The sequence below is a fragment of the Sarcophilus harrisii genome, chromosome 1 (genome assembly GCF_902635505.1).
Source record: "Sarcophilus harrisii chromosome 1, mSarHar1.11, whole genome shotgun sequence".
NCBI lineage: Eukaryota > Metazoa > Chordata > Mammalia > Dasyuromorphia > Dasyuridae > Sarcophilus > Sarcophilus harrisii.
In genome coordinates, this window is record NC_045426.1 from 5,916,136 (window position 1) to 6,060,314 (window position 144,179).

The following is a 144,179-nucleotide window of genomic DNA, read 5'->3' on the forward strand; positions in this document are numbered from 1 at the left end:
TGTTAATTCATTTTTTTCTCTGATTTAGTTTTTGAATTTTCCATTTTTTTGCTCTTTCCCCTCAAAATGGCTCTATCTTTTGTTTATCAATGAAACTGTTCTCTTATTTTCTATTGAACTGAGTACTACTTTAGTTTGAATGATTTCCGTTTAGGGGGTGTTTACTATTAAGAACCTACTTATAGTTCTTACTTATAGGAATTAAGAACTATTACAGTTCTGTCCCTTATTCTTTACTAATCATACAAATTCATAAAGATATTCAATTGCCTCTGAGGACTACTTTAGTTACCCCTAATAAACCTCTCCTTTTTTCCCCCAGAGATGAAAATATAGGTGACATTATTATTTAGACTTTAAATGTGAATTAATGCACACTTATGAGCTTTGTGCAGGTGTGTATATGCACATTAATATATGTTCTAGAAATCTGTGGTAAGGGAAAATGAATAACTGCCTAATACCTAATTTCTACAACATTAGACATAGAATAATTTTTCTTTTTTAAAAAAATATTACTTTTTGACATTTATTTTCATAAGATTTTGATTTCTATTTTTTTCCTTTCCTCCTCTCTTCCCTCTCCAAGATGGCAATCAATTTGATGATAGATTATATATGTGTGTATGTCTCTCTCTATATATAGATAAATAGATAGATAGATAGACTCATCATATTTCCACATTAGTCATGTTGTGAAAGAAGAGTCAGAACACAAAGGGAAAATCAAAGGAAAGGAAAAAAAACAGCAAAAAAAAAAAAAGTGAAAATAGTATAATATGTATTTAGACTCCACAATTCTTTCTCTGGATATAGATAGCATTTTCCATCATGATTCTTTTAGAACTGTCTTAGATCATTGTATTTTTTTGTTATTGAGGCAATTGAGGTTAAGTGACTTGCCTAGGGTCACATAGCCAGGAAGTGTTAAGTGTCTAAGGTCCTCCTAAGTTCAGAAACTGTTGCTCTATCCACTGCGCCAACTAACTGCCTTGATTGTTGTATTTCTGAAAAGAACAAACTCTCTCAAAATTGATCATCCAACAATGCTGCTGTTACTGAGTACAATGTTTTCCTGGTTTTGCTCAGTTCAATTAGGATCAGTTCATGCAAGTTTTTTAGGATTTTCTGAAATCACTCATTCATCATTTCTTATAGAACAATTGTACTCCGTTACATTCATGTGCTACAGTTTGTTCAGCCATTTCCCCAATAGATGGACATTCCCTCAATTTCCAATTCTTTGCCACCACAAAGTGAGCTGCTATAAACATTTTTTGTACATGTGAGGCCTTTTCCATTTTTTATGATCTCTTTGGGATGCCTCTTTTGGTAGAGATAGTGCTAAGTCAAAGGGTATCAAAATTTTATAGCTCCTTGGGCATAGTTACATGGTCTCCAGAATGGCTGAATCAGTTCACAACTCCACCAATAAGGCATTAGTGTTCCAATTTTCCAGCATCCTCTCCAATATTTATCATTTTCCTTTTCTGTAATATTAGCTAATCTGATAGGTAGGAGGTAGCACATCAGAGTTGTTTTAATTTTCATTTTATAGAGTATCTTCTCTAGAAGGAACCTAATAAATGCATGTTGGAGGAGAAACAAAGCATCAGACTGACCTAAACTTTATTTAGGAGATTTTTCTGGGGATGCCAAGGAGGGGGTATAATGAACCAGAGTTGATTCAGTCATTCAATTGTTCAGTTACTTCACTCTTCTTAATCTCATTGGGGTTTTCTAGGCAAAGATATTGGGGCATTTTGATATCCCCTTCTCCAGCTTATTTTACAGATGAAAAAATTGTGGCAGAATTAAGTGACTTACCCAGTGACACACAGCTACTAACTATCTCAGATCAGATTTGAACTCAGAAAGGTGAATCTTCCTGACTCCAAGCTCAGCAATCTACCCATTGCACTGCTTAGCTGCCTATTTATATAATTTCCATTTTAAAATTTTTCAAATTGAATATTTTCTTATTTTTCCCAATTTCTATTATTTGTTATATTACTTTGTTCTACTATAAAGTAAATTTATTTGTCATTGAATTCTTTTAAAACATGTTTTCCATGAAAATTTCTCAACTACTGAGTTTCTATCATTTTCTTAATTTTTAAATAAAATTTAGTTTCTGCTTCATTTTATCTAATAAAACATTTGGTGATTCAAGGTTCCCCTTTAATTTCTTCAGTGTGTTTGTTAGCTATTTCATTTATACATTTATTTTACAAGAGAAGATTCCTACCAGTGTTCCTATTTCATTAATGCTCTTGGCTATGAAAAACATTTTATCTTATTTTAATTTTTTCCCTTTTATTCTTCTTCTCCCTGGTGTTTGAGAATTTTCTTTTTTCATTAGTTTTTAATATTTTTAATTTTTCTTCTGATTATTTCTAGGAGTTTTGTTTTTGGATATTTTCTTTGTGTTTTATAAGAGGAAATTTAGGTGGTATCTTTGCCTTTTCCATTCAAATACCCTCATTCTAAACATTGCAGTTTTGTGACTTCTTTCTAAATCTACCAAAAAAGGGGTCAACTTCCTTAGCTTATATCATAATTGTGGGGACCTCCAATGTCCCATAGGGAAAAGAGGCAACCTGGAAAGAAAGATAAACAGTTGTCCTTTGAGCTAAGAAGGATTTAAGCTTTGTCTCTGCCAGATAGTGGCCATGTAACCCTATGCAATACCCTGAGACTTTAAGTAATTGAGATGGTTCTGACCTGTTTTAAGACTTTTTCTCATCTGGGAGCTAAAATCACAGGTCTAGACTTTATGTCTGTCTCATATCATAAATAAAGAGACCTCAGATGCTGGACTAGAAACAAAACTATTGGGAACTTTCCCTTCTCTAAAAAAGGATGATACATTTTGGGGTGAAAAAGTTTATTTTCACAGGATTCTGGGAAGATGGTGAAGTAGGTTGGTAAATTTCAAGCTCTCCAAATTTCCCCCACAAATAGAACAAATTTGCACTTCAGGGTGAACATAAAGTGTTGAAAAAGCAAGAAGATTGGGGCAGAACAGGGATCCTCCTGGTACAACTAGAGAAGATCTGAAGAAAGACATGGGCTGAGGATTAACCTTTGTAAAGTAGAAACACCTCCCCACTAGCTCCACAGAGTTGAGTGTGACTGAAAGCTCAGCAGGAATCACAGAACATTTCACTTCCTGGACTGTATAAAGAGTTGGAGGAAGCTTTGGCTGGTTAGGAACCCTAGGCCTATTGTGCTTCTAAGACATGGCCCTGGATGAGAAGGATTTAGCACATGGGAATTGCAAAAGCAGTGGGGCAAGGACTCTGTTGGCTGTGAGCACTTGAAGGAGGGTAGAACTTTTGATGTAGAGTTCCTGGTCAGAGGGGAGAGCTGAGGTGAAACTAGAGCCACCACCTCTCAACCCATGATTACAAGCATTTGCATGAATGCTTCTTATTAAAAAATAAATTAATTAAAATGAATCAGCAAAGAAGAAAGAACCCCACCATAGAAACCAACAATGGGAACAGGAAAGTTTATCTTTAGACTGAAGTAAAAAACAAAAACCCTAATCCCAAAGAGTACTATGAAATGTTTTTCTGCCCAGAGAGAATTTATAGAACTAAAAAAAAAAAATCAAATGGAGACATTGAGGAAAAATTAAAAAACAAAACAAAACAAAACAAAAAGAAAAATAAGAAGATTATGAAAAAGTTAACTAACTAGAAAATGAGAGTGTAAAAGATGAAAATAACTTTTTGAAAATTACAATTGGGTAAGGGGAATGCAATTAAGCTATGAGATACCAAGAAATAACAAAAAAGATTATAAATAATGAGGAAATGGAAGAGAATGTAAACAGATCTGGAGAACAGATAAAGAAGAGAAAATATAAGAATAATTGCACTGCCTGAAAGTTGCGACCAAAAAATTAATTTTGACACAATAATGCAAAAAGTAATCCAAGAAAATTGTCCTGGAGAGATAGAACATGAGGGGAAAGTAGAAATAGAAAAAAAAAATCTACTGATCACCAATTCAAAGAGATCCTTTGTGGAAAACACATAGGAATATTATTGCCAAATTGCAAAATTCCCAGATCAAAGAGAAAATTTCGCAAGGAACGAGAAAAACTAATTCAAATATGCTGAAGCTACAATTAAAATTGTACAGGACTTATCAGAACCACAATACAATAAAAGACTGTAGGTTTCTAATCATATCTACTGACTATCAAAAGAACTAGGCTTGTAACCAAAAATATCATATTCAGAAAATTATCTATGAAAATGAAAAAATGGACATTCAATGAACTTACAGATTTTCAGGATTTTTAATTAATCAAACCTGAACTTAGTAGGAAATTTAACATATAAGAACTAGTATCAAAGATCAGTTTCAAGGAATTCAACATGTATAAATTGTTTTTTGTTTTGTTTTGTATTTTTTTATTTGTACATAGGAAATGTATACCATATGTTTAAGACTGACATCAACAGTATAGTTCAAAAGAAAGTTTGGGACAGAGGTAAAGTAAAAATAAACATGTTATACAAATGCGATGAAGAGGAAGAATAGACACAGACACATTAGAGGAGGATGAGGGCTCATAATTCTGAAAACCTATTCACATTGAGAATCGGTTAAATAGGCAACACTATATATATATGGTATATGGTATACCATATATACCATGAAAGGTATAGTTCTCTCCAAAATCTATAAAGAAATAAAAGGGAAGGGATACTTGGATGAGAAATTAAAGGGTAAGGGAAGAAGACAAGGGAGGGATTCATGGATGGGGAGAGGTTAAGTAATAGCAAGGTGAGTTAAAAAGCAGAATAAAAGCAAAGAAACAGCAGGGGTAGGAAAAGATGTGTGTGTGTGTGTGTGTGTGTGTGTAGGTGAGGAGACAGTTTGTGTGTATGAATATGTATGTATATATCTACATATGTATAATAAATATATCCTTTCTTAACTATAGTGTGCTTAGGGGTGGTGGAGATGAAAGGGGGAAAAATAAAGTAAAAAAAGGTGTATAGCAAAGAGCAAAAGGACAATTTCCAAGGAAGTAAAGAAAAGATGGACACTCATGAATATATTTTATTCTACTAATATATATATGTATATATATAAATATGTTACATATAAATATTTATTATATATATAAATTATATACACACACATATATAGTTTCTTAAACTGGTAATTTGTTATATATTTGAATCCTCTAATTCTGCTGGGCACATGAAAATGTTTTCTTTTGTATTCCTTTTCTGTTTTTCTTATTGTTTTTTTAATAAAATTTTAAAATTAAAAAAGGAAAAAAAAAGTATATTCTCATGTGGCTTTTCTTCTTACATGTATATTTTAGGTTTTTTTGGATTTAGCTTGCGAAACTTGGCCCCACTTTCTGTTCTTTACAAAGGAGGTTGGCCATGTTTGAATCCCTTTTCCTTTGAAGGTCACAATGAATATTTTAGATCCCTGGGAGCACCATGGTCTTGATGTAAGCATACAGGGAAAGGAGGAAATCTAAAAGAATGTGACAGTCAGCCAACTAGACTCTGCAAACCTGGAGCTCCATAGAGTGCCAGCAACCCTCTGAAGCCAGACCTGACCAAGGTTAGAGATCACAAGGAAGGCACTGAATTATCTTGAATTCTTGTGACTGTTCCCCATGGTGATCTCCTGAAAAGGAAAGTCAAAAATTTCTTTGTTTGCATGCTAAAGGCCACTGTTCTCCCTGCATACTGGAGAATTCTCAGGTTCCCTATTTGTTCTACTGAGTGGACATTTCTGAAATAGAAGCACTATCGGATAGATCAGATTGTTGGAAAAATCGTTGGGACCAAAGTGACTCAACAAATACATTTCATCACATTGACCCTGTACCAATGGCCACCTGATGTGGATAATACTCTGGGAAAGGCAATTGTGAAAGGGACCCTTCAAGGCTGCCCATGATTTCCGCTCTGTTCTGCTCTGTTCATAATGCAGACTGGCTGCTCATTCTGCTTCCAGGACTGCAACAAATCAACGAGATGGTAGATTGTTTGATATGGGACAGTGAAACTAAGACTAAACAACGGGCTACCCATGGAAACTCAACTGAGTTCCAAAGAAGATGGGGGAAGAGGCAGGGCACAATATATAACTCTTGACAAAAGACAGAAGGAAAGGGAGAAATAACAATAAGCAAAAGAAGAGCTATTACAGGAAATAAAAGAATAAAGAAAAATTAAATGGAGAGAGGAGGAAAGAGAAAGAGAGGAAAGAAAAGAAGAAAGGATAAGGGGGAGAGACACTGAGAGGGAGAGAAAGAGACAGAGAGGAACAAACAAGAGGGAGAAAGTGAGAGAGAGAGAGTACAAACATGGGAACAAAGATTAAATTTTACTTGAACAACTAATCTGCATATCTTTTTTAAGGAAAACCCAAGACAAACTCAAAAGCACTTGTGTTATCAGGAATATTCCTTGGAAATGCGTGTGTGTGAATATTTCCTGTACATGTATATATGTATGTGTGTATACATATATGGATATATAATATTCATATATGTGTACTCATATTTGTGCATATACATGAATATTGGACTCACCTATTTATATTAACTCTTTTCATATAATCTACAATTTACTTAACTTAAAAAAATGAACAACATAAATTTTATAAAAGTGAATGTCACGTATTTTACAACAACCACCTAAATTTCAGGAGTTCTCCAGGTCTGCAAAGACAAGATTGGAAGCAGGATCTGAGCTTGACAGAATTTGGAGAGCTGAAGAGGTTCTCATTGTTATTTCAAAAGTTAAGGGATAGCCTTGGCATTTTACATCATTCTACTCTAACCAGGTGGGCTAGATATATCACCAGGCACAAAACAGGTCCTTTACTCAGCCCTTGTATGATCTTGGGCAAGTCACTTAAATATTCCTGAATTCCAGCTGATTCAACTATAAAATGACTGGTTGACACAGATATCCTTTAGATTTTGGATTCTATGTGCCTGTTATAATGGGTGAATGAAGTAGTACTTTCACCTTTATCACAGAGTGGCAAAACCTTTCCTCACTCTGGTCTTTCTGCTTGACCCCAACCTACTCACACTGCCAGATCTAAGTTCTCTTTGGGAAGTGCAAACTCTTTGGGAGGTTGCACTCAAACTTTGTCAAAGTCCTAAGGACAAGCATCTTGCAGAGGATTATATTTCTTACTCCTCAATTTTTGTTTTCAACTTCTCAAAGATTTGTTTCCATTTACACAAAACCAGACATTCATAATAATATTAAATGATTAAATGATATTAAACATTAAACCTGATCATTTCCTTAATAATAAACATAATAGTAAAATAAATAATAAATAATAAAACAATAACGCTCATATCTTGAAGTAAACATGATAATTTCAAATTTCATAGTACATAGATTAATCTATGTAGTGTCATTAAAGAAAAAGAAGGGAATGTACAGGACAGGACAATCAAGAATGCCAAAAGGGAGATAAAAAAGTTATGGGGGCTTAAAGTGGGCCATTGGGTTTGGCCATTAAAGCATCATTGGCAACTTTGGAAAGAGCAGCTTCCAATTATTATTGCTATCATCATCATTATCATCATCGTGGTCGTTGTCATCGTCGTTATTTTGCTAACTAGTACTGAGCTGTCACTTCTTCTGCCAGAAGATTGCAAACTCTCTCAGTGAACACTAAATTAGACACTCCAGAAGCAAAACTCTAGTATTCCATCCTAGCTTCAGCTTATGACCCTTTTTTGTCTGAGAATTTTTTAAACTTGATCCCAGGTATAGATGTATATAAAATAGGCCTACAAATCAAACATTCACTAATGATAAATCCTAATTTTATAATCTCCACATTCAGTTATAGGAGCCCATATGGAATCCCAGCCCATAGTTTAAGAAGCTTTGCAGGAGACCATATATCTTAGGTCCTTCAATAACTATTTGGATATCATGGTTTCAAAAGCTATTTTAAGGTACCCTCCGCCAGACAAATCTGTCGAGAAATTCTAAGATGTGTCCAACTCTTCCAATACAGGATTAGAGATTTTCTGGGCAAAGTGGGGGTGACTCTTAGGGATCTTGCCAAATTGAAGAGATGCCACGGTCACTCCAAGAAATGTTGCTCTCAAAGGTGAAAAATGAGGTCTGAAGAGATCTGACAAATAATTCCTTGAGAACAATAGAGAGAGATGAATCTTAAGGTCTCTGGTCCAATACTGCCACTTTTTCTCCCCTCTCCGAGGCCCCTTTCTGCGGCTCCTCTCTATGGCCTCACGATTGTTCTAAGGCATGGGGATGGCAAACTGTCTCCAGAAAGTATTGGGAAAGAGATGTGCATCCCTATTCCCTGTTAGTCATTACCAAAGGAGGACCCTCAGCCCGCGGTTTAAGCCCTTGTGGTAGCTTTGTTATGTCTATACAGTGGGTTTCCAAACCTATTGAATGAGCTTTTTTTTGTTTTTGTTGTTATTGTGATTTATTTGTGTTCCTTAATTGAAACAAAATGGCACAGACTCTGCAGTGATGGTACCAAGCCCAACAGCCCCATAATAACAAGCAGCAGCCTTTTCTTTTCTTTTTTATGGGAGCTGAGAGAACCCTCTTCTCAGTCCTGTCCTAAGGGCCTTGTTATATTAGGCAGGAATCAAGCACCAGGTGATAGTTTGGTCCACGCTTTGATTTGAATCCCTGAGATCCTCTGGAAACCAAAACAGGCCTTTTCTTGTTCCTTTTCCCCTTAAAATTATGGCTGTGCCTCCTGGTTTCTAAGACCAGCTAAAGAGAAACAGAGCGAGAAACAATGAAATTCTGCCCGGCTATTCGAGGCCGCTTTCCGGTTTCAATCCAGAGGAACAGTAGTTGGGCCCCATTTAGGGATATACTGCTCAGGGAAACAATAGTTGTAGAGTCCGAGGATTAGGAAGATATTAATGTAATCATAAACAGGAGGCTGGGTAATTGTTTCAATTGTGTTGTATTCGGGGGCTTTAAACCATAGGAGGAAAAATGTGGATCACTCCTATGCCTGACCATAAATCTGGAAGGCAAGCGTTCCATGTTTTCAAAGACCCGGCTGGAAACACAATGCATCTTTTCATTCCATCTCCTGGAAGCTCTGCCGTGGCCAGAGATCTCAAGGTGAAGTTCAAGAAGAACATTTCGATGACCTGGGGAGGGGAGATCATGTAATCCTATAAAAGGAAGCTTTCTTGATGGGGGATCCTTCATTCTTTGATCGGGGCCCTTCAGAGAAGAGCCTTCTCACTTCTACTGGCATAGGTTGGGGTTGAAAACCACCTCCCCAAGTCAGGTGTCCATGGTTAGTGTATCCAGGATGCTAAACCAGATACCCAATCCAAATTGAGGAAAGACAAAGGGCGATTGTGACCAAATCGATGCTGCCTTCTCTGCCCTTCTTTGCAGTTCCTCCCTCTCTTTGTCTCCCCGTCCCCTGCTTTACTAAGCCCTCCAGCAGCTGACAAACAGGGCCTAAAATCGAAGACAATCTGCAAAGGTCAAGCGTAATTTTACTGGAACTCTTCCTGAAAGAAGAACCCAGGCATCTTGCCTGGCAGGATAGGGGGAAGGAAGAGAAACAAAGTCCCCAGAGAGGGGGAAGCATTTTTTCTCTCTACCTGAATTATTTTGGAACCTCTGGGACATGCTTGCAAAGGAACCTTCCAGCCACTATGTCAACGGGCTGGCTCTGGCAATCACACCTTTGGTATTTCTTAAAAATCAAACATATGGACGAGGACAGGGCAGATGTCGGAGTTTCTTAGGCAATCCTCTTATTCTATGAAATTCTGTTTTTTGTGGATTTCCCAAAGACTTGGTATTCCAAGCCCTGGAGGCAAGATAAAGTAAAATATTTGAAATCTAAAGAGAACAAAAGAAAATGAAGAAAATCAGCAGTGAAAGGATAGTAATCCAAACAAGGAAGAGAAGCAAAGAGGAAGGTTAACAAAGAGGGAAAACATGATCCATCTCTGTAAAGCCAACTTTTCAATGTAGGGCTCTCAAAGTTAATTTCCAAGCCTAATTGGGAGCTAGAGTTATTGTGATCACTATAGAGAAATCCAATAAAGCTGTCAAAAGCCTTCATTATAAAAGGCTTCGTGGTTGGAGGGATTTCATCTCGTTTGTCTGTGGCTGCCCTGCCTTTGGTCATCGGGATCAGAGTGTTTGAATGATTGTTTCTTTGGCTACTGCAGCTCCTGGCCTCAACTACGAGCATTTTTCAACAACCTGAGAGGAAGGGACTCAGGTCCATTGACCCTCCCCATTCCTGAAGATAGAAATCTACTGAGAAGAGAACACCTATTATCTCCCCCTCACTTCTCTCCTTGGTGAGTAACCAGATCCTTGCAGTTCCCCCCAAAAAACTATTTCAGGTTGGGCACACGTGATCCAGCCTTTCTCTTTTTTTTGTGGCTAGCAATGGATACTTCTTAAAATAAGATAGATTGTCTTTTTTTGTAACTCCTGAATTTAAATCCCATCATTCAGATAGCATTATGTTTGTTGGCATAAAACGGCTGGCACATCAGGACTGGGGGAGGTACCAGGTCAGGGGAATGAAGATCAAATCCCATGACATAAAGAGGGAAACAATGAAAAGACCTCAAAGTCTGCATCTCAGCTTTTTTATTTGGGGATACAGAGAAAAATGAGAATGAGTTACTGTGGAAATGAGCACTGGGGTGAGAGGAAGAAATGTCCAGATTTTTTTTTTAACCCTCCATCCATAGTTGATTTGTTTATTTTTTTTTCTTCTGCTAAAGAGAATAGCCCTGCCACTGAAAATGACAGGACAGAAAAGATTAAACTGCAGTTGACATCCAAGATAATTAAAGCAATAGCAATAGAACATCTAACTGCGCTCTATGAATTTAAGTCACATGACCCATTTGGACTACATCCTTGAGTCCTGAAAAATGGGCAGATGTCATGGTGGAGTCATTGACTACATTGGAAAGGTCTTGGAAAATTGGAAAGATACCCTAAGAACCCCAACCTAATCCATTTTCTTTTCAGCCATTAAAGTGATATTCCTAAAATGCAGGTTTAACCCTCTCTCTCATTTTGTCTGTCTCTCTATCTCTCTGTCTCTATGTATATATCTCTGTGTGTCTCTGTCTCTCTATGGCTTCCTTAAATTCCAACCCAAATCCCATTTCTATAGGTAGGCAATTCCTCTAAATTCTAGTAGCTTCCCTCTATTAATTATTTCATTTACATACATACATACACACACACACACACACATATATTTGTTTGCATGTTGTCCCTCCAGTAAATTATCAGCCCCTTGAGGGCAGGCATTGTCTTTTATCCCCCTTCCTTTTTTAGTAACTCCAATATTTAGCACAGTGTTTGGTACATAGTAGGCACTTAAATGTTCATTAAATGAAGGTACTATTTGCTAAGGGATTTATAAATATCCCATTTGATCCTCATAACAATTCTAGAAGTTAGTTGCTATTGTTACACCCATTTTCCAAATAAGGAAACTGAGTCAAAAAAGATTAAGGATTTACCAGGCTCATACCTAATAAGTGCCTGAGCACAGATTTCTTTCTGACTGTAGGCTTCACTCTAATCATCCCACCACCTAGTTTGCAAAGACCTAGCAAAGAAAGCCATGATTTTAAAAGGTAGAGCAGCTTCATCAAGAACGGGCTATGGCACACAATTCATACCTTACTATTTTAGGCAGCAACTTTAGGACAACAACCCAGCAAGATGGTTATTAATGAAAATATTCTAGCTGATAAGGAAAGCCTGGAGACTATACTATGTGGTGACATTTTAAAATAAATATACTCCATTCCCTACTGTACCAAATATCTTTCCTCCTTTTGGAATATTTTTCAGCTCCCTTTTTTTGTGTGTGTAAGGACTTTTTTGCCTAAATGCTAAGGCATATAGTAATGTCTGTGCCTGACACATAGTAAGTTCTTAACAAATGTTTATTAATTGAAATATTTATTTCTGATTCCTTATTGTAATTCATTGCATTGGACATGACTCCCGCATTTTTGCCGTCAGAAAATTTATTAGCATCCTATCCATCTTTCTCGTCATTATAAAATATGTTTTCCTCTATACTCTCTGAGCTAGCTATGTTCTCCAGCACTTCTTGGATATATACACATATATGCTTATATACCCATGCATACAGATATAAAAGTACGTATATACATATTCATGTATACATGTGCATATAGATGTATATATAACACATACATGCATGCCCATTTTTTCAGCTGAACTTGTTTCCCATCCCCAATTGCCTTTTAAATGGGTCTTTCAAATTGGATGCTCCAGAGACATCTTAAACTCAACATGTGCCAAGATTCACTTCTTCTCTTTGCCCCTAAGCCCTTCTCTTTGCTGTTTGCATTGTAGATGCTACAATCCTTCCTTACTATCAGGTTCATAGCCTTTGCCTTATCATGAAGTCTTCACTCTCCTTCACCTCACAGGTCCAGGTGATAAGTCTTGATAATGCACCTTTACAATATCTTGTTCATCTGACACAAATCCTCTATTCCCAAAACCAATGGACAAAGCAAAGGGTTTTAATGGGAGAGCATAGAACTAGAAATAAAAATGGAATCATTTCTACATAATCCAGAGAATTATTCTCTCACAAATAAACTTTCACAGAAGTCATGCGTAAATGACTCCACAAAAAAAGTCACATCTAAGGAAGATAGGTGGCCATAGAACATGATCTGAGTTTCTCACTTCTCCGGTGATATACACCTATCACAAGTGTTTTCTGTTGATGTCATTATAGTGTTGTCTCCTGCACCTTCTCCTAGAAACATAGCATATCCTTACTTGATCTTATTCTTCATTATTCCATTAAAGTCATCAAATCTCCCAGATACTCCCTCAGAAATATTATTTCCCTTTTTAGCTGGTTTTCAGCTGATCTGTTGTCTTCTCAGAAATCCAGTACTGGGGTGCCATGATTAGTTAAGTCTCTCTCTTTTGGTCAGGGGGCACAAGTTTATACATCAACTATTTTAAATATTTCCACTGTCCACTGGGGATTAAAGAGTAGATTGTGCTTTGTAAGCTTCTCTTCATATATTGAGTAATATATACCAAACAAGATGTACCAAAATATCATGGATTACATTAGGTTAAGATTACATTAATTCTCTAAAATGCTCTCTTCTCTAGCTCCCTCAATTTAACTCTTTTCTGAGTTATAATAAAAAAAATCCATTTTAGTTCTTCATTCTTATCATATTTATTTCTTAGCATAGTTCCTGGGAAACATTTCTAAATGTTTATTCCTTTCCCTTCCTTCCCCTTCATATAAATGTAAAAGTTTGAGAGTTTAGGAAATTCTATCCTTTATATTACATTACCTCATTTGGTCATCCCCAAATCTTTTGAGGGGAGATGGGACCAGTGATTATCATCATCAATAGTGATAGTAATAGCAGTAGTAGCACCAATAGCACTAGTCCAAACAGCAGTCGTACTACTACTACTAATAGTAGTAATAGCCCCAATGTTAACAAGGAGAAAATTGAGAGTTTGAGTGACTGCCCCAGAAGTCATATCCAGGCAGTAATGGAAAACAGGATAAAATTAGCTTCTCTTTGCTCCTAGATGAGAGGAGTTCTGGTTTTTCTCCTCCAGACATACCAGTAGGACACTATTAAAGGAGGTAACAAAATAAAAGATAATTTTTTTGTGGGGGGGAGATAGGAGTCCTGCATGGGGAAAGCACGGAGTGACCTTTCCATGGGATGCTGCTATTTTTTTCACTGGGATAGCAGTCAAATTGCTCTGAACTCAGGGCTGCAAAAGAAAGTGTCTGAAAACTTTAGGTTTGATGCTTGTTGGCCTAGAAAGCAATCTTTGTGGATGGCAGACGTTAGCATCGCATTTGCATGCCATTATTCAGGAACTCAGATGTGTCTCATTTAAGAGAAATCCCATTCCTGTCTTTCCTAATTTCTTTTTTCATTGAAATGCTGAAGCCACAGATTGGCCGAGTCTCTTCCATTCAGAACATAGGTTCTTCTATGGAGCCCAGGGTAAATACGAAGCCAACTGTGTAGAATCTCATTGTCCCTGCATTGTTCCTCTGGTCAAATGTTCTCGATTGCCCAGGATAGGCCTGGGATGAAAGCTCCCCATCTTGGTTAGATGTCCATGTCCCAGTTTCTAGAGAGTGCCTTTCATGAACCTATTTCTTGGATAGCTCTGAAGGGCAGCCCACCCTTCCTTCAATCCCAGCTACCATTTTGGTTCCTGGATGATAGTGAATCTCTTTTCTCCCAACCCTGCAGCTCACTTGATTGGCTTTTGTCTGAGGGGAAATGTTCCCAGTTCCACGGAAAGCTCGCCTTTGTCTCTAACAACAAAGGAGAGATACGAGCTTACACAATTTGTAAGAATCCTTAAGGGGGGGCATTCCTGAAAGTTTGCCACCTCAGATCAATTACTGAGTGATTCCAGGAAGGGAGGGCAAGAGGGGGCCGGGACAATAGGCAGTGACCCCAGAGAAACAATGCTTCTTCTACATTATCAGCTGGGAAACTAGTCTCAGAGAGCCAGGGCTGGGATTTAGGGTTTCCCTGGAAATTCCAGCTGTACCACCCCAACACCATCTAGATTTACTGGATTTCTCCACAGAACAGAAGACACCCTTGAAGGCTTCATTAATTGCTGTTTTTCTTCATGTTTTCAATGAACCCATTCCTATGAATAGTGTTGATTACAAGGCTATAAATGCCAGGAAAGAATTAATGTGCTGAACTGCCCCTCCAGCCTCCCTACCCAGTTCCCCAAGTTCTGCAACACAATTTAGGGCAGACAATTTCTAATGCCTTTAAAAGCTGGAAAATCCAACTCTTCCCTTATAGGAGCTTCACTTAGAAATATGAAAAGGTAGCAAGAGGGCTTAAGAAGAATAACTTTCATTATTGACTAGGTCTGAAAAAGTAAAATCAGGCAGGGCAGGGGAAGGGGAAGAGAGGAAAATAAAATGACAGCATAAAAAAGGACAGAAGTGTGATTATAGTGGCGATTGATTTCCTTTATCTGATGATTTGGAATTTTCAATCACTTCTAGCAAATTTGTAGGAATCATCTGCTATATGCTGGAGACTGTACTGAGTACTGGGGGGATAAAAGAGAAAAACAAAACAGTCCCTTCCCTCCAGAAGGCTCTGTTCTCCTTGGGGGAGGGATACATAAAAATAAATAAATAGGATATATAAATTGCAAGGGTGGATAAGCTACTCTCAACTTAGGGGATCAGGAAAGATATCACAGAGGAGGCAAATCCTCACCCAAGCCTTAAAGTCCCAGTCTAATAGTACTCAAATTGAAGAGAAAGTGAATCCTGAAAATGGGGCACTGCCTGTACAAAGGGATGGAGGTGGGGAATGAAATAAGTACAGGGGACAACTTTGATTAAAAATCATGTAAGAGAATATTGAAATATGACTCCTCCTGCCCTGACATGTACACCATGTACATTCCAAAAGACTTCATGTCAAAACTTTTTTCTTGGATACAGCTCTAATTAGTAAAAAAAAAAAAAAAAAAAAAGCTTCTAGGACAAATCATCATTCATTGGTACTTCCAAGGCTTTCCAGTAAAATCCAATATACTTTGAATTTGTACTTGCAGAGAAAGGAAGAAAAAAAGGAAGGAAGGAAGGAAGGAAAGAAGGAAGGAAGGAAGGAAGGAAGGAAGGAAGGAAGGAAGGAAGGAAGGAAGGAAGGAAGGAAGGAAGGAAGAAAGGAAAGAAGGAAGGAAGGAAAGGAGGGAGGGAGGGAGGGAGAGAGGGAAGAAGGAAAAGAACAAAGGAGGAAGGAAGGAAGGAAGAGAAGGAAGGAAGAAAGGAAGGAAGAAAAGCAGGAAGGAAGGAAGGAAAAGAGAGAAAGAAAAGAAGAAAGGAAGAAAAAAGGGAAGAAGAAAAAAAGGGAGGAAGCAAGAAAGGGAGGGAGGAAGGAAGGAAGTAATAAAGGAAGGAAGGAAGGAAAAAAGGAAGGAAGAACTAAAAAAGGAATGAAAGAAGAGAAAAAGGCTTAATCCCAAGGCATGTTTGACAAGAGTGACTGTTGAGTACTTGGTAATCTCAGCCAGATTCTATTTGGCATCTTGGGCCATGCTATGCTGTTCTCTTCAGTGTCCTGCATAGTTTAAATTAGATAAAGTGTTAACTCCTGGCTCAGAATTGTGGTTTGTTGAGACATTCAACTACAGAACTGCTTCAGTCTACCCCAAATCAGCTGGGAAATTCATAAAACAAAAATCAGCAGGGTCCTGAGTTTGACATAGGAGCAATCAAAGATTGGCTTTTACTGAATTACTCCACTCCTGCTCCGCCCCAAACCACTCCAGAAGAGTTGGATGTCTGGCGTGGACTGACTGGCTTTCCCCCTTTGCACAGCAGATGTGATTCACTAGGTATGTGTGAGAAGCCACGGGCAAGAGGGAAGGGAAGCTGCCTTATCATTGATAAGTAGAAATGCGCCAGTGTCTGTCTTCCTTTGCAGACCCTCTTTAGTCCTAGAAACTATCTGCCTGCAGATAGAACCCTGAGCTCACTCCCTGGGCACGAAGCCAAGGGTTTTCTTTATTATTTTTTCTTGGCTATCTGCCCAGACCCTTCAGATTATCAATTTAACCTGTACATGTGTCTCTCACGCATCTTGGAAAGTAATTTGAGTTACCCTGTGTGCTGTTGGTCTTGTATCGAGATGAATTGACAATGGGTTCTATAACAGTTCGGGTGAAGACCTGGTCCCTACCTTCACAGAGGGGACACCTGCTTGACTCCATGTCTTACCTCCATGCTTCCCTTTCTCAGGGAGATAGAAAATACCAAGGAGGAAAGACAAAGAGAGAATCAGTGAATACCTAATCAAAACCAGATTATAATTCCCTTTCTTTTTCAGCAAGGCTGACCAATATACTCTCCTGGATTGTCTGGGGGGAAAAAAGACTTCTACTTAGCAAGAACACCAACTAGATCAGTCAAGGGGCAATATGAAAGAGAGTAGCTCAATCCTGATTCATTCAGCTAATGTTAAAACAATATGGACACCGTCCAGGAAGGAAAAAAGCCAAGTAGTTATTCAATAACAAAGATATTGGCCTTTCCTCTAATTTTAATGAGGACAGAAGAAACTGGAAGTGACTGAGACATGAGGAAGCCTTGATGTGAGTACTCTCTCAGTGAGTGATTCGACAAGGAAATGGATTGCCAAGGAAAGCCATGGAATATCCCTTTCTAGAAATCTTTCCAAAAATATCTAGATCCCAGCTGTCTACATTTCCATGTGACAGGGAAGGGATCAGCCCACCTTCATAAGGTTCTTCCTAGCATTATCTTTGTACAATGTTGTTAAGAAACTACACTTAGCTCAGATAACTTTACACTGATGCCTGCCTACTGCTCAGAAAAACTTTGACAACTTTTAAATATCAGTTTCTTAAATAAGGCTCAAACATTAAAGAAGTTTGGGAGGGCCTTTGAAAATGAGTTGGATTTGAGCCTCTAGTGTTTTATATATATATATATATATATATATATATATATATATATATATATATATGTGTATATATGTATGTATGTATATAGATAGATAGATATAGATATACACATAGACAGATAGATATAAATATAGATATTTGTATATACTGATCTCTAGAAAGGAGAAAGATGGGTTTTTTTTTAATATAATAAAAAAATCTGGAGTTAGTCTCCCAGTATCCCCCTAGATTTTGAACTAGTAGACTGAGTCCCTAGAGTTCAGTTGCCGAATTTTCCCCTCAGGAGAAGTAACTCGGGGGTTAAGGTTGCCATTACTTTCTTTTATAAGCCCCTATGTAGTATTATCCCTCTCCATTATCAGCCAGTCAGACTCAATTAGGTTTTAGAAAGGGATATTTACTTATGTTTTATAATGAGGATAATTGATACAACATCATTTCCTCAAAATATTTAGAACATGTGCTTTTTTTGCAAATACAAAGTCACCATGGAGATAAAACTCAACTTTAGGAAGCATAAAGATATAGCTAATAGCTCCTGGCTTCTAGAAGTCCTTTTCGTGTGTGTGTGTGTGTGTGTGTGTGTATTTTCTGGCTTCCAAGGGTCACTGGCCTTATAATGTCTTATAGATGCTTATCCCCGGGGTATATTTGTTGCCCTTATCCTAGATACTTATCTGCTACTATTCTTGGGACACTTATGTGAATCCTGATAGGAAGTTCACATTTTCTATCCTTTGGAAGCACACCAGGTGAATCTCTGGTCAAAAGGGGGTGGGAGAAAGTGACTTTTCCCTCACTTCTTTCATAGGATTCTGTTTCAGAGGCTTGGCTGGAGCCATACCACTTTGAGTCTTGCCTACTATCGGAATATCAGATTCTGAACTGGCATATACTTATATTTAATCCCAAAAAGACTTCACTGATTTCCCCAATCAACTACAAGCCATATCCTGGGTGTCCCATGTGCTTCCTTTCGATGATTCTAGTGCTCTCCATCTTCCAAAGTAATGAAGGAATTGTTCCAGTCCATTTGGAGACTTTGAGAGATTGCTTCTGTACCACAGCCAATGAGACAATTTCACCTGTTGGAAGAATTGTGGCAGAGAATATCTGACCAATGATATTAGTTGGGGCTGGTGGCTGTGGCCTCAGAGTCAATACTACCATGGCAGCCAGGCTCCTTACAGCCTCTTCCACCATGTACTAGTTGAGAGAGAGCATAAGGAATGGAAAGTTAGTACCTATGCTTCTGGTCTCTTTGTGTCCAGTTTTAAGGTCCCTCTGTACCAGTCATTTCCTTCTTCCATATTGACCATGGAATTCCCCAAGAATTCAAATAGTTCAGTGTGCAATTAGTTAATTCTCAAGTCATATCTCTTGAAAAAGTGATGTTGTCTAATATGGTCTCAGATTCCTTCTGTTGCCTAAATTAGTGTGAGAAACAACTCATGGGAAGGCTAAGCATAGAAAGTCAAAAATCCTGGCTCTAGTCCAAGGGGGTTTTCCTCTTTATCCTGGGCACTTATCTTTGTTATTATGTGTTGGAAGCTGCTCGGGCTCTTTAATTTTATGGTAGATTATGCTGACATTGGATTTGAACTGCTTTCATGAGTTTTGAATATCAGCTTCTTATGGTGGTAGTAGACAGCAGACTAGAGATATACACATATGTGTGTGTTTGAGGGAATAATGCTGAATAACACTTAGCAGAGAGCCTGGCACACAGCAGGCATTTAATAACTGTTTATTGGCTACTGCTGGCTTTGAAGTTAGGGAAGCTGGATTGAAATTCTAGTTCTGCTGCTTACAACCTCTATAATCTTAGGTGAAACATTTGACCTGTGTAGCCTCAGATTCTTTTTCCATACAAGGGGAGTGTCAAGCTAGATTGCCTACAAAATCCCTTCTCGCAGTACATCTAGGATCCCATGAGCAAAGTAGAATGGCTTATTGATAACGGATCATGACTTCTTCCTCCTCAGAGATCTTCAAGCAGATTCTGAACAACTGCTTCTTAGATGATTCCTTTAGGTTTGTTTATGAGGCTCATCAGCCATTGTTGTCCTTAAAATCTCTCTAAATCCTTGATCCTAAATCTTTAGTAATAGGAGCAAAATGCAGTTCTAAAAAGTAGGTTTGGGGGCACATGCCTAAAAATATCTTTCATCGCTATAAAGTTCCATTTACTTTTCAAATTCTTGGTCCTCTGTGCATATTCCCACCCCCACGAGATGTTTCCACCAAAGGGTTTGCCCATTGTTTACATTTTAGGGACACTTTGATTTCTTGGCCTCTTGGAACATGCTCCACGAAGAGCTCACGAGGTTTTAATCTCAGTGATTTCAACCACAAATTGGTGCCGGAGGAACAAGATACACTGGGAGGCTCTCCAGCCTGGAATGACAAAACTTCTTAAAGGAGCCTGGATAAGCATGAAAACAGAAGCCTTTCATGGCTTCTGAAAAAGAAATTGTACCATTATGACCATCCATGAGGAAAGGGATTTCACAAAAAGAGCAATACAATAAGCAGCTTCCTTTCATTTCCTTACATTCTTGTTTCCCCTGTCATCTAGCTAGAAATGAAGGAAGGAGAAGTGAAGACATAATGAGGATGGTGTTGTCTTGTGGTTATTGTCATTGTTATTGTTGTTTTCCAAAGGCCAAAGAAATGACATCTTAATTTTATCAGGATGATTATAGAAATCTATTTTAATGTTCAGATAGAACGGTCTTTTAACTTTGCTGAGGCTTTATCACTTCTGAGTTAAGGACTCTACATTTGCTGAGGGGACTTCTATAGTATTCCCAGGATAACCACAGATTCTCAGAGATGTGAAAATAATTTTATGTTATTTTCCTCCTAAATCAAGCATAAAGTTACTTCTATGTGGGTCACTTTGGATGATACCAAAGATTACTATCCCTAAGGATGTCATTAATAATGGATTTATTCCTCATTGGACCTCAAGAAGCTTGCTTGGAAGACAAAAGAACTCTAGTACATATTGAGTCACTCCAAAAATGAGCCTCAAGTGGATCATGGAAACACTGTATCATGGGGGCTCTTCACAACACAGCAGAATTGGTTGAAATCATCCCAGAATCTCAAAGTTGCCAAGAATCATCCTGATCATCTGGTCAAAGCCATACCTAAAAAGAATACCGGATACAGTACAGCTTAAAAATAGCTTCATTGTTTCTGGAAGGTCTCAGATTTGTTAGGGGGCAGGGAAGGAGTCATTTGGTAAGATCATTCTACTTTTGGATGACTCCAGTATTTTGTTTTCCCTTCTCTTGACATTGAGCTTACTACATTTATCTCATGATATTGTCATTCACCTATTGTTCTTGTTTTGTACTTCGGGGCCAAATTGAACAAGCCCATTCTATCTTCTTTCACATGATAGCCACTCACATTCACATACACAGCTAACACATCTCTCTTTAATATTTTCTTTGTCAAGTTTCTTTTGGAATAAACTAGTGAGCCATCACCATTTTGGATTCCTTTTTAGAGTTGCTTTGCAATTAATTAAAGTTTTTTTTAATCCTAATACTAAACATAATCTGGATATGTTCTAGTGAAGACCTGACTAGCAATAGAATTCACTCCTAACTCATGAAACAAAATAAATCCTTTAGGTCAAGTAATTATTATTTGTCTGTGATTAGTCTCCTTAGTTCCTACTCACACTTGATAGATGGAGGGAGAGAGGGAGAGAGACATATAGAGAAAAAAACAGAAACAGAGATAGAGAAACAGACACACACACACAGACAGAGGCAGAAAAAGATACAAAGACAGAGACAGATAATGTTGTTGTTGTTGATAATGCTGCTGCTGCTGATGATGAGGTGGGAAAGATAGATAGTAGATAGAAAATTTACTGGGCATTTACAATTTTCCAAGCATTGAAGAGAACAAGGGAGTTTCTGTCTTCAAGGAGCTTACATTCTTATAGAGAAAGGAAATGGATATGGCATCTGGTGAGAGAGCAGATCTAGAAAGTGAAAAGGCTTGGGAATGAAATGACTTTCATTGATGACTTGGCCATCCAGGCTTCCTCAAAGCTTGTCACACGGGCTTTCTATTTTCATTTTTCTTTTCTTTTTTTCTTTTTTTGCCATGGTATGCCATGGTATCCCAAATCTATATCCTGCAATCCATTTTGGACAATTCTGTCAGGTCCTGAAAATGTAATTTCAGGATTTATTGATCCCATGTTCTAAATTTTGAGTGATATTCAGAGATGTACTGAATCAAGTCCAGCCTCCCTCTGGATGTCCGCAATCTTTAGATCTTTATATTCCAAGGCTAACACTTGTCCAGCACCTCTTCTTCATATATTCGAGTCTTCTCACATGTCTTCATCCATGTTGCTGTCTACTTCTCTAGGTGTTCAATATCCTAACCCATATTTTCCAGATGTCCAAATTTCCCATTATTCCAATGCCTAGTTGAAATATCATCTTCAATGGAAGGCCTTTCTCATATGAAAATGATAACATTTAGATTTAGAACATGATCATAGATCATATATCATCCATAAAAAATGACTTGCTTCATAATCTCAGGAAATTAATATTAGCTAAATGCTAATTCTGAAGTAAGTCCCAGTATTTCCAAGGATGTTTGTCCAAATTAAATCCAACCCTAGAAGGCAGATGAAGAAAAAAAGTTTATGAACCACAGCTCCTGAAATAATTGGAGAAGCCTGGAAGTCAAGTCAATCCTTTTGCTTACAGTAGAAAGTCCAAGCTTTTTTTAAAGCTTTTTTATTTTCAAAACATATGCATGGATAATTTTTCAGCATTGATTTTTGCATAGTCTTGTGTTTTTCTCTTCTTCCCCCCACTCCCTCCCCTAGATGGCAAGCAATCCAATATATATTATACATGTTAAAATATATGTTAAATCCAATAAGTGTAATCATATTTATACAATTCTCTTGCTGCACAAGAAAAATCAGATCAAAAAAGAAAGAAAATGAATAAGAAAACAAAATGCAAACAAACTATCAAAAAAGAATGAGAATGTTATGTTGTGACCCACATTCAGTTCCCACAGTCCTTTCTGTGTGTGTAGATGGCTCTCTTCATCACTGAACAATTGGAACTGGTTTGAATCATCTCATTGTTGAAGAGAGCCACGTTCATCAGAATTGATCATCATATAATATTGATGTTTCTGTGTATAAGTATCTCCTGGTTCTGCTTATTACACAGCGTCAGTTCATGTAAGTCCGCCCAGACCTCTCTAAAATTACCCTAATTCCTTTAAGCTCTTTAACGTTTCTTATTGCCAAAGGTAACATTTCTAATTCAATATTGAATAATAATGGTGATAATCGGCAACCTTGTTTCACTCCTGATCTTATTGGGAATGGTTCCAGTTTGTCCCCATTATATATGATGCTTGCTGATAGTTTTAAATAGACACTACTGATCATTTTAAGAAAAAGTCCATTTATTCCCAATTTTCTAATGTTTTTTAATAGGAACAGGTGTTGGATTTTATCAAATGCTTTTTCTGAATCTATTGAGATAATCATATGATTTTTGTTAGTTTGGTTATTGATATAATTGATTATGCTAATAGTTTTCCTAGTATTGAACCATCCCTATATTTCTGGTATAAATCCTATTTGGTCATAGGTTATTATCCTGAGGATGGAAAATCCCCACTTTTGACCTTGATATTCAAGGTTTTCCAAATTCTAACTTTGTCTTAGATTTTTAGTTATCTCTCCTTTTGCCTCTCAAATGCTCCATACATCAGTGATCGGAACAGGTGTTTTCCTTTCCTACTTTTGGTTCCTTCTGTCTGAATGATTCTCAATGGAGCCCCAGAATGGCTTCTGTCCCTTGGAATATAAAAACAATAGAAAGAACAACCACCAGCTGTGTCCAATGAGAGCAAGAGATCAGAATGTAATGTATAAGTGTAACTTACATTCACAGTAATTGAGTGTTCATCCAGTGATTGGCACTCTTAGAATGGGCTTCATGGTCATTGACCATAAATGGAATATTGTTTCAGAAAGAAGGTTTCCACATAACCAAGTTAAGCATTTCAGGGTTCACCTAGGGAACATAAAGGAGAAATGGGTGCAGCTGATAGTTGCTTAGTGGGCCTATTGAAGGTAAACTTCAAATATAGAAAACAAAACATTTAGAGATGAAGAAGAGAAATATTGCCACAGGAAAAGAAACTTATGAGAATGATATGTACCTTATTGCATACAAAATGGAATAATATGAGACAAGACCATATAGTTAAGATGGCAGATAAGGAGTTTGAACTTGATTTATTAGTCACCAGAATGGGTGAGCCATTTAGACTTCCTGTAGTTTCAAAAGGAATAGGACACAAACTTTTTTTTTTCCATCTGCTTTGTGGTTGCTGACTTTATAATTCTTAATCAATCATTTGAAAAGAATTGATTGAGAACTTATTATGTCCCAGGTATAGAGGGGCAAAGACAAAAATGAAATAATCACTATGGAAGATAACTTCTAGAAGTTTAAATGAAATAATAACAATAAAGCTGGCCAACTTGGCCTTTGTTATAATGGAAAGAATATTTGAAGTCAGAGGTCTTGGGTTCAAATCTTAATTCTCACACTTTTTAGTTGTGGGATCTTTGGGCAATTAATTTACTTAACTTTTCACCCTCAGTTTCTCCAACTATAAGGCAAAAGAGTTGGACAGAATGGCCTTGAAAGGTGCCTTTCATCTCTAAACATATACTTCCATAAACTACTTCATTGCTTGTGTATTTTCTTTTCTTTTCTTTTATTTCATTATTTATTTACTTACTTCTTACTAAATACAGAAATTTGAAAGTCAAAACAGATTTGGTTGGTGCAATGTGACTTACTGTTTACATGAAAAACCGTATTTATATAAAAATCCCATAATAGTTCTTCCCAAACAACATTGTGATGAGTTATATAAATGATTTGAGGGGCATATGGCTCAAATTTCCCCTTAAATACATAGGGTTTAGGAATTGAGGGGTGATAGTTCTTGGGAAAACATGTTTTGGATTTCTCTGAACCTGAAACATTTGGAAAAAATAGTTTCATATATATGACAAACCCCTAGCTAGATTTTCTCTGCTCACTTCAAGCTTAAGTGTAGGTTTGGGGAAGGAGGAAACTCTTGTGGTAGAGCTTGGAATAAAGCAGAGGCTCTTGGCCACCTACAGTTCAGCGAAGCGCACCAACCTGGAGATGTGAGAGAAGAGGAACAATAATTCTTCTCCATTCCTATTCTTATCTTGAAGTTCTCAAATCCCTTACCTATTCATTTCAGTCATCTTCACCTCCTACTCTGAAAAAAATAAGGAAATTAACCAAACTCTCCAAGAAAAGGACATATAAATCAATTTTTCTTTCACTTTACTCAGATACTCTGCCTTCCCAATCAAAACACACCTCTTTGGTTACAACTTCTGGATTGCTCTAAAATATATGCTTCTTGCTACTAGGGATTGTCCTGTTTGTTGATTTTTTTGTGTGTATTTGTTTGTATTCAGTCCTGTTTAACCCCTATTTGGGGTTTTCTTGGCAAAAACACTGGAGTGGTTTGCCATTTCCTTCTCTAGATCATTTTACAGATGAGGAAACTGAGGCAAACAGAGTTGAGTGATTTGCCCAAGTTCAGACAGCTATTTGAGGAAGATTTGAACTTAGGAAGAGGAGTTTTCCTAATACCAGACCTGTCATCCTATTGTGCCATCTAGCTGAGTATTTTGTAAGCTGGTTTCATTTTTTCTTCAACTTTTAACGATTTAGTATAATATCTAGCACATGATAGTTCCTTAACCATTGTTGTATTGTATTGAATTAATATCATTAGGCATTTACTATGTGCTATGTGTTGAGGATACAAGTACAAAAATCCAGAAGAGTTCTGATCTCAAAGCACTTTATATTTTAGTAAAACAATCGATTAAATGATGGTTAAGGAAGTCATAAGGACAGTAATGATATTTGAGGACAATGAATTAAAAGGAATTGAATCTTCACTCCTCTGACTCCACTGACAGATGGAGTGGGAAATAAGGATTGTGTAATACCTACTGCTGCCTTCCCTGTGCTAAAATGCTCTGATAAAGTATGACTTCCACTTTCACCCGATTCACCTGAGAATAAGATGTTCAACCATTAGGGAACTGTTAGGCACACATGTTCCTGAAGGCAGCATGGGCTAATGGATGGAGTATTGTTTGGATTTCACAAGGCTGGCCTTCAAATCCCATTTCTCAGGCATTTTCTGTGATGATTCTGGCCAAACCAGTCACAATTCTCTAGGATTTATCTCTCTTCGTTGATTGGATGCCATCCCCATGGGGAGCAATTCATGCACTGAGGACAGTTCTAAATCATTTCATTTTTACCTGAATACACAATACAGTGTATTAGGCACGAAGGACCAATGACCCAGAATTAGACACATAGATACCTTCTTTCAAGGTGTGTATTAACCAGTGTATGTGGAGATACACATATCTATGTAATATTTATTATTGTCATTGATTTTTGGATCAGATATTGGTACCCCTTGGTGTCTCTAATGCACATTTCAGAAATACATGAGAGGAGAAAATGGGATCACATATAGATTGATAGGTATGTTCCCTATTAGTTCTTGAACCCATGCCTTATATCAAAAAAATCTGGTGCATATGTTACTGATTTATTATTCCCTAAATCATTAGAAGTTGTTTTGGAAGAGATAGTGCACTCCAGGAAGTCTTCCTTTTCTTTCTCCTTCTTTTCCCCTACTTAATTTGCCTCTTTTGTCAAAGGCCAAGGCTACATGGTCCCCATCAGTGGAAGTGGTGAATTACTGAACCCCTAAATCCACGAGCCTGAATGACACTTGCTTTGGTCCAAGGCCTCTTCCTTGGATCCAAGTCACACTTCAGTCATGTGCTCCTTCACCGGGTTATGACATTCTGACAAAAGTTCCTAAGCAAAATATTTGCATTATAAATGCCCCAAATCCAGATGCCCCTGTGCTCACAAATATGGTGCAATAGTCCAAAGGCCCAGGAAGCTGGAATGCCAAGATCGTCCAGAATCAGGGAGTAGACCTTCTTTTAAGGGAATTGCTGGGAGATGTAATTAGGATTCTTTGAAGTGACAATATTAGATGCTTGCCACTTGTCCTGGTAAGAGGGCTACTACTCTGGGGCCTGTGGTGAAGAGCCAACTTGGGGGGAGGGAGGATGAAGAGTATTATCTGTGGAATCAAGGCGTGGTCAGCTCTGCCATTCACTGACCACCACTGTCCTCGTCTCCCCATCCAATTTTGGGGAAGATTCTCTTCTTAATTCCCTTACTTTACAAGGAGGGAGTTGGGATAGATAGTTCCTCTTAAAACTACTTTCAACTCTCTTATTTTATGATCCTGTGGCTTAGAAAGGATTCTGAGTACTGCAAATACTCCATGGTAAGGCAATGGAACATAGTGGAGGCAGTACTGGCTTTGGGGGTAAGAAGGACTCAGGTCAAATCTACTCTTTGGTATGAGTTTTGTTAGATTTCACCTATATGTTCAGGCTTTACGTCCCACAGGTTATATGTATGCTGTACACACTTGAATATGCTTTCACCTTGAGAAATGGAAGCTTTCTATAATTCGTTCAGGATTATGTTATTCTTTGCTCTCATGCCTCTAGCTCTTAGCTCATGGTCAGGCACATAGTAGGAATTTAATAAATGTTTAATGATTGATTGAGGGTGACTATGAGATCCTATCACAGGCAAGTGTTTTGTAATCTTTAAAGTGATTTCTATGCCAGTTATTAATATCATATTAAAATTCAATTTAATCAGCTGACATGCATTAAGAACAGAATATGTGCCAGTCAATCTCCTGGACACTGAGGACACCAAGACAAATGCACTACTTTTTGTCCTCAAAGATATTCACATCTGTCAGAATGCATTTCAATAAATATACATTAAGATCCTCTGCTAAGCACTAGGGATTCACTGAGAAAAAGGCAAAGCAACCCTCCTATCAAGGAGCCCACTGGTGGAGGAGACAAAATATCATATATGGACAGAGGAGACTTCAAGACCAAGTGGTATAGAAAAGTTGAGGAGAAATGACTGATTATTTGGAGAGAACTAAGAAGAATGAAGGAAAGCTTCGTGAAGAAAGACACGCTTGAATCAGCCCTGGATGATTCATCCACCTTGCAGGATTCTGAAGCTTGTTGGTGCCTCCTAGGAAGTTAGCATGGTAAAACTGTTGGATCCCTGCTCAGAGGGATGGTTTTAAATGTACAGACTAAAACACAAAGATTAGAAAAGGAATTAAGTCAAAATACAGTTCTCTCTTTTTTTGCCTGTCTGTCTCTCTTTCAAAAGTTCAAAGATTTCAGGTTAAGAATTGTTGATTAGAGCCACAGAGGACTTTAAAGTTTATATAATCCAACCAACAATGGAACCCAGGGAGCTAACTTGATTTGCCCAAGTCTCATGGGTAGTGAATGTAAAAGCAGGGCTTGAACTCAGTCCCAGTGTACCATAACTCCTCTTATTCCCTGAAAGAATTCTGGGCTCAGGAGACAGTTCAATCTCAAGCTGCATCTGATGGTCCTAACTTACACCTGAACAGGAATCTCCTCTCTTACCTCCACAGCTAGGGCCATCCCCCTTTTCACTACAAGACAGAGGGACCCATTGCTTCCCCTTCCAAGTCTTCTGAATGTTAGACATTATAAGGGGATTTGGAGGTAGTTTTGCAGAAGCCACAGATAACAAACAGAGGCTAGCAGATGACACAGAAAACTAGTCTAAATTTTATGTTACTGTAAACATTTCATAGAAGAAGAAAAAAATCAGACTTCTTCTCCAGTATGAAGGGAGGTCTAAAAAAAAAATTATGTGGATTTTCCATATTTTGAAGGCACCACATACCTAGCCTCTGACCCCTTCCCCCACAATGTAGAAGAAATAATTGTAATTCTTACCTGGTAGGGCCTTCAGGGTACCCCTTCCTAGCTACCCTTCAGGGGCCACTTTCAAGTTTGTCAATGACTCAACTCAATTACAATACCCAAAATGGAAGCTGATATTCTAGAAGTGTCTTGATTAGTGCTGGGTAGAGTGTTACCATCACTTCCTTATTCCCAGATACGATGTTAATATCCCATTATCATTTTTGATTGCCAATTGCCACTATTGATAAACATTTAGGTCCATTTCCATTCATAAACCACTAGAAGACCTACATCCTCTTCCTTGTATTTCTTCTTTTTTTTTTTTTTTTTTTCCTGGATGAACTATTACCTCAAAATTCTATACTTGGAATGCTAAATTTTTCTAACCAAAATGTAGAATAGCATAAATTATCTAAAATTCATCTTTTTACATAGATTCCATCATTTTATCTTGTCAATAACTTTTAAGATCTTGAAGCTGTCATCCACATTCCAAATTACTACAAGCTTAGTATCATTCAAATATCTGATAAGCTAAAACATAAAATGACATGTATAATGTTGACTGTGATAAGGACAGGAGGAGTCTTTGAGACCAAGTAGTATGAAAAAGGTGAAGAGGAATTAGTGATTATTGGGAGAGGATTAAGAAGGATCAGGGAAAGCTTCATGAAGAAAAACACATTCAAAGGCATCGATAAAATTCATTCAAGTCATCAATGAAATATCAAACAGATAAATCAAGGCTGGATTTCTTGGACACTGCATGAAACCTCTCTCCAAGCTGGTTCCAAACCATGAAGACTATTCAACCAATTCTCCATCTACTCATAGTTGTCATTTTTTAAAAAATACTGAGCACAGAGCATAACTATATTTTCCAAGGGGGTAGCATAACAGACTTTATTAAATATTTTATTAAAATACAATTAAGCTCAATCATTCCCTTGATCTATCAATGTATTAATCCTGTCCAAAAATAATCTTGTTGGGAGGACTGTCACAAGGAAGAATTTAATAAATTCTTGTTGAAAAGAAGTCATTTTTTTAAAAAGGGATTATTATGAAATTGCCTATGAAGGATGAAGCCATAATGACTCTTTATGATCAGTGTTTCCCTTTCTAAATATGAGCAAACCAACCTTTTAATAGTATATCGCTAAGGATTTAAAGTCAAAATCATCGACTTAAGTATTTTAAAGTTGAACAAGACTTCAAAACATTGTTCCTAATGCCATTGGTAACATTCTCTTCCCTCACATCTTAGTACCACTTTGTTGCCCATAGCAGACAATGGTACGTATGATGGTCATCTGTTTATGTCATTTCCAGACAGCTTTAAAACTCAGTGATGGCAAGGGCTATATGGATTGTAGATTGGTACCTCTTCCAGTGCAGCAAACGACCAATGGTAAAGATATATTATGTTTTTCCAAATGAATGATTGAACAAAGAGATTTCAGAAACTAGTCAATGGATCCATCCCTAGGAAAAGTATGGGTTCATTCTATGAAATGGTTTTTCAACCATGCATTTCTGCTTGACTGGAAGCGTTTCTGTGACATTACAAATAAACCAAACTCCAGATTGATGGTCACTGATTCACGTGACTTGCTTGTCTTGATTGTTAGGTGTGCAGCTCTCTGGGGATAGAGAAGACTGAGGAGGAAGGGGGATATTTGGGGACCAAATGCTGCAGTGCAGTGCAGCTGATGGTGCCTCATTGTGGCTCTGCAGTGACATGCACAGATATGAGATCCCTTTGCCCTACAAAGAGGGCCCATCTCCCCAGAGATGGTAACCTGCATCTCCCATCCACCTCTCCATGGTTCTTTTATTAGTCTCTGCAAATGTTTGGAGTGGGATTGATCTTTGCCCTCTGTTCACAGTGAGTTTGTTGCCTCCCCCCGCTTATGTAACTTCCACTGTACCTTATCAGCAAAGTTGGCAAGATTTATTATACAATGAAAACGTTCTCGGAATCAGGTGGGAGTTGGGGGAAGGAGAATTGCTGCCCTCCTTGTCTTCCTCTGATGATTAGAAAAGCACCTGAAAAGAAAAATGGAAGTGATGATTTATTTTTATTTTCTGGTGTCCACAAAGTATTTCCTCTAAGTGTACATCTCCTTGGGCCTCTGACTTTCCATTGGGTGTGATAAAGTATTGGCTACAAGACCAGTGCAGAAATGGTCACTTGGAAGCTTCTGAGGTAAGGTGAGTTAAGGTGATCTAAGATTGAAAACCTGGCACTTCGGTGAGCAAAGAGGAGGCGGGGGGCCTATGAAATACCCATCTATTAGATTTTCCTCACGTTCTCTTTCTTGCCAAATTCTTGGGTGACCAGTGACCTATATTTGGAAAGCTACCTGGCCACGATGAGGAGCATTCATTGACCATGGAGCAGGAAGAGGTAACTGCCCCATCAAAGGAATTTAAACTCTGACCTTGGCTCCCAGGCTTTAAACTAATGAGCTAATGGTCCACAAATAAATTGATCCATTCCTGGGTCATCTGATTTCACCAACTACTTAGAACAAGAAAGGATTATTTTTGAATGGACAACTGGGGTTCAGATCTCATCTCTGTCATTATGTCACCTTCGAGAAGTCCCTTCATCTCTATAGATTTCAGTTGATACTTAAAACCAAGAGTTTTGACTAAATGAACTTCTGGTTTCTTTCTTGGTCTCTGTCTGCAAGCCTAAGAGGTCATGCTGTTACACCCAGATAGCCACGTTCCTTTTCAATGACACCATGTTGTTTTCAAGGATAAACTCTTGTATGGTGAAGTTTCTAGATCCCCCTTATCCGTGTGCTCACAAATCAATATCCTTTCTTAAAAAGTGATGTCTGGAGTTAAAAAATGTACTTCTACCAGTTGTAGTCTGGAGAGAAGAACAGGACTTTTACACCCTGCCTTGTCCTGCACATTGTAACCATCTACATGTACGTGGAGCTCACATCCACCCTTGAGGCTGCCATATCACATTATTGATCCATCGTGAGCTACGTGCTTTGACTCCAGAGCCCCTGCTCTTTTCCCAAAGAGCTAGCTAATCCATGAGGGCAGAAGTCCAAGGAAAAGGAGGTGATGCTGTTGTCCCCTCCCCCAAGCATGACACATTGGTAAGTGACTCCTTGTTGTCCTGGTGGAAAAGTGAGCTCATTGTGTGTGTGTGTGTGTGTGTGTGTGTGTGTGTGGGTGGGGGACACACTTTATGCTCACAAAACTAAGTGTTTTTCCTTACAAGGGGGAATTTTTCATGAGTTCTCTTACTATGTTGAAGGACCTTTCTGGGAGTGCATTGCTCTAGCCCAGACTTTCATCACTCACCTCCTGGATATTGATGGGCCTCCTCAGAGGGCCTCTCTGCCTCCAGATCCAGCCCTTTTCCAATTCATAAAATTACTGAGGTAGGAGGGACTTCAGAGGATCCAAGACTCATGGCTATGGAGCAGGAAGGGACCTCAGAATCCTTCACTCTAACATCCTCACTGTAAAATGTAGAGACTGGGGTCCAGAGAATGTGCTATGTGGCCATTGAGCATGGCGCTCTGCATTCTGTGACTTGCAACCTTCTTTCTCACAATACTATCATGTGGCTCATCTATATTCCCTCAGAAGGTAGGCATTTGACCATTCCCCATGCTTTGTTGCACTTTGCACTGTTCCTAACAGTAGACCTCATTTCATTTTTTCTGCTACTCATTGGGATAAATTCTAGCCTTCCCTCCTGGACTGAAACCTCTTTGAGGTCTATAATCTCTGGAGCCCCCATGTGCCTAGCAGAGTGTTGGGGCTATATTATACAAATAGAAGAAGGAATCTCAGGAAATGATCCTTTTCTTCCATTCTCTGAGACTCCAGTTAAGATAGAGCTTGCAGCCGGGAGTGGAACATTCCTGGGTCTTTGCCACTTGTCCTCCTTTCCTGGCCTGCTCTGGAAAATAAGCCAAATGGCCTTTCAGCTGATCTGATGCTGCCAGCTGAGTTCACAAAATACTAATTTGGCCATTTGGGCTGAAACCTCAACTACAGGAAGGGGAATCATATGCAATCTACCTGGAAACACAGGCTGGAACCAAATAGCTAACTAAGGGTTTTAAAGACTAAACAGAGGAGCTTGCAATTCAGCTTTAAAATCAGGAGGCGTCCCCTGCCTGTGGTGCCTGATTACCACTCCTTAGAGAAATGGTCATTGCTCATAATTTTTTTACAGATATAAGAAGGCACGGTGCAGTGGAAGGAGCCCTGATTAGGACAGAAGACCTGGGTTCAAATTCCCCCACTGTGGCTTAGTCCCTGTGTGAGCTTATCTAAAATCTCACATGTTTGGGTCATAATTTTTTCATCTTTAAAATGAGGGAGTTAGAGGGGTTCTTAGGTGGTTCCCAACTCTACATAGATGCTTCCAGAATCTTTGAGTCTTTCCCCCGCCCCCAAAGGAACACTGAAGTTCGGCTCTCCACCAAATCATTCCATTTGGCTGTTGAGCTCGTCCACCTGAAAGCTATTCCTTCTGGCCCGCCAGGGCTCCGGCGTGCTTTGTCTCCACTCCCCGCTCCTCCGTCTTCCCATTTCTATAGGCAGGACCGGTGCCAGGCTGTTCTGGGGCCCAGAATAGCTCGGCTCAGATCTGGACACAGAAGGCTGGCCTTGCATCTTCCCAGGGAAACATCAGCTGGAGAGCACAACTGCCTCCTGGGATCACAGCATTTGTACAAGAACATCTTTGTTCAGGAATAAATGGCAGATTCATTTCTTTGGGACATAGTCCTGAGTGAACCTCCGGAAATGATTCTTGCTCTTGCTCCCTCCCTCTTCCTTTGCCCAGAGTTTTCCTGGGAAGGCCTGCCCCCAGAGCCTCCCTCTGAGATCATTCCAGCTAATCTAATAGCCCTAATAATGGCTAATATTTCTCCAGAGCTTTAATATTTACAAAGAACTCTACAGCCATGATCACACTCGAGCCCGACAGCAGTCCCGGGACTGACTACTTGATTTTACTGAGGAGACAACGTTGACACAGGCTGTGGGACTTGTCTATAGAGCTAGCAGAAACCTGAGATGGGGTTTGAACCCCATCTTTGCCGGGTCCCCGCTGCCCCCAATCCCTGGCTACCTTCCTACCATGCAGAGGATATACTTTAGGTTTTGATCTGGAGCCCCGGAGACTGTTATTTTGCTAGTTCTGGGCTCAGAAAAGGCAGCTTGGGCAGCAACTATCTGAGCGAGGATGGAAGGAGAGGGCGGCTCCCACAAAACAGATGCGACAAGGAGAGGTGAGTAGGGAATTAAGCCCCATGCCTTTTCTATAATAGCTATTGATGACCGTGGGGGATCTCACACAATGGAGGGAACCGCTCAGTGCAGGCCAGTGAGGGTTTGCAGGGCTTGATTCCCAGGAACCTTAATGAGAAGCGGGTGGTGGAATCAGGACACATCTGCTGAAAAGTTTGCCCCGAGTGTTTTCATTATGCAAACTTTGTGAGCCCCCAAACAGCCAGTGGAGATGACATCCTCTGGCTACAAGGCACTGGGTGTTTTCTCGGGTTTTGTATGATGGCCACTGTGGGTCTTCTGGCCTTTCCCCCTGCTGTTGTCCCTGGGGTTCTCAGTGTGGAGCAGGGGAGGTGGAGCAGGCAGAGAGACTTGCATGGGCACTATCAGTTCCATCGGCTTGCTTTCCACATGGTGGGAGACTCCCAGGGCCCAGCTGGGCTGCCTGTCCGAGGGGCCATCTTTGAAGTTACGCCACATGCTGGCATTCTAGTCTCGAGCAGGGGATTCGGGAAGATGGAGAAACTCTGGTTCACTGTCCGGCAGCAGACACCTGAGAGAGGCCACTTGAGTCCCTGAGGCCTGTGGGCACGAACAGAAAGGCACATGGCAGGAAGTATCTATATGACCCGATGATCAGCTCAGAAATTCTGGGACCCACAGCCATGGGTGGTCACCAGCTAGGAATCCTGGCCCAGGTATGAAGGAACCAGATTCTGAGGGGATCTAAGTAGTCTTCAAATCTAATCCCTGTAGTAAGTGGGCATCCCGCCTCGGATTGAAGACCTTGAATGCAGAGCCATTTTGACTTTGCCCCAGTCTAATGGTGAGGAAGCTTTTCCTTACGTCAGACAAGAAGCACTGATGAAGCGTGATGTGCTGGGCAATGTGCTGGATGCTGGGGATATAAAAAAAAGTGCCACCCCCTCCAAAAAAAAAAAAAATCAGAAGTCCCTGTTCCCAAGGAGCTCACCCTGTCCAATAGGGGAAATAAACAAGCAAACGTTTATTCACAAACAAGCAGCTAAAAGGCAGATTATTTTGTAGGAAGGCAACAAGACTGAGGCTTCTTGGAAGCTGCTTCTCATCAACTCCACCTAGTTCTGTTCTCCCGGCCTGAGCTCTTCAAAGCTAAGCCCAAGAGCCTGCAAATATGTGAAAATAAAGATGGCAGGGAGGTCTCCTCAAAGAGGAAGTGCCGAGGAGGGTGTCATCCTAGGTAAATCAAGCTCCCAGCCCTATCCTTTATCTGATATGGAAGCCTCGGTGCCTCCTCCTCCTGGGCCTTGGGGATTACTGCAAAGACACCTATAAAGCTGCCCTTTGTCTCTGGAACAATGTCCTTAGAAAACAAATAGTATTATTTTGCTCTTTTTCCTTCTCCCAGAAACCTCCTGTGTCTGTGAGCTCTTTGATGTGTCCTTGAGGTAGATGACACACCTCAAAGCTACACAATAGACCAAGGTGCTTATAATGTTTCAGACTGTTTAATCTCATCTTGAACTCACTAGCATCCTGGACTGTGCACAAGATGAGAGGGAGCTGCTCCAGCACGGCTGGAAAGCTCTGTCTTTGCTTGACTTTTTTTGCCCTTCATCGAATCCATCTCAATTTTAGAATTCCAGCTAATTTTTTTATTATAGCTTTTTAATTTTCAAAAGATATGCATGGATGACTTTTAAATATTAACCCTTGCAAAACTTTGTGTTCCAATTTCCCCCCTTCTCCTCACCCCTTCTGCTAGATAGCAAGTAATCCAATATATGCTAAACATGGTAAAAATATATATTAAATCCAATATAACATATATATTTATACAATTACCTTGCTGTATAAGAAAAATCAGATAAAAAAAAAAAGGAGGAAGAAAATAAAATGCAAGCAAACATCAACAAAAGAAATGAGAACGCTATGTTGTGATCCACACTCAGTTCCCACAGTCCTCTCTCTGGGTGCAGATGGCTCTCATCATCACAAGATCATTGGAACTAGTCTGAATTATCTCATTGTTGAAAAGTGCAATGTCCGTCAGAATTGATCTTCGTATAATCTTGCTTTTGCCATGTACAATGATTTCCTGGTTCCAGCCATTTTAAAAACCAAAATAGAAATGAACACGCCAGCCAGGACATGAGCTCCATATTACTCAAAATGCCAACATGCTTCCCCCCAACTGTGGCCGTGTAGTCAGTGCAGAAAGACTATTATCCCATTTCACATGGATGAGATTTTACTGAGAAAGGAGCTAATGTCTAACCCCACTTACCCAGAAAACCATTCTGTTTCACTGACACATTCTAAATCCATTGTGGTCTTAGTGGGGGTCCCTATTCTACTCACTCACAGTCAGTAGTTAATATTTATTTATCCTTGTCTTTCAGTAAAGTTTCACAAGGAGCCCACTCAAAGAACCCTTCCTCAAGAGCTTTTAATATTTGAGAATTAATGCAGGACCTAGTATTTCATATTCATGATGATGATCTTGGTAGAATTAACATTTGATGGTAAGGAAGTCAAATCTTCAGATGTGGCTTGGGTTATTTCATTCCTCTTAAAAGACAGTGACCAACAGAAATAAACTAAGTCTGAAAAACATTTCTCCTAGATTACCAATATTTAGGGGAAAAGAAATAAAGGATTCTAGCCTAATATCCTCTCTCTATGGAAGGCAGAGAACAGAGCAACCATCTTCACAGCCCCATCTCCTGTCCCCCTCCTGGCAGAAATCAATATCTTCTTTGGAAACTTATGAGCAAGATTCTGGAGATACTGATTCATCCCTCCCTGAGAACTGCATTTAGAACTGCAAACCCATGTGGATGTTCATACAACCTGCATGTGTAAGGCACACATTTCATCTTCACTTATAGTCTGGTTATCTCCTTTATTAGAATGTATTATTATTATATATTATTTATTATTATTATATATATTATATATTATTAGAATGAAAGCTACTTAAGAGATTTTGTCTGATCTTTTGCCTTTGTCAGCTCCTAGGACAGAGTCTGGCTCATAGTAGGTATTTGATAAACATTTGCTGATTGCTTTCTTCATCTCTCCATTTATTAGAACTCTCCCAAAATATCCCATTATATCTGCATTGTATATGCTTGTCTCTGGAGGCAGAGGTATGTTTCTTGGATCATCGTTTTCATCAAAGTAGCCAAGTTTTCACTGCTGATTATCCTACCAATGTTGTTTACTATGCACAATATTCTCCTGATTCACTTATTTCACGTTGTATCAGTTTATATAAATCTTCCCAGATACTTCTGAAATGATCCTGCTTGTCATTTCTTATAATACAATAGTATTTCATCCCAATCATGTGCCCCAACTAATTCAGTCATTCCCCAATTGATGGGAATTCTCTCAATTTCCAATTCATTACCACCATTGCTATACATATCATATAGGTTCTTTCCCCTTTTCTTTGATCCCTTTGAGATACGGACCTAGGAATGGTTTTGCAGGATTAAAGGGCAAGCACAATTTTTTAGCCCTTTAGGCATAGTTCCAAGTTCTCCAGAATGGTTAAACTAAGTCACAACTTCATCAAATGTATTTTAGTTTCTCATTTTTTTCCATATCTCTTTTAGTATTTTTCATTTTCCTTTTCTAGCATGTTAGCCCATCTCAAAGATGTGAAATGATAATTCAAGTTTCCTTGAATTTGCATTTTTCTAATCAGTAGTGATTTAAAGAATGTTTCCCATGTTACCCTTGGTAGTTTTGATTTCACCTCTTAATATTCTTTGACCATTTATCTTTTGTGGTAAGAAGTTTTTATCTTATTTTTTCTCAGTTACACATTAAACATTGGTTGTTTTGAAATTTTTAAGTTTCTAGTTCCCTTCTTTCTTCATTTCTCCCTTACCTGAGAAAGCCAGCAATTTGATATTATACATGGGTAGTCATGCAAGACATATTTCTGCATTAGTCATATTGTTAAAAACAATATAAGTTCCCTTCCCCCCAAAAAAGCAATAAAAATAAAGAAAATTTATAACATTTATTTTTAATCTGCATTCAGATGCCATCAATTCTTTCTTTTTTTGGATGGACAGCATTTTTCATTATATCTTGTGCAATTTTTATTTCTGAGAATAGTTAAGTCATTCATAGCTGATCATCATACAATATTGCTATTGCTGGGTACACTTGTCTCCTGGTTCTGTCCATTTTTCTTTGTATCAGTTCATATAAATATTCTTTGATCATTTATGAACTGGGGATGATTGTTATTTTTATAATCTTCTACCATATGTAATCAAAAAGCACCCCACAGATAGAGAAAGCAACATAAGGCTCCATGTAAAAAAACCTCCTTGTGAATGGCCCCAGAACTCTTATGAAATTGATACCTCTAAGGAAGTTAATTTAATGCCTGTTAAAACTCAGTTCTTTATCTCCAACTGACAACAGACATTTCGTTGTCATCATTGCATGGCACTCTCCAAGGTAACACACCCTTGGCTAGCCTCTGTGTTGCTCTTGTCACAGCATTCCATCTCCATAATTCCATTCCAAACTCTCCATAGCTTTGCACAAGCTGGTCTTCAAGTCTTGAATTATCTCCCCCTTTGCTTTTAAAAAACCCTAACTTGAGTCAAGGGTCAACCCTGGTTAGATCTCAAACTCCTTAAGGATAGGACTTTTTTTTTTAATCCCATGATTTGTCAAAATGTCTTACCAGGTAGATAATAATATTCCCACAGTGGGATTCTGATTTTTCCTAATTAGATCATCTCTAGAGTTTTGTAATAAGTGTTTTAAAGATATGACATTTTAGGAAGACACATCACCTTCTCTTTTCTCAACACTTTTATGACCCTACTTAAGTCCTCATCACCTGTCATTGGGATTATTGCAATAATATCACCTAATGGCCCCAATCGTCTCTCTGATTCCATTTTCTCTTTACTCCACATGTATCAAATAGCCACCAAAGTGATTTTTCTAAAGCTTATATCTGACCACGCCAACTCAAGCCCTTGCTCATTAAAACTCATTCTCTTCCTATAAACCCTAGGATCAAATAGAAACCTCTCATTTGATATTTAAAGCTTATTAAAATCTGCCCCATCTCACATTTCCATTACATTTAATATCACTTCTCTGTACACATTCTACAGCCCAACCATACTAATCCATTGGCTATTCCCTCATCTATAAGACTCCATTTCCCATCTCTGTGGTTGCCCTGCATTTACCTAGTTCCTACCTTGCCTAGAATGCCCTCCCTCATCACCTCTGTCTTTTCCTCTGTTGGTTTGGATGCAAAAAATACAATTTTCTTCCAGGATCTCTCCTGAATAATTCCAATGGACTTGGGATAGAAAATGCCATCTGCATCCAGAGAGAGAACTGTGGAGACTGAACACAGATCTGCATATAGTATTTTCACCTGGTTTTGTTTTGTTTTGCTTGCTTGCTTTTACTGTCTCATGGCTTTTTCCCTTTTGGTCTGATTTTTCTTGCACAACTTGACAAATACAGAAATATGTTTAGACGGATTGGACATGTTTAGCCTATATCAGATTGTTTCTTGTTTGGTGGGAAGGGAAAAAGAGAAGGATATAAAATTTGCAAGACAAAATCTTACAAACATGAACGTTGAAAAATATCTTTACATGTATTTGGAAAAATAAAGTAGTATTAAGAAAAAAAAACATAAAAGAATTCTCTCCTGCTTCCTTTGGCTACCAATGCCCTTCCTCAATCAATGACATGATTTCATTTTATCTATATTTCATACATATTTATATGTGACCATACTATTTCCTCCATTGGCACATAAACTTTTTAAAGAGCAGGGAATGCTTTAATTTTGCCTCTGTTTAATTCTGAGCACCCAGTGCAACATCTGGAACATTTTGTTGTTGTTTGATCTTGAGTCATTTTTCAGTCTTGTTCAACTCTCTATGATCCCATTTGGGGTTTTCTTGGCAATGATGCCAAAGTGGTTTGCCACTTCTGTCTCCAGATCATTTTGTAGATGAGGAACTGAGGCAAATAAGGTGAAATGGCTTGTCTATGGTCACAAAGCTAGTAAATGTCTAGCATTTCTAAAATGGATTTGAACTCATGGTTCAAATGGTCCAGAAATGGATTTGAACTCATGAAGATGGACCTTCCTGATTTCAAAGACAGTGCACTATATACTATGCCACCTAGCTGCAATCTAGGACATAGTGAATACTAAATAAACATTCATTGACTTAATGAAGGACTAATTGAAATAATTCAAAGATTCTCATGTGGAAAATGGCTTAGAACTGTTCTGCTTGGCCCCAGATGGCCAAACAGAGAATCCTGGCTAGTATGCATCCAGAGCTAGGTTTACTGGAAGGAAATATTTTTTTTAAACAGGGCTACCAAAAAGTAGGCCAGTCATCAGAGATACTGAGGTAGTCCTTTACTATCAAGGAGGCTTCTGGGAAAACCTCAGTGAAAACAGCTATATTGTCCAGTGTATTCTTCTTTAGCTGTCATTTAGTTTTGATGGCTTCAAGGTCCTTCCGAAAATCTATGATTTTTTGGGTAAGCTCATCTCCTTGTAGGCACTAGGGACACAGAACTAGGTTTGGCTCATGCTCCTCTTATGGAATTTATAAGCTCATGGAAGGGGAGATACATGCACAAAAATAACTCTGACACAAGAGGGAGGGAAGTGATAAGAAGACAGAAGAAGACTAAATCCTCAGAGCAATTTGAGGAGGTGCAGAACACTGTAACTGGTTGTTGGTTGGGGTACAGAGGTGGAGGACTTGGGTATGTGTGTATTTACATCCTATACATACACTCACACCCAAATGCATGTACATTTTGTGTTTTTCTGTCTCTGAGACATTTTCTACGACCCCCTTTTACAGAAAATAAAGCTGAGATAGTTAAAGGGTAAATAATTTGCACAGAGTCAAATAGCTAAGAAATTATTTGGCTTTGAAAACCATATTGGGTTAAGGGTAGCAATATGAAGTGAGGGAGATGAGAGAATTAAATGATCCTGAGTCTATCAGCTGTGAGGGTACAAAGGAGAAATCTAGATAGATGCCTTTTGTTTTGTTTTATTTTGTTTTGTTTGGAGAGGGGTGATAAGAATATTTTCAGACTGAAGAAAACAGAGCAAGAGAGATAGACTAATTTGTGAGAGAAGAGATTTCTGAGGAGAAAAGGTCCCAGGCAAAGAAAGGAATGGGATATGGGATCATGAGCTAAAACAGAAGGGTAAGCATAAGGAAAGAAGGTCTTCCCTTGAAGAACTCAGAAAGCCTTAGGGGATCAGAGAATGACTTCATGGAGTTCAATGTAGAAAACTCAGTCCTCTTCCGTAGAGAGTCATTATCTTGACTTAATTGTGGTTGTGAGCTTGGAGAAAAAAAAGAAAGCCATTACTGATGGGAGCTATAATCATCCAAAAGAGAGATACAGAAAGGCTGTTTTCTAGTGATTAACAACCCCCAAACTGACCAAATTGATTTAGAATCCAATTGGAAAATGTTCAACAACAAAAATGAAAATATAACCGAACACAGGTAATGCTAATTTGTGGTTTTCCAAATGAATATGCAGCTCCCCACCCCCACCCCAGAGATCCTTAAATAAGGTTAAATGGCCTGTTTTTTTGTGAGTTTGACACCATTGTATTCTACTGCCTAAATGCCTATTGAATTGACTTGCATTCATTTCTCAAGGTCTTGATATAGTTATCTCGTTTCAACCATACAACATTCTTGGAGGTGGACAGTGGGAAAGTTGTCAACCACATTTCGTGCATATATGAAGAAACTGAAGATCAGATGGTTTTAAATGTCTTTTATGAAACCATATAAGGTGTGAAATCAAGACCCAAGTCCATGGTGATTGCCATGCTGTTCCAGTTATCCAGAGCTACTTCCCTGCTTTCATTTGCTATCATGATCATTCTTACCTGCTACATCTATGAAATTATACTTTTTGTCTGAACCATCTAAATTTCACATAATCACCTTTTTTTTTTTTTTTTTTTTATCAAGAATGGTCTAGTCTTTAACCTAGTCTCAAAAGGATCTATTTGTGGTAAATGGAACTTCAACCAATCTCCCTACTACCTTTAACAACAAGAAGCCAATCTGGACTCCTCCCAGGAGAGTATAGCACCTTTCATTCCTCACAAAGGAAAAAAAAATGTTAATTTGGAAACCAAAGTTACTTGGATTCAAATCCCAATCCTGTCATGAGTTGCTGGAAGAGCTCACTTGATTTTCTGGGTACAGTTTCTTCATCAATAAAATACAGGTACTAAGAAAGATGACCTCTAAGATTACTTCTCTCTCTAAATGATATAATACACACAAGGAGTTTTGCAAATCTTAAAGAATTCTATAAATATTAACCTTGACTCTTGATAACTCTCTTATCCTCTGGGCATCTAAGAAAAAGAGTCCTTTGTGTATTTGTTTGTAACCACATTCAGAAGAAATGAACTAACTAGAAAAAAGGAAACATGGGGAGTTAGTTGGGACATTGTGATGCCTCCTTTCAGGAAGGTCTTAGTGGACTTCTAACTCATCCTGGGCCAATTGTGAACAGGGCTGGGACATCAAGAGCATTTTGAGTTGCTGGTAAGGAAGAATCAATTCAAATGGAGAAGAAAAGCTGTTTTTTTTTTTTCTTAAGGTAGACACCTTAGAGTTTTGTTACATTAAGGGAAAAAAAAACAATCTCTCTGTCCCTTTATGTGTTTGTCATCAGACAATGGGATGCTCAAGGTCCAATAAATACATGTCCTTTGATATGGTAACTTTTTCTTGCAAATCCCCAGCAGCTTGGCATTTTTTTCCCTTCTCTGTTTCATGGCTTGTTCATAGATAAAAGACAGGATTTATATGTGTGAAAACTGCCTTACAGAATGGCCCACTTCCTCTGAAAGCCATGCATTATTGGCTCCATCTGGGATCTGCTCAACGTTGTGAAAACACAGGACATTCCTTTGAATTTCCTCAAAAGAAAAAAAACTTGACAAGTTTCACACCATTTCATAGCTCAAGAACTGTGGGGCTTGTGATATTGGAAGAGCCTGATGATCTCTGAGAGTCCCAGCCCAGGACAGAGGGACAAGCCCCACGGGACCAAAACAAGCAGCAGAGGAGTTGGAGGAATTGCAGGAAAACTGACCAGCAGGCCGTGGATCTTTGAAATGATGTGGGTGGAAGGCTCAGCATCAGTGTGAAAATTACCACGAGCCTCATGACAAGGTTTGGCCGGGGATGACAGTGACATTCCGCCCCCTACCTCCCTCTCATCTTTTTCTTTCTGCTGCTTTTTCCCATTCTGCTGCTTTTTACTCACCTCTCCTCTTCTCTCTCTTTTCTTGGTAATTCTCCTTCTCCTCCTCCTCCTTTTTGCTCTCCTTCCTCCATCATTCTCATTCCACCTACCCCTGGCTTCTTTTACTTTTACTTTACTGATCCTTCTCTCCTCTTCTTTTTCTTCCACTTGCTTTTTCTCTCCTTTTCCTTCTTCCTATCTTTCTCTGTACCACAGAAGGTCAGAACTGGAAGGTTCATTTACTCCGACACTAATTTGTTTATTGATTAGGAAATGAAGATACATGATGATTTCCCCAAGGTTACTTGGCAAAGCTTAGAACCTTATTTCTTGACTTTTGATCCAGTGCTGTTATTACAAAACTACCCTGTCCTGTCCAGTCTGGATCACTCCCCTGAAATCTACTCTTATTTCTCCTTCTATCTTTGAGCTTCTTTATCTAGGAGTCCCATTGGCACATCAAACTCACCAGTCACCTTATTACCTTCCCAAGAAACAACAAAAAAAGAAATGTCCCTCTTTTTCTAGGTCATTACCTTCCTCTTTGTCACTCAGTCTCAACCCCCATGAGTCATCTTGCACATTTCCCTTTCTTTCACTCCTCACTGCATCTGTTGCTATGTCTTGTGAGTTCCACATCAACCCTGTCTCTTGTCTACTCCCTGAGAATCGCGAAATATGGAATGGAATCATGGACTAGTAGATCTGAAAAAGAGACATAAAGACAATGTACTTCTAGTTCTGTCCCTTTGTTTTATACATGAGAAGGCTGAGACCCAGAGAAGGCAAATCACTTGCCCAAAGTCCCAGGTAACAAGTGAACTTTTCCAGGATTCCAGCCCAGTTTTCCTAACTATCCAATCATCAGTGTTACAGTTCATCTTTCTTTCCATTCACATTGATACCACTTGAGTCCCTCAGTACTGTTATGTTGGATTACAAAATGTCTCCAAATTTTAAGAGAACCCAGAAATCTCCTGGTCTCAAAGCAGAGCTCAACAAGAATCCCCATTGCAACAAAGCCAACAGATGGGATTATAGCCATAAAACCTCTACTAATTAGACTCCCTATCATTTGAGATGATGTATTCTACTTTGAAAAAGCTCCCATTCTGAAAAAGATTTTCTTATGTCATTAGCCAAAGGTCTGCCTCTCTCCCATTTGGACTATTGCTCCAAGTTCTGCCTTGGGGAGACAAGGAGACAAGTCCTAATACCGCTTTCACATAACAATCTTTTAATGACTCGGAGACAGGAACCATTGCCCTGTCAGCCCTCTTTTCTTCTGAAGGCTAACCAGACTCAGTTCCTTTAACTTACCTTCCTGTAGCTTGGGCATTAGGATGAAATTTATGACTTGTTCAGTCTCAACATCTTCAACTTCCCTGTCCTAATGCCTTTTTGCCAATGTCTTTCCTAAAATATGACTCTTGCGACCAAACACCATATGCCTGCTGTGGTCCAGGCATTCTGAATGGACCAGAATGGAGAGCTTGATAACCTTTCTTCTCCAAGCACCACCTTTTTATTAAAGCAGACTCATATATCAGGCCGTCGTATCATGCTGCTAACATGTAGAGCTTGCTGCCCAATAAAACCCTCAGGTGTCATGCATGAGCCCTAATGTTGAGCCACCTCTCTTGGCCTCCATTGCTGTTTCATTTTGTTGTTCTTTTTTTTAATACAGGATTTTATTTTTATCCTGAATTCTATCATCTGTTGAGTTAGTCAACCTTTCACAAGTTGTGTGGCCTTCCTAAATACTGGCACACATGCCATCTACATTCTTGTCTACATCATTCATTGAAAGAAAAATGTTGAATAATACAAGACCAAAGACACCTGCTTAGTTGACCCAACCATTAAACCTCCTCCCTGTACGGTAATAGAGCCCAAATCCTGTGTACCACTAGTATCCTGACTACAAGGTTCTTTCCTCTCCAAGTTGTCCTTCATGCTGCTGCTAAAATCATTTTCCAGGCATAGATAGGACCATGTGAAATAGGTTTAGCTTAAAAAGCTTCAATGGTTTCCTGTTGTCTAATTAAGCTCATAAGCATCAGAGATAACAAATTATGATAATCTTATTTTCAGCAGACGAAAAGATAAAATCCCATATTGGTGGAATAGTGAGTAAATAGGTGCTCTAAGATGTTATTAATGAAACTTCAGACTGGTATAAATATTACCAAGCAATGTAGCAATATGCCATGAATCACAAAACTCATTATACCTTCAGAGCTAAAAATTCAGTGGTTAGAACTTTAGTCCCATTAATATGGAAATGTTTTACATAATTACACAAGTATAACATATCAAATTGCCTACTGTCTCTGGGAGGGGAGAAGGGAAGAAGAAAGGGAGGAATAGAATCTAAACCTCAAAACTTTAAATAAAATTGTTTTAAAAAACTTGAAAAAGAACACGCCAGAAAAAAGGAGAAAATAAATATAAAATACATCCATACAAAACAAAAAGAAATTAATAGCTCTTGTATTTGAAATAACAAAAACTTAGAAGTAATCTTTTTATTCACTTATTGGGGGTTCCTTTAATATGATGACCACAACTGCAGTGGAGAGAGATAGAGAGATGATGAAAAAGAGAAAAGGAAGAGGAGGGAGAAGAGAAAGAAATGAGGAAGGAAAAGAATGAAAAGGAAAGGGAAGCCAAAGCAGCTTAGCAAGCCTGGAAAGAAAAAAAAAAAAAAAAGAAAATGTTCCTTTGGCTTATCTGTCCTTTGTTAATTATTTTTCTTCTGCTTTTTTAAATTTAGAAGTTTGGAGTAAGATCTTGCCATTTGTTTTGTATGTTTATATCATTGTTTTTGTTCACAGTTATTAAGTTTATGTTGTTATTTAAAAACACTTCCACTTGGCATTGAAAGCCTGCCACAATATGGCTTCGACTTAGTTTGCTATACTTACTTCCCATTAAATCAATTTAACAAATTCACCCAATAGGCTGGCTCCTGGGAGTGATTGCTTCTAAGGACAGATGGATATGTTCAATTTCTTTTGGACTTCTATGGGCTTTTTTGTATCATATTAAAGATTTACGCAGCTGGATGTATATGGATTCTCATCTACACATTAGCCTACTTAAGGACAAATGTCAGAGTTGCAAAGCTCTCCTGAGTTAACCTTTTAAGGAGGCAGGAAGTTCCTATTCAGTGGCAGTTGAATGCTCTTGCTGGAAGCATGGGATTCCTGCTTGGGACTAGGTTAAGCTTGAAGTTCTTCAAGGGTCCATTTAGCTCAAAATTTCCTTGGTTCTGTGATAGTGATTACATCCTCTGGAATGAAATGGAATACATTTACTTCCTTCTGTGTATGAATAAGCCTCCTCCCTTAGTAAATATTTGAAGAGAGCTATCACATATCCCTTCAGCTTCCTCTTTTTCCATGCTAAACAAATCTAATCTATTCAACTTTTTTTTTGTTTGTTTTGTATGACATATTTGTCAGACCACTCACTCGGCTTGTCAGCCCAAACTGAACAACTAAGCTCCCCCAGAAGAGGTGCTATCTTGGGATGAACCACTTCCAAACCATATTGTACTTTTCTGAGAAATAGCATTGAAATGCTGCCTATTGAGTATTTCCACACTTAATAGCTACTCACTTGGGAGCCAGTATGGATTAGTGGTGGGAGGGAGGGCCTTGGCCAAAATCTTGCCTTCGAGGTCAAATTCTGCTTCTGACCAAGGCACTTCTCAAGGCTCCAGGTCATTTACAAAGTCTAGGCCATCCATCAGCTTTGGCAGAGGGAATGTCTTAACAGGGAATTTTAATTATATTAAAGAAATCCCAAGTCCAGACCATTGCATATATACAAAATAATTATAGATGCATAAACCATGGAGTTGGACCTGGAAGATGTATGTCACCAGGGCACACTCATGTTGCAGATGAAGAAACTGAGGCCTGAGCAGGTTAGATAACTTATCCAGGGTCACTTTGCTAGGAAGTGTCTGAGGCAGGATTTGATTCCATATCTAACACCAAGTTCAACATTCTGTGTACCTCATGCTTCTTTTTTCTAAATAGATTATTCCAGGGTATACACACACGTGTATGTATATGTACATGTACACATTAATTTATATTTTAAGCAATACATTTATGTATAAAAATATACATATAACAATGTACATGAGATATAATGGCTATATATGTTATAGTATACATGCAATTCAATACACATGGGCATATACATTTAGAAGCATTATATTATTCATTATATATATATGTATATATATACATATATATCTATGTATATATATGAGTCTGCTTTATAGTATATAGGTTTACATTTATTTATAGCTAGATGCTGTGAGTTATTCCTTATATGGAACTCCCAATGTGGGATGTTCTTTCTCAGAAACATAGCCATAATTTAGTCACAACTTGAAGTCTTCTGAGTGGCTTGGGGAATCCTAAGAGTTTGATTGACTTGTCCAAACTCAGGCAGTCATTATGTGTGACAAGCAGGACTTGACATAAGTGACCCTACAAGGAATAGAGCACTGACCCTGGAGTCATATCCTACCTCAGATACTTATTAACTGCGTGGCACTGGGCAAGTTGTTTAATCTTTTTTTTTTTTGCCTCAGTTTTCTCAGCTGTAAAATGGAGATAATAACAGCACCCACCTCCCAGAATCATTATGAGGATCTAATAAGATATTTGTAAAATGCTTGGCACAGTGCTTCGAATACAATAGGTATCATATAAATGTCTCTTCCCTCCCCCCCCCCTTTCCTGGTGGTTGTGTAACCTAGAATCTGGGAAATTCTCAAGGACTGAAGAGGTCTACTGGGGAATGCTAAGGGGTGGCCTCCATTCTGAGCTACTCATAGTTTCAATATGACATGTCTATGAATGTAAGCAGCCATGAAATCAGATCTTTCTTACCATGAAATTTGTTGATTTGTGATTTCCATAGAGTTCCCCCCCTCCTCATCATAGAAGAACATGCCTGGAAATCCCAGAACATGGCTTAAGGGCCCTTTGCTCTCCCCTCATAAATAACCAGATAATTGGATCCTTTTTCTCCGACTGGCACAACTGGTTTCCATTTGGTCCAGGATAGGGGATGCACGTTTTTGTTCCTTGATAGATGACTCCCCTTCTTTTACTGCCTATGCTAGGGCACTCATGTCCCCTGCCACCGAGCTTCTCCTGACCTCAGGATGTCAGCCAGCCCAGCTTGTGGACCTCCCAGATTCCAGTTTAGTGGCCTTCCCATTAGACGGATTATTTAAAAGCTCTGACAAGTTCCCAGGAAAAAGAGACCCCTGGGTGCTTTCAGAAAAGTAGGAGTCACCAGGCAGATGAAAAGGCTTTCCAACCATGTCTTGTTTTCCCTCTCCTTCGCTCAGACCGCTTTGAGAGTAGAATGGAAGGACACTAGAGAAACTGAAATAGATTTGGGTGAAGGAGAAATAGGGCATCTTGACTTCTGTGAAAATTAAGGGCTCTATCCCAACCTCCTATTTCACTGTTGGCAACCAGAAGAACAAAATAAGATTAATTTCTTTCAGGCTGAGTTGCTATTGTGTCTTGAAACTGAGAAAAGAAAAGCAGCCATCCCATGGACTTGGATTTCCCCTATTGAGAAGTCCATCCATGTTCGTGGATGTGAGGCATTTGTGGCACTCCTCCCCATGAGATCCTGTGAGGCTCCCACCTCACCCCGATATGTGTACAGCAATTGCCTGACCTTTTACTTCCTTGGGAAAATCGAGGCTACCAGGCTTATGCACCCCCAACTCAACTCCGGTATTTCCTTACCCTTTGATGCCTTCTTGAGCCAATTCTCTCCTGGGGGCTGAGAGCCCGGCTCCTTGCTGACCTGTCTGCACCTTGACCCTGGCTGACCCTCCTGCTCACCTGCATCTCCAGACCTCTCTCTCTTCATCCAACAAACAGCTCCATCGCTGCCTCACCATTTGAGGATTATCAAGTAACTGTTCTCCTCGGACAGCCAAAGGCAGAAGTTGGGGTTCTCTCTCCCTGACCAGCTTGCATTTCTGTTGTAAATTCTCTTTATATTTCTATATTTAGACAGGGAAGGCTGTCTTTATATACATGCACAAATATAAATGTGTGTGTGTGTTTGTCACTAGTAAACACAATACATCTCTCTTGATTGATTCTCCTCTTCTCTGGCCACCATTCCCTCTTGGATTTGTGCCTTCATTCACCCTTTCCCTGTCTCCTCTCCACTGACTTCTTCCCATAGACCCAAAACACTCAGATTGTTTATAGGCAAAAAAAAAAAAAAGTAAAATCAAATACGGGAAGAATAGCAATCCCTTGATTTTGAGGTGTAGGAGCCACCCTACCTCAGAGATAGCTTCCTTCTCTTGCTAGATTTCTAGAGAAAGAAGGATCTCTCCAATGCCCCCCTTAATCACTCCTCCTCTTCATTATCTCTTGTAAAGTAGTTTCTTTACTCACTCCCTCGGTCAAAACTACTAGCTCACTTTTCTAGTTTTGTGCCTAGTTTTGTGCCTACGTTAGTTTCTAGATTGTGTCTAATTTGTGTCTGGGAATGTCTGTGTGTCAGATACTAGGTGATGCCTTCCTAGAAATCCTTAGACACATGCATGTGTCAGTTTGTGTGCTTGTGTGTGCATGCATGGGTGTGCATATGCTTACATGGAGACATATATGAGATGGACAAGTTTCTATATGAACATCTGCATGTATATGTGTATATGTTATACTTTTCTAGAGCCATCTCTTCACTGATAAAATGTAAGCTCACCAAAGACAGGGATCATTTTGCTTTGGTTTTTGTATCTCCATGGTCTGAGCCCTTCCGAGGCAGAGCCCTAAATCCCCACAAGTCAGCCTGGTCCATGCTAGACAGTCCTGATATTTAGAAAGGTCTTTCTTGACAATAAGTCAAAAGCTCCTTCTTTTCCTTTCTGATCCTCCTCCTCCCATCTTCAGCAGCCTGGAGTAAGGCCAGTCTTTGAAGGCTCGACATAGAGTTAGAGATAGAGATGTTGAATGGGAATGAGGATGGATGGGGGCTAAGAGGCCTTGTGTGAGTCCGGGCCTTGATGGGAATCCCAGCATTGACACATTCCCCAGCTCTGGGAAAGTCACCTACCCTCTCCCAGCCTCATGTCCCCAGCACCTGTGACCAGCTGGGCTGCTCTACTCAGAAAAGTGTTTGTAAAACACTGGATGGACCCCAGAAGTTCTTAGCCTATTTCCCATCCACATTGACAAGTGCTTTGTTTTATACCTATCCATATATGAGTGCGTCAGTCTGAGATGTCCATCTGTCTTGTAATTCATATATGTGTGTGTATGGACCTGCTATTTATATGTTTACACACACAGGAACTAGGTGGCCCCATAGTGTACAGAGCACCATGCTCCGAGTCAGGAGGACTCCTCTTCCTGAACTCAAATCTAACTAGAAATGAGCTGTGTGATTCTGGGCATCATCTAACTCATTTTCCTTCTTTTTCTTCATCTCTGCAATGAGCTGGAGCAGGAAATGCAAATGACTCCAATGTCTTTTCTGAGAAGACCCCAAATGGGATGATGAAGCATTGGAGAACGCCAAAATGACTGGAAAGCAAATCTTATGCATTCATATATTTACATAGTGTTTAAATATACTATTTATATATTTTATATGTGTATCTATAATCCATCTATATATTTTATATATATGTATATGTATATATCTATATATTCATCTATCTATTCTATCTGCTGTCTGTCTACCTACCTATTTTCGATCTAGTCCATCCCCCTCATTTTATGGATGAAGAAACTAAAACTTAGCAATATTGACGTACTTGTCAAAATCTCATAAGTTGTATGTGCAGTATTTGAACCTCTGCCTGCTTACCTAGTGCTCACTCTGATGGTGCCTTACCTTCCTCACCTTTCCCTCTTGTCCTTTCCTCTAGCCCATGCTGTTCCAGAATCCACATAGGGAATGCTCCCCCTCCTTACTTTCCCTTCTCACTGGGCTGTTTGACAAATTATGAATGAAGTGAAAGCCATTCCTTTCCATGAGATGAAGGACCCCACTGCCCATCCATCCTTCTTCTGTGCCTTGGAGACCACCAATATTTTCCTCATATCCTGAAGGGGACATCTGGGCCTTCTATACTGAAGTTGATCCCTTAGGATTTATAGCAGATAAATGAATTTAGGGTTACCCATCATTTGAAAATGTCATTTTTCAACAAGACTTTCTTAGCTTTGGGAATCACATCTCTTTAGTACCTTTTGCCACTCTAATCAGACCTTCTGATTGGAGGGCAGTCTCAAGAGCCCCTAAAACTTCATTTAAGGAAGTAGCCCAGCACAGCCATCCACCCGTACCCCACCAGCTTCTCTTCTTCTGATGTTGTCTGGGCATCTCCTTCTTACCATCAACTCTCACTTCTATGCTTGGGGTCTTCCCCACTCCTTTCAGTTTTGGGGGAGATGTTGTCTTCCCCCAATAGACTATAAGCTACTTGAGGGCAGAAGCTAGCTTTCACTTTGTCTTTGTGTCTCCATCATTTAGCACAGCATCCAGCACACATTAGGTACTTAATAAATATTTACTGATAGATTGATTTTTGGCTCTTTCCATTCACCCTGCAGCCAAACTTGATGATAATATTGTTTTTCCCATAATTATAGTGTTCGATTCTTGAAAGCAAGAACAGTCTTGTTCTTTTTTTCCTCTGTGTATCCTTAGCATTTAGCACAGGACTGCAAATGCTTCAAAAACCTAAAAAATGTTCCTTTATTTGTTTGTATCTGAATGCTTTCATCTACTGCTGCTGTAATATTGTTTTTCAGTTGGGTCCAATTCTCAATGATTCCATTGGCAGAGATACTGAGATGGTTTCCTGGGATAAACAGGGTTAATTAGCCTAGGCTAATACAGCTAGCAAGTGTCTGAAGTTGGATTTGAACTCATGAAGAGGAGTCTTCCTATTCCAAGTTATGCACTCTACCCACTTCATCATCTAGCTACCCTTTAAAAAGGAGGAGGAGGAGAAGGAGGAGGAAGAGGAAGAAGAGGAGGAGGAAGAGGAAGAAGAGGAGAAGGAAGAGGAAGAAGAGGAGGAGGAAGAGGAGGTGGAGGAGAAGGAGAAGAAGAAGAAGAAGAAGAAGAAGAAGAAGAAGAAGAAGAAGAAGAAGAAGAAGAAGAAGAAGAAGAAGAAGAAGAAGAAGAAGAAGAAGAAGAAGAAGAAGAAGAAGAAGAAGAAGAAGAAGAAGAAGAAGAAGAAGAAGAAAAGAAGAGGAAGAGGAAGAAGAAGAAGAAGAAGAGGAAGAGGAAGAAAAGGAAGAGGAAGAAGAGGAAGAGGAAGAAGAGGAGGAAGAAGAGGAAGAGGAAGAAGAGGAGGAAGAAGAAGAGGAAGAGGAAGAGGAAGAAGAAGAAGAAGAAAGAAGAAGAAAGAAGAAGAAAGAAGAAAGAAGAAGAAAGAAGAAGAAGAAAAAAGAAGAAGAAGAAGAAAGGAGGAGGAGGAGGAGAAGGAGAAATAGCAGCAGCAGCAGAGTCTTTTGGATGAGAACTTAGGCAGAATCAGGCCCTAGCTCCCAGGGAGAGGCCCTCTGGGCGGGAAGCCTAGACTGAGCCTGACCCTACTGTACCCCTGCCCCATCTCAGAGGGCAGGCCAGGCAGCCTTCCTCCCAGAACAGATCCCTTCAGCACAGCTGGAAGCGTGGGTTTTACAAACCGTCCCAGTGTCATTGACCTTTAAAACGCCCATTTCCCACCAGGTCCATTAATGGCAAACCCCATAACCCTCAAATGATGGAGGGACCACCCATGAAGAGCCAATCTCAGTACAAGTCCACCCATTATCTCTGCCTCTTGGAACCTCAGATACTCTTGAGGCCCTTGGGGATCAGCTGTAAGCAAACAGCAGAAAAGTACCTCGCTACTTGCACGGTGTTAGCTCTATGACCCTGGACAAGGCACTTCAGTTCTCCTTACCTGAAGCTACAGGGCTCCAAGACCCGAAGGTGGAGAGCAAGCGTTGATCTGCTTTGGAAGAGGAAATTCCTTTTCTGGAGCATCTGCTCGGGTTTGACCCCTACCCCCATGCTCTCTTTCCAATAGCCTTGTGGGGACCATGTAATTGTCTGCATCGATTTCCCAAACTAGGAAATGAGGATTCTGGGTTCATAACACCCAGAGCTGCGGGGAACATAAAAGTGATCCAGGAAAAACCCCTCATTCACACATGAGCTGGAAGCTGGTGTTAACTTGTTCACAAGTTATCAGGGTCAGAATTGAAGCCGGGTTCTCTGACTCCGGATCTAGCACTTCTCGCATCATGTCCCCAGGCTTCCAGAGTGTTTTGGAGACGTCTATTGCGCATCCTGGACAGTTAGGGAGACAGGATGAGAATTCTGGTAGAAAATTTTACTTGGCTCTATGGGATCATAAGAACGAAATTTGAGAGTTGGAAATCATGAAAATGGCATTGAGTCTACACTTGGAATAAAGGTGTAGAAACTGAAGAATGATGCAGGGTGTGTGTTGGGGGGAATATGGGAGACCACCTTGATTTTGTCAGCCAAGATGTTGACGACTCTATGGACTTCCTCTATTTTACTCCCAAGATTAGTGACTTGTGGAAAGCAACAGAAGCAGCATCTGAACCCAGATTGTGAAACTGTAGAATCACATAGAAAATGGGAAGGACCCATCTACTCCTTCCCTTCATTTGGTAAATAATGAAATCCAGGACTAACTTGTTGAAGATCTCATGGGCTGGCTTTTCAACCCCTGGCTTGGACTCCAAGGCCATAGTCTCTTTATTGTGTGCTATTGCCTTATGGATGCTTTATAGAGAGAGCTGATATATATTTATAGAGAGAGAGAGGTATAGTTAGCTAGGGAGTTATTTTTCCTGTGACTTCCTCTTCCCCCCGTCAGATGCAGGCCCCCATTTGCCATGTTTGACAATGGATGTCTTGGTCCTGCACCAGTTGTACACCTCCTAGCTCCACTGAGGAGAGAGATCCTTTGAAAACAAGATTTGGCTAGTCAGCTTTCTCCTGTTTCTCGATGTCGTTCACCTTTGCCAACTGAGAAATAGAATTAGAAAATTAAGTCTGGAATATGGCTTTGGGATTCGGAAGAAATCTCCCCAGTGATATGGGGCCATTCATGTCTGAACATGGGACCTGTCTAAGAACCCTTTCCAATTGGCTTCCTGTGTCTCCAGGAGTCTCGTTACAGTGTGGGATCTTCATTGGTTCCTTCCAGAATGTGACTAACTCATTGACTTGGGCAGACATATTCTTTCAGCTGCTAATAGAACAGTGTGTTCATTCACTTTGATGGGGGGGAGTTGTCTCTTGGTTAACACAGATATCTTCCAATGTATTTTCCAGCTGCCTCATTCTTCTCCGACAGCCATGCTCTTGATAGTTCAAGGTTTGGCGAATGCGGGATGCCCACACAAGGGGCAGAAGAAGCACATATGCATCTTGGGAACATTTTAACAGCCGGAGGTTGCCTAGGGAGTACATTAATTTCTCCCATCTTGGCTCACCTTTAGCAGCCCAGAGCCTGAGAAGGGCCTATTTCTCTCTTTATCATGGAAGTCCTCAGCACAGCCCTTGGCCATTGGGGCAGTTTCGAAGTGCCCGAGCCGATCTGCCGTGGCAAAGTCAACAGCCAAACCTCAGAGCCTCTGGGCATTCCTAGAGCAAAGTCAGGGAACACCTGGGACCAATTTGGGGGCTCAAGGATATGATTCAGTAGCAGCATGATGGATCCCAGCCACAATGGGAGCGTCCCAGAAGCCGGTGCCATCATCTGGCCTGAATGTTCTATGCTCCTTTTGCAGAAGGAAAGAAGAAACTGTTTTGAGGGCAAATAGCCAAGGTTAGTTGGTAATGGTCACCACACTTTACTGAAGCCTAAAGGCTCATCTTCCTGTTTCTTCTCTAGGTCCACTGAGGCTCCCCATCATCCCATCTGGCCCTGGATAGACTTCTCCCATAAATTCTGTGTGAGGCAAAAAAATTAAAATAAAATTTAAAAATGCATTTAAAGTAAAAATGATGCAGGTTTCAGAGACCAAAACCTGAAATAATGATTTATGAACTCATTTCAATATTTATTAAATGCTTACTATTGATTAGCTATCAAGGAAGAGACAAGATATGTTCCTCACTCTAATATATCTTAAGGTACAGTAGAGGAACTACGACTCATAAATATGGCTCTTAGAGCAGGAAGCAACCTCTTAAGCTGTGCTACAAAACACACACACATACACACACACACACACACACACACTCTCTCTCTCTCTCTCTCTCTGTCACTCACACACACACACACACACATACACACACATTTTAGAGATAACTGTGGCCCGATGAGCTGAGCTGAGCTGCACAAAGACAACATGGGCCGCAGAGCCCGGACTTGCATGAATGAAGGCAGTCATTGAAGCACCCGAGCAGTCAGTCAGAGCCGTTCTAGGTTCTCAGGGTGCTGCACACCTATGTCTAGAGACATACAGAGACAAAAAAAGACAGAGACAGACACACACAAGAGAGAGACCCAAAGAGAAAAAGACAGAAGGAGTCTGAGACACAGAACAGAAACAGACAGAGAGAGACAGAGACACGGAGAGACAGGAAAAGACAGAGACATAGAGGCAGAGACAGAAAGAGACTGTGATAGAGAAACAGAGACACAGACACAAAGATAAGGAGAGACAAAGAAAGACAGAGATACATAGAGACAGAGACAGAAAGAGACTGAGACAGAGATGGGAGACCGTGATAGAGAAATAGACACAGATACAGAGACAAGGAGAGACAGAGAAAGACAGAGACATACAGAGAGAGAGAGAGAGAGAGAGGCAGAAAAAGAGACAAAAACAGAGAAAGGTGGGGCCAGGAGAGGGCTGCAGGCACATGGGCTTTCCCAGTCAATGCCCCATCATCTTCCCACATGGAACCCTCTGTATGCAGGGGTGTGACAATAGGCGGCAGAAGTAGCCAGCTGTGTGTGTATGTGTGTGCGTGTGTGTGTGTGTGTGTGTGTGTGCGCGAGTGTGATTGTGTGTGTGTATGAGTGTGATTGTGTGTGTGTGTGTGTGTGTGTGTGTGTGTGTGAGGGTGAGTGTGTGTGTATTTGGGCTTTAACAAAAGATCTCTGTTCGCAAACAAGAAGGCCCCTTGAGCCCTCCTGCAAAAGGTGCTTGGAGAGTGTCCAGGGCTGACACTTGACCCTGGATCCTTGGAGGTGAAAGGCACCACACACGGCAGTCACCTGGGCTCCTGACACCCTTCCCATTTACACTTAATCAGCATCAGTCCTGATAAATTATTTACCCTGGAGGAATGCAAGGGGACGCCAGTTTGTCTGCTCCAACACTCTTGCCTTTTCTTAGACTAAATAAGCAGGACTAAAGCTAGGGCTGGGGGGGGGGGCTGGGAGAGGGCCCCCGATGGCCTTCAATGAGATCCTTTCTCCCCCACTCAATGACCCCGCTCTGTGCCATGCATCCTGCCCGCGGGGACACCCTCCCAGTTCCATCCGATGTGCCCAGGAGAGCAGAGCTGTCCAGGAGCCAGCCCTCCGGGGCGCTTGGATGCCATAGAGCTGGGAAATGATAAACCTGGCCTTGGAACTCCCCAAACTGGCTAGTATCTGAGGGGGAAGAGATAGCAAGGCTGGAAGACATCCACAGAGGGGTAAACAAAAGGGCCTTGGACCTGGTCCCAGGGGGGCACGAGGAGAGGGGGAGAGATGGATTGTAAATGGGGAGGGGAGAGAAAATTTAAACTTTTCTTAGAAATTTTATTCATACGTTCAAGTCCCCAGAAATTGTATTTGGCCCAAAACCCTCGTGCCAGAGGCTGAGCTCTCCACCTCCTCTCAATGTATGTCTGTGCCACATCTTCTCCTACCTCACCACAGCTTCATGTGGCAGCTGTTCCAGCTCATTAACCTTCTGTTTCAGATGAGGAAACTGAGGCTGGAAGAGGTTGCCATGTACACGTGTCAGAGGTGAGACTTGAACTCAAGTCTTTGAACACTGCCTAAGCTCAGTGACTTAGAGTGGAACTTCCCCTTGCCTCGGAGCACACTTGAGCTGAGTGCCCCATGGCAAGTAAACAATCCAAAGCTTATGTATGGGCTTTCATTTTGGAATTCACCTTTTCTGGTGGATGGTGTGTGAGACCTGGAATCAGCAAGATCTGAATTTAATTCTACCTTCAGACACATACTAACTCTGTAACTCTTAGCAAACTATTTAACCTCAATCTTTCTTTCCTCATCTGTAAAATGGGCATAGTAAAAGCACCTATTTCCTAGGGGTGTTGAAAGGATCAAATGAAATAATGTTTTAAAGTACTTTAAGTGCTTATAAATACTCAGTTTTTATTTATTATTTTTTTATTCTTTTGTTCACTTATTCATTCATTTATTTATTTGTTTATTTGTTTATTCTACAGTCATGCAGGTACAGAGAGATCAACTGAACCATGCTTTAAGCAAGGAAATTCTTCTCAATCTCAGATCTAGAACTGGAAGAGTTCTCAAAGGCTCCCCAGTCCATTTTCCAGAGAGTGAAAATGAGGTGAGGTGATTTGCCCACATAGAACGTAATGGGGTGAAGTGGGGAATGAGACCTGGGTGGGAAGGCTGGAGTTGCAGCTATTTCTACCTCTGACCCCATAGGTTGTGCACACATGAGCAATATGGGAATCTGTTTTGCCTGACCACACATTATTGTCAATGGGAATGAGGTGGGATCTATTTTTTTCATCAAAAAAAAAGTTAATTAAAAAAAAATCAGAGTGGGGAAAATAGTCGAGCCCCCGGAATCTGGCTGAGTGATTGCCGGTCATTAGTTGGCTTTCCTATATGAGCCAGGGAGAACTTGGGGAAGAGAAATATGGAGAAGTAGAAGAGGAATTGATGTGAAGTCTGCAAAGGCTGCTGCAACACAAGGGGAGATGAGGGAAGACTTTCCAAGGCACTCCTGGATACTTTGAGTTTTCCAGGCCAAAACATGCTCTCCCTGCCCCCCACTGCTGGACCAGCTGGACTGGGCAGGATGCAATTAGACCCTCCAATTCTGAGCCATCTGATCTGCCACCCATGGTTTCCTTCCTAAGTGTCTTCTATTTCTCCTATCCATCCATCGATCCATCGGAGAGATCAGTAGCAGGTCACTTAATGGCGATGAGATTATAATCTACTTCTGTGCCATGACTGCTGCATGGCTGGAACCCTAGAAACCAGCAGGATCATCAGAGGACCAGAGTTTGTGCCTTGCATACCAAAGCTCTCTGCTTTGGGGGACAAAACACCAGCTCCCAAGGGGCTTCCAGAGCCAAGGATCAGCTTTTAGAGAGGGGAGAGGAGCATCAATGGATGACATTAAAGTGAACTATGTTCTAGTCAGGAAACTTCAGAACTGGGAAGGTCCATGGCAGCCCAGTCTGTTACACAAGGAGAAATTGAAGCAGAGGCAGAAGGAAGTGATCTGACCCAGAAAGCAAATAGACAGATAGTAACAGAGGAAAGACTAAGAACCCTGGAATCAATTCCTCAGCCATTCCACTCTCCAACACCACATTTCTTTTTTATTTTGTTGAAGCAATTGGGGTTAAGTGACTAAGTGACTTGCCCAGGGTCACACAGCTAGGAAGTCTTAAGTGTCTGAAACCAGATTTGAACTCAGGTCCTCTTGACTTCAGAGCTGGTGCTCTATCCACTGCACCACCTAGCTGCTCCCAGAACCATATTTCTTGATATTACTGCTTGTTTCTAGCTGTGGGACATTTTGGCAGTGAATAGACTACTGGATTTGGAGTCAGGAAAACCTGGGTTCCAGTTCTTGCTCTAATAAATATGAGTTTCATGACCCTGGGCAAATGATTCTACTTTCCAAAGCCTCAGTTTCCTCACTTGTAAAATAGGGATAATGATATTTGAACCATTTGCCTTTATCTATATGAATTCATCTCTGCAAAATATAATGCAAATCTAAAAGTGTTCCATATTAAGGTGAGTTGTAATATGCAAGCTGTGATAAAGTGTTGTCACATGTAAACTATTGTAACGTGTAAATTGTAACATATGGTGACATGGAAGCTTTCTGTGCTTTAGTTACTCTAGCCACAGAATAAGAAGAATGTTAAACGTCAGAACTCAGAGGGATGGAGCATCTAAGTCACTCGAGAAACATTTTATTAAACGTTGACTGTTCCAGGTACTGCGCTAAATTGTGGGATGCAAAAAGGGGCCAAAGACAGTCCCTGTCTTTAAGGATAAAAGGAAATTGAAGGTGAGAGCACTTGGAAATTTAACAACATCACAGAAATGCAACACTCATTCACACACCCTCGCACACACAATTGAGTTTATAGTATTATAGACTCTGAGAGCAAGGAGACCACCCATTTAATGTAATCTCTGTTTTAAAAAATAATTGTAGTTGCAGTAACTCACTTATCTGAAATGCTTTGAAGGTTTGCACAAGATCTGTTCACATATTACCTCATTTGACTCTCGCAGCAGAACTGTGAGGCAGGTGCTACGGGCATTGCTATTCCCATTTTACAGATGAAGAAAATGAAATTCAGAGAGGGGAAACATTTTCCCAAGTTCTCACAAATCAGAAGCTGAGGTGAGATTCCAAGGCAAACATTTTTGAACCCAAGCCTAGGACTCAATCTGCTATGATGCATGGAAATCAGTGTCTTGTATTTTCATTCCAAACTTGTACCAACTGTACAAATTATAAGGGGTTCCCAACAAGACCGGGGCTAAGAGGAGGGGAGAAAGCAGCAGAAGGTACCAAATGATAACTGCCTATAATAAATGGTGGTCAAATGATTGAGGCAGCCCCAACTCGGTGCAGAAAGGACCTCCCAAACTGGATGTGGGTGTTTAGTGGATGGTTAGTGGAAAAGAGGGACTCCTCTCTCTTGGGAGCCTTCAGGGATACACGCCTTGAGACTGTCTCATGTTTTAATAAATGTTTTAATAAATAGTTAATGATTGATAGTTGACTCTCCATCTCCCATCTCCATGCTTTTGCTCTGGTTTCCCCCATGCCAAGACTCTTGCACTCCTTCCTCTTCAAGTCCTTTATTTCCTCAAGGTTTTAGTTCAAGCACCATCTTCTGCATGAAACTTTTCTTTTCCCTCAGCTGCAAGTGTAATTCCATTAAGGAATACCATTTGTTTGCCATGTATGTGTCTCCTATATATTTATGTATACCTCTGTTGTCTTTTCCGTGACAATTCAAACTTCTTAAGAGCAAGAATTATTTCCTTTTGTTTGCGTATCTCCAGAGTCTAGCACACTGCTGAACACATAATGGTTCCAAAAGTAGTGTTTGATAATTGACTACCTGATTGAAAGATCCTCCCAAGGTGCCTCCTTGAGGCTTGGAGGTATCCCTAAGTTTTTGAAGACTTGGACAATGGAAAGAAAGTTTTAACAGCTTCTCTCAAGGGTGGGAGATTTTATATCAGTTTACAGTGAGGACTGTCCCCCATGGAGCAATGAAAATCCTAGTCAATCCTCTGTTCTTAGTAAAGAAGAGGGAAAGGGTCAGTCCCATATTTTCTGAAGATAATTTGGAGATCTGAATGGAAAAGGAATTGGGAAAGGGAAAAACTGAAAGGAGGAATACTTACTGGGAAGCTTAACAAAAGTCCTCATAAGAGGTAATGAGTCTCAGCTATGCCTGAAACCAAGTTAAAAAATCCAGTCTGGAGCCCAAATCTGAAAGGCAAAGGGTTAATGTTATGGCATTTAAGAGCTTGGACTGATTCTGATCAAGAAATATAAAGAAACAGCAAGTGTTTGTTAGGACAAATTCAGAAAAGCCAAAAGGGAAATTCAGTTTCCGGGAGAAACGAGCAGAGATTTGAAAATTCTCAAGTTACATAAGTCAAAAGCTAAATGATAAGGGAGTTGATAGGCAGGGTCTTAAAATAGTTTAGGTTTTTACTTCCTTAATCTTTATTCCAAAAGATTATATTCAGGCCAGTGGAACTCTCTATAGGGAAAGCTAGGATGAAACTGATCCAAGATAACATACAAATGTCTGGTGCGGGCCAAGCACTGGCTCTACAGATGGCTTCGTGCCACGCATTGTATGGTCCAAGTTGAGCCATGTTAGCCTATTTACTATTACATACACAGGACACTCTATCTCCTTTGACCTAGCTGTAGCCCACCCTTAACTCACTCCTGGAAGTCTGTGTTCTCTCCTCTATCTAGTGAAAACTTTGGCTTCCCTCAAAGCCTACCATCAGCAGGACTCCTTTCTTCTTCGCCCCCCCCTTGCCTCCCAGCTTCTCTTGAGTTACCTTGGATGTGTCTTATATATACCTACATGTAGATATTTTATATATTCTAACAGAATGGAATTCTATCTCCAGAGGGCAGAAATTACTTTATGTTTGGTGTATATATATATATATATATATATATATATATATATATATATATATATGACTAGTAGGATCATGGAAATTATTCTTTAAATACCCAAGATTGCCTTCATGTGGTTTGCCTCTGAGCTCATCATGTCCTTCTGCAGCATAGTAAATGGTTTCTGTCAGTTGTATCTTTTCCATTTCCCTAAAAATAAAAACAAAACTTCTGGTAAGGAGCTTCTCTAAGTTTAGCTGCTGGAAAGATAGATAACAAATTTTCAGCCCTGTCTGAGGCCTGAGGTAAAATTTTAAAGCTAACTTTCTAGAAGATGAGTAATCTATAATCCAAAATGCTTACAGTTGATATTCACATACAAGTTTAAAAGTGAAAGGATATTAGATTAGACAAAGCATTTGAGTAGTTTACTTGTAGTCCCTGCCTTCAAGGAATTTTGAAGGGAGAAAAATAACTCTTTTTTTATTAAAACTTTTTTAACTTCAAAACATATGGATAGATAACTTTTCAGCATTGACCCTTGCATACCCTTATATACCAAATTTTTCCTTCCTTCTCCCCACCCCCTCCCCTAGATGAAGAGCAATTAAATATATATTATGCATGTTCAAATATATGTTAAATCCAATGTGTAGACATATTTATACAATCCTCTTGCTGCACAAGAAAAATCAGATCAAAAAGGAAAGTAATTGAGTAAGAAAACAAAATGCAAGTGAACAACAACAATAGGAGTGAGAATGTTATGTTGTGATCCACATTCAGTTTCCACCGGCCTCTCTCTCTGGGTGTAGGTGACTCTCTTGACAAAATCAGTATATCTGACCTCAATTATCTCATTTTGGAAAGAGTCATATCCATCAGAATTATCATCATATAAAATTACTGTTGCCTTGTACATGATCTCCTGGTTCTGCTTATTTCACTTAGTATCAGTTCATATAAGTCTCTCCAGGTCTCTCTAAAAATCATCCTGCTGATCATTTCTTATAGAAAAATAATATTCCATAACCTTCATGTACCATAACTTATTCAGCCATTTTCTAACTGATGGGCATCCACTCAGTTTCCAGTTCCTTGTCACTATGAACATTTTTGCATATATAGGTTCCTTTCCCTCTTTAAAGGTCTCTTTGGGATATAGGCCCAGTAGAAACACTGCTGGATCAAAGGGTATACACAATCTGATAACTTTTTGAGCATAGTTCCAAATTACTCTCCAGAATAGCTGCATCCATTCATAGTTCCACCAATAATGTGTTAGTGTCCAAGTTTTCCCACATCTCCTCCAACATTCTTCATTACCTTTTTTCCAAGGTCATCTTAGCCAGTCTGAGAGGTGTATAGTGGTATCTCAGAGTTGTCTTAACTTGCATTTCTCTGATCAATAGTGATTTAAAGCACCTTTTTATATGACTAGAAATGGTTTTAATTTCTTCATCTGAAAATTGTCTGTTTATATCCATTGACCATTTATCAACTGGAGAATGGCTTGAATTCTTATAAATTTGAGTCAATTCTCTATGTATTTTAGAAATGAGGACTTTATCAGAACCCTTAAATATAAAAGTATTTTCCCAATTTATTACTTTCCTTCTAATCTTGTTTTCATTAGTTCTGTTGGTACAAAACCTTTTTAACTTAATATAATCAAAATTATCTATTTAGTGTTCAATTTTGAGAGGTAAACTATCCTATATTTTTCTAATTTGTTTATATTATCACTCTTTATATCTAAATCATGAACCCATTTTGACCTTATCTTGGTAGGTGGTGTTAGGTGTGGGTCAGTGCCTTGTTTCTTCCATAGTAGGGTGCAAGCAGTTTTTGTCAAATAGTGCATTCTTATCCCAAAAGGTAGAGTCTTTGGGTTTGTCAAACACTAGTTTGCTACAGTTATTGACTATTTTGTCCTGTGAACCTATTCTATTCCACTGATCGACTACCCTTTTTCTTAGCCAATACCAAATGGTTTTGATGACCACTGCTTTGTAATATAGTTTTAGGTCTGGCACAGCTAGGCCCCCTTCATTGACATTTTTTTCCCATTAATTCCTTTGAAATTCTCGACTTTTTCTTCTTCCAAATGAATTTCGTTCTTATTTTTTCTAGGTCTGTAAAATAATTTCTTGAGAGTTTGATTGATATGGCACTAAATAGATTGATTTAGGTAGTATTTCATTTTTATTATATTAGCTCAGTCCATCCATGAGCACTTGATAATTTTCCAATTTATTAGATCTGACTTTATTTTTGTGGAAAGTGCTTTGTAATTGCATTCATATGTAATTTCCTGACTTTCCCTTGGCAGAAAGATTCCCAAATATTTTATACTATTGACAATTATTTTGAATGGAATTTCTTTTTGTATCTCTTGTTACTGGACTTTGTTGGTAATATATAAAAATGCTGATGATTTATGTGGATTTATTTTGTATCCTGCAGCTTTTCTAAAGTTGTGAATTGTTTCTAGTAGTTTTTTAGTTGATTCTCTAGGGTTCTTTAAGTACACCATCATATCATCTGCAAAGGGTGATAATTTGGTTTCCTCATGATCTACTCTAATTCCTTTGATCTCTTTTTCTTCTCTTTTTGCCAGAGCCAACATTTCTAATACAATATTGAATTGTAATGTTGCTAGCGAGCAACCTTGTTTCACTCCTGATTTTATTGGGAATGGTTCCAATTTGTTCCCATTACATATGATGCTTGCTGATGGTTTTAAATAGATGCTGCTGATCATTTTAAGGAAAAGTCCATTTATTCCTATACTCTCTAGTGTTTTTAATAGGAATGGGTGTTGGATTTTATCAAATGCTTTTTCTACATCTATTGAGATAATCATATGATTTTTGTTAGTTTGCTTATTGATATAGTTGATTATGCTAATAGTTTTCCTAATATTGAACCAGCCTTGCACTCATGTTATAAATCCTACTTAGTCATAATATATTAACCTGTGGATAACTTTCTGTAATCTCATTGCTAATATTTTATTTAAGATTTGTGTATCAATATTCATAAGAGAAATTGATCTATAATTTTCTTTCTCTGTTTTGATCCTATGTCGTTTAGCTAGCAGCACCATATCAGTATCATAAAAGCAATTTGGTAGGAGCCTTTTCCTATTTTTTTCAAATACCTTATATAGTATTGGAATTAATTGTTCTTTAAATGTTTGGGAAAATTCACATGTAAATCCATCTGGCCCTGGAGATTTTTTCTTTGAGAGCTTGTTCTAGTTCTTTTTCTAAAATGGGACTATTTAAATAATTTATTTTCTCTTCTATTAATCTGGGCAATCTATATTTTTATAGATAGTCCTCCATTTCACTTAGATCATCAACTTTATTGGTATATAGCTAGGCAAAATAGATCCTAATTATTGCTCTAATTTCCTCTTCATCGGTGGAAAGGAGAAAGATAACTCTCAAGTGAAAAGCTGGAAGGAGGGAGTAGCTGCCATACTAAATTAAAGGCCAGACCACAGGTGAGAAGGGGTAAAGCATAAAGAGACAATTTTTGAGTGAATGAAAGTATGGCTAGGGCTCCTTATGAAATGATGGTCCAAGCAGGTAGTTATCAATTAGTATACCAGGGCTTCAGGTAATATGAGGAAGAATAAGAAGAAATTAAATCCAGAGAGACAGTTTAAACACAAACTTATTAAAAGAATTGCAAATATTGACCATATGGAAGTACCTTTCTAATCACTAATAGAAAGAAATATTTAGAACACTGAATGTTCAAGATGAATCAATAATATGATATGGCAGCCTAGGCAGCTAATGACCACTCAGAATTACACTGAATGAAGAATGTTGTCCAAGATAAGGGAAGTGACTGTCCCTCTGTCCTCTGAGCTACCTGGAAGGTTACATTTGAGCTCAACATTTTAAGGACAATGATCAACTAGAATAAATCCAAATTAGGCTAACCAGGATGGGGAATACTTTTCACATAAGGATTAATTGAATGGAGGTGCTTAAGCAAAAGAAGAGAAGATTCAGGGTTAACAGGATAGCTACCTGGAAAGATGTGAAAGTCTGTCCTCTAGAGAGGAAATTAGCCTTGTTCAGTTTGTCCCCAGAGGGAAAAAACATGTGCAGTGGGTGCAAGCTAAAGAGTCCATTGGAGGCTCAATGTCAGGATAAGCTTCCCAACAGTGGAACCTGGCCCAGAATAAAGAGAGCTGCTTGTAGAAAGTAAGAGTTCTTCCTCCTTAGAGGTCTTAAAGCAGAAATTGAATGGTCATTTGTTGGGTTAGTTGTAGAAAGGAATCTTTGGCAAGGGGGTTGTATGGCTGACTAGAAGACCCTGAACTTCCCTCTAGTCCTGAAATATTCTTCTTCCTGGATTTGTGATTGATGGAAGGTGAGAGAATAATATAGGTCTAAGAAGAAAGGTCAAAATTTGGACCAATTAACTCTAAACCTTTTTCTTCCACAAAAGGTCCTTCCTACTAAAGACAGAGCTGTGTCCTTAGGGAAGGAAGTTGACTCTCATCTCCAAAGAGGATCCTCAATTGCTATGATGAAAGGGCTAATTGAGAATAAATTAGAAGAAGAAAGGACCAGAAGTGGTGGGTAGAGCCTCTGACCTGAAGGGATGCCAGAGCATCCATATTCATTCACTCATCAGCTATGAACAGAAAAAAAATCATCCTGGATCCCAGGGCATGATGTCCAATAAACTCGTAATGTGGAGCCTTTTGAAGCTTTTCACATTAAAGAGTACTGCTATTGGTGACTCATATAAGGACCAATGATTCTTCCAGGAAGTCTATAGATAGCATTTCTAGAAATTGTGAAAATCTAGAAGAGGTTATTTGTAGCCCAGAAAGCCCACAGGATCCATTTTTCAACTCTCATTATCACAAACTAGTCTGAAGTCCCAGAGTAGTGTTACATCTCCCCTTAGGATTCTGAGGCTATTCCTCGGGTATTACAGATGATTTTATAACATCATAAGCTTGAATCTCCACCAATGAGTTCCACTGGCTAAATTATCAGTTAATGACCTCTTTAAAAAAATTTCATAGTATTTTATTTTTTCCTAAATACATGCAAAGATAATTTTTAATATTCATCTTTGAAAAACCTTATGTTCCAATTTTTTTCTCCCTTTCCTCTCCCCTCCCCAAGAAAGCAAGCAATCTGATATAGGTTAAACACATAGTTCTTCTAAACATATTTCCATTCAATAATTTTACATTTATTTAATTTTTTTCATTTAATAATTTTAGTCAACCAGTCTTGTTATTTTTAAGTGCAATACTATTAGTATATTAATCAGAGTTCATATAAAACATCCCCCAAATTCTTTTTGCCTCTATCTACAAAGATAGACAAATGGAATGGAGGGTGTCAATGGAGAAGAGAAGTTATGCATGGGAGACAAAATCCAAGAAGGGAGGGACCTGTCAAAGTCATGGCTTTCTATGTTCACATTTAATGCACATAATGTGGTTAATACATGTTGAATTCAAGATTTTATTGCAAAATGTTATATTCACCCTCAAAGTTTTCACAAAGACTCAATGAAATTCATAGAGTTGTAAGTTTAGATTTGGGTGGAATCTTAAAAAGATTAAGGAAATTACAGTATTTCAACCTATCTTTCCTTTTATGATAAAGAACATTATATTATAGAGTTTCATTGATTAACCTGGAATCACAAATAATTCATCTTGACTTAGCTAGGATTACAGCTTGGACCCTGGGAAACCCTGACCAATATTTTAATCAAATCATTGGTTTATAGCTTAACCCCTTCCTGAGGAAGCCAATTGAGTCTGTGCAATTCATCACAATAAGATGGCAGTTCTCTCCGGGGAACCACCAGATTACCTTAGCAGGGGTCAACCAGTTTGGAAATGAAGGTTACGTAGCTTTGCTACTGACTATGCCTGTGTGGTTTATGAATGGCTGCTGTACTTCCAGCCTAAGTAGAATATGAGATGCAGATTCCAAAAATAACAAACAAATTAATTGAGCAATAAGAATTAATGTACATTCATCAAGAACAGGTCATGTGCGGTTATTTTTAATGAACTGAATTTGCAAGTTTCTGTTTTTAAGATTAGTAAATATTAGTAAAATGTCAAAGGCAGCCTGTTGGCATATTTTGGCAAGATGCTTAATTACATTTGTCATAATATCTTGTGCATAGTAGATTCCCAATTAGTTGAATGACCAGACCCTAAAAGTTGTTATTGATGATGTCAATTTACAGATCTTTAAGTGAATGTCTTAAAGATTTATTCTTGGTCATGGAGTTTTTTTTCAATTACTTGGATAAAAATGTGTGTGAAATACTTGTCAGATACTTTGATCAGCTCTACTTCTAACCAATCTCAGACCCATTATAAAAGAGTTTATAATGGATTATAAAAGGGGATTATAAAAGTTACTACTATTCTACTATATGATTTTGACTTGTGATTCAGACCAGTGCTCTGCCAATATCTCATCAATAGAAACTTCTTATTTCGATTTTCAGATCATTTGTTATTTGAAGCCCTCCCTGATACTCCTAGTAATCAGAACTCTGATCAACTCCCTAATATGCCCATGACTATTTATCTGCTTTTTTCTATACTTTTTTCATTTTCTAACTCTAATCTGTTATACTTGTTTAATTGTAATATTTCCTGAAATTCATTTTTGTGTTCTTTGTTTATGGTTTAAATTTATTTATATGATCACATATCATTTTTATAAAGATTTTTATTTTCAAAATATATGCACAGATAATTTGACAACATTGATCCCTGCATAGCCTTATGTTTCAGATTTTCTCCTCCTTCCCTCTACCTCCTCCCCTAGATAGTAAGCAATCCAATATATGTTAAAATTATTAAATATAATTAAATCCAATATGTATAAACATATTTATACAATTCTCTTGCTGCACAAGAGAAATCAGATCAAAAAGAGAAAATAAATGAATAAGAAAATAAAATGCAAGTGAATAACAACAAAAAGAGTGAGAATGTTACTTTGTGATCCATATTCAGTTCCCACAATCCTCTCTGTGTGTACATGGCTGTCTTCCTCACAAGATCATTGGAACTGGCATCAATCATATAGTTAGAAATGTCACATTCATCAGAATTGATCATCATATAATCAATCTTGCTGTTGCCACATACAATGATCTCCTAGTTCTGCTCATTTCTCACAGCATCAATTCCTGTAAGTCTCTCCAGGCCTCTCTAAAATCATCCTCCTATCATTATATACCTCAACAATGATACTGTATGAGGATGTATTCTGATGGAAGTGGATTTCTTTGACAAAGAAAAGATCTAACTCAGTTTCAATTGATCAAGGATGGACAAGCGGCTACACCCAAAGAAAGAACACTAGGAAATGAATGTAAACTGTTTGCATTTTTGTTTTTCCTCCCAGGTTATTTATACCTTCTGAATCCAATTCTCCCTGAGCAAAAAGAGAACTGTTCGGTTCTGCACACATATATTGTACCTAAGATATACTGTAACATCTTTAACATGTATAGGACTGCTTGCCATCTGGGGGTGGGGGTAGAGGGAGGGAGGGGAAAAATCGGAACAGAAATGAGTGCAAGGGATAATGTTGTAAAAAATTACCCTGGCATGGGTTCTGGCAATAAAAAGTTATTTTAAAAATAAATTAATTAATTAAAAAATAAAATAAAATCATCCTCCAGATCATTTCTTATAGAACAATAATATTCCATATGATTCATGTCCCATAACTTATTCAGACATTCTCCAACTGATGGGCATCCACTCAGTTTCCAGTTTCTTGCCACTATGAAAAGGGTTGCCACAAACATTTTTGCACATGTGGGTCCCTTTCCTTCCTTTAAGATCTCTTTAGAATATAGGTCCAATAGAAACACTGCTAGGTCAAAAGGTATACACAGTTTGATAACTTTTTGAACATAGTTCCAAATTGCTCTCCAGAATGGCTGGATCCATTCACAACTCCACCAACAATGTCTTAGTGTCCCAGTTTTCCTACATCCCCTCCAACTTTCATCTTTGTCTTTTTCTGTCATTTTAGCCAATCCAAGAGGAAAAACATATCCATTTAAGAGCATAGAATGCAAACTTTATGAGGGTGAGGGTTCTTGATTTTTATCTTTGGAACACCTAATCTTAGTTCAGTGCTTTCTTAATTAATGTCAATATGCTTCTGATCTGATCTGATCAATGGTCTGATCAAAATCATATCTCCAAAACAATCTTCATGACCCAACATGATAAACAGCATAACCCTTTGTTGGAAAACTCCAGGAAAACTCCCTTTCCCCAGGAAAGGGAAATTTAGCATCTCCCAATGAATTCCACACAGCATGTGAAGAGTTCTGCTTCTTTAGAAGTTTTGTTGATTTTTCCCCTGACAGATAATCAATCTATATCTGCATCTTTTTCAACTTGAAATTATCATTCCTGATTCTTTCCTCTAGGGCCACATAAACAATCTTTTCATTTCCACAGGACCATCTTTTGGGCTATATTCTTCACTATAGTGGAGAAAGGACTAGTTTGGGAGATCTGGATTCAAATTCTAGCATTGACATTTATTTGCTATGTGACTCTTAAAGCCTCCTTTTCTACCCATTGGTAGATGGTAGACTCCTCTCAATTCTAAGTATATAATTTGATAAAATACCTGAAGCCATTCTCATCTGCATCATGTCCACTGCTTAGAGTCTTCTCTGCTCAAAATTAAATGTTCCCATATTCTCTGATTGCCATTTTTCATAGATGACTTGTAATTTACAATTTGTACCTAAAATGAAATTAGTACATAACAGGTTCTTAATAAATGTTCAGTAATTGCTTGAGATTGCCCTTCTGTAGATTCTCTCTGGCAAAGATGTGGCTAAACAATACTTCATGTGAGAAAAATCTGAGAGTTTTTATATACTGGAATTTCAGAATGCCTCAGCAGTGTGTGTGACAGGCATCAAAACAATTAAGGGAATCTTGGGCTGCAGATGCAAAGAGTCTAGAACAAGGAAAGGGAAAATCTCATTATGTTTTGCCATATTTTTGTCATGTACAGTGTGGTGCTCAGTTTTAGTATCCTTGAATTAGGAAAACTATTGGCTAAGATGGGATTACCCAGAGAAGAGCACTCATGATAAGTAGGATGATGGGGGCAACACCATATCAGATGAGTATTGTTGCAAAGAATTAGGATGTTTGTTTTATAGAAAAGGAGATTAAGGACAGGGCATAAAGCTAGGGCTAGGGAAGAACCCAGAAGCTGTTTAGTTATTTGAAGGGTCTTATATGAAGAGGGATTCGCTTTGTTCTGCTTGGTCCCAGGAAGCAGAAATAAGAGCAACAGATAAAATTTATTGAAGCATATGTTAAGGTTTAAGAACTTTAACCACTCTATAAATCAAACATTTGTTAAATTTCTATTATATGCCAAACATTGCACTTGATATCAGGTACAAAAAAAGTCGCTTTTTAATTTCAAGTTTAATTTTCTGACAAAGCTTGTTATCCCAAAGTAGAATAGGCTGACTCAAAAGGTAATGCATTCCCCCTCACTTGTAGTACTACAGTAGTGACTGGTTGACGATCTTGAAGGCTAAAGCTACAATCCCTTGCTATTCAGATAATTCTGGCTATTTATTAACTGTGATAATTATAAAATAAATGAAAAAACAAGCTTCTCAGCCTCAGTTTCTTTAAAACATTAAAACAAACCATATAAATATTCTCTGGCATATAAAGCCTTTATTTCAAGACAAGAAATTGCAAAGAAGTTCTCCTTTGTAGATCTTGGTATTTGTTTGTTTATGTGTTTTGTTTTGTTTTGTTTTTGGCTTCTGCTCATAACATCAATGATCTTTGTGGAGGAGGATGATCAATTTGTGTGGAGGCAGAAGATGACAGTACCCAGACTTAGGGTGATTTTGGAAGTGTGGGATGCAAAAGAGCTCCCCACCAAACATGAAATATTTCTGAAATGATATCAAGATAGAGGACGTGGACTCAGAAGGACACACAGGATCATCAGGCCACACACACACACACACACACACACACACACACGAGAGTGTCTGGACAATGTTAAAAAAGGGGGAGGTAGTGGAGAATCTCAGCCAATAGATAGGGATGGGGATGGGGTGGGGTGAATACGAAAGGAAATCTCAAATATCCTTAACTCATCCAAACCAGATGGAATTTTGTTCTCCACCAGAGCCACTTAAGACAAAGCACATGTCTACACCACAACAAACACTTTAGCAGGGAATGAGTTGGTGCATATGGTTGAAGAAGTCAGTGTTAATGTGGAAATCAGTTCCTCTCTTTTATCCTCTTTTGTTTCCACCTCTTTTTCTCAAAATGGAGTGGGTGTCCAAACTAAAGTGCTATGGGGAGGAGGTCCTGAATACCCAACAATTGTTATCTCTATCATGTTCTTCAACTTGAAATTCAAAAAGGAGAAGATAAAGGGAGAGGAAAAGGAGGAAGAAGAGGAGAAGAAGGATGAAGAGGAGGAGGAGGTGAAGGAGGAGGAGGAGGTGAAAGAGAAGAAAAGGAGAAGGAGGAGAAGGAGGAGAAGGAGGAGAAGGAGGAGAAGGAGGAGAAGGAGAAGAAGGAGAAGAAGAAGAAGAAGAAGAAGAAGAAGAAGAAGAAGAAGAAGAAGAAGAAGAAGAAAGAAAGAAAGAAAGAAATAGGAACTGAGACTGGAACAAAATAGAGGGAGGACTGGCTGCCATTTTGGGTTTTTTTTTATTTGAATCTCCAACTTGGAGGTGTCCAGATTTAAACAAAATACTCATGTTTTCTATGTATCAGAGCCCAAAATTTCCCTCAGGAGACAGAAAAATGTTGGACTCACTTTCTGCAAATCACCAGCAGGTGTTTAGGAAGTCTTGAGCACAGACCTTGATCTCATAATTTATTTTTTCTTAGCACTTTAAAGTTTTTCATCACAGAAACCCTATAAGGTAGGTCTAGTAAAAGAAGGAACATCATTATTTTATACATAAGGAAGCCAAGGGACAGATCACTTAGGGCTCTGACTTGCAAATATGTACTAATGAGTAAAGGAGTCAGGCCTGAAGCTTGGGATCTCAAAAGTCATTGGGGAAAAAACTATTTTGATGACCTAGAAAAAATAACAACAAAGTTCATATGGAAAAACAAAAGGTCAAGAATTTCAAGGGAATTAATGAAAAAAAAAAATCAAATGAAGGTGACCTAACTGTACCAGATCTAAAATTATATTATAAAGCAGCGGTTACTAAAACCATCTGGTATTGGCTAAGAAATAGACTAGTTGATCAATGGAATAGGTTAGGTTCAAAGGACAAAACAGCTAATAACTTTAATTATCTAGTGTTTGACAAATCCAAAGACCCCAGTTTTGGGGATAAGAATGCATTATTTGACAAAAATTGCTGGGAAAATTGGAAATTAGTATGGCAGAAACTAGGCATTGACCCACACTTAATACCGTACACCAAGATAAGGTCAAAATGGGTTCAGGATCTAGGCATAAAGAATGAGATTATAAATAAATTGGAAGAGCATAGGATAGTTTACCTCTCAGACCTGTGGAAGAGGAAGGAATTTATGACCAAAGAAGAACTAGAGATCACTATTGACTACAAAATAGAAAATTTTGATTATATCAAATTGAAAAGTTTTTGTACAAACAAAACTAATGCAGGCAAGATTAGAAGGGAAACAATAAACTGGGAAAACATTTTTACAGTCAAAGGTTCTGATAAAGGACTCATTTCCAAAATATATAGAGAATTGACTCTAATTTATAAGAAATCAAGCCATTCTCAAATTGATAAATGGTCAAAGGATATGAACAGACAATTTTCAGGTGATGAAATTGAAACTATTACTACTCATATGAAAGAGTGTTCCAAATCACTATTGATCAGAGAAATGCAAATTAAGACAACTCTGAGATACCACTACACACCTGTCAGATTGGCTAGAATGACAGGGAAGGATAGTGCAGAATGTTGGAGAGGATGTGGGAAAACAGGGACACTGATACATTGTTGGTGGAACTGTGAACACATCCAGCCATTCTGGAGAGCAATTTGGAATTATGTTCAAAAAATTATCAAACTGTGCATACCCTTTAATCCAGCTGTGTTTCTACTGGGCTTATACCCCAAAGAGATACTAAAGAAGGGAAAGGGACCTGTATGTGCCAAAATGTTTGTGGCAGCCCTGTTTGTAGTGGCTAGAAGCTGGAAAATGAATGGATGCCCATCAATTGGAGAATGGTTGAGTAAATTGTGGTATATGAATGTTATGGAATATTATTGTTCTGTAAGAAATGCCCAGCAGGATGAATACAGAGAGTATTGGCGAGACTGACATGAACTGATGCTGAGTGAAATGAGCAGAACCAGGAGATCATTATATACCTCAATAACGATACTGTATGAGGATGTATTCTGATGGAAGTGGATTCCTTCGACAAAGAGAAGATCTAGCTCAGTTTCAATTGATCAAGGATGGACAGAAGCAGCTACACCCAAAGAAAGAACACTAGGAAATGAATGTAAATTGCTTGCATTTTTGTTCTTCTTCCCAGGTTATTTATACCTTCTAAATCCAATTATCCCTGAGCAACAAGAGAACTGTTTGGTTCTGCACACATAGATTGTATCTAAGATCTACTGTAACCTATTTAACATGTATAGGACTGCTTGCCATCTGGGGGAGGGGGTGGAGGGAGGGAGGGGAAAAATCAGAACAGAAGTGAATGCAAGGGATAATGTTGTAAAAAAATTACCCTGGCATGGGTTCTGTCAATAAAAATTGATTAAAATAAATAAATAAATAGATTTACTCAACAACAACAACAAAAATATTAACAATAAAAATCAATATATTTACTTAAAAAAAAAAGAAAAAAAGAAAGTGGAGAGGACAGTGACTTAGCTTCAGGCTTCTCCCCTTCCTTTCAGGTCTTATTTGGGGATGGGCTTGTGATTTCTGGAGGTTTGAAGATTTTTTTTTTCTGTTGCCATCTTTGCAATGTCCTGAGACAGCAGTGGTTAGTATTAGTGTGTACAAAAATAACGAAGAAAAGACTAAGCAACACAAAGAAAGGTTATAAAAAAGGCACAGCAGAAAATCTACCCCATACCTAAAGAGAGCATCTCAAGGACATCAGCAAAAAGATTTCCAGGAACTGTGACTTTCCCCTTTTCCACATCATACTCTCTAGGTAGAATGTACTTTCCTTTAGATTTTCAATGTACTTATTGGGTCTGTGTTACAAAAATTTTGGGAAGGTGTTTTCTACCAACAGACTGGTACTTACTAAGTTGGTGTTTACTAAAATGATTTATGATAGCACCTGAAGAAATTCCCTTTTATAAAAGTTAATTAAATTTGGTTAATATCAATGATAATTATGAGGAAAACACACTCACTGAGGCTTATGAGTTCTAGCAATAAATAGACAAACAGATAGATAACCCCCCATTCCCCCATTGTCTCTGTAACTTTTCAAGATTAACTATGAAGCCTTGAGAAGGAGATACAGTGATTTCTGGTGAACCCAATATGCTTGTGTCATTGGGGATTAGAAGAATGGCTCTGATCTTGAGATGTATAACACTGAGAAGATTGGGTTCTGACATAAAATCCCTTCCTCCACCCCTCCCCTACATGACAGGCAGTCTTATACATATTTAAAATGTTATAGTATATCCTAGATACAACATATATGTGCAGAACCATACAGTTCTCTTGTTGCACAAGAAGAATTGGATTCATTGTACAGCAAAATAATGTTTTGGTCATGTATACTTATTGTGTATCTAAGTTATATTTTAATATATTTAACATCTACTGGTCATCCTGCCATTTAGGGGAGGGGGTGGGGGGGGTAAGAGGTGAAAAATTGGAACAAGAGGTTTGGCAGTTGTTAATGCTGTAAAGTTACCCATGTATATATCCTGTAAATAAAAGGCTATTAAATAAAAAAAAAAATAAAAAAAAAAAAAGAAGAATTGGATTCAGAAGGTAAAAATAACCCGGGAAGAAAAATAAAAATGCAAATAGTCCACATTTATTTCCCAGTGTTTCTTCTCTGGGTGTTGCTCATTCTGTCCATCATTGATCAATTGGAACTGAATTAGATCTTCTCTTTGTCAAAGATATTCACTCCATCAGAATACATCCACATACAGTATTGTTGTTGAAGTGTATAATGATTGCTTTGTCTGCTCATTTCACTCAGCATCAGTTCACGTAAGTCTTTCCAAGCCTCCCTGTATTCATCCTGCTCTTGACCTTTTGTTCTTCCAGATGAACTTTGTTATTATTTTTTTAGGTCTGTAAAATAATTTCTTGGGAGATTGACTGCTTTGGCACTAAATAAGTACATTAATTTAGGTAATATTTTCATTTTTATTATATTCTCTTGGCCTATCCATGAGCATTTAATATTTTCTACTTGATATAAGATCTGACTTTATTTGTGTAGCAAGTGTTTTGTAGTGGTGTTCATATAGTTCCTAACTTTCCCTTGGCAGATGGATTTCAAAATATTTTATCCTATCGAAAGTTATTTTGAATAGAATTTCTTTTTGTTTTGCTTGCTGCTGGACTTTGTTGGTAATAGATAAAAATGCAGTTGATTTATGTGGATTTATTTTATATCCTGCAACTTTGCTAAAATTGTGATTTGTTTTTAGTATTTTTTAGTTGATTCTTTAGGGGTCTTTACATATACCATCACATCATCTACAAAGAATGATATTTTGGTGTTCTCATTACCTACTCTAATTCATTAAATCTCTTTTTCTTCTCTTATTGCCAGCTAGCATTTCTAATACAATACTGAATAATAATGGTGATGGTGGACAGCTTTGATTCACTCCTAATCTTACTGGGAATGATTATAGCTTGTACACATTACATATGATGCTTGCTGCTGATTTTAAATAGATGCTAATGATCATTTTAAGGAAAAGTCCACTTATTCCTTTACTCTTAGTGTTTTTAATAGGAATGGGTGTCAGATTTTGTCAAATTTTCTGCATCTTTTGAGATAATCAAATAATTTTTGTTAGTTTGGTTATTGATACAGTCAATTATGTTAATAGTTATCCTAATATTGAACTAGCTCTGCATTCCTGCTATAAATCCTACTTGGTCATAGTGTATTATCCTGGGGAAAAGTTTCTGTTAACTCAAAGCTAATATTTTATTTAAGATTTTTGCATAAATATTCATTAAGGAAATTGATCTATAATTTCCTTTCTGTTTTGACCCTACCTGGTTTAACTATATGTACCATATCTGTATCATAAAAGGATTTTGGAAGTCCTTCTTTCCCTGTTTTTTCAAGTAGTTTTTATAATATTGGAATTAATTGTTCTTTAAATGTTTGGGAGAATTCACATGTAAATCCTTCTGTCTCTGGAGATTTTTTTTCTTTGGGAGTTAATAGTTTGTTCTATTTCTTTTTCTAAAATGGGACTATTTAAATAATTTATTTTCTCTTCTGTTAACCTGGGCAATCTATATTTTTGTAGATATTCCTCCATTAGATTATCAAATTTATTGGTATGTAATAGGGCAAAACAACTCCTAATGATTGCTCTAATTTCTTCTTCATTGGTGGAAAGTTCTCCCTTTTCCTTTTTGTGACTAACCATTTGATTTTCTTCTTTCCTGTTGCTACTCAAATTAACTAAAGTTTTATCTATTTTGTTGGTTTTTCCATAAAACCAACTCTTAGTTTTATTTATTAATTAAATAATTTTTTTACTTTCCATTTTGAAAATTTCCCCTTTTAGTTTCAGATTTCAAAATTCAGATTTTCAAATTTCTTATTTAATTGAGGGTTTTTAATTTGTTCTTTTTCTAGCTTTTTTTTTAAATTGTAACCCCAATTAATTGATCTTCTCTTTCTCTATTTTATGCAAGTAAGCATCTAGAGGTATAAAATTTCCTCTTTTACTGCATTGGCTGCATCCTACACATTTTGGTATGTTGTCTCATTATTGTCATTCTCTTGGATGAAGTTGTTGATTAAATCTATGATTTGTTGTTTCACCCATTCATTCTTTAAGATTAGATTATTTAGTTTCCAATTATTTTTTGGTCCATTTTCCCCTGGCCTTTTATTGCATGTGATTTTTATTGCATCATGATCTGAAAAAAATGCATTTACTATTTTTACCTCTCTGCATTTAATTTTGAGGTTTTTATGCCTTAATACATGGACAATTTTTGTATAGGTTTCATGAACCACCAAGAAAATAGTAAAATCCGTTCTCTCCCCATTCAATTTTCTCCAAAGATTTAGCATAACTATTCTAACATTCTGTTTACTTCCTTAACTTCTTTCTTATTTATTTGTGGTTTGATTTATCTAGTTCTGAGAGAGCAAGATTGAGATCCCCCAGTAGTATAATTTTGCTATCTATTTCTTCTTCCATCTCACTTAACTTCTCCTCTTGGAATTTAGATGCTATACCATTTGGTGCCTATATGTTTAGTATTGATATTACTTCATTATCTGTGGTACCTTTTATTAAAATATAGTTTCCTTCCTCATCTCTTTTAATTAGATCTATCTTTGCTTTTGCTTGATCTGAGATGAGGATGGGTACCCCTGCTTTTTTGCTTCACCTAAAGCATAATAGATTTTGCTCTAGCCTTTTATCTTTACTCTGTATGTATTGCTCTGCTTTAAATGTGTTTCTTGTAAACAACATATTGTAAGATTCTGGCTTTTAATCCAGTCTGCTATCTGATTCTATTTTATGGGAGAATTCATCCCATTCACATTCACAGTTTAAATAACTAATTCTGTATTTCCTGACATTTTATTTACCCTAAGTTATGCTTTTCTCTTTCCTTTACCTCTTCCCTCCTCCCCCTTTTCTACACTTTTCCCCTAATACTTCTATTTTCCCTTTTATTTGTTTTTCCCTTTCTTTTTTCCTTTCCTCTCCCATTGCCCTATAATGTGGGACAAGTTTCTCTGTGAAACCAAATATGCCTGATATTCTCTCTTTGAGACAAATCTGATCAGAGTAAGATTCACAGAATGTTCATCCTATTCCCTTCCTTCCCTCAATTATAAAAGATCTTTTCCTCTTTGTGACATGTAATTTCTCTTATTTTACCTCTTTTTCCCTCTTTTTCCGGTATGATCCCCTTTATAACTTTAATTTCTCTTTCATATTATCATAATAAAATCAAATTACACCTATACTCTCTAAATATACCCATAACAAAGATATAGTTCTCAAGAGTTCTTTCCTTTTTACCTTTTTATGTTTTACTTGAGTTCTGTTTGGAGATCAAATTTTTTGTTCAGTTCTGGTCTTTTCATTAGAAATAGGTAAAATTCATCTGTATTATTGAATGTCCATCTTATTCCCTGAAAGATAATGCTCTTAGCTGGATAGCTTATTCTTGGCTGTAATCCAAGTTTTTTTGTTTTTTTTTTTTTTTTTTTTCCTTTCGGAATAGCAAACTCCAGGCCCTTGGATCCTTTAAGTTTGAAGCTGCTATGTCCTGGATAATCCTTATTATGGCTCTTCAGTATTTAAATTATTTCTTTCTGGCTGCTTGCAATATCGTTTCCTTGGGGTAACATTTCTGAAATTTAGCCATGACATTGCTTGGAATTTTAATTTTGTGGTCTCTTTCAAGAGGTGATCAGTGAATTCTTAGACATCAGGGCAGCTTTCCTTTATGATTTCCTGTAAGATAATGTCTAGGTTTCTTTTTTCATCATGGCTTTCAAGAAGTCCAATAAATTTTAGACTGTATCTCCTACATCAATTTTCTAGGTCAGTTGTTTTTCCTAAGAAGTATTTTATATTTTCTTCCATTTTTTTTCATTTTTTTTGTTTTTGTTTGACTGATTCTTGAAGTCTTATTGAGTTATTCACTTCCATTTGTTCAATTCTAATTTTTAGTGTATTATTTTCTTCACTTACCTTAGCTCCTTTTGTATTTGGGCAATTGGATTGTTTTGTTCATTGAATTTTTTTTTCCAATTCACAAATTTTGTTTTTCAACAAATTTGTATATATCTATTTTGAAAGATGTTATATGCTTTTTCCATTTCACCAAATCTATTTGGTAGGAAGTTATATGCTTTTTCCATCCCTTCTTTCAAAGATCTAATTTCCTTTCCCCATTTTTCTTCTAACTCTCTTTTAGGATCCTTTATGCAATCTTCCAAGAAAGCCTTGTGAAATAGGAACCAACTCATATCTCCCTTTGGTGCTTCATCTGGAACTGATTTGGAACCTCAGGATTTGAGGTCTCTTCTTCCCTCTCTCCATAAAAGCTATCTATGGTGAGAGTTCTTTTTGGGGTTTTGCTCATTTTTTAAAGCTTGAGGTCTGTTCTTAATGAAAAGGAGTGACAGTTGCTTTAGTTTGCCCTGGAGCAGTTCTGCTGATTGACTTCTCATACTGGTTCATTGCAAATAGGCTCCTTGTTCTTTCAGGGCTCAAAGGTTTACAACTTGCCTTTTGTAGCAAATCTGCCAAACCACATGCTTGCAAGCAGGACAGAGTACTCTAAGAGACTCACAGAAGATTCCCAGATGTGTGGAAGCTGCAACCTTCTGACACCTCACCCCAGCTCCTTGCCCCAGTCTCCCTGTGCTGCAGGTCTGACCTCAGCAGACTGTTCCCCTGCCCATTTAAAGAAGACCTGCTCCAAAATTCTTCCAAGGTATCTTCTTCTGGAAATGTGTTGTACTCCAAATATTTGTGGTTTCTTTGATTCCAAAACCAGGTTAGAGGTTTAATCTACTGTTGATTTGTGAGAAGGTCAGAGGAGGTCACAGAAAGTCATGTGTGTTTTTCACCATCTTGGCTCTGCTCCCCCACATTACCATTTCAAATACTATATTTCAATGTTGATGGTTTCCTTTTTAATTTTGTGTATTGTATTATGTGCATTTAAAAACATGATTCTGTGAAGGGGTTAGTAAGCTTCACCCAGTTCATGACTCGTGACAAACAATTTAAAAATAATTTCTTTCAGCAAGAATTTATTTGATGATTACTATATTTTCAGATACTCTGTTAGATGCTAGAAACATAAAGTCTGGCTCAATAGAAAAGAAAAAGCAGAAAAGGAGCAACAGATTCATGCAAGCAGGAAGGAATAGTTCAAGCCATACAGCCCAGACTCTTCTCTGCTACTAACACCTCATTCAATATTTTAAACATTATTATTGATCAGCCTCTCACTATTGCTGACAATCTCCCACCATCTATATTTTGTCTGTATTTTTGTCTTAATCATGGGGCACAAACATGTAAACTACCTCTAACTTCATCTTCCTCTTCTCTCTTTTCCATTGTACAAAACACTACCCTAACTAGGTCCTCTCACTTCTACTGTGTTTTCTGAACTTCTTCTTTCTTAAGAAATAGACTTCTTTGCATTGTGAATTATTGTTTTTATTGTGAAATTCTTTTTAGACACCCCTTACATCTTCTACTCCACGTGGAGACCTGTTTCCCCCTCATATTAAAGGACATTGATATCACCACTGATGCTTCTACTGACTCTCTAACTGTCCAGTTCCTCAATTTCCTTAAATCTCATGATCTATTTCTTCACTCCACCCTCCCCACATACAAGCAAAGTTATACTTGTGATCTTAGCATTATGCATTTACTGTTTCATTTTCTCTATCAGGACTCTGAAATTCCTCTATCAGATCATAAATTTCTATCATTTTCATCACTCTGTGTTTCAAATCTCCCAAAACTATTCTTCCTCATCACTTTCAGGTTCTCCAGGCTTCAGCACTTTTTCTGTTCATTTTCCCTTACTCTGTCTGTACATCTCTCTCTTCCAATTCTGGACTCTATTGTAAAATAATTCAGCTTCCTACTCATCATTTCATGTCTTCCATCCCCTTATCATCCCACATCATACCTGGATTATACCCACAATATAACATCTATGCTTTTAATCACAATACTGCTGAGTAGAATTGGAGGAAGTCAAACAACTGAGCTAATTACAAACACAAATTTAATATCATTAAATTTCACTGGGGTCCTTGTTGTAATAAAGTTATCTTTTGATTTTCTCAAAATTCTATCTCATTCTCCAAAGAAACAAATTGAAGCTTTTTGTTCTTTCTTCAAGCTTTTTGCGTTACCTCCTTCCCTTTCTATCTTAGCTCAAGACATAGTTTATTACCAAAAATAAAATAAAATACTTTTATTGTATGTCAAGAACTTCTTATTCCCTAAGTCCTTTCTCTTCCTTTCAAAAGCCTTTGTTATGCTTCTCTCAACTCTTTGTTCACTTCTTTCAGTTCTTTTAATATACTGGACTTCCTCCCCATCAAGGCCAAATCATCTACATGTTGCTTGAACTCATCTCCTAGTTTCTCCAGCAGATGCAACCTGTCATCACTTCTCTCTATTTAATCTTCAGTATTTTTCTATTTTATCCTTGTGATAATGTCTTCAAGCATATTCAAGTCTTTCTACTAGGCTTGAAGTTTTTTGGGAGTACATAAAATTTATATACTCTACATACATACATGTGTATATATGCATACATATATGTATACATATATACATATGTATATATACATACATGTGTGTTGACAGAGACAGACAGACAGAAAGATAGATAGATAGATAGAGCTAGAGATACTTTTCAATTGTCCCCTTTGGATCCCTAGTTGTTGCAGGTACTTAATAAATACTAGCTGACTGATATCTGCCCTCTCTTTGTCACTCAAAGGACTTGATCTAATTGCCTCCATTCATTGCCTCTTCTCATTCCTCAACCTTCTGCAATCTTATTTCCAACATCATTCCTTCACTGAAATTGTTCTTTCCAAAGTTACCAATAATCTTTTACTTATCAAATCAATGGTCTTTTCTCTGTCTGTCTCTATGAACTTTCAGAGATGTTTGCCAGGGTTAATCACATTCTCCCAGATATCTTTATCTCTCTAGGTTTCTCAGATACTAGTCTCTCCTGATTCACTTCCCACATCTATACCTCTCCTTTGTCCATCTCCTTTGCTAGTTGATCATTTTTATTCTGTCCCTGTGAGTGTGTCTCAGTCCCCAGTTTGAAGGCTTGTAAACCTTTTCTTGGTGATCTCCTCAACTCCTGAGGTTTTATTCCTTTCAAGATAGAGAGACTTCCAGATTTACATATATTGCCCCAGTCTCTCCTCTGAGATCTAATCTCATAATCACAATGGCCAACTGGGCTTGTAAAATTGGATGTCCCCAAAATATCTCAAGCTTACCTCATCAAATAATTATGACAATAATAGTAATAGCTAGTGCTACATAGTGCCTACTATGTTCTAGGAATTAAGTGCTTATGTAAAAATGATGACAATAATAATAACAAATGTTAGCTTATTGTACTAAGCAGTTTATAGATATTGTGGTCCTCACAACAACCTTGGGAGATAATTGCTATTATTTTCTCCAATTTATTGATGAGGAAACTGAGGCACACAGAGATTAAATGACTTGATATCTTGCACAGGGTCACATGAATAGCAGATGTCTGAGCCACAGTGCCTTTACCCCATAATTCATCTCATTTCTCTTTCTATTGAAGGTGCTGCTATTTCTCATTCTTGCTTGGCTTTATTTTGTGTTCCTCCCTCTCTTCACCTCATGTAGCTTAGCAACAATGTCTGGCAGATAGGGTTTATTGATTGACTGACTGATTGACATAAACAATCAGTCACCAGTGTTGCTAATTTTATCTTCACAGTGTCTGTTGATTCCAATCCCTTTCTTCACTCACACAACTTTAACCATGACCACCCCTCCCTTAGATTAAGGTCATTGCCTCTTAATTGGTGTTCCTTTCACAGGTTTCTCCACATCCCCATATAGCTTCCACTCAGTTTTCACAGTGATTTTCTTTACATGTAGACGTGGCTGAGCCATTATGCTACATAATAAACTCTAGTGGCAACCTTGTGCTCTTAGAATTCAATATGAACTACTTGCTTAGATCTGAAAGCTTTTTATAATCTGGCTCCTACCTAACCTAACCAAAGTAGAAATTCTTCTCTTTTCCATACCATTTAATCAAGTCAAGCTGGCTTTTTCTCTGCTCTTTGAATACATACAGCATTTATATTATGGTTTCTATGCCTTTGCATTGGTCTTGCCCTATTCAAGCTGCATATGCATTTCTACCTCCAATATCTCATCATTGCTTCAAGTACCATTTTCTGAATGAAATCTTTCCTGATTCTCCAGCTTCCAGTGTCCTTCTTACAACATATTTAATGAATTTTTATTGATTTATATTTATTATTTTTTTATATTCATACTGTATTCTACTAATGTATTTGCTATCATCACATTTGAAGCTTTAAAAAAAATTCATTTTTAAGTAAGGATTATTTCACCCTCTTTCTATATATCTCCAATGCCAAGCATGATGGCTGGCCCATAATAGGGATTTTATACTTGCTTCTAGATGGATTTTTTAGTTTTTATTTCTGCAAGGTACTAGATTAGTACTTAGAGTCTTCAGAGAAAAAAATAGATTATCTTTCCCCTCAAAGAGGGAATTTTCTGAGCATGATGTGAACAATTCTTATCCAAGAAAGCAAAAAACAGTCTTTGTTTCAACAATAATGATGCATCGGATCTAATGACTCCCATTAATGCTAGAGGATCGTACTCATATCAGTGCTAAAGGCAAATAAATGTTCACTTTTTCATGATTTCAGGCTCTCTCAAGAAAAACAATCACTACTAGCTTAGCCAAATTTATTTCACTGTATCCTGCTTTACTGTGTTTGGGCAAGAAGGTTCTATGTTTTCAATTGGTTACTACTGTGAGTGATTCGTCAAATAAAACTTCATTTTGAATGCTTAAACTATTAAAAAAAAATTTAACCCTGAGCCCAGTTAAATGAAATGTGTGCTTTCCTGAGTACTTAATTCCAGCCATCATTTAAAAAAAAATTGCTTACAATTTATTTCATATGTTGCTACCGCATTTCCACTTAAATCATCAGAATATCATTATTCAAGCAGCCATTTGATCTCAGAATCCTTTTGAATAAGATTTCTTAAGACTTTCCCTTAAAAACAGGAAGTCCAATTCCACCAGTGGTAAGCCATCCAAGGCGCCTCAGTCCTGCCTTGATCCAGAATTCCCAACCTGTGAGTTTCAAGTGGGGACCGAGTTAGCAAAACAAGTCCTCCCTCCCTCTCTGTAAACCAGCTGACTGAGCATCTACCCAGCTGAGGTTTTCCATTATTTTTAATAGACTAGTGCCCTCATCATGTTTCCAATCCCACAATGGGTAAACAAAGGGGGGAAGGCGAACTCCACCCTCTCGGGGACTCACTTGGCCTCCTACCACAAAGGCAGAAAACTTTGGGTCCTCAGAATGACATCTGTTTTGGGTCCTCAGGTTTCTACCAAACAATTTCATAAGGCCCTACTCCCTCGGGAATGTCAGGGAAAAGTTACGTCTATTGACTCTCTCCCCCAACTGTGGCTTGGCCCAGGAAGCCGACAGAATGTCCTTTGGCCCAGAGGCTCAAAGGACACAAGCATGACAAGTCCCTATGTCGCTAAATATATCGCATTCCGTCCCAAGTACAATAGGCAACCAGAGCTGCTTTGTGTGCTCCAAGGCAGAATCTTCCAAGGGGCACAGAACACAAAAGAATTGTGCAGACATTAAGCATCATCATTCTGGATCATCTCTAATTCAAATAGGGTATCAGAGTTGCTTGGAGCTGGAATAAGAATGGAATGGAATAAGCTGGAATGGACAAGAATTGTTCTAAATGGAAGAACTTCAGGGGACTTCTGGGTACCTATTGAGATTCCAGATGTTATTTGTAAAAAGGAAGTGATTTTCCTTTTACACCGTCAAACCAAGGGTCCCGAAAACAAAAATTGAATGTTCATCCACGAAATGCTTAAAATGCTGTAAATATCAATTTCCACATGTATGGTTCAACTGGACCAAGATCTTTGTGAGGGATTATTGTCTCATTTCTTTCCTTATTTTGGGAAGAGAAATTTGCTTCTTTCAGTTGCTGCCTATTTTTTTTTTCCTACAGTCTTTTCTTCAGCTGTTCTCAGATAAGACCAGCCAAATGGGCAACAAAACTTCTTTAAGTGTTTCCATGTCCCTAGCACTGTTGTAGGCCTTGGAGAGGACAGATTTCCATGGACCAGTCATATCCCTTGGGGAACTGAGTTCATGATTTAAATGGGGAGAAATGTGAATGGAGACATTTAAGGATTTCATTACAAACAATAGACAACTTTTAAAGAGAGAAACAAAACATCTAATAGGAAAAGCAATAGTTGGTGAGCAGGGAAGGAGGGTGATGTATTTCAAACAACCCCCTACAGACTCTTTGGGGCTTCTAAAGCTACTCCTTCCCCTTCCCCCACTTTTTTCCCAACTCATCCACTGAAATGTTCATGAACATGAGTCATCTGGCCAAAATGTCAGCAGCCTGTGAAATAAGTAAGGGTCAGGTTAGGAGATTTGCCTTCAATATCTGTGAGGGAAATGGACATTTATGCATCGAGCACTTCCATTTCCAGTTGTGGAGATACCACAGAAATTGATGACAAGGAAAAAGAGAATGGAGGAATTATATATCAATCAACTTTTTGGTATTTAAAGACAAAAGGGTGACCTGATATTGTAATCTACCACTTCTAGATTCACCAGGAAGGAATGAAATCTCATAGACACCAAAGATTTGTCCTCAATTCCAACCCCAGATCTTAGAATGGAAGTCCTTATTGGACATTAATAATCCTTGTCACTGAGCCTCCAAACAGGAAATGAACACTGGAGTTGCAATATGACTGCTATTTCCAATAGAGCTTCCTAGTACCTTCTTCTCTTGTTGCTATTGCCTTTTTTTATTCTCCTTAACCAATATTTTGGGGGGTTTTGTGGCTAAGAGATTTTTAACCTCCACTCCCACCCCACTCGAGTTCAGATTGCAATTGATTTATGAGGCTGTTTTTACTGTTTGTTTGTATAGTTGGGGTGAGGTACAGATAGTTGTCCTTTTTTATTGGTTCCTTTAATTGGTTGTTCCCATGGTAACATTTTTAGTACATTTTTTCAGAGGTTTGAAGGATGCTTTGGGGCTTTTTTGTGGTGGTCTGTTAATCTTCACCAGATTCAAACAGGATTTCTTTGTGCCTTTCCCCCCCTGTTTTTGAATGACTTGCCTTCTTTAACCCGTAGCATGCTGGGGGTTTCTCTCAAGTATCAACATAATGACTGGACATTTTTCTTCCCAAATACATCCAAAAAGTTCAGAGTCTTTGACAGCATGCCATAGATTCCCAAAGATGTTTAATACTGATATATTTAAGTTGTGACATTTGGCATTGAATTTGGCCATTAATATTCCATTTGATCCTAAGCTATGTTTTAAACTTGTTGAGATTTTTTTTGGTAATTCATCAGGTAAAGATTTATTAAGTGACTATTATGTGTGCTAAGAAAACTGCTTGGAGAAATCACAAAATTTGGAAAGATACATAGTCCTTGCCCTCATGGAGATTAGTATCTTGTAGAAGGATGAAATATAAACCCCAATTAACTGTAATTTATTATGTTCCTCCATAAGAGCTTTTAAGAGAAGTGAAACAAAGTATTTTGTGAGACTTGAAAGAAAACAGACTATCATTAAGGACAAATATTAAGGAGGAGAATCAAGATAGGATTAATGGCCAAGGTAACATTTTAACTAAACTTAAAGGACTGGTAAGAATACAAGGTATTAAGAAAAAAGCAACATGGGAGGAAAGATGCATATTCAGTAGGGGAAAGAGAAGGCTTATTTGACTGGAACATAGAGTAAATTAAATGAGGTAACATATCTGGAACTATTGGATGGTATCATATTGAAAAGGACCTTGCTTGACATGTAAATTCACTTGTTAGCAAAAGAGAGCTACCAAAGTTGCCTATGAACATAGTAATGAAATGGCAAGGATTATAATATGTTTGTAATATACATATACATATGTATCTTGGGAAGTTATTTAAATGATCTAAGTCAAAGATGTTAAGGATATTTATATTTCATAAATATGTGTAGAAAACAAAGGCTGAATCTTTGCCAAACATATAAAAAGAAAATAAACAATTTTGATAACATGAATCATAAAAGCTTTTGCACCAACAAAATCAAGGCAACAAGGATAAGCAGAGAAATTCTCCATTGTTAAGGAAGAAAGGAAGTATGTAAGGAGAGACATGTTTGCATCAATTATCTCTGTAAAAGTTTACCTATCTAAGATATATAGAGAATTTGAGCCAATATGTAAGAGCAAGATCCATTCTAGAAAAAGATAAGTAGTTATAAAGGTCAAACAAATCTAAAAAGTAAAAAAAAAAAAAAAATCAAACTATTAACAATCATAAGAAAATGTGTTCCAAATAATAAGATAAATGCAAATCAAATATCTTTGATATACCTCACAAACTAACAAAAGTTAAATAAAGGACAATTGTCAATGGTAGAGTTGCTTTGGAGCGAGGCACAATACCCTATTGATAGAGGTAAGAATAGAAAGAACAATCCAGGAAAATATTGGAATTGTAGAGATAATGACTAAACTGTTTATACCCTCTTATCTAGAGACCTCAGTGGTGTTCAAAGATAGAAATAAATGTCCTATCTACCTCCAAAACGTTCACATCAGCACTTTTTTTTTTTTTGAAAGGACTACAACAGTACAAATGAATAGGACAATGGAACACATGGAAACAAAGATTAACATTTTGTCCTTGTCAGGTACCAGTCTGTATCTGATAATATGATAAGATAAAAAAAGAAATGAAATGAAGAAATGAACTTTTCTCTTTTTGTTGGAGAGGAAGGAGAATATTGGAAGAGAATGTTACTTATAAACATTGTCAAACACAAATAATTTTTTTCCTTTGTTTTATTTAACATTTCCCCCCATTTCTTTGTGAAAAGAAGACTAATAAAGTGAGGTCCGTGGAAATAAAATAATATAAAACAATGAAACAATATGATTTGATGGTATAATATGATAGGATAGTACATGATAGTTATGATTCTTTTACCATAGTGCCAGAATCAAATACACCATTTTCCTTCTCTATTATTAAATGGATATTTTCTTCTCTGAAATATCCATCCACTAATAATAGCCCTGCCTTATTAGATCAGGTTGGTAAAATCCAGTTCTTCCTAGCAAAGCTGATTTAGGATGTTCAACAAAAAGATCATAGCCAGTAGGTATTTAATATGTTTCTAGCTTTGTATGCTAAAAATGATGTGATCGCTCAATACAAAATACAAAATCATTTGGAATACAAAAATCATTTTGCTAATAGAAAACTGATTTCGAACCTCTTTTCTCTGAACCCAATATATCTTTTTGAAAAATCTGTTTGCAAAATATCAGAACAACTGAGTTTAAAGGTGGAAAAAAATCAATAATCAATCAGTTTTAAATATAGATTTTGGCACACAAAAAAAATACTTTGAGTAATCCTACCCTTTTCTCTTAAATTGAAAACTTTCATTTGCCCTAAATATAATGTGGGGTTATCAAAAACTACATCAAACTAAGATCACTTGGATTGTTATTCATTAAGCTCTTATTGTGTACCCGATACAAAATATAAATGGAAACTTTTCTCAAGAAGGTTACATTTTATCAGAGACAATATATGCAAAGATAAGCCAATACAAAGTATGTGGCTGGTCAGGAGCAAAATTGGCTAACTACAAACTATCCATACCTCTTACAACTTTAAATAGCAGAAGAATTTCAGTAGTTTCAATTCCAAAGGGATCTAGGCCATAAGGGTAGATTTCCATTCAGGAGTTGAACATTATAGTTCCAGCCAAGCCCATGAGAAGGAATTCCTTATAAAGGGAGGAAGAGGGAATTATTCTGCTTTTCCCCAATGTTGGTGAGATAAGAAACAAAGGACCCGTTAAGATACAACTCATTCAACAGGACAAAGAAAGAGACACACCTATTGAATTAGTAGACTTATACACATTTCAAGGAGTATAATCCCCTTTAAGACTCTTCTCCTAGAATTTGGATTATAGATTGTAAACAGGAACGATTAGGACCTAGCAGAAAGCAACAACAATAACAAAAAAGAGTAATTTCATGAGCCCTGTAAAGAAGAAAAAAAGTCTTTTGGCAACCAAGAGTTGCAAATTATTATTACTATTATTTTAATATGCAGAGCTTACTACCATCATACTTTAGAGATGTCCAGAAGACTGTCCTGAGGTACTGAAGTTGACATGCCAATCTGGAGTTGCTTGCTCCAAAATATAGCTCTATAACATAAAACACCAGTAGTTATCTGGCCAAGGCAGGGCCTGGTTTTGTCCTAGCTTCATTTTTTTTTTCCTTTTCCAGGAAAAGCTTCTTTACTATTTCATTCAATCATCATATGACATTGCAAAAAAAAAAAAAAATGATTTCATATAACCAAAAGATTTCCTCCAAGGCTTTCCTTTCTTCATCTCTTCTTCCACTAGATATAGAGCTATATTTTGGAGCAAGCAACTCCAGATTGGCATGTCAACTTCAGTACCTCGGGATAGTCTTCTGGACGTCTCTATTTATATATCTCAATCTCAAATCCACATTTTGGAGAAAACATTAACAAATTGAAGAAAATTCATTGGTGGAAGGGACTAGGAGGGCAAGGAGCCTTGGGACTATGCCATATGAACACCCTTTGTAAGAATTAGGGGCATAAGTCCCTATGAAGGTCTAATGGGATAGTCATGAACACTGTCAGTGTTGTGGTTTCTACCACTGTGTTTCTTCCTACCTGATCCTGGAGGACAGGGCAGAACCAGAAGCAAGAGATGGAAGCCATCAGATTTAACTTTAGAAAAAGAAAAAAAAAAAAAACTTTCTAACAATTGGTGATGTCCAAAGTGGAATCGTTGTCCAAAAAAGTCATAGATTTTTATATCTAGAGCTGGGAGAGACCAATTAGTTCAACCCTTTCATCTTACAGAGAAGGAAACAGATCCAGGGACAGTAATACAAAAATAATAATAATAATCGCTACTTTAATGTTCATGAACCTCTTTACAAATATTTTCTCATTTGATATTCTCAACAATTCTGGGGGATGAGAGGTATTATCCCCATTTGAAAGATGAGGAAAATGTGGCTGAGCAGTTCAATGATTTGTCCAGGGTTCCAACAAAAATAGGAAGTTCTGAGACTAGATGCAAATGTGTCTTTTTCTGAGTCCAAGTACAGTACTTCATTTACTGGGAAATATGCAATGACTTTTCCTGAGGTTTCCTATGTGGTCAGCATAAAGAAGATCTGAACCCCAGGTCATTGGATTTCAGGGGCAGTGCTCTGTTGGGCTATCTTTAATGAGTTTCCTGTCATTGGCTCATGACTATCAGTCATAGAGAGATATGTCTTGTTGTTTATCTCATTTTATATTGTACAAGGGATTCATCTATAGGCATGGGCTGGATTCCATGGAAGCTGAAGCCCTCCCTAATGCTGTCATTCTGTGATTCATTGAGAATTCTTAGTACATATGACTTCACACACCATGCTTCAGAGACAGAATTAACCCATGAGGAAATTGAGGGGATTAAAGCAGCAAGTGGTTAATTGGAGCTTTGGCCCTGCCATGGGTCGAACACTTCTCCTGCTGCTTGCCAACTGCATCTTCTGAAGGGTAGACGTTTGAGATGGTCAAAGCAGAAATTATCATCCCCAATAAGGCCTTTTATTATCTCTGAAAACAAAAGGAGGATTTTAAGCCTGAAAAGGTATGTTTAACAAATATTGGGTGTTTTTCTTAAAGATTTCTTGCCATGCTTGAACAAGAGAGGATATATTCCCTATCTCCATATACACTGAAGTTAGATGTTGTATACATGTACTCCAAGAAGTTCTTTTCCTTTGGTCATTTTGAGGCATAAAAGAACATAGGGACCTTAAGAGGAAGCCTGAATTACCTGAGTTTCTTGATATTCAGGAACTGGATAAATCACACTCAGGTTTCAATCTCCATCAATCTACATCGATGATACATGAAGAAGAATTATAGTTAACACCGTTTTTAATAATTTTATTTTGGAATGAGATATTTACTAGAAGAAACATGCTTTCCAACTTTTCTAGGTTGCAAAAATATGCCTTTAACATGCAAATTATCTTTCAAAAAGGATGGTCATTTTGAGGTGTGGGAATAAAGCCAAACATTCCTCATGGGAGATGGTGTTGATATATTAATACATTTTTGTGAAGTTAAAAAAAAAAAAAAAAGAACCAAGGGAACAAAACAAAACAAAACAAGACAAAACAAACAAACCAAAAAACCCCCAAAGATTCAGTAGGACCCATATTAGGGTGAATCTAAAGAAGGAGCTTCAAAGTCAGGAAGCCCAATTCCTACTTCTGACAGGCTCATAAAACCTATGTTACCCTAAGTAAGACGGCTATGCTTTGGTGCCCCAGGGAGAACTTTCTAAGCTGGAGTGCTTCATCCATTTTGTGTGTCATGGATCTTAAGACAGTTTTGTCAAGTTTAGTGATTTGTTACCTACATTCAAAATGTAAGGAAATGTCAACTTTAGGTTAAAGGTTACTCCTTCTAAAAATTATACATAAACCTCTGTGAATCTCAGAGTAAGAGACTCTGCTCTGTGACTGTAAGTTGCAAAGTAGATACCAACCAGCATTGGTAAGAATGAGTTTCCTTATTCAGAGTTGGGTACACTGGGAAAAATCATAGTTTTGATTCAAAACTGAGGCTCAAAGTACCTGTATCAATTAGAAACTCACTGCGCGAATCATAGAATATGAATCTAATGGACTATTGTTAAGTCTTTTAAAAAAAATTCATAGAAGATAAAGTTAGAAAAATCTTAAAAGAATTGTATGAACTGAAACAAAGTACGTAGAAGCAATAAAATGATAAGGAAAGTGACTACAACCATATCAGCAGAAAGAAGAAATGAAGATGCTCTCCATGTGATTATAATGTTTTATCTTAGCATGAAGAATATGTCCAACTTAAAGTCATGAGGGTCTGGGTTCAAATCTTGCCTCAGACTTTTATTAGCTTTTAATGTCTTTCACCTTCAATTTCTTCATCTGCCAAAATGGAAAAATAATAGCACCTACCTCACAGGATTGCTAAAAGGAAAAAAAAAAAGTGTTATTATATACAAGATGTTTTGTTGACTATAAAGCACCATACACTGTAAATTATTGTTGTTGTTCATTATTGTTGTCATCATTGCTGTTGCTGTTGTTTTGGCCATCATTTTCCCCAGAAAAGGAGCATGGATGGATGCCAGAATTTTTTAGATCATTTACATCCCATGTCTAAGTGTGCAAAGAAAAGTGAGGGTAAAATCAAGAGAACATTGTACACAGCAACAAGATTATGTGATGATCAACTGTGATGGACTCTTTTAAATAATGAAATGATTCAAGACAATTCCAATAAACTTGCATCCAGAGGGAGAACTATAGAAACTGAATGTGCATCAAAGCATAGTAGTTTCGCCCTTTTTTGTTGCTATTTGTTTGTTTGCTTGGTTGGGTGTGTGTGTGTGTGTGTGTGTGTGTGTGTGTTTCCCTTTTGATCTGATTTTTCTTGGGAAGCATGAGAAGTAAAAAAATATGTTCAAAAGAATTGCACATGTTTAATCTATATTAGATTGCTTGTTGTGTTGGGAGGAAAAGAAAGAGGGAGAAAAAAATGGAACACAAGTTTTTCCAAATCTGAATGTTGAAAATTATCTTTTCATGTATTTGGAAAAGTAAAATACTATTAGAATTGTAAAAAGAAAGAAAGAAAGAAAAGAAAAAAAAAAAGAAACTGGGCACATATATTAAGATGATTTCAACCAAAAAAACTTTACCCATCATGACCTCAATATTTCAACAGAAATGGATTTTTTGGGCACAATTATTTGGATGATTTCTTGTAAAATTAAATTGTAACACCCACTTAAGAGCTACTAGGGAGCCAGATTCAATATGATTTTGTTCCTCTGACATGTTTTGAATGTTCAAGTCTAAAGACCTATCATGAACACTTTGGGGGTATTTCACCACCACCAAAACCCACAAACATCCCCTGCAGGATTCATGAGTCCTAAAACCTAAGGGATGACACATGATATAGATTGACATGTTTTCTGGAAGGGACAGAGACAATAAAATTATGTCATGTGCTTAAGGGACTCAAAAGAAATTGGATTAAACCTTTTGGCAGGCTAAGCATTTCTTTAATTTTTTTTTTCTTTTTAAATTCTTTTTCCTTTCAAAATACATGCATAGATTGTTTTCAACATTTACCCTTGAAAAACTTTGTGTTCCGATTTTTTTCTATCTACCTTTCCCTCACATTCTCCCCTAGATGGCTAATGATCCAATATATATTAAACATGCAATTCTTCTATATATATATATATTCTATATATATTTCCACAATTATCATACTGCACAAGACAAATCAGGTAAGAAAAAAGGGGAAAATGAGAAAGAAAAAACAAACAAACAAACAAACAACAACAATAAAAATACCATGTGGTGATCCACATTCAGTTTGCGCATTCCTTTTTCTGGATACAGATGACTCTCTCTGTCACAAGTCTCTCGGAATCGATCTGAATCACCCCATTGTTGAAAAGAGCTACGTCCATCAGAAAGATCATTGTCTAATTTACAATCTATTGATGTGTACAATGTTCTCTTGGTTATACTTACTTCAGTTAGCATCAGTTCATTTAAGTCTCTCCAGGTCTTTCTGAAATCATCCTGGTGATCATTTTTTATAAAACAATAATATTCCATAACATCCATATACCATAGATTGTTTTCAGACATTCCCTAACTGATGGGCATCCACTCAGTTTTCAGTTCCTTGCCAATACAAAAGGGCTGCTACAAACATTTTTGCGCATGTGGGTCCGTTTCTCTTTTTATTATTATTATTTTTTTAGGACACAAATCCAGAAGAGACATTGTTGGATAAAAGAGAGTCACAATTTGATAGTCCTTTGGGATAGTTCCAGAATGGTTGGATCAGTTCACAACTCCGCCAGGTTTCCCATATCCACTCCAATATTTGCACCAATCTGATTAGTGTGTAGTGGTACTTAAGAGTTGTCTTAATTTGTATTACTCTGATCAATTGTGATTTAGAGCATTTCTTTTCAAGTAACCAAAAATGTTTTTAATTTCTTCATCTGAAAATTGTCTGTTCATATCCTTTGACCATTTATCAATAGGAGAATGGCTTATATTTTTATAAATTTGAGTCAATTCTCTATATATTTTAGCAATGAGGCCTTTATCAGAAACCCTGGATATAAATTCCCCCCCCCCCCAATTTTCTACTTTTCTTCTAATCTTGCCGGCATTTATTTTGTTTGTACAAATACTTTTTAACTTAATATAATCAAAATTATCCCTTTTGCATTTCATAAAATACTCTAGTTTTTCTTTGTCTACAAATTCCTTCCTTCTCCAGAGATCTGAGAGGTAGACTATCTTTTCTTCTTCTAATTTGCTTTTAATATCACTATGTATAAATCATGAACCAATTTTGACATTATGTTGGTATAACATTTTAGGTGTTGTTCAATGCCTAGTTTCTGCCATAGTATTTTCCAATTTTTCCAGAAATTTTTGTCAAATTGTGAGTTCTTATCCCAAAAGCAGGAGTCTTTGAGTTTATCAAATACTAGATTACTATAATCGTTGACTGTTATGTCTTGTGAACCTAACCTAGCCCACTGATTGACTACTCTATTTCTTTAGGCTATGCATTTCTAACTCATTTTTCCTTCTAAAGTATTTGATACATTGGGACATAGAAGTAAATAAGGACTAATTGTGGGAATGTGTAAGAATGCTACAGTGTAGAAAGTATGGAGAGGAGATGCTTCAAGCAATATAGGATCTGAATTCTAGGCAGGGATTATCGTTGTGGCAGATCCAGAACTAAACTGATATGTGTGGGCTGAGGGTCCTCAGCCAAATAAAACCTTTTAGAGTTTACAGTCATCTCCTGGAAATTTCCAACTTCTCCAACTTTTATTTTTCAGTGTGGGCCAGAGGAGGAGGGAAGGGGAAGGGGGATCAACTTAAAATGGCTTATAAAAGGGCCCCAGAAAAACTTCTTGGACATCAAAAAGCTCTTACAAAACAACCTCTTAATGATTTAAGTGTAAATGAATCAGCAGCATATGGATTTTATTTTCTTTTAAAATACCCTTGGGTTTAAAAATTAAGGGGAAGAGAACATGGTAGGGCATGTTTTAGATTTTGTGTAACAGAAAACATTTAGAAAAATACTGAGATGTTTGAGACACCCCAAACATATTCGAGGTAGCACATCCTTACTGCAAATAAGGAGTATTAGAATGTACTAGAATCCCCTGCATTGAGATACCTTCCTTATCAGCTAAGGACAAGCCAGGAATACAGCTGATAGGGCACATGACCACCTACTGTAAAAATGCAGGCTTCAGAATTAGAATTCTCCTAAAGTAGAAATCACATTCAGTTTTTTAACCACTTGAGCTAATGTTCATGTCTTGGATCTGTAACTATGTAAAATAAAATAACCAATTTGAGGTGACCCAAAGGACTATAATCAGGCTATGAGTGTTTCCCATGATGATTTGCATGAAAAATGAAGTGAAGGAAATGTATAAATAGAGAATGTAATGGGAATGGGAAATAATAGATGGAAGAGATGTAATAATAAGGAATTTTGGCATCTCAACTAAATACTATTGAGTGTGTGCATGTTGGGAATGGGAAAAGGATTATGTTAGACAATCTGAAGTCATGGGAACTGGGTAAGTTGAGTAACTGGGAAGTGGATGTGTTGACCAAATCATTGAATTTTCAAGTTGGAAGGAGACTCAAAAACCACTTGATCCAATCTCAAACCAAAAAAATCTCCCTTTGACAACCTACTCATACATACAAAGTTTCAAATAGATTCTGCTTGAAGAGCTCCAAAGATGGGTAACCCACTATATCTTTAGGTGGCCCATTCTAATTTTAGAAAATTCTAAATTTGGGGCAATTTCTATTTATTTATTTATTTATTCATTCATTGATTGATTCATTTATTTGTTTATTTGTTTATTTATTTTTGGGCTATTTCTCCTGACTTTTGATTCTTTGTGATTTAAACCTTGATTCTGAACTCTGGGACCCAAACCAAATCAAAATTTATGTCTGTTCTCTCTTCCACATAATCACTCTTCAAATACTGAAAGATCCCCACGAGTCTTATTTTCTTCACTCTACATATGTTAAGTTCCCTTAATAGTTCCAGAGATGACATAGATTTGAGGCAGCATGATACTGTGGAAAAGAACACTAGTTTCAGAGACAGTCTATTAGAATTTGAATCTCACTTGTTACACTACTTTTGTCCTATTGTGCAATCCACTTCACCTCTTTGGGCCTCAGTTTCCTCCTCTAAAAGAAGAGGAGGGTTGGACTAGATAGCTTCTGGGGTTCAATTCATGTCAAAATTCATGAATTTATGATCCTTTCCAAATTCTGGCTACTCTCTAGATTACCCACAGCCTTCCTAAACTATGAAAATGCCTATTCTAGATCTACAATTTACTACAGATCTTCAGATACATTAGAAAGGGAGAGAACTTAGGGTGAAGAAGATAATAATGAACCAGATAATGAACTTATAGCAGAGGAAGAGTGACTGGGAAGATTCAGAGATACAAGAAACAAGAATATGGGATGGTATGAAGGGACCTTATTTTTTCCTTTTAAAATAAATTTTACTGATATATTTTGTTTTTTATATCACCTTGATTTCTTTTCATATCCCTCTCTCTTACACTTCCAGATGATGCTCTCTCATAACATTTTTTAAAAAAATACAAGGATAAAAAGAGGAAGAGAAGGAAAAAAAATAACTGACAATTATGTTGAGTAAATTTGCTATGTTATGGCATGTTCCTTACCTTCAAAGAGAAAGTAGAGAAATCTCGTGTGTGTGTGTGTGTGTGTGTGTGTGTGTATGTGTGTGTTTTGGGGGAGTTTCAAACTTGTTCTTAACATTTTACAACATTCACTTTTGATTTTTTAGTTATGATTGTTCTTTCTATATTCTTTGCTGTAATCATTATATACACTCTTTTCTTGGTTCTGCTTGCTTCATTTTGTATCAGTCAGTTCTCTGCAACTACAAAAATTGCTATCATAAATATTTTGGTAACTATGGAATCTTCTTTTTGATAAGGAGCTCCTCGGGACATATGCTTAGCAGTGTGTCAAAGAGCATAAATATTTTGTAGATTTAAAAAATATATTTCTAAATTGTTTTCTAGAATAACTCCATCAATTTACAGCTCCACTAAGCAGGATGCTTGTGTTTCATTATAGTGGACAAAAGTGATTTTTTTAAACATTTATTTTTATTATATTATTTTATTTTTTCCAAACACATGTAGTGACAATTTTCAACACTCACCTTTGCAAAATCTTGTGTTCAAAATTTTTCTTCCTCTCCCATCCTCCCCAAGACAGCAAACAATCTGATATAGGTTAAACACTTGCAATTCTTCTAAACATATTTCTACATGTATCATACTGCACAAGAAAAATCAGATCAAAAAGATAAAAAAGCACAATAAAGGAAAAAAACAAGAAAACAAACAAAAAGGGTAAAAATACTATGCTTTGCTCCATGTTAGTCTATATAGTTCTCTTGCTAGATGCAGATGGCATTTTCCATCACATCTATTTGAATTGCCTTAAATCACCTCATTGTTGAAAATATCCAAGTCCCTCACAGTTGATCATCACATTATTTTGTTATTATTGTAGGATGAAGTTTAGAAGAGAGAGAAGTGGCTATTGATTGATAGCAGAGGAAGAATGGTCTCAAAGTATCCAATCTTCTTCCTGGCCCTAGTCAGGGGATGCGAGGGAACAGCCAGTCTTGAAGAAGGGGACATCTTCAGGAGAAAATGAACTTTCAGTGAATACCAGAAAATAAAAAGGAGAAAGGAGGCAATTTAGAAGAGTGTTGCACATACCTTGTCTTCTGGTCATTTCCATTCTACCCACTACTGAACTGAGATAGATGATGATAGCAGATTACACAAATATGTAATATACATAGCCCCTCCTCTTTAGGTCCTATGGAAAATAATCAGGGACTTGGATACCATTATTACTGGATCGATACACCAGGGACATTCGGAACATAACAGGAGGAGTCCATCACCGGGTTTGCCCACCTTCATTTACCATGCTTACATTTCTGCAAAAATGAAGGACATTGACTGGAAATCTCAAGAATCTGAGGTCGGGGCAGTGACCATCTCACCAATAGGACCCAGTCTTAACTCCTATTGAAACACAGAGTTTTGGACATCTCGAGGCAATGTACCCTCATTTTAAAGATGCTGGAGTAATGATCAATTCATTCCCTTGTCCAAAAAATACAGGAGCAATGACTGATCCAAAGGCCATTTTCATTGGGTGCTCTAGAGCCATTGCTGAAGCATTTGCATGAGTAGGATGAAAAGTTTAAGTTTAAGGGAGTCTTCCCCATCTTCCTAGATCCTCTAGAAAATAAAAATACAAGGTCATTTTGTTCAACTTTGAGTAAAGACTTTTCGCTTTCCAGTGGATGGTGAACAGGCTTTAAAAGAAGCTGAGATCAGTCCCATGAATATGACCATAGGGACAGAGATCCTGATCAGGAAAGGATCTCAAAGCATCCAGGGACCTTTAACTTTATTTTCCAAATGAGGAAAATGAGTCCAAGAGAGGTCCAAGACCTTATCCAAGGTTGAACAAGTAGTAAATGGCAGAACCAGGATTCCAACTAAGCTCCAGTGTTTCCAAAGTCCACAACATTTCCAACACACTATAGTGCCTGCTTGATGCCCTTTTCTGTTAGGGCTGGTCTAGAGCTGGTGGGGAGGGGCTTTCTAAATTTCAGTAAGTGAGCACATGTTCATGAGTTTCTAAGTGGGCGGGCCACATGATGTGTTAATTGATATCATCAGTTTTAACTTCTTGAAAATAGTCATTTTAGAAGCCTTAAAATAAGTTTAATTAAGTCCATTTTTACTCATTTAGCTGTGTGACAAAGGACATGTCCCTTCTCTGAGGCTTAGTTTCCTCTTCAGTAAAATGGGGGCAAATAATAGTCTTGTTATAATCCAGTGGGATAATATACCTAAAGTGACTTGCCAATCCTAATGTCTTTTATAATTGCCTGCAAGTCTGTTTAAAATCTCATTGCATTCTCAAATCCAGAACTGGAAAGGGCCTTTGATATCATCTTTTCTCCCTCCGAAATTTTACAGAAGAGGAAACTGGAACGCAAAGAGAAAAGACTTGCCCAGTGTCACATAAGCAGTCAGGGATTTCTAAGCCCTGTTCTTTGAAATTCAATATTGTTTCAATAAGAAAATTTCTATTTATTTTCATTATTTAGATTTCCTGTTATCTTCAGCTCCTTGAGGACAGGACTAATTTCTTTTCTTTCTTTGTGTCCCCACCATGTCAAACAGGGCATGTCACATAGTAAGTGCCTAAATCCTTGCTGAATGAGTGCCTGACAATAGTGTGTTTTCTTCTTGAAGAATTGGGTTATATCCAATATGTGCCAACTCTGACCACGGGCTTCTACTTTGATGATTCTCAGCTTCTACTTCAACAGTATCATGAAAGAGAATGGCCTTTCACAAAGAAAGGTAAATGTAGGAATTTCTGGTGATTACTTACTCCTAGATCACATGCACCAGCTAACAATCAGACACATGGCTCACAGAACATCTCCAGGTATTTTAGGTTCAGAGACCAAAGTATCACAATAAAACAACTCTCTGGAACCAGTCCTTGGAAGACATCCTTTTGCACCTGGAAACCATATTTCTTAAGAGCTATGGATGAGGAATAGAACAAATAGGATGGCGGATGCATTGGGTTTTGGGTGAGAAGTGACCTCTGACCCAACGCAGAATTTTCATAGTAAGCTGGTTAGACATGGGGTGCCAGATTATGTTTTCACTAGTGAAAAGTGAGTATCTAAAGTACACACGATCTTGTGCATTCGCATCCCTCTGCACTTTGTATCATCACAAGGAATCTGCAGTTCCTGGCCAAATCCAGATGATTGTGGTCACTTTGTGGTCCTCTGATCTGTTTGATCTCCTTACCTAGCAGTCTTTCCACAGCTGCTTGTGGCCTCTTGGAACAGGATTTGTATTAAGTTCAGAGAAAGGATTGCCAACTGAAAGGGCTTCATACTTGTTCTGGTGGGTCCAAGAGGGAAGAACTAAGAGGGATAGGTAGAATTTTCAAGGATGCCATTAACTCAGTGAAAACTCCATTTAAGCAGAACAGACTGTATCCAGAAAGAATAGACTTCTTATCATGGGAAGTCCACAAGTAAAAGCCTGGCTGTGTGGCTGCTTGGAGAAGGGCTTTCTATTAAGATGAGATGCTCACTTAAATTCCCTTGAACTAAGATTCAGAGGTGGCTTCTTTCTCCATATATGCAATATAGCTGCTGTAATAAGCTATAATATAGCTTATATAGAGATAGAAGCAATAGATCTGTTTATACATCTATGGATATTGGGGTAAGATCTGAAGGTTCATCTCTATAAGTAAATCCCATTGAGGAATCTGCCTGTAGCAATGCAGGCTGGAGATTTCTCTGCATCTTATAATCTTAACACATTTCTAGAGCTCAGAGGGGAAATAGGAGGTACCCAGGATCACATCAAAAGGGCAGATAAGGTATGGCAGTGGAATCCAGCTTGTCTTGCCTCACATGTCCCCCAGAGCAAAGCTATTCTTTCTATATCACACACATATCCATTGCTATATCTCTTTATGTATTATATATATATATATTATTTCTGCATATATTTTATATAATTCACATATGCATCGATATGTTTCATATGTCTACACACTCAAATGCATAGAACACAACAATATATATGTGTGCATACAGATATAATATATGTGTTGCATACTATGTAGAAATATAGAAATAAATACATGCCTATTTGTGCAAGTTATATGCAATATTCACTTATGCTCATAGCCCATACATTCATAAATAGATGCATGCATGGACATGTGAAAAGTTCCTAACTCACATATTACTTAACTGATTGCCCAAGGTCACCCACCCTGAAGATTCAGAGCAGGGTCAGGACACAGTTTTCTTGATCCCAAGGTCTTTGCTCACCAAAGACCCACCATCTTTGAGATACAGATATAGATGTGTGTATAGAGATTAACAAAAGAAACTGATTTCAGAGAGGCTATTTCTGATGAAAAATCTTTAAAATATCCATCCAAATGGGGGATAAAAATAATCCATTCAATAAAAGTAATAATGTTTTCCCCTTTTCTCTTAACTCATAAAAGGGGCTTCTCCAACACCCGTGGTCTAAATCTTTGGAGAAGATATGTCTCTTTTCCAAGGTCAGTATTCCCAGTTCTCCCTGTGAATGCCCCACCTCCCTTGTGCAGTGCTGCTCTGGCTGCCTGGTCTGGCCAATTTGCCAGAGTCTCTCTGGATCATTACCCTGCTGAGCCTCTTCCTGGAAAACTCCAGGAAGTGTGGGCAAGATGGAGTTGGAGGCGGGGTCAGGCTCTCTTTATTGAGCTACTCACTTGTTAATTGTCTCATCTGCCTTTGTCCTTAATAAGGATGGGATGTGCACATAAAAGGACATAGGAATGCTTTGTGAAGACACCCACTTTTCCAGCAAGGTTTGGAATGTGGCTTCCCTCAAGCAGTGGAATCTGGATTGGTCAACGTGAGGCGAAACAGACATCGCACGTGTCTGTGCACGTGGTGCCGGCACACTCTGCCTCCAGAAGGATGAGAAGAATGAAGAGATCTGGCTTCAGAAACCATGGGCCAAGGGCCAAGGCCAAAGATCTCTCGGTTGGCAGAGAAGTCCATGAGCAGCCCAGGAAGAATGAAGCTGAATTCCACGGCTGGGCTTTATGGCAACATTGCTGCATTGCTTCTTCTCCCTGATTGGTTCAGGCCTTTTCAGATGCCCCAGGCAGTGCCTGGAGCTGAGTCAGCCTGAGCTCCCACTGGCAGTTTGCTGGGTTCTGTTCATTTCTAAGAAGAGCTTGGACCACAGGGTAGAGAGCAAGCCTCAGAGTTTGACTTCAAAACACGTCTCTGACACGTCCTGACTGTGGGATCCTGGGCAAGTTATATAAACTCTTAATGATTTGCTGTCAATGATTCTCAAAAATTATAAATTACAAAGGAGGGGCTGACCTATTGATAAAGTCTCCTCATTGGGGAGCTCACTTTAATTACTGCAATTCACTGTTCCTCTCCTTGATCTCCAATCTAAGCATTCCTGCATCAGCAGTCAGCACCCCATTACTCTTTCCTAAAATACTAATAGAACTGCCCTTAGGGGGATGTCACATGTATTTTCCCTCTTATTTTCCAATCTAGATGACATGCCCGGCTGCTCCAGTTTGACCACGCTCGGATCCACCCTCCAGGAACTGGATCGATGCCCATCAGTTGGGAAATGGCTGAAGAAGGTATGGTACATGAATGTCATGGAATATTATTGTTCTATAAGAAACGATCAGGAGGATGATTTCAGAGCGGTCTGGAGAGACTTACATGTACTGATGCTGAGTGAAGTGAGCAGAAGCAGGAGACTGTAGTACATGGCAACAGCAATGTTATACGATGATCAATTCTGATGGACATGACTCTTTTCAACAGCAAGGTGATTGAAACCAGTCCCTATGATCTCTGCACCCAGAGAGAGGACTGTGGGAACTGAGTGTGGTTCACAACATAGTATTTTCTTTCTTTTTGTTGTTATTTGCTTTCATTTTAATTTATTTCTCATTTTTTTCTTTTTGATCTGCTTTTTCTTGTGCAGCAAAATAATTGTGGAAATTTGGATAGAAGAATTGTATGTTTTAGGTATATTGGATTACTTGCTGCCTAGGGAGGGGGATAGAGGGAAGGGCTGGAAAAATTTGAAACACAAGGTTTTTCAAGGATGAATGTTGAAAATTATCTGTGCATAGGTTTTGAAAATAAAAAGCTTTAATTAAAAAGGAAAAGAGTCAGGGACAGAAAGACAGAAGGACAGAGACAGAGACAAAGAGACAGAGAGACACACAGAGAGAGACAGAGACAGAGAGAGGGAGAGGGAGAGGGAGAGGGAGAGGGAGAGGGAGAGGGAGATGGAGAGAGGGAGGGAGGGAGAGAGAGAGAGAGAGAGAGAGAGAGAGAGAGAGAGAAACCTAGAAGGGATTGTACAGGCAATCTAGTTCACCTTCCATCCAAGTTTCACATGAGGAGATTTAGACTCAGGCATCTTAAGTTACCTGTTCCAAGTCCTCTTTAAATCATCAGCCATCAGAGTTAGGCTCCAAATTCAGATTCCCTAATTCCAGTGGCAATATTAACCAAATAATCAAGAAATTTGACTTAGAACTTTTTTCCACGAAGAACTTTTCATCCATTAAATATTCAAAAATAAACAGAAGAAAAGAGAAAAATATTAGGAAGAAGACGTAGTCAAACCACACAATGTTAGCACAATTATATTCAATTTAATGAATACTTAAAATAAGCTGAATGAAATGGAGTTACAGTATTATATGCAATCCTCTTTATACTGGCCTTTGTTTAAGGAAATCTTCATGATAATTGATGATTTTCGAATTCATGATAAAACATGTTTTTAAAAAATGGTTCTTATATTTTCATTGTTTACCCCAAAGAGGTTATATGTGGACCTGTCTTATAGAGATTTTATAGAATTTGGAAAATGGACATATTATTTAGCAGGTACTGCTATCTTTTTTCTCACCTAAAAATAATATTCAGCTCAGAAAAAAACATAAGTTTATGATTCCCCTCATGCTACAGATGAATAAACTGAGGCAAGGAGAAGTCAAATGACTTTAAAAGCAACACTAATTGTCTGAAATAGAATTTATCTTTTTCTCTCAAGGTGTCCTGATTCCATGGAAGCTAGGCTATAAACTAGATAAAGTGAAAAGTCAGAAGTCAAGAAGATTCATCTTCATAAGTTAAAAATCTTGCCTCAGATATTTACTAGGTGTTTGACCCTGGGCAAGAGATATAACCTGTTTGCCTCAGTTTCCTCCACTACAATATCTTTGACAACCAAACTCCAGATGGGGTCACAAATAATCAGATATGACTGAAAAATGATTGTTCTTATTCTAGATACAGGACTTTAACACTGCATGACCTATCTCCTCAACATAATCTTTGGTCCTGAAAAGTAATCTTGAATTTCTTTCATCATTATTCTACTTTAAATAGTGATTTCTCCCATCTGTATTTGGTGCTTCCTAACTTTCTTCCTGACTTCTTAATCCTGCATATTACAATTAGTGTAGAAGGGTTTGGGTACAGATACAGTGAATCTCCTGGTAGCAGTGATCAGAAGAAATCACTAGAAAAAATGGTGGGAGAGCTGTCTATTCTATGTGGATGTTCTTTCTCCCAGTCCCATCCATAGCTGTTCACCAGGTCATAAGGTTTAACTTAAAGGAGACTCCTTGCAGGCTCACTTTCTCTTTCATTGCTTCTTTCTCTAGGGAGGCAATGTAGCACCTAATCTTCTGATATACTCTTCTGAAATGTTTGCAATGGAGATGCATCCTTGATTGCTACACCTTTCTGCTGGCAAAATGATCCAATGCTAGCTAGCTGAGGTAGATTCTCAGCTCTTTTCTCCTCCTTGCTGAAGTGACTGTTTTACATCAGATTACTTTTACAGTAAATGGTGATGATCGGTGATTTTTGGCAAGCCTGCTGAGTGAGTGGTTGTGACTAAGCCCAATTCCCCTTTGCCACTTCAGAATGAAGCAGAGACAAATGCATAGTAACCAAGGGAAATGAAAGAAAAGGAAGAAAAAATAAAAAAGGGATAAAATTTCTACTAAAAAACCTTTAGGAAAATCAAAAGAAAGACTAAAACAAATGAATAACTAAAAGAGAGAGACAGGGAGATACACAAAGAGAGACAGAGAGAGAGAGAGAGAGAGAGATCATATCACAAGCAATAAATACTCAATCTATAGAAAAAATGGAGATATCATTAAAACAAGAAAGTCTTTTTACAAGATTGTAAATGCAGTTAAGCTTCAAGAAAAGAGTTGGAATGCTTGATAAAAATATTGATGGTGTTTGAGGATTTCAGTGCAATAAATAAAGACATATCTTACACCAACAAGATTTTTTTTTAATTGTTGAAGTGAGCAAACCAGAAGATGGACAGTAGAATTAGAATGGACAACACAGGAGAAAAATCGTAAAATCACAAAAATAGTTGTGGCCTTTTGAGGGCACATTGACTCAGAAATTAAAAAAAAAAAGATAATGATTTAAAGACACATAGTACATTTTTAACCACTTGGAAAGTCAGGAAAAAGATCTCAGGTCTCTATAAACCAAACCACAGAATTTACTGAGAAAATCTGAGAATTGTTGAACACTGAGAAAACATGGAGAAAAAGTTCCATAAATACTTTCCAAGACATATCAGAGAAGAAATTATTTAGAAGCAATGGAAACAAGAGAAAGAGTAGAAACAACAGGAGGAAGATTTCTATATGAATTCATGATAAATTTATCAATCAACTGGAATTTTTGAAAGATATGGAAAGATACAGGAACCAAGCAAAGGTAGCATCTTTATTATAAAATATTATTTTCCCAATAAAAATGAAGTTATTAAAGTGAAAGGTTAATGTTAATAAAATTAGCTTGGAAGGAAAGCTATGCATAATAACAACAATAATTGCAACAAAATATTCTGTTGATAATAGTTCATGTTTTTATTATCTATATAAGAATGAGGCAGATTGGATGTAACTATTGTACCACATAACATAAATAAAACCAACACAAGATTCTATCTGTAAAGTCAGGATCAGGGGATCATCCTTTGGTGTTATTTCAAAGAAAAATAACATGTATTTTGTACAAAATTAAATGTGAGCAAAAGGAGGTTGTTAGGAAAGAAGATAAATTTAGGCTATTAAAAACAAAAGGCAGTACAGTACCTCATACTAATTTTTAAAAAGGTGACAGAAGGAAAAAATGAAAATTTGAGTGTTAATGGACTAAATTAAACAATAAAAAAACAGGGTATTTACAAAGCTGATTACAAAATGAAATCAAACAATTTGCTGCTTATGTGAAATACAAGACATCCACTTTAAAAAACACAGGGCTAGAGTAGAGTTTAGTAAGCTTCAGCTGAATCCCTCAAAAGCAAGATGAACCATCATGGTTTCAAAGTAGAAGAGTATAAATATAGATATCACCAAGAGAGTAAAGTAAAGAGGCAACATGATGATAAAAACATTATAGGTAAGCTGAAAAAATAAACTTCAAATCTATATTGACTAAAAAGTCATAGTAACCAAATTCTCAATAGAAAAGCTAGACAAAATGACACAAAAGATAAGATTGTAATTCTAACTAACAACAATCTACCTGTTTATCTTAGGTTGAAAAAAATCAAAAAAAGATAAATGCAAAAGAAATTGCAACATTGAACAACATTATAAAAAAAAGAATATGTGTTTTATTGTGACTTCTGAATTTATCAGTCTTGCATACAAATTATTTGATAATTGATCATATGTTGATGAAAAATAATTTTAATAATGTGAAAAAACAAAAAATAAAAATGTACATATGGATCATATAAATAAAACACCTTAATTGTTACTCAATAAAATTATAATCATTAAAGGAGAAACAATGTGAATTTAAATAGATATTAGAAAATGTTCTAAAAAATTAGGATCATAAATTTAAAGCTGGTGAACCCTGAGATACCATATAGGCTTGCTTCACTCATTTTACAGTTGAAGGAACTGATTCCCAAAGAGGCTAAATGATTTGAGAAATCATAAAAGGGGTAATTGGTATGGTTTTATTTGAATTTAGGAGCTCAGACAAAAGATTAACATTCTTACTTTACCACAGAAAGGCCAGTGACCAAATGACAGTAATAAAAAGATATATTGAAGATTATAATGGTAATAATGAGATGACACAACAAACTTGTGATACGCAGCTGTCATAATCCTTAAGTGATATTTTCTATCTCTAAGCACTTCTGTAAGTAACAATGAAAAAGACAATTAAAAATACGTAAATTAAATGCATGAAGCTCACAAATTAACAATACTCAAAGACCCATTTAAGAGAATATCTTAAAAATTACATGTGAAAAAATATTAACAAAATATTTGATCAAAAAGAGAAAGTAAATCAAACTGACATTATGAAGGGTGTTATAAAATGAATAATTCTTTTTTAAAGTTGATAACCTGCTATGCCAAGTAATATGTCAAGAAACTAAGAACTCAAGTGAAATGGATTAATATAACTTGCTCATTCCCATTTATTAAGCTTCTACCAGGCACTGTGCTAAATTCAGGGATAATACAAAATATTAAAATTAACAAAAAATGGAATAGATCGTCACCTAAAGAAAGAGAAATTCTATAAACTATGATCAATTTCTATAGAGGATGGGGTCAGACTCTAGGACCAAATGAATTGATGCCACCAAGCTTTAAAGAATAAAAAATTCTATGCTGCATAAATTCTCTCAGCTCTATATCACTATTCCTGTGAGAGAAGTATAGCTTTGATTCACAACCAGGATGAGGAAAATAGAGAAAGAAAAATGTAAACTAATCTTACTAGTAGTCATGTATACAAAAGTATTCAATAAAATACTAATAAGAGATTAAAGCAGTGTAATGAACATTATTCATTATTACCAACTTGAATTTATATCATGAATCAAAGCATGCTTCAGCATCAGAACATTAATTAGCATAATAAATACCAGGAATAAAAACAGAGAACCCACATAATTGAACTAAATTAAATAATTAAAACCATTACAAGAAAAGACTTTCAGTACAACATAGCCCTCATTTATGTTAAAACTTTAAAAATCAAAGGAACAAATTTTTAAAAAAATTATAGAAATAAAAAGACCATTCTTCAGATGATAAACTAATTTCTATTAAATCTATTAAATAAACAACTAGCATCTTAAATGGAGAAATGTTCTCTTTTGTAATTTTATCTTATTTTTTTATTTTAAATTACATTTATTTTGAACATATTTTAAAATGTTTTATTATTTATCTATTTTATATCCTTTTCTTTTTTAAATTTTAATTTTTCTTCCTCTCTCCCACTCCATTCCCACCCATATTATGAAAAATGATATTTATTTATTAGCCATAATTAAAAAAAAGAAAGAAAAGAAGAACAATGAGTGAAATTATGCTTCAATTTACTTTTAGAATTTATAAGTTCTTTCTCTGGAGGTAGATAGTATCATGCGTTCTTTGTAATTGTCTTGGATCATTGTATTGATCAGAGTAGTCAAGTCCTTCACAGCTGATCATCATTACAACATTACTGCACACAATGATCTTGCTCTTCTCATTTGACTTTGCATCAGTTCATATAGGTCTTGACATTTTTTTCATTATTTCCACCAGCACAATAATACTCCATCAAAATTATGTTCATTATTCATGAATTTTTGGCATCCCCTCAACTTCTGATTTTTTTTTTTTTTTGCCACAACAAGAATAGCAGTTATAAATATTTTTGTACTTTTGGGGCCTTTTACTTTTTTCTTTGATCTTTTTGGGATTCAGACCAAATAGTGATATTGATTATCAAAGGGTATATCCAATTTTATAGCTATTTGGGCCTATTCTAATATATTCTCCAGAAAGGTTGCATTAGGTCACTACTCCACCAACAATTCATTAGTGTACTTTTTTCTATCATTATCTATATAGCTTTTATCATTTCTGATAGGTGAATTTCAGAGTCCTTTTAATTTATATTTCTCTAGTCAAGAATGATTTAAAACATTTTTATATGATTATAGAAAACTTTGATTTTGTCTTTCTTAACTTTTAAAATATAGGGAATAAAATAGTATTTCCACAGCATAGTAAAATGATAATAAAAATGAATGCATATAAAACTACAAATCTATCATGTAACTTGCTATTTCTTTTAAATATATAATAGAGTTATCATGGAAATTTCTTTTTTCTTCCCTTTCCTCCTGCCCATTAGACAAAAATATACACATATAATTATTGTATATGAACTTCTATATATCATATTTTCCCCCTCTGGATGCAGGTAATATCTTCTTTCATATATATATATATATATATATATATATATATATATATATACTTTGTAGTTCATTTGGGTATTTATATAGTCAATATGACCCTTTTGCTCAAAGTTCTTCTTAAAACAATGTTGCTGCTACTGTATACTATATTCTCTTGTTTCTATTCTTCACTCATTATTTCATGCAAGTTTATGCATGTTTTTTCTAAGATCATCAAGCTCATTTCTTATTACACAGTACCATTCCATCAGAATCATATAGCACAACTTGTTTGACTATTCTATTTTTTTTTTTGAAAATTGACACTTTATATCATTTGAGCATTTATCAATTGGTAAAGGCTTCTCATTTGTGTATATTTGACTCAGTTCTAAAGTCAGTATATATTTGAGAAATTAAGTTTATAGCTCAAAATGATTAAGAAATAGATAAGCCTTATTTGAATGAAAATCTTCTAAAATACTTTGCACCTCACTCTGATGTTCAGGGGCTCACTATTTGCCTTGTGTATTTTCTTTGGATGTCTCACAGAAAATCTGTTGAACCATTGCCTTGTAATCAGGACAAAGTAGCCTCTCCCCCTGCCTAATTGAAACAGACCTTTTCTGAAGTTCTTCCAAAATATCTTCTTCTGGTAATTTGTTGTACTTCAAATATTTGTGGGGTCTGTCACTCCAAAACCAGTTCAGAGGCTTAATCTGTTGTTGATTTGAGGGAAGCTCAGAGGAGGTCAGATAGAGACTTGTCTACTCTCTGCCATCTTGGCAGAGGGGGGATCCGCCCCCATTTACATTTTCTCAGTAGTTGTCACTTTGTCTTTTTGTAATTTTATTCTGTTCACTTTGCTTCCATTCACTTGTAATGCTTTTCTAAAATTTTTGTAGATGTCATCACTAATGGCACAGTGTTATTTTCATTACATTGAGCTACCACAATATGTATAGTCATTCTTCTTTTCATAAGCTACAGTTCCTTGTGCATAGGTTGGCCACATGAGATTTTTCTTTGACCTGATTGGAGTAGATGCCTATCAATGATATTTCTATATCTGTCGAATGTGTATGAACATTTAATCAATTCTTTTTTACATAATTACAAATTATTTTCCTAAATGTTTAAATCAATGCTCAACTCTATCAATAATGTTAGGATTCTTGCAAGGTGCTAAGACAGTGGAATTGATAGAAACAATAATTATCTAATTTAGTGTGATTCGGTATGATTGATCTGATCCTACAAGGAGATGTTTTGGGCCAGAACTTGAAACAAGGTACTAAGTGGAATTGAGGAGACAATAGTTAAATCTAATTTAGCATTGATTTAATTCCACAACAAGTAATTATTTCCCAGTGATTTAATGATTGATGTATACTGAGTGTACAACATATAAGCAAGAAGCTCTCAGGTCCAGACACAGAAGCCCACTAGAAACTCTGAGCCTCAGCCAAAATTCAGCCAAGAAGATTCACAAGCCAGAGAAGGCAGCTTAGGCTCTCAGAACCAAGACTACAGAAGGCCTCTAAGAAAAACTAGCTGAGCCCCAAGTGAAGGAGACACAAATTTGAAGGAGACAGTAAAGGATTAGGACTTTAAATCCTGGCTGCATTTGATTATTGAACTGAAAAGAAACCTGCTCCCAGAGAACAATATATTTTAGAGAAGAACATTACAAATAATGTCATGTTTCTTTGTTTTTGCTTATTATCCTACTAATGCTGAATGTATCCATTCCATTCTTTTGTTGTTTTTTAGATTCACAGAATTTAAAATAAAAATTAAGTTTGATTTTGTTACTTTTTACAGAATTTCATATTCTTTTAATTTTTTTGAGTCTCTCTTTGAAAAAAAATCTTTGTTTATGTCTTTTGATCCGCAAATGAGATAGTTCATTAAACACTGCAAAATTTAAAGTGCTAGCACTTTATTAAATAGATATCTATTTATATTTTATATACACATATTTAAACATATATATTTGCAATTGTATTTACATTTTGAGTGATACTTGATAGTCTCACTGGAAAATACTGTATGCATTTTGAGCTATATTTGTAGGATTTCTCTTTGTATTATTTTCTCCTGATTTTGTTGTTACAATGTAGTAATCTTAAGACTTTTCTAAATTCTGTAGATAGTTATTTTACTAAATCTATTACTTTTTGGATGATTTTCTATGGTTTTCTAAGTTGGCTACCTTATTGTTATATAAGAGGGTTAATTGTTTATTCTTTTCATTAATATTTATATTATTTTATTATATATGTGTATATTATATTTAATCTTATTTCTACTGCCAATATTGATAGAATAATGTTAAATAACAATGTTGGAAGGCCATGGTAATTACTCTAGTATCAATTTGTGAAGCTTCTAATATATTACAGCAAATGATGCTAAATTTTGCGTTATGTTAATAATATATATATGCATATATATATGACAACACATATTCATAATCCATGTTACATCAAAAAAGGTTAATCTATACATACAATTTCTAAGGAAGACATATTTGAGGAAGACTGGGTTGAAGATGTCTGTTGTCTCTATTTGTAGCCTCATAAACTATGCAAATGTCACTAAAACTTCCTATACTTTTCCTCTGAGATATCAGAATTGCATGGAGATCCACCTGGATTCTCAAGACTCTCCTAGCAGAGTGAAAGTTCAGCTGAGTTTACAATAAAGAAGTCTCGGCAACTGATGTCAATTCTTTTATATCTAAAGCCTCTGATTTTTTTTTTTTTCAATCATGTCTCATTGGTGGGTAGGGAGAAAGAAAAGAAAAATACAGAATATTTTTGGTCTTGTTAGAACTTGATGAGTGCCAGATAATTAAAAAAAATCATGTTGACTATAATTTATTAGACAGGAAATGACATGCTATTGATATAGGAGTCATTATTTAATCATCTGTTTATGCACAGTCAAGTAACAAAATTAGGGCAAAAATCAAAATTATGCAAAGCTGCTGTAGAAAGATAAAAATATGTAGTAAAAATCAACAAATATGACAAATTCAAGAAAACTTAGGAAGAATATGCATGAAATAATATAAATGAAATGACCAGAACTACAAGATTAAGTGACACAATGAGCATAGTTATATAAATGAAAAGAACTTTGAAAAATTCCAGAACTCTGATCAATAAAGTGACCAATCATGACTTCAGAAGATCATTAATGAATCATTCCACTCACAAGGAGATATACTTGAAATTAAAAATGAGACATACATTTTCCCATAAGGTTAATGCAATGAATTAGAAGGATTTTTTTTTTTTTTTGCCCCAGAAATCAGAACCAGGAAAGAACACTATGTAGAAATTGAAAAAGAGAAAATTTAGTATGAATATTTGTGGCAGCTCTCTATGTAGTGGCCAGAAACTGGAAACTGAGTGGATGCCCCTCAATTGGAGAATGGCTGAAAAAATTGTGGTATATGAATGTTATGGAATATTATTGTTCTGTAAGAAATTATTAACAGGATGATTTCAGAAAGGCCTGGAGAGAGACTTACACGAACTGATGCTGGGTGAAATGAGCAGGACCAGGAGATTATTATATACTTCAACAACAATACTATATGACGATCAATTCTGATGGACATGGCTCTCTTCAACAATGAGATGAACCAAATCAGCTCCATTTGTTCAATAATGAATAGAATCAGAAACACCCAGTGAAAGAACTCTGGGAAATGAGTGTGAATCACTACATAGCATTCTCATACAATTTCATAAATCATACAATGGCTGAATTATGTGGAAAATATAACTTGCCACTGATTTTTTTATAGTTTGTTCTCTACAAGACTAATTAAATCATTAGAATAATATATCCCTTGATTTCAGAAAGGCCTGGAGAGACTTACACGAACTGATGCTGAGTGAAATGAGCAGGACCAGGAGATCATTATATACTTCAACAACAATACTATATGATGACCAGTTCTGAGGGACCAGGCCATCCTCAGCAACGAGATAAACCAAATCATTTCCAATGGAACAGTAATGAACTGAACCAGCTACGCCCAGAGAAAGAACTCTGGGAGATGACTAAAAACCATTACATTGAACTCCCAATCCCTATATTTATGTACACATGCATTTTTGATTTCCTTCACAAGCTAATTGTACAATATTTCAGAGTCTGATTCTTTTTGTACAGCAAAATAACGTTTTGGTCATGTATACTTATTGTGTATCTAATTTATATTTTAATATATTTAACATCTACTGGTCATCCTGCCATCTAGGGGAGGGGGTGGGGGGTAAGAGGTGAAAAATTGGAACAAGAGGTTTGGCAATTGTTAATGCTGTAAAGTTACCCATGCATATATCCTGTAAATAAAAGGCTATTAAATAAAAAAAAATAAAAAATAGAATAATATATCCTTGATAATCATATACAAGTTATAAAAAATAACTGATATATTAACATTAATATTCTATATAATAAATTATAAATTACATAGAATTACTTGAAAGATATAGCAGAAATGACCTTGTTCATTAACCCTCTGAGAATTTTTATTAATGGTGATAATAGAACAGAGATATGTGTGTATTTATACATACAAACACTTATATGCATGCAAACACACATATGCATACATCTAAGGAGGAAGAAAGTGGGGCAAATTATCTTTGGGGAAGAATGAAGTTCTTTTAATGACTTCAAGTTTTTTTTCTTAATAAAACAGAGTATCAGTATTCTTCGACCAATATTATTTTGTTGCCTTTGTATGGCTGATAATCATAGAATACTGAAATTCTAGATATGAAGTATAAGATCACTCAATGGAAAGGCACATAATGAGCAGGCAGCATCACTTCATAGATAAGAGGTTGTACAAAGGATTCCATTAGAGAAGTGTATGTTAGATATGAGTGAAAAATACAAGATAGACTGGTCATATGAGAAGAATGTGCTTGATTACTGGACAACCCTTGCACTCCACTGTATACCAAGACAAGCAAGAAAGGCTCATAGGATGCTGAGGACGATGTCCCATCGTTCAATTGAGTGAGGACAGAGGCAAAAGTTTCCAAACATAAATAAGTTATTATTCACAGTCACCTGACTCATTGAAGAGATGTGCCATACTGACCATACTATCCATATATGTATGAATATTTCAGAGAACATCAAGGCAAGAAAAAAGAAAAGAGAAATGAAATCATCCCTGGCTGCAGATAATATAATGAGTTACTTAAGGAATCTCTGAAATTTAATTTAGAATTTTTTAAAAATTCATGTAATTAGTAGCTTCAATAAAATAGAATATAAATAAGTCTAGAGAAATAAACAGCCTTTCTGTGGGTGTGGGTGTGGGTGTGTATATATATCTATATACATAGATATATATACACACACACATATATGTGTGTATACACACACATTGCATGTAGACCTGTGACCAATAAACCATTTTGGAAAATATTTTGCAATCATATAAGGAAAGTTATAAAATTATCCACAGTCTTTGGACCATAATCCCACTAATAAGTTTACACCTCAAGGTTAAGAAACAGATAAGCCTTATTTGAATGAATATCTTCAGAGATCCTCTCTCTGTAACAGCAAGAAGTTGTAGGCCTATGAATCAAGGCCTATGAATGTGCTGGAATATCACAGTACTCCCAGGAAGGATGAGTAAGGAAGATTTATAATAACGTGGGAATATAGGAATACAAAAATACAACTTCATCAAAAAGAGCCAAAAGAACAAAATATTCATGCAAGGGTTACAAATGCACATACATATGTATGTATGTATATACATATGGGGCTTAATAAATGCTTGATTTGACAATTGGCAACAAAATTCAAATTTCCAAAAAGAAAAGACAACAAACCCAATCAGTTTTAAAATTTTGGCAAATATAAAGGTACTAACCAATTAAATTCCATCGCTATCAGTCACACTCATTTTTTAAATTTTTATTTTTTGTTGTTGTTGAAGTTTATTGGAGGTAAGTAACATGTATCATGGAATAGGTGTCATCCTATTGATTTTTTTTTTTTATTATGTCACACTATCTCTCTGTATCTGACTCATGGTTTTTCTTCTTTAGAAAACTTTGTCTTCTGAAGCATACAAGCTTCTGCTCTGGAAAATAATATTGTCTTAAATAGTTGCTGGGGGTGTAGAAAAGTTAAAAGACTTGCCCACAAGCACATAATCAGAATATACTAGAGTCCGGTCTTAAATTCTGGTATTACTGACTTTGAGGCTGGTTCTTTATTCACAATATCTCACTGCTTCTAGTAGAGATATCTATAATAATTCTGAAGGAAGTCATGCATTCTTTTCCTAGTATATCCAATATAAGGTATGAGGATTCTTACGCCCAACTCTTATAAATGAGTTGCATGTCCCTGAGCAAGACTGTATCTACTGTTTAGAGTTTTGGAGTATTATTTAGTTAGAGTATTTGGCATATATACTAGTATAATATCTAATATTAAACTATCATTGGTTTGAGCTTCAATTGGTGTGATTCCATCCCTTACAAGATTAGCAATGGAGGAGACATATTTAACATGTATAGGACTGCTTGCCATCTGGGGGAGGGGGTGGAGGGAGGGAGGGGAAAAGTCAGAACAGAAGTGAGTGCAAGGGATAATGTTGTAAAAAAAATTACCCAGGCATGGGCTCTGGCAATAAAAAGTTATAATTATTAAAAAAAAAAAAAAAGATTAGCAGTGGAGAATGATTTTACTTAGCAAACCCTGAGTAGATCCTAAAAGTGAATATTTACAAAGGCGCTATAATAAGGATAGCTGTTACAAAACATTCCTTTCCCCACCAAAAAAAAAAATCAGTGGCACACTTTTCTACAAATTCAGACAGAATACAGAAGAAAGTAGTTTCAATCTTAAGGCAAAGGGAGTAATGGCAGCCCTTAATTGCTATGGAATTAAAATCATTTTGCACATGTAAATGTTGTCAAAGTAAGCAATTGTTATGAAGATTAATTTAACAAAAGGCTTTATGATGGATGAAAATAAGAAATAGATGCAGAGAAGATTGGAAAGTTTTTGGATTTTGTTTGTTTTTGTTTTATTAAAGCTTTTTATTTTCAAAACGTATGCATAATTTTCAACATTCACCTATGCAAAACCTTCTATTCCAAATTTGTTTTTCTCCCTTCCCCCCATTCCTTCCCATAGATGGCAAGTAATCCAATATATGTTAAACACGTGTAATTCTTCTATACATTTTCCCACAATTATCACACTGCACAAGAAAAATCAGCTCAAAAAGGGGAAAATGAGAAAGAAAACAAATTGCATGCAAACTACGACAAAAACACGAAAATACTATGTTGTGATCCACACTCAGTCCCCACAGTCCTCTCTCTGGGTGCAAGTGGCTCTCATCATCATAAGACTATTGGAACCATACTGAGTCACCTGGCTATTGAAAAGAGTCATGTCTATCAAAAGTGATCATCATATAATCTTGCTGTTGCTGTGTACAATGTCTTATTAACAACTCAGCATCAGTTCGTCTAAGTCTCTCCAGGCTTTTCAGAAATCATCCTGTTGATCGTTGTTTATAGACGGATAATATAATATTCCATAACATTCCTATTCCATAACTTATTCAGCCACTCTCCAACTAATGGCCATCCACTCAGTTTCCAAATCCTTGACAATACAAAAAGGGTTGCTACAAACATTTTTGCACAAGTGGGTCCTTTTCCCCTTTTTATGATCTCTCTGGGATACAGACCCAGTAGAGACCCTGATGGATCAAAGGGTATGTACAGTTTAATAGTTCATTAGGCATAATTATACACTGCTCCCCAGAATGGTTGGATCAGTTCACAACTCCACCAATGATGGATTAGTGTCCTAGTTTTCCTGAATCCCTCTGACATCCATCATTATATAGGATGAGACAAGTTTGCATATTAAACTAAATATGTCTGGTATTCTCTCTTTAAGACAAATCCAATGAGATTAACATTTACCTAATACTCATTTCCCTCCCTTATTTCCCTCAACAGTTCTATGTCTTTTTTTTTTTTTTTGCCTCTTGATGTGATATAATTTACCCCTCTTTACTTTTCCCTCCCTCTTTTTCCAGTGCAATCCCTTTCCCATCAATAGCTTCTTTTTATATCATCACAGCAAAGTCAAGTTATACCTATATCCTCTAAGTATATGCCTAACAAATACACAATTCTTAGGAGTTAGACATGTCATCTTCCCATATAAGCATGGAAACATTTTAACCTTTAAAAATGTTTTTTTCTTCCCTTTTTACCTTTTTATGCTTCTCTTGAGTTCTGTATTTGAAGATCAAATTTTCTATTCAGTTATGGTCTTTTCATCAAAAATAAATTAAAATCTCCCATTTAATGGAACAGCCATCTTTTCCTCTGAAAGATAATGCTTAATTTTGCTGGATATTGATTCTTGGCTGCAATTCAAGTTCCTTTTCCCTTCAGAATATCATATTCCAGGTCCTTTGATCCTTTAAAGTAGAAGCTTCTAGGTCCCAATAATCCTGATTATGGCTCTTCAATATTTGAATTGTGTTTTTTTTTTTTCTTTTTCTGGCCACTTGTAGTATTTTCTCTTTTCCTGATAATTCTGGAACTTAGCTGCAATATTACTTGGAATTCTCATTTTGGGATCTCTTTCAGGAGGTGATTAGTGGATACTTCCAATGGCTACTCTACCCTCTAGTTCTAGGATATCAGGACAGTTTTCCCTGATTTCGTCAAAGTTGGTGTCTAGGATCTTTTTTTCATCATGGTTTTCATGGAGTCTAATATTTTTAGATTGCTTCTCCTGAGTCTATTTTCCAGGTCAGTTCTTTTTCCAATAAGGTATTTTAAATTTTCTTCTATTCTCTCTCTCTCTCTCTCTCTCTCTCTCTCTCTCTCTCTCTCTCTCATTTTGTTTGACTGATTCTTGATGTCTTCTCGAGTCATTTGCTACCATTTGCTCAATTCTAATATTTAGTGAACTAAATTTTAGTTAGCTTTTTATCTCCTTTTGAATTTGTCCAATTGAACTTTTAAATGAATTGTTTTGTTTTCTGGATTTTTTTCCATTTCAGAAATTCTGTTTTTTCAAGGATGTGATTTTCTTCAGATAATTTGTTTCCTTTTTCAGAGCTCTCATTTCCTTTCCCCATTTTCTTCTAACTCTCTTTTAGGATCCTTATTTTTTTTCCAAGACAGCGCTGGGAGATGGAGAATTTATATCACCTTTTGAGGCTTCATCTGGAGATGTTTTGTCTTTTAGGATTCTCAATATTTGAGCTCTGTTCTTCTCTGTCTCTCTAAAAGCCATCTATGATCAGAACTCTTTTTGCTTATTTTTAAAGATTGAGGATTGCTCTTAGGGAAAAGGGGAGATTGTCCCAAGTTTCCTCTACAAGCAACATTGGCTTCAAGCTCCCTGGAGGGTGGTGCTGCTGTCTTCCTTCCTGAGCTGAGTGGCCTTGGCCAAGTCCCTCATTATGCTGGGTTTCAGAGGCTCATTATTTATTTGCCTTTTGTAATTGTGTTTTATGTCTCACATCTAGACTGCGGATCCACTGGCTTCTGAATCTGGACAGTGTGGCCAATGCTGCTGTATTTTGGCTAAGAGCCTCCCAGTAGATTTCTCCAAGGTGTGGATGCCACTGCATCCTGGGTCTCTGCCCAGCATCTGCTCACAGCCACCTCCCTCCCATGCCCGATTGAAACAGACCTTTTCTGAAGTTCTTCCAAAATATCTTCTGCTGGAAATTTGTTACACTCCAAATATTTGTGGGTTCTGTCACCACTCCAATAGCCATTCAGAGGCTTGATCTGGTGCTGATCTGAGAGAAGCCTGGAAAAGTTCAGGCAGAGAGCTGTTTACTCCCTGCCATCTTGGCTCTGGCCCCAGAAGGCTTTTGTTATAGCACAAAAATGCAACTGTAGATAATATACACAAAGGCATGCAGCAGGTCCATGAAAATGAAAAAGCAGAGCAATGTATAAGAGAAAAACATTAGGAAAAAAATGAGTTGGATGAGGATTGCCCAGATGAGGAGAACAACACATACAAACGAGAAGAGAAGATACATTAGGACTAATTTAATAAGCTATCATGTAATATGGCTGGCTGCCTGGGCAGGGAAGGTCTCAAATCAAGGAGGTGATGACCACTTGTGGAAGACCTTACGATGAGCTTTCCTGGACAAACTTGCTATTTGGCCCCAATGGGTCCTGAACTTCCTTCCAAATCTGAGTCTGTGAGTAACAAAGTCACCTTTCTCCATGTTGAAGAACATTCAATTCAATTCAGCAGATACTATTGTGATAGGTCCTATACTCAATGTAGAGGATAAAAGGGAAAAGATGAAATAACCCCTGACCTCCAGTAGCTTACTGAGAAAAGGGAATATGTCTTCAAATAAAATATTATATGCATACATATGCACTATATAGGTTCTATATGCATATATATACACAACAAATGTGTATATATGTAGATCGTGTGTATTTCTATATGTACATGCATACATGTGTGAATACATGCATATATAAGCATGTATATATACACACAGAGAATAAATTTACAGTGAGCCTTAGCAACTGGAGAAAATCAACAGAGACTTTATGTAGGAGCAATCACCTGAGCTCAGCTTTGAAGCAAATAGTCATGTGAGGGCAGAGAGGGAGCACATTCTGGGGGGCAGGTGTCAGCCTCCTCAAAGTCATGGAGGTGGACCACAGAGGGACTGTATGTTTGTAATGTAGCCTATTAGAGAAAATAGCATGCATCCACTTTGGAATCCCAAAGTGTAGCTAGATTGTGGGATTGTTTTCAATGATAATGAAAGCAGCTTTTGTTTTATTCCAGAACTACTGAAGTTCTTTTGAGTCGGAGCTGATATGATAAAACCCCTTGGACTATTATAAAGGACAGTCCAGAGATGGAAGAAACTGGTCACAAGGAGACCACTTCAGAGGCAGTTCCTAAAGTCCAGAGTAGGGTGATAAGGTCCCAAATTAGGCTTTGAGAAGAGATGGGAGTGGTAAGAAATGTGTCAAGGTAGAATCAATAAAACTGAAGCTGATTAAATGAATGAACTCTGAGATTTTGATCCTGGAAGACTTATCCAAAGGTGGGTCCCTTGGCAAAGATAGAGATGGTAGGAATGGATCATCGTTGGGATGGAAAACAATTGGCTTCATTTAATCATTTTAAATTTGAGATCCCTCAGGGCAATTATTTACTGCTATCCAGTTTGGAATGCACAATGAGAGCGCAAGAGAGAAATGTATGTGTATGTAACAGGGGACTTGGCTCATGAAGGCACAACTCAGGGACAGACAAGTTTGGGGAGCTTGGCTTGACAAGTGGATTTTATTGGGAAATAGAAGGAGCTGGCTCTCCACTTCAGAGCATGGCCCACTAACCATGTGATAAAGGAAGATTTGGGGTTGCTGAGTAGGAACTGTATAAATAGTCCAAAGGGACTAAGCCATCCCATTCTCTCTCTTTCCTTCCAAGCTGTATTTAAATGAGGAAGTTGAGGCTGCTGTAAGCCTCTGAGTGGGGAGAGGGAAGTCCAGCCAGTACCCCTTCCTCCTCCTCCCCACCACTACCATGTTATCTTCACGTCAGGCTTTGGTAAAGGAGGTGAAAGAGTAAGGAGGCTTAAAGGGTTAGGTTGCAACCTCACAACTCTCAGAAAGATAGATGAGAACCCATGGTACCAGAGATGGGAGTCCATGCCAGGGCTTTTGACCAAGGGGTAAGCTACACCATCCAGGCCAGCAGCAAATCAGACCTAGCAGCAAAGACCCTTTTTTTTTTTTTTTTTTTTGCTGAGGCAATTGGAGTTAAGTGACTTGCCTAGGGTCACATAGCTAGGAAGTGTTAAATGAGAGACCCTATTTTTTAGAAAGATTTTGTCCATCCATTATGTCCATATGAAAGTTACCTTAGTGAGGCACATGTTGAGTAAAGACAATTGTTGGCGGTGCACAGAGTGCTAGGCCTGGCATCAGGAACAACATAAGTTAAAATCTGGCCTCCAACACTAGTTGTGTGACCATGAGCAAATTATTTGACCTCTGTCTGCCTCAATTTCTCCAACTGAAAATGCACATAATATCACCATTTCACAGGGTTGATTTGAGGATTAAATGAGATGATTTCTAAAGAAGCACATAACACAGTGCTGGAATATAGTAGGTACTATCTAAATGCTTATTTCCTTTCTTTTCCCTTCTCTCTTTATAGCCATTGTTTTACATTTGAATTTTTTCTTTCCAGGGATTGAAGTTGTATAAGGAAGTTGGTATCTTAATTTTGGAGTGAGGGAAAATATCTTTTGTACTTCTGTATTGACATTATCTTCTCAGTAAATATCCATTTGAAGTACTAATTAAAATTAATTAAGCAACACTAGGGTGTTGATAACAGGATGAATCAATGGAATAAGGAGGACAATAACTGATCGTGGTCATTGATGTTGGGGAGATCACACCGGAATGGGACCTCACAATAATGCCATTAGAGAAGCAGATCCACAGCTCCTCAGTGCCAATAGAACTCTGAGAGGGAGAAGTAGCTAACATTGCACCCAGGGACCTACAGGCCATGCACAGGGAAATTAGGATAAAGGCTCCCAAGTTACAAAGATTACATATAGATCAGAGGAAATTTGCCCAGTTGAACCAGGATTTTTGCAAGTTCTAAAAGCGCCATTTGAAGGTTTATTGTCATCACATCGTCATCATTGTCGCCGTTGGTGGCAGCTGCAGTACTGACATTGTTATCTTCATCATCCTCCTCCTCAATAATTACCTGTTGGGCCTTGATTCAGGGATGGTGGTCAGGGGAGCTGCCCCAGTTTGCACAAACCCAGTGCTTCTCCTCGGCTAAGTTTGCTCTGTACCTCCCCGCCTCTCCTCTCCATCGGGGCTTTCTGTCCGAGACAAAATGACCCAGAGTGATTAGCCTGTTTCCTATCAGCTAGTCAGTTCCGTTTACTATGGTAAGGTCCATCAGGATCAGCCAGAGTTTAATTTCCCACTTCTGAGCCCAATCCAGCTTGTGTCCGGTAAATGGAAGGAAGAAAAATTTGTGGGCCACACACACTGCATGTCTTCTCAGTCTATACACACACACACACACACACACACACACACACACACACACACACATTGTTAGCAAGAGAGGCTGGGAAGGAAAGAAAAAAGCAGAGATGCATACCCAAAAAAAAAAAAAGACATGAGCTAAACAAATGGTCAATCCACCAGACCAAGCCTAAAGGCAATGAGCAAACATGTTTCTCCCCCCATTCAACAGAAAGATAGCGCACTTGTCTCCGTGGCTTCTTTCATCCCTAAAAGCTTTAAAGTTGATTCATGGTTTCACAAAGACAACAAAGTAACCCTGAGCAGATTCAAATCAAGCCTTTTTTATGATCATTATTTGGATATCAACAGCAAGAATCCCATCCAGGTCTGGCTCAAAAGGCCTTTGGCGGCCGCTAAGAAAGGCTTCCTCTCCTCCGTCTTCAGCCGAACAAGAAGCTGTCTGGAAAGGATTCATCCCTTTAGTGTACACAGAAGATCTTCATCTGGGATCTATAAACCAAGTCTTTAAATTCCACTGTGATTACTGCCCCGACATAAATAGACCAGAGACTATTTGTGGCTTCCCAGCTGGCTTTGCTGACAAGGTACACCAGGGAGTGACCCAGAGCCTCTGCCGAGGATGGAGGTGTCCTGAGACAGATGCCCAGGTGCCTTGTAGATGTGGCCAGGTGAACACCAAGAAGAAGCTGTCATTCATTCGGTGTTCAAGTTCAGTTAGTTGGTGGCACCTGTCTTTTGGGGGGTAATTAAAACCACTCTGCTTATTTGCTTTGTCTCTTTCAAGAGACTAGCACACCTTTTAGATTGCTCAGGCATTAAGCATCAACAGATTCTCTCTCTCTCTCTCTCTCTCTCTCTCTCTCTCTCTCTCTCTCTCTCTGTGTGTGTGTGTGTGTGTGTGTGTTTCTCTCTTACCTCTCTCTTTCCCTTCACCCTTTCCTTCTCTTCTTCTCTTCTCTTTCTATCTTTCCCTGTCTCTCTCTCTCTCTCTCTCTGTCTCTCTCTCTCTCTCTCTCTCTCTCTCTCTCTCTCTCTCTTTCTTTCTTTCTCTCTCTCTCTCTCTCTCTCTCTCTCTCTCTCTCTCTCTCTCTCTCTTTCCTCTCTCTTCTCTTGTTAAGAATGAAGATAAAGATTGCCTGCAAGTGGTTGTGATTTCCAGGAGTGAAACAAAACTATTTCAAACAATTGAGAATAGACTTCCATAATCTTTAAAAGACTCTGTAGCGTCAGGCCCATTTAATGAGCCAAGTACTAAACTTGGTAGATTCCTTATCCACAGCCCATGCAGGGCCAGCTGCACTGCCAGAGAAGGCAGAAATTATATTGGAAGAGATGGGTCAACATTGTTTTATCTAGAACTATTCCTTTTGAAACAAGATGATTAATGACCTCTTCAACTTACCCAAAACATTAGTTTTCTCCATCTTCCAGGCCTTTACTTTAAGTGCCTACTTCCTTGATAATTGTTCTTTTGATCCATTCTGGATTTTTAAAGAAAAATAAACATGAAGAAGAGATTATCTACAAAGTAAACACTTAGATCAAAAGTCTCCCAGATTTGTTCCAGAGAAAGATTTATTCTATAATGATATTGGATTTCCCTGTCAAATATCTGAGTGACATCCACTGAGTGCCACTGGCCTCACATTTGGAGATGGCATTTTTCCTAGGACTTTTTGAGAATAGGTTCTGATGACCAAAGATGATAGTTAGTATTAGAGTTTCTATAGACCATTAGTTGCTTTGCATCCTGGGACTTCCAGGGAGTCAACACTTTTAAAAGAAGTCTCTTGATCTTTGGAACTGACTGACAATAGAAATTCCACGATGGAGACACTGGGCCCTTTCTACTAGAACACTCAGGAAGGCATGCATAAATGCTCTAATACATCAATCATTTTGAATGCTGAAGCTGCTATCTATGGTGCTGAACAAGGTCATAACCTGTCATTTTTTTTTATCCAGGGTAGAGGGGACAGACTGTGCACTCAGATATTATTATAAATACCACTATTGGGAGAGGAGAGCTTTGGCAAGCTGGGAAAGAGTTCATGTGTTGTGTGTGCCATCTGTTAGCTTCTGTTATTATTGATTCTTCTTGCTAATAGGTGCTAAGCTTGCTTACTTGGTTGTTGCTAAAAGACTTTGTTAGTCACTTCTGAATGTGAACATCCATAAATTAAGTTACAGTGATCCCCTCCTTTCCCTATGACACATGTCAAGTAGCCAGATGCCACCTGGTTCATCAAGAGCAGAAGCTGCTCCCTTCCCCACAAATTTGCTACAAATGCCTTTTTCCTTTCCCCCTCCTAGATGAATTATGATCCACCCCATGTGCACTGGGAAGGAATGCAGAACCCCTTTCTGACTCTACTTGTCCTCTTCCCAGATCTGTTGATTTAATAGGGAATTGCCAATTGCAATCTTTTCAGTAATATAAAAAAAAATCACCAAGACTTTCCATGTGCCTGACAACATGACTATGTGGAATAATAATAATGATGATGATAATGATGATGATGATGATGATGATGATGATTAGCATTTAAGTTTGTTTTAAGGTTTACAAAGTACCTTACATATATTAACTCATTTGTTCATCACAACAACCCTTGGAAGTATACTATCCACATTATACAGATGAAGAAACTGAGGCTAAAGGGAAATGACTTGCCAAGAGTCACACAGCTAGTAACTGTGAGGCTGAATTCACAATGGTTCTTCCTGATCCCAAGTCTTAAACTCTATCCACTCAGTCATCTAGCTGCCCTGCCCTCACACCCTCTGACTGGGCTTTATCTTATGACCAGTCACTAAGCTCTTTATATTGCCAGCCATGCTGGTCCTTTCCTCCTGCCCAGCAGCTGAGACCTCCATATATTCTCATCTAAATCCCTAATACCTAGCACATAATGTTTAATCAATGGATTTTTTTGTATTTCTTTTTTTTCCATTTATTCATTCACCCCAGTTGTGGTTTGGATGTCTAATCTAAAACCAAGAAAGATAATAGGGAATAAATTAATTAGCTGATATTCTGGGAGAGGGAGGACATGTACCCTCTGTACTTCAGAGATCACTACAAATATTCTATATTGTTAGTGCAATAAACTTTCAAATTTTGTTATAATAAATGAGGAAATATTTGTTAAAGGCCTAGTATGGGCAAAGTCCTGTGAATTAATTTATTATTTTTTCTAGCTCTGTACTCCTGTGAATTATTAAAAAAAAACTTAACCAAAAAAAAATTGATTTGACTGTATCCTAAGAGACAAAAATAATTAATTATCAATGTGGCACCTTTTTGCAATAAGAACAAACAAGAAAAATGTTATGCAATTAGAACAATAATGTATGAATGAAATTATACCAACCAAACCTATTCAAATAATCTCTTGAAAAGGACAGGAAGAATATGGAGAGAAGTATTGAGTCTAGTTGTATGTCCTACAGACATTTAAGCAATTTAAAACAATTGCTTACAATGCAGAGTCCCAAAGAGCCCCATGCATTGATTCAGTAGGAAATTCTCCATCTTTTTGACATAAAGAATGTCCAAAGACAAAATCCATTTTGAATACAAGACAGCACATTGCAGAAAAATATGAACTATTACAAGCTATATTGTCTCAAAGAACAAGTAAATAAAAAAATAGTGGAGAGGAAAATGAGCCTGAAGAAAGATAGGTGAAGGAACCAAAGCAAATCCTCCTTAGGGCATCGGGAAAATGGAAGGAAATTATATAGAAGTATGATAAGAAAAAAGTTTTCAACATTTTCCTATTTATCCATTCTTATCATCAGTAATAGTTGGGGTCTAGTTTCTCAGGACTTGCTGTTCTATGTGAAGAAAGAAAAATGGCACTATGTATGATAAAGTTAGGATGCACAGCTGGAACATACTACATACACACTGAATGTTGGAAGCCATGACATTTTGACTGTATCAAGGGAATAATTCTCAAGTTATCTTCAACAAAACGCCACATATTTTTGAAGAGAGTTGGAGAATCACAGATGGTTATATACGTGTGTGTGTGTGTGTGTGTGTGTGTGTGTATTTAAAGAATGATGGGGAGGATGCTAGTTCTTACCTGCTCATATTATTACTTTATCATCTGTTTACCTTCCTGATATCACTGGTCCTCTTTAAGAATGAAATATAATTACAACAAAGTATTTATAAGAAAATATATCTAGCTAATCAAAAGGAGGTTAAAATTGAGTAGAGATGAAAAAAGAAGTAATTGCCTATATGGAACTTCCCAGCCACAGCCCATCAAGCATAGCTATAGAAGTACCAAGAAAAACAAATGTAAGAAAACAATGAACAATAGAATCTGTGGTCTCTGAGGAAGGTAAGGAAATGCGGCAGGATGAGGAACAAGAAAGTGATTGAGAGATCTTGACAGAAGGAGGTATAATTGACCTCAAAAGTTTTTCTAAGGATTCACGAGACAGGATTCATGAGTTGAATGTAGCTCAGAAAGAAGAAACTAAATGCAGTACATGGGGAAGGGGAAGAGCTTTATATATTAAGGTGATATATTTCTGTGAGAAAAGTCTGAAACCAGATGGAGCAAGTCTTGTGGAAGAGCATTGTTTAAGTTCAAGAGAAGAGTAAGAAGGGGCAGAAGCATGTGTGCCTATAGCAGGCCATGTAGACATCAGAAAAAAAGGGAGCAGATCCCAAGTCTGGCATGGAGATAGAATGACACGTGGCTTCAAGTGTCTCTACAGCTATTAGATCTGTCTCTGCTAAAAGCAGAACTACTAATAACTTCTAGACTTACTTTGATGATAGTTTTATCCCTCAATAAATAGAAATAATAAGGGAAAGGCTACTTTCGGTGCCTGATTTACAATAGCAAAGAGGAGTTGGAAAGCTGGAGTAGAAATGAGAAGATGCTGAGATTGGAAGAGAGAATGAAAGAGGAGCCAAGCAGAAATTGGGTGAGTTACTGGTTGTCAGTGAATAGTTTTCAAAGCATTCAGGGAAGAGATGAAAAACATCCCAAAGCCTAAAATAAAGACAGAGCAGTCCAGGAAAGGTAGAAAGGAATGGAACTCCAAGAACCTCAAGTTGAATATGGCAACGACAAATGGATACAAAGTTCTAGGCGTGGATTCCAAAAAAATCAAATTCACAAGTAGAATATGGGAAAAGTATGGACAGATCAATTTTATCTTAAGGAGCTTTGGCATTTGAGTGGCCTGAATACCAAGGTATTATGAATGAATTTTGTAATGTGATAGACCAAAAATATCTAATGTAGTCTTATGCTGTGTTCAGAATTATGGTGTCCAGAATAGTCCTGGTCATAGCATATTGCAATATTAATTCTGGATCTTATATCCCTTGTAAAACTTCCTCAACTGAGAAACATCCAGAAGGAAGATCTATGACTTCAAGATAATCCTACCAAAAATAACTGTTGAAGGAATAAGAGATGTTTGGTCTGGAGAAGAGAAGATTTGGGATGGGAATAGATGGGACTTGAAGCTTCCTTCTTGCTTAGATTCTGTGATTCTCTGGCATGATATCTCTGTTCAAGTACCTAAAAAGGCTAATGAATGGAATGATTATTAATTATGTTCAGTTGTGGCCCACCAGGTAGAACTCTGATCAATGGGTAGAATATAAAGAAAAGCAGGTTTCAACTTATTATCAAATCAAAAGAATTGTCTAACCATTAGTGCTATAAAAAGGGGGTGGCTGCCTTGGAATGTATTGATTTGGCCCTCCCTGGAGGTCTATAAGCCATGTTCAGATGACTGTCTTTGGGGTCTTGTTGTGAATGGGGTTTATGTTCAAGATGGAGGCAGCTGGTGATATAAAAGATAGAACTTTGAACCTAGAGTTTAAAATCTAGCATCAAATTCTTACTAGTATATCACCCCGGGCAAGTCACTTAATCTTTGTTTCAGTTTCTCAACTCTAAAATAGGAATAACAACAGCAACAACAACAACAACTCCTTCTCCTTCTGATTTTCTTACTGTTGCGCCTTTCCAATCATCTAACCAGGAGCTCTTTTATAATGAAATTGATTTGCCTCTTCTACCCATTGCTTCAGATGCTACCTGGAGTAAAACAGGCTAAGTCTATGCCAATTTGTCTTTGACAAATTGTTGTTGTTGTTCAGTCATTTCAATTCTGACTCTCCGTGACTTCATTTGAAGTCTTTTTGGCAAAGATACAGAAGTGCTTGGTCATTTATTTTCCCAGCTTCTTTATGAATAAGGAAACTGGGGCAGGCAAGACTAAATGGGGTTTCCGAGGTCGTGCCATTAGTGTCTGAAGTCAGACTCGAACTCAGGTGCTCCTGCCGCCAGGCTGATGTTCTATATGCTAGGGGTGCCACCGAGCTGTCTCTTGGTTGACAAAAGAGTCCTTCAAAAACTTGAAGACAGATCATATCCATCCCCTCCCCTTTGCCGAGCCTTTGCATCCTCCAGCTAAATAACTTCAGATCCTTCAAGGGTTCCTCATATCACATGGTTTAAATTAATTTGATTTCCTGACCACCATCTTCTAAAAGACTTTCCGTTCTCCAAGGCCATTTTCCTCCAAGCCTCCAAGAATTATGGTCTCTTCCCCTGAGTCCCAGAGATTTCCTCACTTCCTTCAAGATTCTTTTCAGGTGCTATATTCAACATGAAACCATTGACAGCAAAAAGCAGAAACTCTAAGTGGACTGATGCCAATAACAACGCAGTGTATCCTGTGGTGATTTTTCAATCATTGATGAATGTGTACATCTTTAGATTATATGGTCCAGATTTCTCCATTATATTCATAAGAATATCATAAAGGATGTGGTCAAATGCATGACTGAAATAGACATAATCTCTTTATACAATAATCTTTTGATTTTTTAATCAAGTGATCACATCACAAAAATTAATGAGGTTAGATTGAGATGACTTACTCTTAGTTGAACCCATCTCGCATCCTAAAGGTTACCAATTACTTTGTTATGGAACACAGGAGAACTGCACTGTATGCTTAAAAATATATCTGTTACAATTTTCAGGTGAGATATAATAAGACAAAACTTCAATAAATTTAAAATACTGCATACTTTCCCATCATACTCTAACCAAAATTATATCCATATAAGATCAGAAAAGTCTAGTCTCCCTTTCCCCCTTTCAAAGAAATATGTACTAGGAAACCAATAAACTCTTTTTCCAACTCTATAAAGCCAAGGGAAATTGGTTGTGACCACACTTTCTATTTCTATGGAAGCCAAAAACTCTATTAGCCAATGTGGCCATCAAAGGATATGCCCAACTATTTTCAGAGGCTCCATCAAAACCAAACTGTATTTCATCAAACTTTCTTCACATTAGTTACGAAAGCCATATGTATTTTGGGGGACATTTGTTCTGTTTTCTGATTCACTTAGAACTAATTCAAAAAAATATGGCAAGGCCATTTGCTGTCCAAGAAACCTTTTATCTGGTTTATAAGCCTTTTTTGAAGTTTCTCCCTTGTCAAAAACAGGAAGTAATGATTTGCCAGCAGTAAACAAGCTCAAAATCAAGCTCACCCCTCAACTCCAAATAGAAGAATGAGTGCTTTTGGTATGTGCAAAACCCTTCCTTCTAATCTCGACCAAATGGATCTGCCTTTCTGGGGAAGGGCTTCATGCTTGAAAATGATACCCTGATTTTGAGGGATTGCTGAATTTTCTGAAGAGTTCCCCAACACTTGGGGATTGTCCAAAAGCAGCAAAAGCTTCCTAATCTCATGTGATTCACTTATCCACTATTTCAGTCTCCAGAGAATTATTTTAATGCGTTTTTCATTCATTCATCCACCCACAATCTCTCAAGTTCCCATATGGGATGTATATAGTAGTACTGCAAACTAAGGAAGAAAAAAAAAGTAGAACACGACTCTACACATTAAAAATTTTTAAGAGGCCATTAAAATGATACAAGATTTTGGAACTTCAGAACAAAATTATCCTGCTTTCCCATATCCCCACAGATGCATCTATGCTATAAGACTCTCACAGTGTTGGACCAACCCGAATATGAAGTAGGGAGCTGAGAAACAGCAAACAGCACTTAGCACTTCTTGAACTGTGATTTTTTTAGACCTTAAGTGACTTCATAAATTATGATGAACTCCTCGGAAAATCACTTCATCTAGACAGTATCGCTACCCTATTTCAAAGACAAGTTTTTTCTGGACTATAATGAAGCTGAATGAAATAAAATTCCATAAAATTAAATTAATGATTAAGAAAGGAAGAATGGAATGAAATTCCTCAATCCATGCTCAGTTTTTCTGTTTCTTACACCACCCCCACATGCCATGTTCACACCCAGTTCTATTCTTTGGCTTTTTTTATCCTCTCCCTGTTTAAAAGTCCTTTTCCTCCTCTCCTGTCACTATGTTAATAATCCCTGCTGTCTGATCACTACTTTTCATAATGCCTCTTCTCTGATCACTATATTAATAATGCATCCTCTCAAGTTACTAGTGCTAATAACTTCTTTCTGTCTCTTTCCTGGCACCCTGAGCTGCCTTTCTACCCAATATCACTTTATAGCTCTTTTTATATTTCCATGAATATTCAATATTTTAACATACATGTTTTCTTCTGATCCAGTGGAAGCTTCCTGAGTGCAGGGATAGTAGAACTTTTCCTTGTGTATTTCCAGCAATGTTCCAGGCATAGAGTAAAATAAGGTGAATATTAATAAACTGACTGATTTTGGACATTGCTCAAAACTTAGCTTTTCCAAGAATCATAGAATCATGACTTTATAGCTAAAGGCACCTGAGAAACCATAATGTCTAAACTCCTCATGTTACAGGTGAGGAAATGGAAGCAAAGGCAGGTTAGTTAATTTGTCCCAACTCACACAGACTTCCTGAGGATGAATTTGAATCCAGGTCTTCTGTGTCCATGTCCACCATTATATCCACTCTCTCATGAACCGGACTCCATGGATCTGTCCCTCTCTTTGGCTCTAGCTATGATCACAGGCAGCCTTTTACTTTTCAGATTTGGATCATTCATTCAAATGTTTAGATTAAAATCTGTCTTCTTCAAAATGTGTGGTTTAATAAAACTTCCACACCATCTTTGATGAATCCCTGACCTTCTGTAATTGCAGTTGCACTATTCAGCAGATTCTTAATTATTCCCTTCCTTCATATTACGAGCTAGTCTTGCTCATTGCTTTCCAAAAACTATCTACCCAATGAGGGATTTCATTTGCTTTCAAAAACACATAATAGATAACTATTGTGTGCAGATATTAAGATCTAAGGATCACAGGAAGATAAATCTAGACTCAATGGAGTCTCGGGATGCTATTATGCCAGGGATAATAGATCTTATCTTGAGAATGGGGCAAGGTCCTTGATTACAACAGGTGAGGAAATTGAGGCCCTAAGACTTGTTCCAGGACACACAGATGGCAGAGTCAAGATTCAAACAAACCCAAATCCATCACCCATTCTCTGTCTGCCACACTAGCTGTCCTCTGGCTGTAGGTACTGAATTCTTCAGCCATGGCAACCCATAAAACAAAGAAAAATACATAATTGTCCTGAGTTCAATTAAAAACATTTGGGGGAGCATATGTCTGCTGTATCTTTCTATAAAGTCCTAAGTAATTTCACTAAGTGCAAACAAAAGATTTACTGCCACAGAACCGATCATTATTGTGGTCATTGACCTTTGTTGAGTGGCCCCAGAGAGTGTCCAGTTAGGCCTGGTCTTAGGGCGTGTGCACGGGTTTGTTTAGACACAGTTTGTGCCCTCAAGGAATTTGTGATCTTACTCAGAGGCAGGAAGGATAAACACAGATGTGTTAAAAATCATTCCATTAAATGCTTGATTAACTATGCTGACAGGGAGGAGTGTGGATGACTCCAAGCACTAAAGGATCCCAAGTCATTGATGTTTGCCATCAGAATTCATCGGAAGGTTTAATTTTTCCCCCAACACATTCTACTTTCAGAAATATGGTTTCCCTTAAGCTAATTTTTTAAATCAATTTTAATTTGCTGAAGGCATACTCTTCCTTTTTTAATGTTCCCAAGGCTCAGAGGTCATGTAACAACTAACCAACAAGGTTAAAAAGTATTAATTATTTCTTCTGGAAAGCTCTGTGTTTTTGTGCATTTGTATACATGAAAAAAATGACCTACATTGATATTTGAACTTATTCTATGAAGAATGAAATGTTTTATATTTAATTTTCATTTTTTTCTCTTACATGTAAAATTTTTCAAATTCGTTTTAAAAAATTTTGAAGTCCAAATTGTTTCCCTTCCACTCCCCCCCTTCCTTGAGAAGACAATTTTGAGTAGATTATATATGAGCAATCATGGAAAACATTTCCGTATTAGCATGTTGTAAAAAGAAAATGCAAAAAAATAAGATTTTTTTAAAAAATATGCTTCCATCTGCATTGAGTTTATTAGTTCTCTCTCTGGGAGTAGATAACATCTTTATAAAAAGTCCTTTGGAATTGCCTTGGATCATTGTATTGCTAAGAACAACCAAGTCATTCACAGCTGATTGACATACAATATCGTTCTTAATGTGTACATTGTTCTACAGGTTATGCTCATAAAATTATATTTTTCAACATTTATCTCAATTTATATAGTTGATAAAAGTCTCCTGTTTTCCTAAGACCCTTTGTAAGTTCAAGTCCCATGCTCTGAAATAAGAAGGAATATAGATTTAGAAGGTCAAGGGATCTAGACATTTTTTACTTTACAAGTTCAGCCTTTTTCACTTTACAAATGAAAAAAGTGACATCCAAAGAAATTAAATGATTTATTCAAAAGGTCCCACATATCTCAGGTGTCCGGGCTAGGATCTGAACAGAAACATTCAGACTTTTCCCCCTGAATCATACCCAGAGGCTGTTTTTAAGCCAGGCTCCTCAGAACTCTACCAGATGTCATTATCATCATCACCACCATCATGATCATGATCATGATCATCATTACCATCACCATCATCATTATCATCATCATCATCATCATCAATCTTATATTAATTTAGACATTTATGAAATATTTTCAGTTATATACAAACATAATTTATAAATACACATTTATTTACAAAATATCTCTATAATATGCTAAAGTTTGTAAAGCACTTTACAAATATGATATTATCCTCTCAACAGCACTTCAAAGTATTTGCTGTTCAAAATAACAGTTTGGTCATGTATACTTATTTTGTATCTAACTTATATTTTAATATATTTAACATCTACTGGTCATCCTGCCATCTGGGGGAGGGGGTGGGGGGGTAAGAGGTCAAAAATTGGAACAAGAGGTTTGGCGATTGTTAATGCTGTAAAGTTACCCATACATATAACCTGTAAATAAAAGGCTATTAAATTTAAAAAAATGTAAAAAAAAAGTATTTGCTGTTATTATCCTTTTTTTTGTAGATAAAGAAACAATCTGAGAGAAGATAAATGAGTTGTCTAGGCTCATACAGCCAGTAAATATTTGAGGAGGCTTCCAACTCAGACCATTCAGACTCCAGGGACAGACTTGCATCCACAGTCCCATCTAAATGCTAACAAAGAGGACCCTGGGAAAATCTCAGCACGGTGTGGTAGGAAGGGCTTGGCTTACAATCAGATGACTTGGTTGCAAACCTTGGTCCCATGATGGGAAAGTTGGGGGTTCTCAGATAAGTTATTCAAGCTATCAAGACCCCATAATTCCATAAGAATCCTGGCTCAGGAATCCTATCTCTGGAACTTGTTAGTCTGTAAGACTTTGGAGAATTTGGAGAAGTCTTTCATCTCTCTGGACCTCAGCTGCCTCTTTCAGAAAAGTACTGGGTTGGATTAGGTGGCCCCTTCATTCTAGATCCATAAGCCTAATAAAATAAAATTTGATCTACTGATGGGAAGTTGATCTTTAAAACTGAAATTCAGTAGGGTTAAAAGAAAAGCCCTCTGCAGGGATCTGAAAAATCAATTTTACCAACATGAGGTAGAAAATGTATGATTGTGTATGCATTCATGTCGGGGGGAGGGAAAAGAAAGGGAAGTAGGAGATAAGGGAAACATAAAGATGGGGAAAGGAGAGAAATGAGAGGGGGGACCAAGAAAGCAAGGAAAGGAGAAATAAGAGGAGGAGAGGGAAGGAAAGGAGGAGGGAAAGAGAGGGGTAGGGGATGAGAGAGGGAAAAGGAGGAGAGAGAGGGGAGAGAAAGATCAATGTAAACTTCCCTGTTTGGCATCTTTTCACCCTCTGGCTCCTGCCAACCTGTCTGGGCTCTGCACATTCCTTTCTTTCATGGATGTTTTGCTCTGGACAAGCTGGCTTAATTAGGGCAGCACATGGAGAGCTGGACTGAATAGTTCAGCAGTACTGGCTTTTAATCCCACACTCACTATTTGCAGGACCTTGGACATTTCACATAATGTCTTAGCCTTAATTTTCTCATCTCTAACATGGAGACAATAATGACACTAAAGCTTCTAGAGATGTGAAAACTAATGAGATCATGAGTTCTTTTTTTTAGCTTTTTATTTTCAAAATATATATAGATAATTTTCAACATTCACCCCTGCAAAATCTTGTGTCCTGATTTTTTCTCCCTCCTTCCCCCCATCCCCTTCCCTAAAGAACAAATAACCCAATATATGTTAAACATGTGCATTTCTTCTATACACATTTCTATAATTATCATGGAAAATCAGAAATTGGCAAGAATTAGCAAGAAAATTTTATGCAAGAAAAATCAGCTCAAAAAGGAAAGAAAATGAGAAAGAAAACAAACAAAAAAACAAGCAAACAACCGCAAAAAGATGAAAATATTACATTGTGTTCCACATTCAGACCCACAATCCTCTCTTTGGATGCAGATGACTCTCTCCATCACAAATTTATTGGAATTGGCCTAAATCATCTCAATGTTGAAAAGAGCCACGTCTATCACAGTTGATCATCCCATAATCTTGTTGCTGTTTCCAATGTTCTCTTGGTTCTACTCACTTCACTTAGCATCAAATCATGTAAGTTTCTCCAGGCCTTTCTGAAATCATCCTGCTGGAGATAATGATTTCTTAAATCTAAAGCCCTGCTGCTGTTCCTGCTATTCCCTGTTTCCTGTTCCCATATTCCAAATCATTTTCTATCTTAGCCCCTTTGGTTTGGCTGTACCCTATGTCTAGAATCTATTCTTCCTTCTCACCTGTGGCTCTCAGTATCCCCAGCTTCCTTCAGATCTGGTTCAGATCTGGGGTTGTCTCTAAATCAAAATCTTTCCCAATTCAATTCAAATTAATTTTAGTCCATTTTTTTTCTGTTACATAACATATAGATAGATAGATATATCATGATTCTGTTCTATATACATCTCTCTCTATATAAATAGATATAGATAGATATAGATATATAGATATATAAATATAGATAGATAGATAGATCTGGCCTGGTGTCCAGATCCATCCTCAATAGAATGTAAGCTCCTCAAGCATTTTTATTTGTTTGTTTTGGTTATTTTCAATAGAGATGTTTCTAAAGTGTTTTTCACAATGCATGATACATGGTACTTAATAAATGTTTCTTCCCTTCTCAATAACTGTACCTTAATGAATGAATCAATGGATTTTTGAAAAGCCACTGTTTTGCACATAGTTTGAATTCAATTTTTAATGGATTTTCTCAGGTATATGGCATAATCAACTCTCAAGCTTCTATTCCCCATTCAAGAACAGACCATCTGAGTTTCGCGGCATGGGGTAGAGGTCTGAAAATCTCTGAAAATGACAGCCTCCCACCCTCGATGATCTCCTACCCAAAGGGGCCTCCTGTCTATCTCTCTTCCCTGTTCTACTCACTGTGATTCTGGGGCCTCTGAGAGAGATTCAAGAAGAGAAAAGTTTGGATAAAGTCAAGGACATCTGGAAGCTTTTTAGTTATCACAAGTTTTAGTAACTTTTCAAAGAGAAACATAAAATTGAGTGAAAAGTCAAACAAAGATTGTGGTTCACTAGGAGGGTAAAAAACCTTGTTTTTATGACTCTGCCCATCTTCCATTTGAGTGAATTAGTCAGGAAATATATTGCTATTTTCACTTAAAATTGTGCTAAAATATGCAGTCTTGGTAATACAAGCGAATGGATATGCTTGGAAATGCCGGGCAGGAGGCTGGGATCCTGAGTTGAATCGATTCCCCAACTGGGTTCTTTGTGGATGTCATGTCAATCTGAATTAGCATTTTAGGAAAACGTTCCTTTAAATTAGGTTTGAAGTATCTACCAAATCTGGCTTAAGCTGGCCATTAGATGCTGACTGAATGATAAAATCAAATGGAGGACTGATGGATGATGAAGGATCTTTCTTTCACTCCCCAAAAAATGAGGCAGTACAGCACAGAAGGAAAAGTCTTGGCTTCCCCATCAGAGAGCATGGCATCCAGTCCCAGCTTGACCACATATTCTCTGAGCAACTTCTGACAAGTTATGCAAGCTTACTGGGACTCAGTTTCCTATTCTGTAAAATGAGGGAGTGAGATAACTTTAAGGGTTCTTTCAGCTTGTTCCTCTGATATCAGGAACTTATAGGAACAGAGGAAATCTGAGCATTATGCTTTTTGCCGTAGCTAAAATCTCACCTTCGGCCAAAAAAAAATGTCCCAGAATCTCTTAATGTTAGTAACTTCCCTCTGAGATGACTTCAAGCTAAACTTTTCTTTTCATCTTCTAAGATACAAGGTTGTTTGCATGTTGTTTCTACCATTAGGTTCTGGACTCCTTAAGGGAAGGGACTGTATTTTGGCCTTTGTTTGCCTCAGTTTCCCCAATGTAAAATGGAAATGCTAATAGCATCTCCTTCCCAAGGTGGTTTGAGTCTCAGATGAGATGCAATCTGCTCTCACAGATGATGTAATCAGTGTTTCTCCCCTCACCAGACCACACCTGGAGCACTGTGCTCAGTTCTGGGCACCCCAAATATGGAAGAAAACTGGAGAGTTGTCCGACTAAGATGGCCAAGGGTATCAAGGTTATTTCAAATCATGGTAGACAAAAAGCTGTCGGAGGAGGGGACAAGAACACTGGACACCCCCTAAATACAAGGGAACAAGCACAGTGTGTGGCACAGGGGGACTTACAGAATGCTTGATTCTTCCAGATTTTGCATCTTTGGGGCTTAGTACCAATTGTAGAAGAAGCATTTCATCAATGGAGCCGGTGTGATGAAAGCCACACATTCCTACAGGAAGGAGGTCAACATGTAGGTCAGGGACAGTTCCCAGGAGAACAAAGCTTCCCCTGCTGGGAAAATCATCTTTCTGCTCTAAACCTAGGGAGGGACCTGGGACTTCATTGGGACAAGGAACTTTCTTCAGTCACTATGTCAGTTGGTACTTCTCCTAGAGGCACCAACACATCACTGTTTGACCTCCATTCTCAAAGAGGACCAAGACATCAAGAGAGAAGATGCCACGACATTCTAGTGAACTAGACTGAAGTAAGAGAGGTCTGTACAAGGTCAATTGCCTCACTTTCCCCTCCAGGGCTAACTGAGTCCAGTGACAAGATGTAGATCAGGATGGCTACAGATGGCCCTAGATGAAATAGGAGACCTTGGCCTTTTTCAGCTAAGGTCTTCAGCAGATCTCAGTCTATCTGAAGCCCCCATTCAGTGATTAAGGCTAAAATAATCTGAATGAATGAATGAATGAGTGAATGAATGAATCTGGAAATGGAAGACCCTCACGGTTTCTGGCCAAAGCAGAAATGACTACTATTTACACTGAATCTGAGTCAGTCAGGCACCAGCATATCACACATACACACACACACACACGTACACATGTATGTATACACACACATTATATAATAAATTCAAAATTATGTATAATATATATAACATGTATATATTATATTTATAACATATATATAATAAAACATACAATAATAGGCATCAGTGGCTTAGAGAGCTACCTATGTGCCCTAAGAGGGTAAAATCAGAATGTGTCAGAGGAGGCACTTGAAACCAGAACCTCTTAGCTCTAAGGCTCCCTCTCTATCTTTTCCTCTTTTTCTTTTCATCTCAAAACCCTGTGACATCACATACACCTTTTCTTTGAATGGAGGGTTGTCTCCTTTTCCTTGTCTCTGCTCCTGCTCTAGGTGTGCATTCTCTCCCATCTCCTCTTCTCTTTCTCCAGCAGATTTCACACATTTCTCTCTCTCATCTTGAGCCCTTCCCTGTGGAGTTCCTTTCCCACTAATTTTAAAAATACCTTAGTAAAGACCACACAACTTCTTTAAATTAAAACAAAAACTAAAGGCCTAACAATCATCCCCTAAGATTGTTTTTCCCTCTCCAGGGAAACTCCTAAAAAAAAAGTTCTCTAGAGGATATCCTCCCTATCTTCTCCTCTACCAACATTTGCAAGCTGACTTCTGATCAAGTCACTGAACTGACTGCAACCGCTCACTCCAAATTCACCAGCAATTTCTTAATTATCAAGCTTGATGACCCTGTTTCAGCCTCCATCTTTCTCTGCCTGTTCCATTGTTCACTTTGACCATCTTCTTCCAATTGGATGCTTTCTTCTGTCTGAGTGTTTGGGGGAAGCTGCTCATTCTTGGTTCTACTCCTAGTTTTCCATCTTCTCTGTTCCTTTGAATGATTGCCATTCATGGCACTTCCCTGTGCTTTTATTCCATGGCTCTTAAGTGTCTTACTTTGTCATATTAATTTGTATGGTATTTGTGTCCTTTACAAGTGTGTTGTCCTAATATTTTATCATGACATTGAAGTGATCTTCATTTCTAATTTGTCATGTATTCATTCTTGTCTACCTTCTGTAATATGTATAGCTGGGGAGATGGCGTAGTGGGAAAACTCTGGAGTTAGAAAGATCTGAATTAAAATCCTATTTCCAATACTTGCTATGCTCTATCCAAGTCATTTAACTTCATTAGCCTTATTAAATTGGAAGTGTACTTCCTGGATTGTTAATGAGGATCAAATGAATTAAAAAATAATTTGCAAACATCTATCTATATTATCTAGTAGGAGAAGTAGTAGTAGTAGTAGTAGTAGTAGTAGTAGTAGTAGTAGTAGTAGTAGTAGTAGTAGTATTCACTTTTCAGTCCATTGAGGTTAAGGTCAAGTTTGGTATTAATATCAGTTTTGCCAACTAGTACAATGTAAGCTCTTCAAGGGCAAGGATTGTATCATTTCTCTGCTTATATCCTCAGAATTCAACACAGTGCCCACCATTGAGCTTAATAAGTTTATTAATTGATTGATAAGTAACTGCTTTAATGACTCTTTTCTTTTCATGTAAGTGTCACTTTCCAAAGACTCCAATCCTTCCTGCAAACACACCCATACATGAAGAAGAGAATCCTTTTTTTGGTAATTGTGTGTGTGTATGTGTGTGAATTCTCTCCCAGTTGGTGAGAGCTCAGTCTCATGCAGCCCACCATCTTTGATCAAACCCAGACCTCTACATCACCACACAGTCGATCTGTCAGAGGCTCCACCCTAAGGAAATACGCATTTATATGGTGTGAGACATTCTGCTATGCACTAGGAAAACAAATACCAATAAAATATAAATATGAAGCAAAAGCACAGTAAGTTCCTCTCCTCACAGAGATTATCTTCTAATGGAAATACACAAAAAGCAAATGAGAATTGAAAAGAGAGACATGATGGTGAGGTCAAGAGAGTCACAAGCAAAGCAAGAGGGAAGAAGAAACATAACTTCTCTAATAGCATTCCCCCAAATGGAGTTCTTTAGAGGGACTCACCCACAGGAGGAAGGGGTAACCTGTGTCAGGCCTCACACTCTGTGACTTCCCAAAGCTAAATACCCCTGCCTAGCTACCATTTTGTTTTATATGATGATTCTCGCAGGAGAAGGAAAGTTATCTGAAGGCAGGAGTGTCTCCCTTTTATGTAGATAGCTAGCTTTGACTACCATGCCAGGAATAATGTTGTTGTGGGGTTTTTTTTTGTGTGTGTGTGTGTTTGTTTGTTTGTTTTTAATTAATACAGCACTAGAGTTCCAGACAGAGGTCACTCAGGATAACCATCATTCCCACTGGCAGAGAGGCAGGAAATCTGAACTCTGGGAACACTGGAATAGATGCTATACCATCTTAGTTCTGGCAGGAATCTCAGCATTTGTCTACTATAAACCAATCTTTTTATTTTCACAGATGAAGAAACTGAGAGTTAAACAGTTAAGTGACCACCATAAGAAGATAGAGCAGGTTGGAGGCCCGAGATTGAGGCCTTTTGCCTCTAAATTCAGTGACTGTGCTGTTGGTCTCTATTTCTCTTAGTTGTCCTTCAGTTGACAGTCAGATGGCCATCTTCCCCATGAAAGGAAGGGAATAAATATCTTCTTTTTCTTGGCTCCTATTTAAAGGAAATTCTGCAGGCTAAGTCCAAACCAGGCCCCTCCTCTACCTCTGTGCAAGAGGACCTACAGCTGGGGCTCTCAACAGAGACTCAGGCCTCTGAGTAATGATCTCGGGGGGCCCTTGTGCCAGGCAAAGCCCCAGTAATGGTTAAAGCATTTTATAATTACAACACATCCCTCATTAAAGGAGACTGAAAGTGAGCAAAGCCCTTTGCTCTGCCTGAACGCTTGGGAAATGTGCAAACGTTTTGCTTACACTGAAGTTGGTGGTGTGGTTTCTCTCCGTTTGAGATGGCAAGAGTGTTAAGGACCTGTCTCTTGTGGGGAAAAAATCATATGAGCTAGGGAGCTGTTTGTAAAGAACAGAGGCAGGCTTGACAAGTGTTTGCCAACAGAACTGGCACTGGTGGGAATATCGCATGTCTGCCCTCACCAGTGGAAAAGACATGCCTTTTGGGTGGCTTTGGTTTCTCTCTGTGTGTCTCTCTTCTTGCTTTCTCTTTCTCTCTTTCTCTTTGCTTTCTTTTTCTCTTTGTCTCTCACTGTCTCTCTTTCTCTGCCCAGCTCTTTCTCTGTGTACATGTTTGTCTTCTCCCCACAACAGTTATTGCATAATGGGTGCACGGGGTAGGAGTAGTCAGAGAAGGCCATTATGAAACACTTTGCAAACATGAAGTGCTGTGTAAATAATATCGTCAGAAGGGTTCCTATTTATAGAGCAATGAAGTGTTGAAAATCACTTCCCATACATTATTTCATTGACTACCCCTTCTCTAATAGAACAGAATCCCAGAATTTCAAAACTGGAGGAGAACTCGTGAAACACTTAGCCACCCCCCTTGCCCATGTCTGAAAAATAATCTCTACTACAACATCCCCAATAAATTGGCATCTATCTTTTCTTTGGAGACTTCTAGGAAGAGGGACCTTAGAATCTCTGAAGGCAGGCTGAAAGAAGGGAAAGAAGAAAAGAGGGAGAAATAAAGGGAAGGAGGGAAGGAAGAGCAGAAAATAAAGGAGAGAAATAAAGAAGGAAGGAAGGAAGGAAAGAAGGAAGGAAAGGAGAGAAATATTATTCAAAAGAGCAAAAATATCATCCAAATTCATTTTTTAAATATGCATTATGTACAAAGCAATGATCAGGTGCTGAACTTAGAAACAATCAAAATCATCACAATAGTTTATAATCTGTTGATATAGATATGTTGACAAGATAGAGAGCCTAACATTTGTGTGAAACTAGGGAAGGTTCTAAGAGAATAAAAAGGAAATTCATGCTGATATCCTCAATCTTATGGACTGTGCAAGAGATGGGAAAGAACATCATGGCAATAGTCCAGATCTGAAGAAATCAAATCAGCATGGAGAACACATGAGGAGGGAAGCACCCTAGTTTCATATTTGGACTTTCCAATCCCATGCTATCTTTTCAAGTGACAAGAAGGAGAGATCACAAAGCTAGAGAAAGACAAGAGGGGGATTTGCAAAACTCCTTACTATCAATCAGTTTGTTCTGCTCCAGGCTATAGAACTGAAAGGGACAGTTTAGGGACAGTAGATTTTCCCAGCATTCCTGGACTGCTACTTAGTCCCGAGTAGATTTTTTTCTGATTTCTTGCCTGCATCTTGGTTTAGCAGGAAGAAGGAACCCGACTGTGAGGGTGGAACTACTTTTTAATGTAGAGCTGCTTAGAAATGTCTAGGGCTTTGTAGTGAGTGCATAGAGCACTGGACCTGGAGTTAGGAAGCTCTGAGTTCAAATCAGAATCTCAGGCACTCGCTGTGTGATCCAAACTTCTGGTGTCTCAGTTTTCTCAACTATAAAGTTGTCAAAATAATAGCACATGCATCATAGGCTTGTTGATTCGAATACAATATTTGTAAAGTGCTTAACAGTGCCTGGCACATAGTAGACTTTTAAATGCTTATTTTCTTCCTATAAAACCTAGGGAATATTTAGTACTGACAAGTAATGTGCAGTGAGGGCACATCATTATAGTGCATAGACACTGGGTCTGGAGTCAAGAAGACTTCTCTTGGTGAGTTCAAATCTGGCCCCAGATACTTACCAAGTCAATTCATCCTGTTTGCCTCCGTTTCCTCATCTATCAAATCAGCTGGAGAAGAAAATGACAAAGCATTCCAGTATCTTTGCCAAGAAAACTCCAGGTAGAGTCACAAAGAGTTGAAAAGAAGTGAAGAACAACATCAAATTATGGGACAGAAGTAGAATAGGGTAATACAATGTATGATTTGAGGATCACAAAGATCTGGGTTCAAGTGCTACCTCTAGCACTTATGTTGGTTGTATGATTCTGGCAAGATTCAAACTCTCAGTTTTCCCCTGTAACTGTGATTTATGGGAAAATTACCTATCCAATATCCCATAAATCAACATGCATTTATAAAGTGATTGCTATGTGTTATCTACTGTACTTTGTACTAACTGTATCTCACCAGAGAATCCCCACACACATTTCAAAAAATGAAATGAAATAAGACAAAATTATTTTATTCCTGATAGTTTCAAGATAGGTTGCTGACAGTGTCTCCATATCTCTCATGCCAGGTATTAAGGTCATTAAAATGAACTAAGATCAACTGTTTCCCAATGTAATTAACCACTCATCCATTGTTCTGTGAAAGATAGCATAATGAAGCAACAAAAGAGATAATAAAACAATACAGAAGAGTTTCACTAATAAATACTGTCACAATATTTTAAAAAATATATAATGGTAAAGAACTTACAAAGAGAAAACAAAAGCATATCCAGAAAATCATTCACTATGACCAAATTGGTATCATGAA

General features: G+C 37.5%; 1 long non-coding RNA gene across 2 annotated transcripts; it reads left to right on the forward strand.

Annotated features, from left to right (window-relative positions):
- Positions 1-9,424: 9,424 nt before the first annotated feature.
- On the forward strand, positions 9,425-103,215 carry LOC116421533. Of its 2 annotated transcripts, none has more exons than XR_004231930.1 (3): positions 9,425-10,357; positions 57,586-57,710; positions 103,091-103,215. It is a non-coding gene; the product is annotated as an uncharacterized LOC116421533 (long non-coding RNA). The 2 variants fall into 2 exon arrangements; XR_004231929.1 differs by lacking the exon at positions 103,091-103,215 and adding an exon at positions 59,249-60,120.
- Positions 103,216-144,179: the final 40,964 nt, after the last annotated feature.